We start from the raw sequence: 144,179 nt of genomic DNA on the forward strand, positions 1-144,179 counted from the left end.
CAGAGATGTACTTCTGAGGCTATATAAGGCTCTGGTCAGACCCCATTTGGAGTATTGTGAGCAGTTTTGGGCCCAGTATCTAAGGAAGGATGTGCTGGCTTTGGAAAGGGTCAAGAGGAGGTTCACAAGAATGATCCCTGGAATGAAGAGCTTGTTGTATGAGGAACAATTGAGGACACTGGGTCTGTACTCGGAGTTTAGAAGGATGAGGGGGGATCTTATTGAAACTTACAGGATACTGCAAGGCCTGGATAGAGTGGATGTGGAGAGGATGTTTCCACCAGAACCAGAGGATACAATCTCAGACTAAAGGGATGATCCTTTAAAACAGAGATGAGGAGGAATTTCTTCAGCCAGAGGGTGGTGAATCTGTGGTCAATTTGTGGAACTCTTTGCCGCAGAAGGCTGTAGAGGCCAAATCATTGAGTATCTTGAAGATAGAGATAGATAGGTTCTTGATTAATAAGGGGATCAAGGATTATGGGGAAAAGACAGGAGAATGGGGATGAGAAAAATATCACCCATGATTCAATGGCGGAGCAGACTCGATGGGCCGAGTGGCCTAATTCTGCTCCTATGTCTATTGGTCTTCTGGTCTTGTGGTCTTTGGACAAATGTGCCTTGGGACATTTTAGTAACTTGAGGAAGCCAGCAGCAAGAGAACAGAGGTTTCTTTAACTATATACAATATTCTGCTCAAGGCAGCCACTCGTTCATAGTACAGTCCTTGCTGGGAAAACTAACCATACCAGGCCCTGCTTTGGGCTGGCTTTTATGTTAGTTTGTAACAAGCTCCAGCTGGCGGCCCCCACCCCCTATCTTGGAAGGCTTGTACTCCACGAGTCCTATGGGGAGATCAACAATGGTTTCCCCGTGGTCCTCGAGGGATTTATAACAGACATTTAAGTATGTTAAAAGTGCTATAGAAATTCAGGTTGTTAGACCATAAGATATAGGAGCAGAATTAGGCCATTAAGCCTATCTAATCAGCTCTGTATTCAATTATGGCTGATATGTTTCTTATCCCCATTCTTGCCTTCTCCCCATAACCCCTGATCCCCTTGTTAATCAGGAACCTATCTATCTCTGTCTTAAAGACGCTCAGTGATTTGGCCTCCACAGCCTTCTGCGGCAATGAATTCCACAGATTCACCACCCTCTGGCTGAAGAAATTCCTCCTCACCTCTGTTTTCAAGGATCGTCCCTTCAGTGTGTGACCACGGGTTCTAGTTTCTCCTACCGCTGCTGTGATGGTGAAGAGGAAGTTTCCTCCACTGCGATTCAGATGCACCCTTTAACCCGAGACTTCATCACGTGTTTAAGCACGTCATTCACTCTTTTGGTCTGAAGTAATGCCGTATGGGTCAGTAAGAGAGTCGAAATAATGGGACAAGGACTGGAGGTGAATAGAGGAGAAATTCCTTCACACAGCGGGTTGCTAAGATCTGGAACACACTCCGTGACAGAGTGGTCCAAGCAGACTCGGCAGGAACTTTTAAACAGTGAGTGGACATTGAAGAAGGCCAATTTACAGAGTGGGCTGAAATGCTTCAAAGAGGCATAAACGACCTCCTGTTGTACTGTAAGGTTCTATTGGTGTAAATTAATGCCCTCGCCTGTAGCAAGTTTGGTGGCAGGGAGCATTTACTCAGACAGGAGGATGGAAGGTGGGGGCTGGACTCCCTTCCCGCCTCCACCCCGATTAAATCCATGGCATGGGTTCCCTTCCCATCCTGTCGCCAATTCGCAGCACTTAAGTGGGAGATTAATGCCCACCGAAGGGCTTTATTCCATTGGTATGAAGCCAGCAGTGGGGAGGTGTGGAGGGGAGGGGGGGGGGGGGGGGGGGGGTGGCGGTGAGAGGGAATAGTCATGTCTTGGAGGGGGGTGGGGATGTTCCTTGTTCAAAAGCGATTAGGATTTGATTGATCTGGCACCGGGAAGTGGGGGAGATGCCCGTTAAGGACCACCTCCCTGCCCTGTCATCACGCCTCCACGTACACTGTCATCTGGAATCTAGTAATGATTCCAGGCCTCAGAGGGGGAGGGCGTCATACCAGCAACAGCCACCGCCTTCCCAGTGGCGCTGCCACTTAACAGAGCAGCTGGCCTCCGATTGTTCAGCAGCTCCTGGTGGCTGGGACTACCAGTTAAGTGTCTGAGTAGCACTTAAAACAGGTGGCACGGGGAACTTGTCGACCCTCTAGCTGACTGGTGGGATCCTGGTTTCCTCCATTAAACACTGCCCCTATGATTCTATTTACTAAAGGAAGGAATAGCATTGTGAAACCTTAACATTACCAGATTAAGGGCAGCTGGGTCGCACAGTGGTTCGCGCTGCTGCCTCATGGCGCCGAGGACCGGGCTTCGATCCCGGCCCTGGGTCACTGTCCGTGTGGAGTTTGCACATTCTCCCCATGTCTGCGTGGGTCTCACCCCCACAACCCAAAATGATGTGCAGAGTAGGTGGATTGGCCACGCTAAATTGTCTTTTAATTGGAAAAAAACTTGGATACTCTAAATCTGTATTAAAAAATTACCAGATTAAGTCCACAAACTTGTACACCAGAGAAGTTGTGTTCAAACCGGAGCAAGCCAGACATAGACCCTATTGTAGGCCCTATTTTCTGACCTGTATTGTCTGACAATGCAGGGTGGTGGGACTGGGACTTCCCACCCAAAGTCACTGGGCTTTTGGCTGCATCCCCTGCCTTTCTGTTCTGTCTGCCACGTTCCCCACTCAGGGGACAGGAGCGGAAAATCCCAGCCTACACCTCCAATGCTCTTTTGAAAGTTACCACTGCATCTGCTTCCACCACACTTTGAAGGGGTGCCTTCCACACTATAGCTCACTACAGAAAGATATTCCTCCACATTACCCCCTTGGCTCTTTTACCAATTACCTTAAATCCATGTCTCGTGGTCTTCCCCACATTCCTGCCAGTGAAAATGGTTTTGTCTTATCAGCTCAGTAGGGAGGCAAAATGTCTTCAAAATGGGCGGACTTAGGGCAGCACGGTGGCGCAGTGGTTAGCACTGCTGCCTCACGGCGCCAAGGTCCCAGGTTCGATCCCGGCTCTGGGTCCCTCTCCGTGTGGAGTTTGCACATTCTCCCCGTGTTTGCGTGGGTTTCGCCCCCACAACCCAAAGATGTGCAGGGTAGGTGGATTGGCCACGCTAAATTGCCCCTTAATTGGAAAAAATGAATTGGGCACTCTAAATTTTTTTTTTAAATGGGCGGACTTATAACAATAATAATCTTTATTAGTGTCACAAGTAGGCTTACATCAACACTGCAATGAGGTTACTTAATGTTGGATCCAACATTTTCCGACCACCCTTGTGGACACTGGGCACAGGTCCTGCGCCCATTATATGCCCATAGAATTGATGCAAAGAAATCGAATTTGTACCCCTTTGCTAATTTAGGACATTTTCAAGATGGCAAACATGTACCCCCATTGGCGGATAAGGTGAGAAATAAAACTCCCCCTTCTTGCTTTTTAATAACTCAAATTTTAAAAGGACGCGTAATCGTAAGACCACAGAATTTTTGGTAAATGGAATACACTCTGGAAGCAGTGAACCAGGATCTTTATTATCGCTCCTGAGAAAACCATAACTTACTCATAGAAATGGATATCAAATTTCATGGCTTCTCCAGCAAATCCTCTATCTCTATATGATGTGCGGCCAGTAACTGCGTTAAATAAATGAATGCTATCTCCCTTCAGATAGAGTACAGAATTGATTCAGCTTACCAGAGATAGCATTGAGACCGGAACTACTACAGCTCAAGATAGCTTCAATTTTCAGCAGCCACACACTCTTCCCCAGGCCTCTGCTTCGCCTAATATAAAGGGTTCCACTGTAAACCTTTGTATATTTAGCTGGTCTGTGGCAATTGTGACCACACGAGCAGTTTGATTCCCACAATGCTTCCTGTTTCTTCAAGGGCAGCCAGGCAGGGACAATAAAAATGTCCGCCCAGCGACACTCATATCCCACGGAAGAATTTTTTAAAAACCAGTTACCACATTCAGCATAGCGGCGAAGGTCTATTTTTGAAGTGGTATTCAATATTGTGCCGACGCCCAGAGAGTTTTAAATTCAGGCCAAATTGTTCCCCTGCTGAAATCATCAACATTTGGGTCTGCATGTTAAATAATGGATTCTTTTTTTTTTGAGGAGCTTTGATCCCTTCTGGAGAACTACGACAATTTTGTTCGACACATTCAAAACCACAAACAGTCTTGATGGAGTAAGGAAGGAAAAACTGCATCGGGTGGCAGAAGGGCCAGTAACAATGGAGGACACAGCTTTAAGGTTATTGGGAAAAGACGAAGAGGCAACATGAGGAAAGATTTTCTTATACGACAGGTTATCGTGATCTCATAGACAATGGCCAGGATTTTCTGGCATGTTTTTCAGCGGAAGAGGCGCTCTTCCGATCCCTCCGAAGTCTACGGCATTTTGTACGGCATGCCTGCCCTGCCCCGCTCCACGGCTGGGAACCTGTCATGGGGAGGGGGGGGGGGGGGGCTTCTTCACCAGGATCAGAAGATCCTACCTGCCCATTTCTTGTGCAGGGTGGTGGAAGCAGATTCAAAAGTAACGTTCAGAAAGGAATTGACTGAATACCTGAAGGGGAACACCAACAATAGGGCTATGGGAAAAGGGGCAGGAGAGTGGGGTGCATTGGAATGCTTTACCAAAGAGCTGGCACAGGGACAGTGGGCCGACTAGCCTCATTCCACGCTCGTACCATTGTATGATTCAGCGTGGCGATCGTTGTTGTGATGTTGGTGTCATGCAGAGGATTTGACCTAGTAAAGGTGTAAAAGTGGGCGGAATGGTGGCACAGTGGTTAGCACTGCTGCCTCACGGCGCTGACGACCCGGGTTCGATCCCGGCCCCGAGTCACTGTCCGTGTGGCGTGCGCACATTCTCCCCATATCTGCGAGGGTCTCACCCACACAACCAAGAGATGTGCAGCGTAAGTAGATTGAACACACTACACTTGCCCCTCAATTGGAAAAAAAAGAATTGGGCCCTCTGAATTTATTCAAAGGAAAGAAAAGGTGTAAGAGTGAAGGTGTGGGCAAATTTTAAACAGGGACGGATTCTCCGATGCCGTCTGTCTTCCCCGCTGTAAGTGAGGACGGAGAATTTGGCGGTCAAGCCAATACTCCATTCACTTTCAATGGTATCGGAGAATCCCAGCCGCCAATGAGGACGGAGGTTTTTGGCGCTTGGGCGGGAGGCCATTTTGCTGAGTGGGCCGGCTTTCCAAGTCGCCGTGTTGTGTAACTGGCATGAACCCGACCATCTTGGAGGTGATGGGCATTGAGTCCAGAGGCAGAAGTGTCAATCAAACGAGCTGTTCTATCCTGGGTGGTGTTAACCTCCTTGAGACTTTGTGCAAGTGCGCCAATCTGCTGGCTGGTGAGTCGTCCATCATACCTATGACCTGAACTTTGTTGATGCGGGGGGGCTTTGAGGGGAGGTCAAGAGGTGAACCACTTACGGTATAGAGTGCAACATCTCCTCTCTGCTTTTATAGCCACAGGGTTGATTGATATGGCCGGTACGATTAAGCTGCTCGTCACTGGTGAACCTTGCACCCACCCAGGTACTGAAAGTATCGGGTGTCTTCGAAGGTGTTGGATGAAGGGGGTGGTTGGGATTTTTCCTGTTGGAGATGGTGATGGCCTGGCACTTCAGTGAGCATGGAATTTATTTCTCCCTTAGCCCACGCCTGGATATTATCCAGGTTTTGCTGTAAGTTGGCACGGGCTGGGGTATTAAATGGGCCTTAAGGAGAAAAGAATATAATGTTCATATATTTTGAAAGAAAATAAACATAATTACTGAAGTATTTGGTGAGATTTTCAATGCTACTTTGCAAGTGCAAGACATGATATAAATTTTGTCACTGCGTAGCATGGATCATCCTGATTAAACGGACACAAGTCTCTTCTTTTGGCTTCTCCCTCTCCCAAACAGAAATAAAAAGCTTGCCAAATGCTTTTACACCAAGGTAGTGCCATTTTAAAATTAGTGCAGGCTGTCCGAGCAGAGTTAAAGCTGCTAAAATATACGGTGACCGTCCATTTTGGCGTTGCGTGGTGGTTGCAGACGGTTAAAAACTAGAGAATGAATGTCCTTTCCGCACGAAGAATGCACCTGGCCCAGTCGCGAGCTGACAGGTACACTCGCACGGTGCAAATCAGCAGAACTATTTCTCAATAAGCAACACTAACTACGGGTAGATTTCAACCTCCTTGGGGACAGGGACAGGAATGATGGGAAACCGAGAGAGAGTGCCGCAGTTTTCCGCAGAATCTGGGTTGGCAGATAATTGGCACCCAGCAACGCCGCATCCAGGAAGTGCTGCTGGCTGATTCACCTCTGGGCAAATTCAAAATGGCCTGTTTCCATTTTCAAAATGCGAACGTCGTTTTTTTAATTATGTAAAGCCCTCCGCGTTGGGAGGGAATGGGGCCAGCAGGAGGCCAGCATAGGGCGTGCACTGAGACGGGACCCAGGGTTTGACACCTGTAGCCTGTGAGAACCAGTCGGTTTACAGCGAGTTAGTTAAAAGCCGATAATGTTCCCCAGTGATCCTCTGCCATGCTGGGTGTTCAAGCATTTCTTTCCAGGCAGGTTGGAGCACGCAGGCAGCTCGTGTTTATGACTTTTAACAGCTTACAAAGAGAAGAAGCTGTCATTTCTTCCCTGGGTGTGTAAAACCAGTTACACTGGTGCGTCATGTCATGAGAGAGCCAAGGTTTAGCACTCTCAGCAAATTAATGACATATCCATATTTTGTGCTTTAGGCTTGGCAACTGAGAGAGAGAGGGAGAGAGAGAGAAGGAAAATAAGTGCATGGCAAAATGCCCAGGGTTTGAATTTGCTGCCTTAATATTTTAGGACCCTGTCCACTCCTGACTTATAAGGTCAAATGTCAAAAGGGCATAGCAAAATAATTAATCAACATCTGAAATATCAGGGACATTCTTAAAATGTGTAAGTGGTGCAGGGAGGGGGGATTAAACACACTGCAGTTTAACATTAAAGTGAATATAAATATCTTGGAAAATTAAAAAGGATATTGTTACACACGATTAAAAATAATCATCAAAAGTGGAAAGAAAATGACACTTTCAGCTTCATCCTTTTATCTCCTGAAGGCATGGGCTCTGTAAGTTGTCACCTCAGTGTATTCAATGGCTCTTGAAACACTAGACTCCTCCGCAGAGAATGTCAGTCCCAGCCCTGGGCAATTTTGACAAACAGAGTATATATTGATACATGATAAAGTATGCTAGGAATCACTCCACTGCTAAAGGCTACTCTAGTTTTAATATCATCATTTGAATTAACAAGCATTCTGCAGTGAAATAATGAGCTTTCATTATTCAGGACATCATCCTTACCCAGGGAACAGAGCAACCATTAGCTCTCGGGAAACTTAATGAAAATATTAAAAGAAATAGTTTTTTTTTCTTCTGTATATCTTTTTCTTTTAATTGCTACATTGAGTAAGTAGCGGATCAATAATAAATAATACTTGGGAAGATGGATTGGGCTGACAGGGAGTGAGGTGCCAATGGAAGTTCCGCAGGCAGGTGTTACTGGGAGCACACCTGCATGGGAACACTGGAGGGACAGCTGATTACTCTAATCATTGACTCACAAAAGGCCTTTTGCATTACGGTGCATCAGCAATCCAAGTCGTGTCTGCCTCTCAGATGGCAGGGCGATAACCTCACCTGACTGGAGGAAGGGCTGGGAGGGAGGGTGATGGGGGAATGTCAGTCGAACAGACTCCTTGAAAGCTATCTTGTCTACGGCCAACAGCTGCATTTTTCTGTGAAGTCAGTGATCTCACGAGTAGCAATCTACAAAGGACTCAAAACTACAATTTTCCCTTTTGACTCCTGAAACCAGCTCAGCAGTAAGGATTTAACACTTGCTCCCATTCTCAAAACCGGTGACGTCCTCACCCTCAGTCTGTTTGGCGCATTTGAAAATTCCATCATATCCTTCCTCCCAGCTGTGAACTGCAATCTTCTTGGAAATTTCAAAGGAAGAATACAACAAGACAAGAACCACAGGCTGACAAGCTGAATCTACGAAAAAAGCAGTCTCTAAGAAACGATTCATCATTAAAGAAATGAGTGTAAGTCAAAGTGTTGGCAAGTCTATATAGCACCGGATTCCTGACTGACAGGCAAAAATTCAAATTCTAACCTTGACTAAAATTCACACTGGCACTTCCAATCTCAGTGACAATAACGGGGGCAACAAAGAGGAGAGGGGAGATGGGACGAGATTGTAACCTGGACCCTCCCAACTCTGCCAGCTGCAAGTAATGTGCGCATTGCAAGTGGCAAGAAGCATTTAGCTATGAATGAAAAAAGGCCAAGTACTACCACCTCGCCCCTCCACAACATCCCACCATTGTTTACCCCTTCTCTCCTGAAAGTGATATACAGGGCAGCACGGTGGCGCAGTGGGTTAGCACTGCTGCCTCACGGCACCGAGGTCCCAGGTTCGATCCCGGCGCTGGGTCACTGTCCGTGTGGAGTTTGCACATTCTCCCCGTGTTTGCGTGGGTTTCGCCCCCACAACCCAAAGATGTGCAGGCTAGGTGGATTGGCCACACTAAATTGCCCCTCAATTGGAAAAAAATAATTTGGTATTCTAAAATTTATTTTTAAAAAGTGATATACTCCTGCCATGGTGACCAAAAATCAATGGACTCTATGAATTTGTTTAAGAGTCCGGAGAGCGTTGTGGGACTATTTGACTGCTTGGGGCATCACACCAAAGTCAGATCTTGGCTTTGACCGACTCCCAACCGTTTTGAATAGCAACCTGAAGTTTTTGTTTTCTTTTTTAAAAATAAATTTAGAGTACCCAATTCATTTTTTCCAATTAAGGGGCAAGTTAGCGTGGACAATCCGCCTACCCTGCACATCTTTGGGTTGTGGGGGTGGAACTCACGCAAACACGGGGAGAATGTGCAAACTCCGCACGGACAGTGACCCGGGGCCGGGATCGAACCTGGGACCTCGGCACCGTGAGGCAGCAGTGCCAACCACTGCGCCGCCATGCTGCCCAATACTAACCTGAAGTGGACGTCCTTTCCCCTTCACCGTCCCAATTCCAAACAGCCAAAATCTGCGGAAGCATCGAGAAAATATATTGTGTGTGGGTGCTTTCCCCTACCACCACGACCACTCCACTACCCACCCCCCTCTCGCCCCAAGTTTGTGGCTGTGCGGGAGTGAGGCTGACAAACCCAATTCAAGATCAGGTGTAATGTAGATTGAGCCTTGGGCTCAGATCTGGTATGTCTCTCTTGTGGGGACCATGAATTGGATTCAATTTGAATTGGTTTTTGGAGCAGGCGAGGAGCGGGATTAGGGGTTCGCCCCTGACCCACACTCTGAGCCCTGGCTTGGTAGCTCAGAAAAAGTAATATAATAAGAAAAAAATCCAACCCATGATGTAATGATTGTCGCACGTGCACGAGTTTAGATAAAACAGCTTGCCCCTAAAAGCAGGAGAGGGAGAGTTATTTAATGACTCTCACACACATGGGGGATAAACATCGGGTTTCATACATTAATCTTTGAAGTCCGTTTTTTTCCTCTTGTAAAGATTTACTGCTCATACGCTGCTTTAGAGAGATTAGCATTTGCAGGGAGGATATTAATGGGTAGTTTTGGATTTGGGAACTGAGTTACCTGACCTCCTTTGTAAAGCACAAGGCACCGTGAATAATAAGGCAGTCTTTTTATTTCACTTCAGGAAAGGCTGACTAACCGATACATCTGCAAGTTCAGCAAAGAGGCTTTTGATGCTAACCAGTTTATGCAGGTGAGATCACGCAGCTCAGTAATAACGTAGCAGCAATGCACACCACTATCTCCCTCAGCAGGTTTCTTCAGGCAAGCTGGAGGATCCTACGATTTCACCACACATGTGCAGGAGATTGGCTGTTGCAGTGGCTTTCTCACGTCCAGCGGAAGTTGTTCATCTGTAACAAGTCCAAACAATCTCAACTCAGTGCCAGTTGCGAGTGAACTCAACAGCTCAAAGTTCTCCCTAACCCAGTATAAATTGCCACCTGGTTAGCAAGTCAAGACGATAATGATGGCTACTCTGGGGGGCATGGGAGAGCCTGGCACGTGATTGATTAAAATGGAGAAGGCTCCTTCGGGAAAGGGGCAATCGCATTGAAAGACTTTTGGTCAGAACTTTCCAGTGCCGCTGAAGTCAATGGACTTTTGGCTGGCTTGCTGCATCCGCTCTGGAGGAACCTGCCGCGGTGGAGCTGGAAAATTCCGGCTTGCATCCGGGAACGTGCAAGGGCGGAGTTGAGGCATCAGAGGCGAGGCACAAACCCACAAACACTTTATGGACCCAACCCTTCGAGCACCACCCGACGAGTCTTATAAACAAACTCTGCAATCTTGGACTTGGCCCCTCCCTGTGCAGCTGGATCCTTGACTTCCTCACCAACAGACCGCAATCTGTCAGGATAGGCAACAGCACCTCCTCCACAATAGTCCTCAACACTGGAACCCAGGCAGAAGACACAGAAGTCTGAAGACCCGCACATCCAGACAGACGAACAGTTTCTTCCACACAGTTACTAAACTCCTCAACGACTCCCCCTCGGACTGATCTGTTCCCTGTAAGAACACTATTCACGACATCCTATGCTGCTCTTGCTCATGTATTTGCTTTGTTTGGCCCCTTGTTCCACACTGTAACCAATCACTGTTTGTCGATGTACTATTTGTCAATGTACTCTGTCGATTATTCTTTTTGTCTACTATGTACATAGTGTGTACGTTACCTTAGCCGCAGAAAAATACTTTTCACTGTGCTTCGGTACATGTGAGAATAAATCAAATCAAATCACCTGCCCCCACACGTGGCAGGGTGCAGGCTGCACATTGGATTCATCAGCCATCTCAGAGCCTATTGAACCTGAGTGGAAGCAAGTTACCCTCGGTCCCGAGTGACTGCCTAATAAGAAGAATACTGTGGGGAACAGAAATGTCACATTGATTCTGGGGCAGGTGGACGTTGAGGATGGAGAAAGGTGCCAATCTGGTGCGGTGGCTGGAGGCAAACCCATGCCCAAATGACCTGTTTTGGACTGATTCTGGGTGCCCAATAGAAATGTATCTCACACCATGGCATTGATGTCGCTCATCTCAATAAGCACCAGATGGGCAGCACAGCAGCACAGTGGTTAGCACTGTTGATTCACAGCACCAGGGTCCCAGGTTCGATTCCTGGCTTGGGTCACTGTCTGTGCGGAGTCTGCACATCCTCCCCGTGTGTGCGTGGGTTTCCTCCGGGTGCTCCAGTTTCCTCCCACAAGTCCCGAAAGACGTGCTTGTTAGATGAATTGGACATTCTGAATTCTCCCTCTGTGTACCCAAACAGGCGCCGGAATGTGGCGACTAGGAGATTTTCACAGTAACTTCACTGCAGTGTTAATGTAGGCCTACTTGTGGCACTAATAAAGATTATTATTATATTATTATGAAAGATCCCATGGCACTACCCTGAAATAGAACAGGGGAATTCTCCCCCGGTACCCTGGCCAATATTGATCCCTCAACCAACTAGAAAATGGATGATCTGATCATCATCTTCTTGCTGTTAGTGGGATTTGCTAAGCTGCTGCCATCATCCTTACATTGCAGCAGGGACGACACTGAAACAGTGGTCTGAATTCGCTGGCTGTTAGGATTCTCTTTTCCCGCCGGCAGCGCAGCCCCGCCCGTGGGTTCCCTGGCGTACTGGAGTGGAGAATCCCGCCGCCAGCGAACGGCACGCTGTCGAGAAACACGCGTCTGGGGGACTGGAGAATCCAGCCCCAGTACTTCATTGGTTGTAGCTTTAGGCTCTGAAATCAGATATGGGGCAATAACATTTTGAACCCTGATTCTCTCTCTGACTACTCCCTGCGAGCCGAGCTTCCCACTAACAGCACAAAATGATGCCAATCCTCTGACCATGGCAGTGGGTGGGGCCTATAGTTATACTTGTGGCTTTATGCTGTGCTACCAAGTTGCAGTGGCAGTTTCGCTGGTGTAAAATTAAGTCATTCCCTAGATTAGGCATCAACATTCACAGGACATGGAAATCAAAAGGAATTCATGAATCTTTAATGATAATGATAATATGCAGTGTTTGGCTGTGGGATCTTTCTTTTTTAAATAAATTTAGAGTACCCAATGAATTTTTTCCAATTAAGGGGCAATTTAGCGTGGCCAATCCACCTAGCCTGCACATCTTTGGGTTGTGGGGGCGAAACCCACGCAGTGTGGGATCTTTTCTGATTGGTCGGTGGTATGATTTGGTGGATGGATTCTGACACATGTGGGGCATGTGGAGGGCTGGCACATGTGGGGCATGCGAAGCTGCCAATGTTGGTTGAGTAGGCTCGGTTGAGGGAAAGAACTTTGCAAGGCAAGGGGAGCCCAACAACAAATTTAGCCTGTATGGAGGGACTGGAGATGAGAGGGGATATTCGACTTGGGAGCGGGAGGGAGCAGGGACATTATGGAGAGGGGGGAAAAGAATGGGAGGTAAAGAATGGAGGATGGGGATATGATGGGAGGGCTGGAAGAAATGGGCTGGGTGAGGCATGCAAGGAATAGCATGGGAAGGTTGGGGTGGCCTGGTATGGGGACTTAAAGATGGACTTTTGCAATAAAGGTTCTGGACGGGATTTTCTGGTCCCGTCTGCCGTTGGGATTGTCCCGTCCTGCCGAAAATCAATAGACCTTTGTCTAGGCCGCAGAATCTCCTGTGGCGGGTCCCAACACAGCAGGACAGGAAAACCCCAGCCTCCCATTTCACTGCAAATCTCTGCCAGCATGAAGTAATACTTAGCAAATGACATTAGGTTTTTTTTAATGAAGACCCGAATGTTGTTTTCGGATCCTCTCAGCTGAGCAGACTTACTTCACAAAGAAGAGAAATTCTAATTATATATAATTATATATATATATATATCACGGTTAGTGAACAAGCCCCGATTTCAATCTTTTTTTTTAAATGTTAGAGTACCCAAATCATTTTTTCCAATTAAGGGGCAATTTAGCGTGGCCAATCCACCTACCCTGCACATCTTTGGGATGTGGGGGCGAAACCCACGCAAACACGAGGGGGAATGTGCAAACTCCACACGGACAGGGACCCAGAGCCGGGATCGAACCTGGGACCTCAGCGCCGTGAGGCAGCAGGGCTAGCCCACTGAGCCACCGTGCTGTCCTCCAATTTCAATCTTGCGGTCCGCGGAGCTGAAGGAGGGTCACTCATGCGGCCCACTCACCAGCCTGGGTTGCCCATCACTGAACTGGGTCTACGTCCACAAGCAGCCACCAAACCCCGGCCCCACTCCTGATTTTCTGCCCTGTTATTTAAATCTGGAAAGCAAAGGTGCAGTGTGACAGAATAAAACCGAAGGAACTTCCAAGAATTATAGTTAGGGTTCCAAGTGTGCAGGTGCTTTTTGTGTGTGTGTGTGTCCTCCTCATGCCCCGGAAAACACTCATGCCTAAATCAATACCTTCAAAGACGCGTTTAACCAATCTTTATCCAGGTTGCCATTTCTGACACCTTGTTGTGGGAAAATTGGCTCCTATGTATATCGACAAAACAAAAATGACGGCACTTAAATAATTAACTGGCGGTGGGACATTTGGAGATTTGAAAGGTGTTACTTAAACCAAGTGTTTTCTTTCATCTTAGAACCGAGCTCCAGGTAACACCTGTCAACATCTCTCAGAGGGTTACTGGACATCTGTCTCTGTTGTGGCAGAGGCTACAGTGCAGGCTGCACCAGGCTACAGCTTATTTCAAGTGCTCATCAATATTAAATCCATAACTTCGCACTCAAAATCCATTTTTAATTCCAGCAGTTTTTGAAAGAAGGAACTTGCATTTATAGAGCGTCTTTCACGACCACATGATGTTCCAAAGTGTTGTACAGCCACTGAAGGACTTTTGAAGTGTAGTCACTGAGATAAGTTGAAAAGGCCGGAACCGAAGCATTTTCTTGAATGGTGTCATCCAGGAATCTTGGTGACGATTGAATTTCGGATCCGTTGCTCTGAGCTGCAAACGCACTGCTGACTGCGGATCGCAAGAGCAAAGTCACCGTCGCTTCCCACATCCTCCATCACTGCCAGCTTCAACTGAAGAGAAGGCCTCGCCCTCCCCAGGGCCTGGATGTTTTAAGCCAAGCTCTGCTATCAACAGCTACATGGTGTCTGGCTGTTTTAGCTAAATGGAGGTCCTGAATAACTGCAGGCTATGCATGAAAAGCGATGCCCTCCCATACAGCGACTGTAACACAATGCTACTGTGCAGAAAGGCCAAAACAAACTTCAAGGCAGGGCAGCAGAAGGCATTCGCTCTTGTTTGGGAATTTGCTACCTGGAGCAATGTATCCAGAAAGGCGAGATAATGAAGCACTTGACTAATTCAATGGGGTTCCAGCTGCCTCAGCCAGAGAGACTGCAGTCGAGAAAGGGTTAGGGCACCCACTGGTAGCCATTGGCCTCTTAGTACATATGTAGCCAAAACAAAACAGCAGAGACATCAAAAGCATCTTAATGTCAATGTGTTCAGTTAAAAGACCGCCTCTGAGATTATTATCATCTGAAGCATGCAGTGCCTCTTGGTCGTTCAATCAAAATATTTAAGTCAGTCATATCCTATTCCTGAGTCAAGAGATTTGCAAAGATAACGTAAAGAATCAGGGGAAAGAAGTTCACGGAAGCAAGAGCAGGAAATTTTTTTAAAAAGCAGGAGATAGTGGATTTGTCGGATGGAATGACAGAAAATATGCCAGGCACCAAGGGATGAATCATTGCTTTCTTGCAATGGCTGCAACAACTCATTCTCAGCACAATGAGCCATTCAACAACAATACTAATCGGAAAATGATGAATGGGCTCCAAGACTCGTGCATACAAACATACAAGCTAGGGCCAGGGATAAGCCATTCGGCCCCTCAAGCCGGCTCCGTGATTTGATAAGATCTGATTGTGTCTTCAACTCGACTTTCCTTTTAAAAAAAATAAATTGAGAGTACCCAATTCATTTTTCCAATTAAGGGGCAATTTAGCATGGCCAATCCATCTACCCTGCACATCTTTGGGTTGTGGGGGTGAAACCCACGCAAGCACGGGGGGGAATGTGCAAACTCCACACGGACAGAGACCCAGGGCCAGGATTCGAACCTGGGACCTCGGCGCCGTGTGGCTGCAGTGCTACCCACTGCACCACCGTGCTGCCTCAACTCTACTTTCCTGTCCATCTATACCCTCCCACTCTCTGTTCAATCAAGAATTGATCTAACTCACTCTTTAAAATATTCAATGACTTTGCAATGACTGCAATATTCCATTTGGCTTCCGAATCACTTGCTCTACCTGCACATGACATTTGGCAATTGATGGGCTTGGCCACCCAGATCTCTCAATACCACAGAGTTCTGCAATAATAATAATCTTTATTGTCACAAGTAGGCTTACATTAACAGTGCAATGAAGTTACAGTGAAAAGCCCCTGGTCGCCACATTCCAGGGTCTGTTCGGATACACAGAGGGAGAATTCAGATTGTCCGAATTCTCCATCTAAATAACGTAATGGTTTTCTATTCTTCCTACCAAAGTGGACACATTCACATGTTGCGACATCACAGTGCATCTACAAAATGTTTGTCCACTGACTTAACCAACCTATATGTATCCATTTTCAGACATCCTGGGTGAGATTCTCTGGCCTCCCTGCGGCGATTTTCCCAGTGGCAAGAGGCGGAATGCCGTTGGCAGGCCGTGAGATCTTCTGGTCCCACTGTCATCAATGGGATTTCCCATGAAATCCACCCCGTGCCGCCGGAAAACCTGCGGCGGGGGTGCGGCACGGGGTGGATTTGGATTTAAGGGAAATTAAGGGATTTCCAACTTGGGACACGAGGCCGGTAAATCTGGCGAGCGACCTTTCGTGAGATTTGTGTCCTCGTCATGCCTCACGAGGTCTGACGAGGTCTCACGTGGCGTCGCGATCTGGATCCCGTCCATTGAGGCCGGTGGCCAGATTGCATATTCCAGTGAGTGGTTAGTCTCACTTGAAAATGTCTCACTGAGGGCAGCACGGTGGCGCAGTGGGTTAGCACTGCAGCCTCATGGAGCCGAGGTCCCAGGTTTGATCCGGCTCTGGGTCACTGTCCATGTGGAGTTTGCACATTCTCCCCGTGTTTGCGTGTGTTTCGCCCCCACAACCCAAAGATGTGCAGGGTGGGTGGATTGGCCATGCTAAATTGCCCCTTAATTGGAAAAAACGAATTGGGTACTCAAAATTTTTATTTAAAAAAAAGAAAATACCTACGCTGGATCTATCGAGCACCCAGGATCTAACGGCTTTGCCTTGAAGACCCCGAGCGGGCGCCATTTAGCACTGATTTCCACAAATGTGAACCAGGCGTACTGCCACTTGTGGGGGGTGAGTCTCCCAGGCAATTAGGGGCCCCTGGGTGGTTGGGCTATGGGCTGGTTGGTACCCTGGCACCCCCAATGTCACCCGGGCACTTTGGCACTGTCAGCCTGGCACCCTGGCAGTATCACCCGGGTGCCATCCTCGCACTGCCAGGGTGCCCAGGTGGGCACTACCGTGCTGGCAGGGGCACTGCTAGAGTGCCATGCAGCATCATGCCCATGCCAGGGATAGGGCCGGGGGGTGCCCTGCCCTTATGAGGTGGGTTGCAGGGGCTTGATAATGCCCTTATTGGTGAGTTGGGGTGTTCGGAGGTACAGAGGCCATGGTGGCGGGTGGGGGAGGTGGTCTAGAGATCAGCGCACCATTTGAAAATGGCACCCCGATCCCTACCTGAACATGCGACCAGAGTCCATTAGTGCAGGCAATAGGACTGAGGGGGGCATTGACGGAGTGTTCCTCGCCGAGTCCCAGAAATGACGCATAGTCCTGTTTAATAGCGGGGTCGTTCTTAACACTGCCAGTGCCGGGAAACACCCCGCTAAACATGCCCGAAATGGGACCCTATTTCATTTCCATTAAATCGCGCCCGTTAGCTCTGTTCTCACTCCATGGGCAGCATGGTAGCATTGTGGATAGCACAATTGCTTCACAGCTCCAGGGTCCCAGGTTCGATTCCGGCTTGGGTCACTGTCTGTGCGGAGTCTGCACATCCTCCCCGTGTGTGCGTGTGTTTCCTCCGGGTGCTCCGGTTTCCTCCCACATTCCAAAGATGTGCAGGTTTGGTGGATTGGCCATGATAAATTGCCCTTCGTGTCCAAAATTGCCCATAGTGTTGGGTGGAGTTGCTGGGAAATGGGGATAGGGTGGAGGTGTGGACCTTGGGTAAGTTGCTCTTTCCAAGAGCCGGTGCAGACTCAATGGGCTGAATGGCCTCCTTCTGCACTGTAAATTCTATGAAAAATTCTATGAAATCCACAGATGCTGTCAGGCCCGTTGAGATTTTCCAGCATTTTCTGTTTTTGTTTCCAATCCTGTAATTTGCTTTTATTTTACCCTCCTATCTATCTTTGTGTCATCAGCAAATTTCACAATCATACATTAGTTCCCAAGTCGTTTCCTTATTTTAAAAAAAATATAAATTTAGAGTACCCAATTCATTTTTTCCAATTAAGGGGCAATTTAGCGTGGCCAATCCACCTACCCGGCACATCTTTTGAGTTGTGGGGGCGAAACCCACGCACACACGGGGAGAATGTGCAAACTCCACACAGACAGTGATCCAGAGCCGCGATCGAACCTGGGATCTCGGCGCCGTGAGGCAGCAATGCTAACCACTGCGCCACCGTGCTGCCCTCCCAAGTCATTTGCATGGATTGTAAATAATTGAGCATCCAACTCTCATGGCTGTGGGACTCCACTAATTACAGATTGCCAACTCAAAAATCACTCATTTATCCCTACTCTCTGCTTTCTGTTAGCTAACCAATCCTTTATCCATGTTACTATATCACTCCTGCACCACACACTCTTATTTTATTACCGTTGATGTGGCACTTTATCAAATGTCTTTTGGAAATCCTCATCTACAGGTTCCCTTTTATCCATGTTGCTTGTTCTTTCCTTAAAGAACTCTAAAGGTAAGTCGAATATGATTTCCCTTTCACAAAACCATGTTGACTCTGCGTGATTGCAGGGCAGCACGGTGGCATAGTGGTTAGCATTACTGCCTCACGGCACTGAGGTCCCAGGTTCGATCCCGGCTCTGGGTCACTGTCCGTGTGGAGTTTGCACATTCTCCCTGTGTTTGCGTGGGTTTCGCCCTCACAACCCAAAGATGTGCAGGGTAGGTGGACTGGCTACGCTAAATTGCCCCTTAATGGGAAAAAAATGAATTGGGTACTTTAAATTTAAAAAAAAAGATTTTCTAAGCACGCTGCTATAACCTCCTTACTGATAGGTTATACCCTTTTCCCTATGCCAGGAGTTTGGCTAACCGGCCTGTAGTTTCCTGCTTTCTGTCTCCCCCCTTTCTTGACCAAAGGAGTTGTGAACCAGCCGACCAGTTTTGAGTGCCAATCACATCCATAATTAGAAAGTAGAAACGGCTTTGTTAAATTGGGATTCTGTCTGGCCGTTAGTGATTCCTAGGCTGCCAGTGATGTCCAAGAGTTATCAGGGTTGCAGTTCTGACTTGATCCCTGCAACCCGATGTGACTTTCCTTCTAATGACCTGTTCTTTTGTGTGAAACCATCTCTCAGCGTACTCAGAATGTTGGTTTTGCAGCCTTTATTGCTCATCCCGAATTGACCTTGAGAAGTTGGTGGTGAGCTGCCTTCTTGAAACGCTGCAGTCCATATGGTGTAGGTACACCCGCAATGCAGTTAGGAAGGGAGTTCCAGGATTTTGATCCAGTGACAGTTAAGGAACGGTGACATAGTTCCGAGTCAGGATGGTGTGTAGCTTAGTGGGGAACTTGCAGGTGGTGGTGTTCCCATTTGTTTGCTGCCCTTGTCCTTCGAGGTGGCCAAAGTCAGGGTTTTGGAAGGTGCTGTCGAAAGAAGCCTTGGTGCGTACCTGCAACTTGTGGCAACTCACCAAGTCTCCTTTGACAGAGCCTAATGATGGAGACTGTCTATTTACATATTTAACATTAACCCCTTACCCTCCACTCGTCTTCCAAATAGGGTGATGAGATCTTTGACATTTGATTTGATTTGATTTGATTTATTGTGACATGTACCGAAATACAGTGAAAAGTATTTTTCTGCGGCCGAGGGAACGTACACAGTACGTACACAGTAGACAGAAAGAATAATCAGCAGAGAACATTGACAAATGGTACATCGACAAATAGTGATTGGTTACAGTGCGGAACAAGGAGCCAAACAAAGCAAATACATGAGCAAGAGCAGCATAGGGCGTCGTGAATAGTGTTCTTACAGGGAACAGATCAGTCCAAGGTGGAGTCGTTGAGGAGTCTTGTAGCTGTGGGGAAGAAGCTGTTTCTATGTCTGGATGTGCGGGTCTTCAGACTTCTGTACCTTCTGCCTGATGGAAGGGTCTGGAAGAAGGCAATGCTTGGGTTGGAGGGGTCTCTGATAATGCTGTCTGCCTTCCTGAGGCAGTGAGAGGTGTATACAGAATCAATGTGGGGGTGGCAAGCTTGTGTGATGCGCTGGGCTGAGTTCACCACACTCTGCAGTTTCTTGCGATCTTGGACCGAACAGTTGCTATACCAGGCTGTGATGCAGCCGGATAGGATGCGCTCTATCGCACATCTGTAGAAGTTTGTGAGAGTCGATGCAGACATGCCATATTTCTTTAGCTTCCATAGGAAGTAGGAAGTTGGGCTTTCTTGACTGTTGCATCAACGTGAGAGGACCAGGACAGACTGTTGGTGATGGTGACCCCCAGGAACTTAAAGCTATCGACCATCTCCACTTCAGAGCAATTGATGTAGACGGGGGTCTGTGTCGTGCTATGCTTCCTGAAGTTGATTATCAGTTCCTTGGTCTTTCCGACACTTAGAGAGAGGTTGTTTTCGGTACACCATTCAACCAAGTGATTTGTCTCCCTCCTGTAGTCTGATTCATCGTTGTTTGAGATATGGCCCACTCCGTGTGGAGTTTACACATTCTCCCCATGTCAGCATGGGTTTCACCTCCACAACCCAAAAAGATGTGCAGGTTAGGTGGATTGGTCATGCTAAATTGCCCCTTAATTGGAAACAAAAATAATTGTGTACTCTAAATTTATTTTCAAAAAGCGAATCTTACATCTCAAAGTTTGAAGGTGTTGAAAATATTTATATTTAGAATACTGACCCCCCCGCCGTCCCCCTAGGGGCAGCACGGTGGCGCAGTGGGTTAGCCCTGCTGCCTCACGGCGCCGAGGTCCCAGGTTCGATCCCTGCTCCGGGTCACTGTCCGTGTGGTGTTTGCACATTCTCCCCGTGTTTGCATGGGTTTTGCCCCCACAACCCAAAGATGTGCAGGGTAGGTTGATTGGACATGCTAAATTGCCCCTTAATTGGAAAAAATGAATCGGGTACTCTAAATTTATTTTAAAAAAAGAATACTGACCCCCCCAAAAACATATCTTTTTTTTTGTGTTTTTAAAATGATTTTAGAGTACCCAATTCATTTTTTCCAATTAAGGGACAATTTAGTGTGGCCAATCCACCTACCCTGCACATAGAACATAGAACATAGAACAATACAGCGCAGTACAGGCCCTTCAGCCCACGATGTTGCACCGAAACAAAAGCCATCTAACCTACACTATACCATTATCATCCATATGTTTATCCAATAAACTTTTAAATGCCCTCAATGTTGGCGAGTTCACTACTGTAGCAGGTAGGGCATTCCACGGCCTCACTACTCTTTGCGTAAAGAACCTACCTCTGACCTCTGTCCTATATCTATTACCCCTCAGTTTAAAGCTATGTCCCCTCATGCCAGCCATTTCCATCCGCGGGAGAAGGCTCTCACTGTCCACCCTATCCAACCCCCTGATCATTTTGTATGCCTCTATTAAGTCTCCTCTTAACCTTCTTCTCTCCAACGAAAACAACCTCAAGTCCATCAGCCTTTCCTCATAAGATTTTCCCTCCATACCAGGCAACATCCTGGTAAATCTCCTCTGCACCCGCTCCAAAGCCTCCACGTCCTTCCTATAATGCGGTGACCAGAACTGCACGCAATACTCCAAATGCGGCCGTACCAGAGTTCTGTACAGCTGCAACATGACCTCCTGACTCCGGAACTCAATCCCTCTACCAATAAAGGCCAACACTCCATAGGCCTTCTTCACCACCCTATCAACCTGGGTGGCAACTTTCAGGGATCTATGTACATGGACACCTAGATCCCTCTGCTCATCCACACTTTCAAGTACTTTACCATTAGCCAAATATTCCACATTCCTGTTATTCCTTCCAAAGTGAATCACCTCACACTTCTCTACATTAAACTCCATTTGCCACCTCTCAGCCCAGCTCTGCAGCTTATCTATATCCCTCTGTAACCTGCTACATCCTTCCACACTATCGACAACACCACCGACTTTAGTATCGTCTGCAAATTTACTCACCCACCCTTCTGCGCCTTCCTCTAGGTCATTGATAAAAATGACAAACAGCAACGGCCCCAGAACAGATCCTTGTGGTACTCCACTTGTGACTGAACTCCATTCTGAACATTTCCCATCAACCACCACCCTCTGTCTTCTTTCAGCTAGCCAATTTCTGATCCACATCTCTAAATCACCCTCAATCCCCAGCCTCCGTATTTTCTGCAATAGCCTACCGTGGGGAACCTTATCAAACGCTTTGCTGAAATCCATATACACCACATCAACTGCTCGACCCTCGTCTACCTGTTCAGTCACCTTCTCAAAGAACTCGATAAGGTTTGTGAGGCATGACCTACCCTTCACAAAGCCATGCTGACTATCCCTGATCATATTATTCCTATCTAGATGATTATAAATCTTGTCTCTTATATCCCCTCCAAGACTTTACCCACTACAGACGTGAGGCTCACCGGTCTATTGTTGCCGGGGTTGTCTCTGCTCCCCTTTTTGAAGAAAGGGACCACATTTGCTATCCTCCAGTCCTCTGGCACTATTCCTGTAGCCAATGATGACATAAAAATCAAAGCCAATGGTCCAGCAATTTCTTCCCTGGCCTCCCAGAGAATCCTAGGATAAATCCCATCAGATCCCGGGGACTTATCTATTTTCAGCCTGTCCAGAATTGCCAACACCTCTTCCCTACGTACCTCAATGCCATCTAATATATTTACCTGGAGCTCAGCATTCTCCTCCACAACATTGTCTTTTTCCTGAGTGAATACTGACGAAAAATATTCATTTAGTATCTCGCCTATCTCTTCAGACTCTACACACAACTTCCCATCCCTGTCCTTGACTGGTCCTACTCTTTCCCTAGTCATTCGCTTATTCCTGACATACCTATAGAAAGCTTTTGGGTTTTCCTTGATCCTTCCTGCCAAATACTTCTCATGTCCCCTCCTTGCTCGTCTTAGCTCTCTCTTTAGATCCTTCCTCGCTACCTTGTAACTATCTATCGCCCCAACTGAAACTTCACACCTCATCTTCACATAGGCCTCCTTCTTCCTCTTAACAAGAGATTCCACTTCTTTGGTAAACCACGGTTCCCTCGCTCGGCACCTTCCTCCCTGCCTGACCGGTACATACTTATCAAGAACACGCAGTAGCTGATCCTTGAACAAGCTCCACTTATCCAGTGTGTCCAACACTTGCAGCCTACTTCTCCACCTTATCCCCCCCAAGTCACGTCTAATAGCATCATAATTTCCCTTCCCCCAGCTATAACTCTTGCCCTGCGGTGTATACTTATCCCTTTCCATCCTTAACGTAAACGTCACCGAATTGTGGTCAGTGTCCCCAAAGTGCTCACCTACCTCCAAATCCAACACCTGGCCTGGTTCATTACCCAAAACCAAATCCAATGTGGCCTCGCCTCTTGTTGGCCTGTCAACATAGAATTTTAGACATAGACATAGAATTTACAGTGCAGAAGGAGGCCATTCGGCCCATCGAGTCCGCACCGGCTCTTGGAAAGAGCACCCTACCGAAGGTCCAATCCTCCACCCTATCCCCATAACCCAGTAACCCCACCTAATCCCCATAACCCAGTAACCCCACCCTACGGGCAATTTTGGACACTATGGGCAATTTAGCATGGCCAATCCACCTAACCCGCACATCTATGGACTGTGGGAGGAAACCGGAGAACCCGGAGGAAACCCACGCACACACGGGGAGAACGTGCAAACTCCGCACAGACAGTGACCCAAGCCGGAATCGAACCTGGGACCCTGGAGCTGTAAAGCAATTGTGCTAACCACCATGCTACCGTGCTGCCCCTTGTGTCAGGAACAAACTGTGTCAGGAAACCCTCCTGCACACACTGTACAAAAAACGACCATCTAATGTACTCGAACTATATCTTTTCCAGTCAATATTTGGAAAGTTAAAGTCTCCCATAATAACTACCCTGTTACTTTCGCTCTTATCCAGGATCATCCTCGCCATCCTTTCCTCTACATCCCTAGAACTATTTGGAGGCCTATAGAAGACTCCCAACAGTGTGACCTCTCCTTTCATGTTTCTAACCTCAGCCCATACTACCTCGGAAGATGAGTCCCCATCTAGCATCCTCTCCGCCACCGTAATACTGCTCTTGACTAGCAGCGCCACACCTCCCCCTCTTTTGCCTCCTTCTCTGAGCTTACTAAAACACCTAAACCCCGGAACCTGCAACATCCATTCCTGTCCCTGCTCAATCCATGTCTCCGAAATGGCCACAACATCGAAGTCCCAGGTACCAACCCATGCTGCCAGTTCCCCTACCTTATTTCGTATACTCCTGGCATTGAAGTAGACACACTTCAAACCACCTACCTGAACACTGACCCCCTCCTGCGACGTCAAATCTGTGCTCCTGACCTCTATACTCTCATTCTCCCTTACCCTAAAACTACAATCCAGGTTCCCATGCCCCTGCTGCATTAGTTTAAACCCCCCCAAAGAGCACGAACAAATCTCCCCCCCAGGATATTTGTGCCCCTCAGGTTCAGATGTAGACCATCCTGTCTGTAGAGGTCCCACCTTCCCCAGAAAGAGCCCCAGTTATCCAGAAATCTGAATCCCTCCCGCCTGCACCATCCCTGTAGCCACGTGTTTAATTGCTCTCTCTCCCTATTCCTCATCTCACTATCACGTGGCACGGACATCTTTGGGTTGCGAGGGCGAAACCCACGCAAACACGGGGAGAATGTGCAAACTCCACACGGGCAGTGACCCAGAGCCGGGACCGAACCTGGGACCTCGGCGCCGTGAGGCAGCAGGGCTAACCCACTGCGCCACCGAGCCGCCCTCCTCCCAAAACATATCTAACTCTCAGCTCATTCTACCCTGAATAAACAGGGAATTCCACTTTTGCAATATTTTCGGGAGCCTTGTGAGAGCAACCCTGGGGGCTCGATAAACAATTACAGCTGACAGACTTTCCCTTCCCTTGCCTTTCAGCTCTGCTACGTTTAAGCAAATACATTAGGAACTATATGTTCAAATGTTGGACAAACAGGCCTGTGATATCACATGGCCCAGTTACCGTCAATTAGGAGTGAGCTGGAAGCCAAGCTGGGGCTGCCTGTAAAACAAATGACTAATTCTCAGTGTATCCTTGCTGTCAGAAAGCCTCAAGGTGGTGGCGGTCTGGTCCTCCCACAGCACACAGGGAACCAATGGAAGCGGGAAAGGATTGGGTTGTTTTTTTTCTCTCTCTCTCTCACTCTGTGCCTGCAAGGGAATATCGCCGACAGTAACTGCGGCAGGTTGCTGTTGTGACTATAATCCGATGAGCACAATGTGCAGTCTAGTGCACCTTTTCGTTCGGCAACCTTTTGGAATGAACCCAACACAGAGCCTTAGGGGGTCACCCAACGTAACTCCCTGACGGAGAGGCAGCCCACAGGGAGTTGAGAGTGTTGGCAGTGACGGCAGGTGGAGAGGCATTTTCAAGTTGCTGGCCCGAAACTTTTTTTTTTGATCGACGAAAGGTGCCAGAGGGCTGATTGGGATATCCCAGGTCTGGCAGCAGGATAGAGCCACAGCTAGTTGCCTAACAGGACGGTGAGAGAGAAAGGACTAAAGGAAACAGTGTGGTTAATTCCTGAGGGTATGTGTGCGTGCAGCACCCCCTCAGACCTTACTTTTTAACCTCTGTCTCACAGTCACTGCTGCCTGCCTCCCTTAATTACCTCCCAGGATTAAGGCTAATTTAGCACAATCTACCTGTGGGCTCTGAGTGTGTTAAACAAGACAAGCAAGGTTCAACGCAATTAACAAATAGGTTATTTTAAATTAACAATCAGTTGAGCTGGTTGGCACCCTCTATCACTCATTTGGTGCTTTAATTTTGATTCTTGTTTGAACAGAAGATTTTATAAAGGCTTCCTGCTCATGTGTATGGGTGTTAGGATATATATTTGTGTGTGAACATGTGCGTGCATGCTTGAGAGTGGGTGCATGTGAGAGCGTGTGCACATGTGTGAGTGTTCATGCATTTGAGAGTGTGTGTGTGCACGCATGAGTGTGCATGCATGTGTGTGTGCACATGTGTGAGAGCGTACATGCATGCATGAGAAAGTGTGTGCATGTATGAGAGTGTACATGCTTGTGCAAGAATGTGTGTGCATGCATGAGAATGTGTGTGCATGCGCAAGAGTGTGTGGACACATGAGAGTATATATCAGAATCTACAGTGCAGCAGGAGGCCATTCGGCCCATCGAGTCTGCACCGGCTCTTGGAAAGAGCACCCTACCCAAGGTCCACACCTCCACCCTATCCCCACATCCCAGTAACCCCACCCAACACTAAGGGCAATTTTGGACACTAAGGCTAATTTAGCATGGCCAATCCACCTAACCTGCACATATTTGGACTGTGGGAGGAAACCGGAGCACCCGGTGGAAACCCACGCAGACACGGGGAGAATGTGCAGACTCCACACAGACAGTGACCCAAGCCAGAATCGAAACTGGGACCCTGGATGTGCTATCCACAATTCTACCGTGCTGCCCATATATGTATATTGAGAGTGTGTACAATCGTGCCACACAAATGCGAGGCAATTATCATATCCTACACGAACATAGAACATACAGTGCAGAAGGAGGCCATTCGGCCCATCGAGTCTGCATCAACCCATTTAAACCTTTCACTTCCACCCTATCCCCATAACCCCTCCTAACCTTTTTTGGTCACTAAGGGCAATTTAGCATGGCCAATGCACCTAGCCTGCATGACTTTGGACTGTGGAGGAAACCGGAGCAAACGCACGCAGACACGGGGAGAACGTACAAACTCCGCACAGACAGTGACCCAGCGGGGACACAGTGACACAGACAGTGACCTGGCGCTGTGAAGCCACAGTGCTATCCACTTGTGCTACCATGCTGCCCCAAAGAGAGGATCTAACCACCGCCCCATGACATTCAATGGCATTAGCATTGCTGAATCCCCCACAATCAACATCCTGGGGGTTACCATTGATCAAGGACTGAACTGGAATAGCCACATTGATACTGTGGTTACCCGGGCAGGTCATAGACTAGGAATCCTAGGGAGAGTAACTCACTTACTGACCCCCCAAAGCTAGTCCACCATCCACAAGGCACAAGTCAGGAGTATAATCATAGAATTTTCATCATAGAATTTACAGTGCAGAAGGAGGCCATTCGGCCCATCGAGTCTGCACCGGCTCGTGGAAAGAGCACCCTACCCAAGGTCAACACCAACACTCCATCCCCATAACCCAGTAACCCCACCCAACACTAAGGGCAATTTTGGACACTAAGGGCAATTTTATCATGGCCAATCCACCTAACCTGCACATCTTTGGACTGTGGGAGGAAACCGAAGCACCCGGAGGAAACCCACACACACACGGGGAGGATGTGCAGACTCCGCACAGACAGTGACCCAAGCCGGAATCGAACCTGGGACCCTGGAGCTGTGAAGCAATTGTGCTATCCACAATGCTACCGTGCTGCCCACTATAATAACCTTTTATTGTCACAAGTATGAAGTTACTGTGATAAGCCCCTAGTCCCCACACTCCGCCACTTGTTCGGGTAAGGTGGTACGGGAATTGAACCCTCGCTGTTGGTCTTATAGTGGAATACTCTCCATTTGCCTGGATGAGTGCAGCTCCAAAAACACTCAAGAAGTTCAGCACCATCCAGGACAAAGCAACCCTGCTTCCCCTTACATAAACATTCAAACCCTCCACCACCGACGAACAGTGGCAGCCGTGTGTACCAGCTACAAGATGCACTGCAGTAACTCACCAAGTTTCCTGAGATAACACTTCCAAACCCACGACCACTACCATCTAGAAGGGCAAGAGCAGCAGATACCTGGGAACCCCACCACCTGGAGGTTCCCCTCCACCTGGAGGTTCCCCTCCAGGTCACTCACTACCCTGACTTGGAAATAGACCCTCGCTCCTTCACTGTTGCTGGGGCAACGTCCTGGAACTCCCTCCCTAACAGCACAGCGGGTGTACCTGCACCTCAAGGACAGCAGCTGTTCAAGAAGGCAACTCATCACCACCTTCTGAAGGGCATTTAGGGATGGGCAATATATGGTGGGCTAACCTGCAATGCCCACATCTGTAAATGATTTTTTTAAAATTGTGACCGTGTATGTGAGAGTGTGTGTGCACATGTCAGAGTCTCTTGTGGATGCATGTGTCTGTGCATATGTGTATGCATGTGCGAGCCTGTGTATTGATATGTGAAGGTGTTTTTACATGCATGTGATTGTGTGAAAGTGTGTCCACATGTTTGGGAGTGTGTGTGTGAGAATGTGTGTACATATACGAGAGTCTGCTTGCATATGAACTTTAATTTGGAGATTAGGATCTGATTTTCCGAATGCTGTCACCTTTTACTAGCCCTCAAGCAAATACGATAGCGAAATGGAGATGGGGGTGGGGGTAATCACAAGACTTAAGCTTATATTCAGAAACATAGGTTCAAATCCCACCATGACAGCTGGGGGAATTCAAATTTAATTAATACATTCAAATAAATCGTACACAAAACATGAAACTGATAGCTGGGGCGGGATTCTCCGCAATCGGCGCGATGTTCGCCGACCGGCACCAAAAACGGCGTGAATCAGTCCGGCATCGCGCCGCCCCAATGGTGCGGAATTCTCCGCATCTTGAGGGGCCAAGCCCTCACCTTGAGGGGCTAGGCCCGCGCCGGACTGATTTCCGCCCCGCCATCTGGCGGGAAAGGCCTTTGGCGCCCCGCCAGCTGGCGCGGAAATGACTTTGCCGTGCGATGCATGCGCGGGAGCGTCAGCGGCCGCTCACGGCATCCCCGCACATGCGCAGTGGAGGGGGTCTCTTCCGCCTCCGCCATAGTGAAGACCATGGCGAAGGCAGAGGGAAAAGTGTGCCCCCACGGCACAGGCCCGCCCACGGATCGGTGGGCCCTGATCGCGGGCCAGGCCACCGTGGGGGCACCCCCCGGGGCCAGATCGCCCCGCGCCCCCCCCAGGACCCCGGAGCCCGCCCACGCCGCCTTGTCCCACCGTGCGAAAGGTGGTTCAATCCACGCCGGCTGGCGTGGGTTGACAGCGGCGGGACCTCGGCCCATCGCGGACCAGAGAATCGCCGGGGGTGGGCCCGCCGACCGGCGTGATTTCCGCCAACCGGCGCGGCGCGATTCCCGCCCCCGCCGAATCTCCGGTGGCGGAGAATTCGGGACACAGCCGGGGCGGGCTTCACGCAGGCCCCCGGCGATTCTCCGACCCGGTGGGGGGGTCAGAGAATCGCGCCCCTGGTCTCAGTAACAATGACCGTGGAACTATCAAATGTTGTTTAAAACTCAACTGGGTCACTAATGCCTTTTAGGGAAGGAAATCTGCTGTCCTTACCTGGTCTGGCCTACATGTGACTCCAGACCCAAAGCAATGTGGTTGACCCTTAACCACCCCTGAAATGGCCTCACAAGCCACCCGCTGGTGTCAAACGATCATAAAGTGCTGTTTGCAGACCTTTTGCAACCTCTCTGCTGTCTCCTACTGTGTTGGATCTCCTACCTACAGCAGGGCTGCCCCCGTCTTTTTTTTTAATTTAGAGAACCCAATTATTTTTTTTCCAATTAAGGGGCAATTTAGCGTGGCCAATCCACCTACCCTGCACACTTTTGGGTTGTGGGGGTGAAACCCACAGAGACATGGGGAGAATGTGCAAACTCCACACAGACAGTGACCCAGGGCCGGGATTCGAACCCGGTTCCTCAGCGCCGCAGTCCCAGTGCTAACCACTGCGCCAGATGCCACCCCTGCTGCCCCAGTCTTTGATCCAACATTAAATAAGACGTTTTGGGAGTAGAGCGGACAGAAATGCTATTGATCGCACCGGCTCTGTCCTGGGATAACTATCAGATTCTTCTACTTTGTGGCAGCACGGTGGCACAGTGGGTTAGCACTGCAGCCTCACTGCGCTGAGGTCCCAGGTTCGATCCCGGCTCTGGGTCACTGTCTGTGCGGAGTTTGCACATTCTCCCCGTGTTCGGGTGGGTTCCTCCCCCACAAGCCAAAGATGTGCAAGCTCGGTGGATTGGTCACGATAAATTGCCCCTTAATTGGAAAAAATGAATTGGGTACTCTAAATTTAAAAAAAAAATAACGAAAAGACTGATGACACACAAAGCATTTTGGGATATTTTACTATGTAAAATGCACTAATAGGTACAAGTTATTGTTAATGTTTGATTCTACAATATTGCAACGTGTGTGGCACGGTGGTGCAGTGGTTAGCACTGCTGCTTACAGCACTGCGGACCTGGGTTCGAATCCCGACCCTGGGTCACTGTCCGTGTGGAGTTTGCACATTCTCCCCGTGTCTGCGTGGGTTTCACCCCCACAACCCAAAGATGTGCAGGTTAGGTACACTTCTACTTTGCGAAACATTTGTGAAGGAAGCAACTTGTTGGTGCAGAACGAGACGGCCCTTCCGGCCAGGGCTAGAGTTTTACTATGGCTGAAAGTGAGCATGTGGCAGTGCACGTGTAGGTGCAAGAATCACTCAAAACTCCATCATGCTTGAACGGTTCTTCTTGACTTACCTGACAAAACTGAAATATGAAGTAGCCATTTTCCGTGCCCCCCGCAGACCATTGTTTGCTGTTCTACACGTCACATCCATCGGTGCGGAAAAAATATGCCGCCATTCACGGCCCTTAGATGTCACAAAATGCTTTACAACATTGTTTCATGCGTATTGCAATGAAGGGAAACGCAGCAGCAATTCGGTACACAGCAAGATCCCACAGACAACACCGATGCACAGGACCGGATGATTTCTTTTATTAATGTTGGTTAAGGAATAAATGTGCACCAGGAGGCTGAGAGACCTTCCCGGCAAAATATTCTGGGGCTATGTCCGCTGGATGTGCAACAGAGGAGTGAGAGGGCAGCACGGTGGCACAGTGGTTAGCACAGCTGCCTCGCGGCACTGAGGTTGACCCAGGTTCGATCCCGGCTCTGGGTCACTGTCCGTATGGAGTTTGCACATTCTCCCCGTGTCTGCGTGGGTTCGCCCCCGCAACCCAAAAATGTGCCGAGTAGGTGGATTGGCCACGCTAAATTGCCCCCTTAATTGGAAAAAATAATTGGGTAATCTATATTTATTTTTTAAAAATTTTAAAATAAAAATAGAGGAGTGAGAGAACCCTACCATCTCCATCCCTGGATCAAAGGCACTGAGGACAACCCTCAGCCCCCAGCTCCGTCTCAATGGAGATCAATAAAAATCGTGAGTTCAAGCAAGATCCTGCAGGTGCAGGAATTCCAAAACAGGAACAGAAAATGCTGGATAAACACTCAGCAGGTCAGGTAGCATCAGTGGAGCGAGAACATGAGTTAACATTTTATAATAATAATCTTTATTAATGTCGCAAGTAGGCTTACATTAACACTGCAATGAAGTTACTGTGGAAAGCCCCTCGTCGCCACACTCTGGCGCCTGTTTGGGTACACAGAGGGAGAATTCATAATGTGCAATTCACCTAACAAGCACGCCTTTCGGGACTTTGTGGGGGGAAACCGGAGCACCCGGAGGAAACCCGCGCAGACACAGGGAGAACGTGCAGACTCTGCACAGATGGAGACCCAAGCCGGGAATCAAAACTTTGGACCCTGCCGCAGTGAAGTAACAGTGCTAACCACTGTGCGACTGTGCCACGCTAGGTTGGTGGACTCTCAACAAGACCTGCATTAGGTTCAAAGATTGGCAGGTGATTAGTTGCAATATTTACATGGACTATTGAAGCCTTTCCGCCTGCTCACAGCCAGATCTTGCTGTTCCGTAATAGGTATTGTGATAATATGAGCACCCCAATTTTAACAAGGGTTCGGGATACTAATAAACAACAGTTCTTTCAAAGCTAAAAGGTCATACACACAATCGGTACTTAGAAAAGCAGCACTCGTTTAGAATGGATCTTCAAACCAGCGGGCTGAACAATATACAATAGCAATATGTAAAGCCAGTACGCATGAATAGTACTTGTGAGACACATGATCACTGAGATACCACAACAGTGTAACACAGGTTTCTCTGTCTACTGGCCCTCATCCAGTTTTTCTAACAGTATAAACAAAGATTATATCTGCAAATCATTAGCAGCGTTTTTTTGCAGATATCATTTTATGGATCAGTCACAAAATAATTATTTGCCCTGATGATATTATGAAATTAAACTGTTTCTCCACTGGACTTGACTCATCGCTGAAAGCATCTTCGATTAAAACCCAATTCTAATCAACTTTTCAAGGAGCAATCTCTCTTCCCTTAATGTGAACTGATCCAATCTCCGCTGACCCTTGAGAGCGGTGCTGAGGGAGTGCTGCACTGTCAGAGACGCCATCGTTCAGATGAGATGTTAATGCTGAGGCTCTGGCCGCCCTGGAAGGCGGATGTAAAAGATCCTGTGGTGCTCTTTCAAAGAAGGGATGTCTCGTCCCCAGTGTCTTGGCCTACATTTAGCCAACAGATAATTATCTGGGTCATTATCGCACTGCTGTGTGTGGGAGCTTGCCGTGCGTAAAAGTAGCTGTGCATTCCCTACATTACAGCAGTGACTACTCTTCAAAAGCACCTCATTGGGTGCAAAGCACTTGGGGACGTCCTGAGTTGTGCAAGGCGCCTTATAAATTGAAAGCCCTCTCCTTAATTCTGTTGTCCCTCCTAAGTGGACGTGACAGCTCATTGATACCGATGAGAGGGCACACATAATGGTGAAAAGAAATGTGTTGTGACCAACAGAGCTCATTGGCAGCTTCCTAGGGAAAAGTATATCTGTGCAAATGAATATTTGCAGATTGACAGTCTAGTCAGTGGCGTATTTACAAACAAATTCATTGCACACTGCACGTGCCAAAACAAACACAGTTCGCGCTTGCCAGCTACTGGCGTGTTCTGCCTTTGCACTCTTGTCTGTGTCTCAGGTATGACACTGGAGGACTGAACTCAACCCAGTTAATGACCATAAATAATAATGACTGCATTCTTCCCTTGTTCGATCTTTCGCATACACTAATCGGCCCTGACAGCTAGCTTTGCTCTTTTATTAACTCTGCCTCAGTGCCTGTAATCAGTGGCGGTGAAGTCAGGCAGAACAAGTAGCATGCAACAAGGTCTAACTCATCCACACCTACTGGCTCCGACATAAGTATCGAGGACATCGCTCTTACCACAGTGATAAGATTTGACTGAACATATTCGCAACACTTTGTTTCAGTGAAATGGACCTTGTGCTAATCAGAGAATTGAGGCACAGAATAGACAACCAAAGCAGAAAATGGTGTTAGGAACCGATTGCCTTAAAGTCAAAGGAGAGAATTCATGTTCCCAACCCTCCAGGAGTGCGCTTGGAATCTCCAGAAATGAAAGATTAATCTCCAGGACACTGGCGCTAGCAAATGTGGGGGTAAAAAATTTTTTTAAAAATTAGAGTACCCAATTAATTTTTCCAATTAAGGGGCAGTTTAGCATGCCCAATCCATCTACCCTGCACATCTTTGGGTTGTGGGTTCGAAACCCATGCAAAAACGGGGAGAATGTGCAAACCCCACACGGACAATGACCCAGAGCCGGGATCGAACCTGGGACCTCGGCACCATGAGGTGGCAGTGCTAACCACTACACCACCATGCTGCCTTGTGTGGGGATAAAATTAATTTTGAAAAATTATTTTTCTTTGCAGTTTTTTTTGAATACCTTTGCTTACTAGTTATAAAAATATTGGACATGGGCAAAGAAAGGTTGTTTGACTGACAGTCACATATCATCCAATTCGGAGACAATTTGCTTTCTGATTGGCTGGTAGAAGGCAGTGGACAGGGTGGCATGGAGCACAGTGGTGAACACTGTTGCTTCACAGTGCCAGGGACCCGGGTTCGATTCCCGGCTTAGGTCACTGTTTGCGTGGAGTCTGCACTACTTGTGACACTAATAAAGATTATTATTATTACATGTCTTGAGACCAAGGGTGAGGGAGTTGGGACAGGTGTTTAGGGCCAGATGATCGCTCCTAGATTCCCACAAGTGCCTGCGCCATGCAACTGAAACCCTGCACCATGGAACTCATGTCCTCAGCCACGGAGAGCATGAGCTGAGCCATGGAGCGGCTTCTCCCGCCATGGAGCGCACCTCCTGCACCAAGGTCAACACTGCAGACGCCACCCTCGCAGTGTTAGCCTCCTTGCGTAGGAGTGACGGCACTGTCTCCTCAGACACAAGGCGATAGGACTTCTTCAGTCAGCCATGCAGTCCGAGGAGAGATGCTGTCATCATAGAATTTACAGTGCAGATTTGGCCCATCGGGTCTGCACCAGCCCTTGGAAAGAGCACCCTACCCAAGCCCTCACCTTCACGCTATCCCCATAAACCAGTAGCCCCACCTAACCTAAGGGCAATTTAACCTGGCCAATCCACCTAACCTGCACATCTTTGGACTGTGGGAGGAAACCGGAGCACCCGGAGGAAACCCACGCAGACACGGGGAGAACGTGCAGACTCCGCACAGACAGTGACCCAAGCCGGGAATCGAACCTGGGACCCTGGAGCTGTGAAGCAACAGTGCTAACCACTGTGCTACCGTGCCGCCTGTACTGGTCATCCCTTTCTGATGCTCTCAACTCTGCCTTTGCATTTCCAGCAGCTCTGGGATGGCCAAACCCAGGGGCCACATCATTGGCCAAGGGGTCAGCAGCATCCTGGTTTCTGGCAACTCTCCGAATGCCGGGTCCCTGAGACGTCCCTGCCTCCACCTCCTTTGGATCATCAATTGTGAGGTGCTGACCAGTAAATCCTACTGAAGTATGAGTATCTATGCTGGTGGAGGGTGCAGGTAGCTGTGACACCTTTGCAATGCTGATGTTGCGATATCTCCCATGAAAATGCTCAGATCAGTGTTATTCAAGGGGCACGAGGATGGTCCGGCCTGCTCCTCTGATTGCCCTGCAAGGGACGGGAGATAACATTAGTACATCACAGGGATAAATGATGCGAGATGTTTAGTGACTTGAGGCTTGAGGAGTGACTGCGTGTCCTGTGCGGTTTTCACTTTTTCTTGCTGCCCCCACTTTTCCCTCCGCACAGCTGTGGTCCTGCTCTTCCCCGGCCAGCTCAATGGCTCCTTCCTCAAATGGAGTAAAGCATCAGAACTCGCGCATCGCTCCAGCTGGCTGTGCCCACTCACACCTCTTGTGCTCAAGTTTGTCCTGCAATGAGGCAGATGGGGAGTGTGGAGTGGGTCAGATGGTTGAAGAGTGTCATGTGTAGGACTCGAGTGGGAGTGGGGATGTGAGGAACAGAGTAGATACTGGGGGAGACCATCGGGAATGGGCGAGAGAGAGGAGGGCCTCATGACAGGTGGTCAACCCGTGAGGTGTCTGCGTGAGAGATCACCTTGGAGATCTGAGGGGTGGGTGAGGGGGTACGACGAGAGACTGAAGGTGGCAGACTTACCCTGGCCGCGCGAAGATGATCATTCATGCTTTTGTGGCACTGCTGCCCCTTCCTCTCCTTCAGGGAGCAGCTCTGAGTAATGCAGCCATTGCCTCCCAGGCAGGATGGTTACCCTGCTGGACTGACGCCACCTGCAATGGGGGTAGGAGAAAGTCCCGCCTCTGTTACAATACACCCAGGAGTCTGATGAGGGCGCTCTCTGAGGATCTTGGAGCAGGTTTTCTGGCTGCCATCCCCTTGACTGAATTTGGAACCGGTGTTGGGGCATGCTGATGAGGCGTTTAAATGGAGCTCCCCAGTGATTGCAGGGATTACGTCACCCCGGCGCAAGTGAATCAGTGGGAGGCCGCCACGAGTGCGGCATGAATCTCGTGAGGAAAATAAATTTGTTTACGAGGCTCAATATTAGGGTGGCACGATGGCGCAGTGGTTAGCACTGCTGCCTCACTAGGACCCAGGTTCGATCCCGGCAACCTGTCACTGTCCGTGTGGAGTTTACACGTTCTCCCCGTGTCTGCATAGGTCTGAGACCCACAACCCAAAGAGATGTGCAGGGTAGGTGGATTGGCCACGCTAAATTGCCCCATAATTGGAAAATAAGAATTGGGTACTCTAAATTTATTTAAAAAAATTTTTTGAAAAAGGGCTCAATATTCATCAGAACTGACACTTTGTCATTTTTTGGTATGATTCCGCCCACTATGGGCAGCAGGGTGGCGCAGTGGTTAGCATTGCTGCCTCACGGCGTCGAGGTCCCAGGTTCGATCCCGGCTCTGGGTCACTGTCCGTGTGGAGTTTTCACATTCTCCCCGTGTTTGGTTGGGGTTCGCCCCCACAACCCAAAGATGTGCAGGGGCTAGGTGGATTGGCCTCGCTAAGTTGCCCCTTAATTGCAAAAAATGAAGTGGGTACTCTAAATTTATTTTTAAAAAAGGATCTGTTGTTGGGTCAATATCTGACCTGAAACAATGACTTTAGAGGTCATGTGGGGTAATCAGTTTCTTCTGCCATTATTAATTGTAAATTCAGATTATTATTTTACCACTGATGCAACGTAAATAGGAAGGTTGGGTTTGACGGTTGGTGATGCACAGGAAAACAAATAATTCAGCTTGTGATGTGGTGAAGTCATTCATTTGTTTTTCGTTAGGCTAAGAGTTTATCTACTTGTATTCCTTACTATATCATAGAATCATAGAATTTACACTGCAGAAGGAGGCCATTCGGGCCATCGAGTCTGCACCGGCCCTTGGAAAGAGCACCCAACTTATGCCCACACCTCCACCCTATCCCCATAACCCAGTAACCCCACCTAACCTTTTTGGACACTAAGGGCAATTTAGCACGGCCAATCCATCTAACCTGCACATCTTTGGACTGTGGGAGGCAACCTGAGCACCCGGAGGAAACCCATGCAGACACGGGGAGAATGTGCAGACTCCGCTCAGCTAGTGAGCAAAGCCGGGAATTGAACTCAGGTCCTGTGAAGCAACAGCGCTGTGCTACCGTGCCACTTGACATTCCTTTTTTGCTTTTAAGTCTCCTTTTGGTTTTTTTTTCAAAGTGAACTCCTGAATCTCTGTGCCATCCTTCAGACAGCTCGTACAAAGGTGTTCAATTGTACCAATCCAGAGTCAATGACATCATCTCGGCCGCCAACATTGCATAAGATTCTCGCGGGTGGTTTAGAGCTAATCAAGGAAGTCAACTTCCGTTGGGAGATGTGGTGGGGTGAAACGGCCACCTGTTGTACACCCGACTTGTCCATCGAAATCGGAACCTGGGTTTGAAAGACGGCTAATATCAAAACGCCCTTAAGAAATTTGACTTCAAAATACGACATAAAGGAGTAGCTACGTTGACAGGCAAATTATACAATCTGGTCCCTGCTTTCAATGGCAGTCAGAGTCCAGGCCTTGGCAGGTGAAAGCGAATGCGCTTTGCTCCACAGTTCCTTCGTGAATCAGGTTACAAATTCGTGCCTTGGGAATCGTGGGCGTAGCTGCACTCAAAATGGGACTGAGTCATTTTCCTTTGTTCGAGGATTATCCTTTTAAAACCTTCCTGGCAAACAATGATGTTGGTAACATTGTGAGTGATGTTAACTTTTGACAAAGTGCCATATCAGATCGGATTTGGTTGGATTGGCCATTATATACCCCCACCTGATTCTCATTTCCTTTGCAGTCAATGGGTAGAACCTTCCTCTTCGATCGGAACATCAACCAGGCCAGAAGGATTTGCATTTATTTAGCTCCTTTTATGATGCACCAAAGCGTTTTACAGCCTTGAGACATTTTCAAAGTGTAGTCACTATTATCACGTAGGAATTGTAGGGATTTGGACTCTATACTAAACCTCAGAGAGAGAACATTCTTGTCAGGGAATAATCATATTGGAAGAAAAGGTCAATCACTAATTTGGAGTGCAAGCTAACAAGGTTTATTGGATGATACAGATTGAATCTTAATATTGCATTACTCACGGCACCGATGCACGATGTGTGTCTTTCCCATGGATTCAGGAACTTCTGGGGGTCTTCTCTTCTTGTTTTCTTGAATCTGGTCTCTTGACTCACTGCGCCCTCCGAGAATTTAGCTAAGACAACTTAACTCTAACATACAAATCCCTTTGCAGCTTTAAGGCTTCAACTCCAGTGGATCCTTTCCCAACCCACAACTTACCAGTCCACCTTAACTGTGAGGCTTCCAGTCTACCTTAACTGCTGAAGCTACACACTTCACAGCTCCTGCTGTGTTCTCTCTGTCTTTCTCTCTGGTGGAACCAGCTTTCTAAAAAGACTGTGTGGCTTACCCAAAATGACTAAGACTCCACTTTACTACTGATTCTCCCAAGCTAGGCTTTAACTGACTGAACGATTCCTCAGCAGTGCAGTCATTATATGTTTTCTACTCACCCTCTCTGTCAATTCTGTCTAAACTGGATCTACTGATTTCTAACATTGGATTTTTATGGAAATCCTCAGCCCTGTGTCAGTCACCGTAGTTACTAACTAAGCTTAATATTGGTTCCTCAACCTTTTGCCGAATACTTATCGACTGGCAATCTCCTTCACAGCGCCAGGGACCCGGGTTCGATTCCCGGCTTGGGTCACTGTCTGTGCGGAGTCTGCACGTTCTCCCCGTGTCTGCGTGGGTTTCCTCCGGGTGCTCCGGTTTCCACTCGCGTGTCCCAAAAGACGTGCTTGTTAGGTGATTTAGACATTCTGAATTCTCCCTCAGTGCACCCGAACAGGCGCCAGAATGTTTTTTCCACAGTAACTTCATTGCAGTGTTAATGTAAGCCGACTTGTGACACTAATAAAGATTATTATTATTATGTCCTCCATAAATACCAACATCTGAGCAAGTTCCTCCTTTTGGCAAGTGCTCTCCTGGCAAGAGCTCTAGTCCTAACTCTCTCTCCCGACAAATGAGCCCCAGCAACTGTCCTGTGACAAATGTGAACTCTTGGTAATTGCAAAGGCCTCAGAGAGAGAGAGACACCCCTATTGTTATATCCTTTTTACAGGTGGCTAGGCAACACTGAACCCAAGTACGTGCGTCTGGTTCAAATAAGCACCTCGCTTTAGTGCTGAAATTGAACCATATGATATACAAATGCATCAGAACTCATGACTGCTAACCCAATATTTTGAACTCTTTATCAATGTGCAGAGTGCTCCTCACCCCCCCCCCCCCCCCCCCCCCCCCCCACACAACAACAAACTGACCTTCAGGCATGAAGTAAGAAAGCATTTCTTCACACAGAGGATAGTAGAGATTTGAAACTCCTTTCCTCCAAAAAGCTACAAGGCTGAGATATCACCTGGAACTTTCAAAGCTGATAGCGATAGATTTCTGTCAGGTTTAGGGAATGGAGGAGATGGATCTATGAGGAGTAAACGGAGTTGGAATCTGGTTGACGGAAGAGCAATCTTGAGGGGGGCGAATGGTCTACTCCTGCCCCCATCTTGTGATGTTCCCTACATGATGGAACACCTAATGCTCATAGAACATACAGTGCACAAGGAGGCCATTCAGCCCATCGAGTCTGCACCGACCCACTTAAGCCCTCACTTCCACCCTATCCCTGTAACCCAATGACCCCATCTAACCTTTTTTTGGTCACTAAGGGCAATTTATCATGGCCAATCCACCTAACCTGCACTTCTTTGGACTGTGGGAGGAAACCGGAGAATGTGCAGACGCCGCACAGACAGTAAACCAGCGGGGAATCGAACCAGGGACCTTGGCGCTGTGAAGACACAGTGCTAGACACTTGTGCTACCGTGCTGCCCACCTTATACTTCAGCAACAAAGTTCCTGAGTCGTTTGGGAACCGTGTAAGGGACTTGACCATAAACCATGAGTAACAGTATATTGCACATCTATTTTTAGGGCAACACGATGGCACAGTGGTTAGCACTGCTGCCTCACGGCGCCGAGGTCCCAGGTTCGAACTCGGCTCTGGGTCACTGTCCGTGTGGAGTTTGCACATTCTCCCCGTGTTTGCGTGGGTTTCGCCCCCACAACCCAAAGATGTGGAAGGTAGGTGGATTGTGCACGCTAAATTGCCCCTTAATTGGAAAAAATGAATTGGGCACTCTAAAATTGATTTAAAAAAATAGAAGAAAATAACTATATTGTGATTCAGTTACTCCAGCGGCGCTTCAGAAACTGTGGCATAAAATAACTGCTGGTGGAGGTCGATATATCCTTGTCATGCTGGTTCTGAGTATCCAACTGGCACAGATTAAAATATTGGCCCTGCACTTGCTGGGAAAATAAAAGTCCTGTTGACCTGGCTGCTATGACGCAGCAGTTTTCAGCGTAAGAGAGATAAAGCCGTGAGTTCCAAATTCCCACAAATGGCTGAACGTGTTGCACCATTCATAACTTCACAAAAATGAGATCTTACTCAAAACCTTCAAGAGTTGCTGCACATGGACCATGAATATGGAGCAAAGTCACCTTAGAAAGTAAGGGCTGGTACTTTTAATGATGTTTGGACCCCTTTAATGACATTTACACTCCTGCATTGCCACTCAACCTCTCCGGCCCAGAAAGGGAACAATTGAAACCATGGCATCTCATTCCTTTAGGCAGTAAATTGTTTCTAGAGGTTTTAAAACATTTTAAGTTTAATATCTTTTTCATTTCCTTTTTGCCTATTTTTTTGTTTCTCTCACGTTTTTATTCAACTTTTTTACCCTCTCTTCCTTTCTCATTCTGTATCTGATTGGACGTTAGTTCACCTTCCTTCTCCATTGTTTCTCTGTTTCTTCCACAATCCTTAATTGTTATTGGTCAAGTTGATATGCTGTTAGTCCAACCCTTCACCAAGGTCTCAGGTGTACCTTCATCAGCTTTCAGAGGGATCTGGTAGGGACACTGAGTGACATGGCATAGACCTTGCGTGACGCGGTAAGTCCCAGAGGGAGGTGGCACAGTCCCTGTGCTCCTTGGCCACGAGCATCACCGACTGTGCCATGCTTGGTGGCTTGCGGGAGGGCAGGGCCGATGGATGTTCCATGGCCAGGGGGTGGGCACCAGTTGGGACCATAGTTGCGGTGTGTTCTGGGTCCTTGTGCAGCGCATTGGTCGGATAGGGGCAGCGGCACAGTGGGCTGGTGGGGCTTGGTGACAGCTGGTGGTTCTGTGGACTGGGCTAGCTAAGGGTGTGACTGGCGGGATGCCTGCCCTCAAGGGGCAATGCGCCAGGGAGATTGCCGTCGCCTACAGTGCATGCATCCGCCGGTCGAGCAGCGCTCCGAGGCTCCCTGCTGTCCCTGCATTGGGGCAATGCTTTGGATGGGTGCACTGGGGTGTGCCAACACCTGGTGGGCTGTGGGCTGCACTGGGCTATACCCATCCCGTTGATGGGCGGCTGGGGTCTGTGGGTTCCTAGGGCAGGGTGGCCTAGGGAGGGGCGGGCTTCACCCGTTTGGCTGGTAGCTCTCTGCCACAGTGGTCAGTCAGTGAAGTGCGCAGCCAGATGGCTGCCTTGCAGGCCACGGCAATGATGGTCTGTGCCTGGACACCCCAATCCCGGGGGCACATCTCCTGGTCGCCCCCCCACCACTCCCCAGCTCCTAGCAGTCACCCCTGCCCTCTGTTTCTCCTTCAGAGATTCAGACCTTGGCAGAAGCTCAGATCGAACGATTGGGCGTGGATTCAGTCTGCCTGATTTGCTGAGTTCTGCTCAGTGCTCTTATCCCCAAAGTATTCCGAAGCACCCTGGAAACAATGAATTGCACCGACGTTGCTATGAGGGAAAAGATAATCGGCATTTTCCACATCGCACAGATAGTATGTCCAGTGAGGGGGAGTGATCATTGCAGTGTGGTGAGCACAGAGCAGGAGTGCCCAGTTTGTTTTATGGTGGGGATATTCCGATCTTACAAAATAATTTAAAAATGTACCGAATACTGCGGATGCTGAAAATCCGAAATAAAAACAGAGAGTGCGGGAAATACTCATCGGCTTGGTTTCTCCAATATTGCGGCTATGTCCAGAGGAACGTCTGGACGTACAACCATAAAACATGGCTCTGCCCTGTGGAGGGCTCGCAGCCGTGCCACGTAAAGCCCCCAGCTTTACCTGCAGATACGGACGGAGAATGGACGGGTCCGTGGCTGTACATGCGCACGGCGGTGACCTGTGGCGGCTGCGCCGTACAACATGGTGCCGGCCACGCACGGACATGGCCTGCCAGATAGAGCCCCCCCTGTAACCCTCCTCGCCACCCCCGGACCACCCCCACTAGTCCCCTCCTCGCCAAAGCCCATCCGGCCAGCGGAACGGCTACCCCCCCCCCCCCCCAACTGTGGCGCCGCCGGACACAGTCCGCAGCCGCCACGCGAGGTCCCCGAAAACTGAGAGGACTCACGACCGAGGCCGTCGGGAAGTCAGCCCATCGGGAACAGAGCATTGGGGGGAGCCTCAGGTGACATCCTGAGGTCATCCCAACGGCTTGTGGCGTACTCAACGATTACGCCATTTTTGAGGAGGCGGAACGTCCGGAAAACGGCACCCCTCCCCACCCCCCGATTTTGGTGTTAAAAACGGATTCTCCGGCCAATTGCTGAACGTGATTTCAGGGTCGGCAATTGGAGAATCCAGCCCAACATGTCGAGCAGCATCTGTGGAGAGAGAAATAGAGTTAACATTTCCTGATTCCTTTTCCGTTAAGATGTAACTCGCTGAGCATCTATCACCAATGAAACTAGCTTGGGGTTAATGAGGCAGGCACTGTCCAGTTTGGTACTACAATGGCGATCAGGGTTCCGTGTACATCACAGGATCCCAGTTTGCATATTAGAATGTCCTCTGCAGAATATCATAGAATTTACAGTACAGAAGGAGGCCATTGGGCCCATCGAGTCTGCACCAGCTCTTGGAAAGAGCATCCTACCCAAGGTCAACACCTCCACCCTACCCCCATAACCCAGTAACCCCACCCAACACTAAGGGCAATTTTGGACACGAAGGGCAATTTATCATGGCCAATCCACCTAACCTGCGCATCTTTGGACTGTGGGAGGAAACCGGAGCACCCGGAGGAAACCCACGCACACACGGGGAGGATGTGCAGACTCCGCACAGACAGTGGCCCAAGCCGGAATCGAACCTGGGACCCTGGAGCTGTGAAGCAATTGTGCTAACCACAATGCTACCATGCTGCTCCATCGGCGGGAACCTCTGCTCCACCAGTAGCGCACCCACGTTCGCGTGTTTCCCGTCGGCATGAGGTGGCCACAATGGGAAATCCCATTGGCCGGCTGCGGGAACTGAGGATCTGGGCCGCGCAGGAAAATGCAGCTGACGGACCAGAGAATCCCGCCCCCAACTTTGGCCACTCTGTGGGAGGTGGTCAGATTACGGATACCAATGGTAAGTCCAATGATGCCTTTATGAGGCCGTTATTGCCCCATATTATTGATTTTGACCAATAAAGTTAACCCCATAACCTTCTTTCAAAGGTACAGTTTCCGAGGGCCACCACATGTACCCCAGTCTCCATTCACCATGGGTGAATCTTGATGGTTGTGCCATTGTTGAGATGTTGTTGAGCAAGACCCTGTCCTCGATTGACGTCCATACAGATGTGCACTCAGCTGGCATCGCCAATAGAAATCAGCTGGAGTGGGAAATCTAACCAAGGGTAACTATTGTGTCCCTGCAACAAGACCAACACCAACCTATATTTTTGTAGCTCCCTCAATGCAAGAAAATATCCAGCATTGAGTGTTCAAAAATTAAACTTGACATCGAGCCCCACTAAGAAGCTTAGGGGTAGATTTTAATGGAGGGAAGAGAGGTAGAGAGGCACAGAGGTTAAAAGAGAGAATTCCAGAGCTTCGGGCTTGGCAGCTAAAGGCATAAAAATTGGAAATGCTCAAGAGGCCGGGGCGGGATTCTCCGAGCCTCGGCGCCAAAATCGCGATCGGCGTGGGGGTGGAGAATGGGCGTTAAACACGAGATTGGGGGCAATACGGTGGCGCAAGTGGTTAGCACTGCTGCCTCACGCCGCCAAGGTCCCAGGTCCGATCCCGGCTCTGGGTCACTGTCCGTGTGGAGTTTGCACATTCTCCCCATGTTTGTGTGGGTTTCGCCCCCACAACCCAAAGACGTGCAGGCTAGGTGGATTGGTCGTGCCAAATTGCCCCTTAATTGGAAGAAATGAATTGGGCAGTCTACATTTTAAGAAACCCCCCCCAAATAACTCGAAAAACCCGAGATCGGGTCGCCGAAGAGTCGCCGCGAGTCGCGTGAGCGCGGTCTATGCGGCGCCGGTCGGGGGCCATTGACAGAGGACCTCGCGTCGATTCTCCAAAGTCAATTGGCCAAGTTCCCAATGACGTGGTTCTCTCATGGTCCCACCCGACTCAGTCCGCAGCTGGCCTGGTGGGGGAGGAGGATCCTTCACCGGTAGGGGGTGGGCCTCCAGGATGGCCAGGCTCCCAATTGGGTGCCACAGATCCACGGGCGCATGCGATCTGGGGGGTGGGGTGGCCTATGTTTTCGGTGCCGGTCCGCAGTGTGGGTCTGCCATGCCGCGTGGGACGGCCGACGCAGGCCCTGCCATGCGCTTGTGCGGACCCCCGAATGGAGGTGCAGGGCCCCGTATCGGCAGCCGGAGCTGAGAGGACTACTCCAGGGCCCTGCTAACCCCCTCCAGGTTAGTGAATCGCTCCGGACTTTCTTCAGGAAAGTCCGGAGTGATTCGCCGGTGTTGTATCATGGGTGTGGGGACAGAGCCCCTTATTGGAGAATCCTGCCTCAGAACTGGTCGAGTGGCAATATCTCGGGAGGATTTGGGGCCGGAGGAGATTACAGGGTTAGCGAGAATGTGAGGCCATGGAGAGAATTCTAAACACAAGGCTCTGAATGTGGCCAGAATGAGAGGATCTAAGGTGTGAATCTCGAGCGCTCATTGGATAGATCTGAGCAATAAAATGGGTCCTTTGTTAATTGTCCTGTATCCCTCCATTAGTTAATTGTATTCCAATGTTCAGCTAGTTCTGTGGCCTCTACGTGCTCAGTGCACCAGTTTACTTTGTGTGTGGTTCTAGAGGGCTTGTGTATCGAAGCCAACAACATTCACAGGAACACGGAGCGATGGCGGCAATCTCAGAACTCCATCGGAAGTTAATTCAAATTGCTTTTATTTATTCCTGCGAGGATGGATATCACAACTGTTTTCTGTGCTTTATTCACCAGCAATCCATTTTCCCAGTGTTGCTCTTTATGATATGATGTTATGTCCCAACCACGTCGCCAATACTGTGGGTATTCTTATTTATCTTAGTGAACCACAAGCCTTCCCTTATATCGGTCAAATGACCACACAACCAGTTAGTTAGTTCAAAAGATGGTTTATTTACATACACAAGGGTTACTTCGACATGCAAACACAATATCTACTACAAGTTAAACTACACCTATCAGCTACAATAACCTATACTTAACTTCAGGGCGACCGGCACTGTGCAAATGGATAAGGCCTTTATCTTGATTTCACGTGGCTGGTTCAAAAAAGTGGCTCTGTCTCTGCTGGGCTCATCCGTCAGGTAGTGATCATTGGTCTTGAACTTGGCTGGCTGGTCGTTATGCTGAGATTGGTGTGGGCACAGGCCGATCCCAAAAGAGGCTGGCACAGGCCGGGTCCAAAAGAGACTGAACACATGGCTGTGTCCCCTTTTATCCCTCTGGGATTTTGCGCTCTTTGGGGCGGTCCTTGATCTTGGACCCAATAGTTCGACAGGGCTCTGATCACTGCCTTCAATTTCGGCCAACAAAGGGGCGGGTGCCTTGGTGGCTGGGCGGGTCCTTAGCTGTCATTGACCTTGGCAGTTGGGCTCTCTGAGTAAAGGGAATGGCGCCGATCGTCTGTGGCTGTATCGGTTTCTTGATTGGAGTCCTATTGTCCTGGGAAACGGGCCATTAAGAATGCAAACGAGCGGGGGTTTCGATCATGTCTAGCTACCCGTGATTCAGATACACATAAGCTCTGTATCTGTCTCAATCCTGGGTTGTCCATAATTCCCATGGTCCTTTGCAGGTGGCCATCTTAGATGACTACACCAGATACTGAAGTTGTTTGAGAACAATCTGCAAGAATATCATTGGACTGACTTGTTATTATAGAACTATGAGGCCATTCGGCCTATTGAGTCTGCACCAACTCTCTGAAAGAGCACCCAGCCTAGGCCCACTCCCCCACCCTACCCCGTAACCCTATCTAACCTGCACATCTTTGGACACTAAGGGGCAATTTAGCATGGTCAATCCACCTAAACCTGCACATCTTTGGACTGTGGGAGGAAACCGGAGCACCCGGAGGAAACCCACGCAGACTCGGGGAGAACGTGCAAACTCCACACAGACAGTGACCCAAGATCCCTGGTCCCTGGCATTGTGAGGCAGCAGTGTTAACCACTGTATCACCGTGCCCTACCTGCACCTCCAAAACACACCATAAAACTCACCTCATTGACCAAGCTTTTGGTCACTTGTCCTAATATCTCCTGACATGGCTGGAGGTCAAACTTTGTTTGTTTACGCTCTTGTGGAGCATCTTGGAACATTTTCCTACATTGCAGGTGCTATATAAATGCAAGTTGTGGTTGCTCCAATAGTCAACAGTTTTCTAATTGAGTATTGTTTTTAACGGTGGGAGAGCATACCCTCTCGCCTTTGAGCGTACTATCAAAAGTAAAGCTTATTTTACTTTCACTTCCGAGCAGAAGGAGGTCACTCGGAGAATCAGATAGAGACACTCAAGACCGATCGGGTTGTCCATGCCAGTAGATAGACATTTGAGACACATGCCACAAGTAGAGCAATAGGGAGTGGGCATCTGTCCCTTAGCGCCTCCTGTCACTAGGCATATGGACTGCTGTTGACCAGACTACAACCGCAATGCTATTAGAGATTGTATGCTTGTCAAAGCGCCAGGGATGGGCTGCCTCTCAAGTGAGAAGGAATCATGTGCCGTTGGCATGACGACCAAGGTATAAATGTGTTTGGGTTACTATGGACACCCACAATTTAGCTGGCTCACTCCATTAAACCTCCACAGATCATTTTCTATCCATTTGGACCGCCAGAGACTGGGATGCCTTGTTAACCTGTCAGGGATCAGGTGCTCAAAAGAAAAAGATCCACTTTCGATGCTGAAGGGTTTGGCGTACCACTTATTATTGGTCACTGGGGCTGAGTGATTTTCTCCCTCTCATGCCAGGAAAATTCTGAATGATAGCAGATTTTATTGCTGTCATGGTTGCATCCTCAAATATTATTGCCCTCTTCCTGGTGGGAAAACATGGAACATGGAAAATGGGGTTGCACTGAAGACTATTTAGTGCCTCAGTGGGCGCAGATCTGTAAGACTGGGCCAAAGCCAAACCATGCTTGAACGAGGCAAGTTCCAAGTATTTACGGACTGAACTTTGGATATGAGCTGAGATTTCTGTTCAGATTACCCTTCGACTGGACTACGCTTGGATTCTCTGAGATCCACCCAACAGGCGTCAGGAGGGGCAATGGCATCAGTCTTCACGGTGGAAGGCACCAGTGGGATACTCCAGGAGAATCAGGGGACAGAGGTGAGTGTAGTGACCATCACTGAGAAGAAGGTTCTGGAGAAACTGGAAGGTCTGAAGGTGGATAAATCACCTGGACCAGATGGACTACACCCCAGGGTTCTAAAGAAGATTGTGGAGGCATTGGTGGTGATCTTTCAGGATTCACTGGAGGCAGGGAGAGTCCCAGAGGACTGTAAAATGGCTAATGTAACACCCCTGTTTACGAAGGGAGGGAGGGAGGCAGAAGATGGGAAATTATAGGCTGATTAGCCTGACTTCGGTCACTGGTAAGATTTTAGAGTCCATTATTAAAGATGATATTGCAGAGTACTTGGACATGCATGCTAAAATAGGACTGAGTCAGCATGGCTTCACCAAGGGGAGGTCATGTCTGAAAAATCTGTTAGAATTCTTTGAGGAGGTAACAAGGAAGCTAGACAAAGGAGAACCAGTGGACATGATTTATTTAGAAGGCCTTTGACAAGGTGCCGCATAGGAGACTGTAAAATATGTTAAGAGCCCATGGTGTTAAGGATAAGATACTGGCATGGATAGAGGATTGGCTGACTGGCAGAAGGCAGAGAATGACGATAAAGGGGTCTTTTTCAGGATGGCAGCCGGTGACTAGTGGTGTACCTCAGGGGTCGGTGAAAAGCCCAGCTTTTCACAATATACATTAATGGTCTGGAAAAAGGAACTGAAGGCACTGTTGCTAAGTTTGCAGATGATACAAAGGTATGCAGAGGGACAGGTAATATTGAGGAAGCAGGGGGGCTGCAGAAGGACTTGGGCAGGGTTGGGGAGTGGGCAAAGAAGTGGCAGATGGAATACAAATGTGGAAAAGTGTGAGGTGTTGCACTTTGGTCGAAAGAATGGAGGCATAGACTATTTTCTAAATGGGAAAAGGCTTTGGAAACCAGAAACACAAAGGGACTTTGGAGTCCTTGTTCATGATTCTCTTAAGGTTAACGTGCAGGTTCAGTCGGCAGGTAGGAAGGCAAATACAATGTTCGCATTCATGTTGAGAGGGCTAGAATACAAGAGCAGTTACGTACTTCTGAGGCTGAATAAGACTCTGGTCAGACCTCATTTGGAGTAATGTGAGCAGTTTTGAGCCCTTTTGTGTTACAAAGAACAAAGAACAAAGAAATGTACAGCACAGGAACAGGCCCTTCGGCCCTCCAAGCCCGTGCCGACCATACTGCCCGACTAAACTACAATCTTCTACACTTCCTGGGTCCGTATCCTTCTATTCCCATCCTATTCATATATTTGTCAAGATGCCCCTTAAATGTCCCTATCGTCCCTGCCTCCACTACCTCCTCCGGTAGTGAGTTCCAGGCACCCACTACCCTCTGCGTAAAAAACTTGCCTCGTACATCTACTCTAAACTTTGCCCCTCTCACCTTAAACCTATGCCCCCTAGTAATTGACCCCTCTACCCTGGGGAAAAGCCTCTGACTATCCACTCTGTCTATGCCCCTCATAATTTTGTATACCTCTATCAGGTCGCCCCTCAACCTCCTTCGTTCCAGTGAGAACAAACCGAGTTTATTCAATCGCTCCTCATAGCTTATGCCCTCCATACCAGGCAACATTCTGGTAAATCTCTTCTGCACCCTCTCTAAAGCCTCCACATCCTTCTGGTAGTGTGGCGACCAGAATTGAACACTATACTCCAAGTGTGGCCTAACTAAGGTTCTATACAGCTGCAACATGACTTGCCAATTCTTATACTCAATGCCCCGGCCAATGAAGGCAAGCATGCCGTATGCCTTCTTGACTACCTTCTCCACCTGTGTAGCCCCTTTCAGTGATCTGTGGACCTGTACTCCTAGATCTCTTTGACTTTCAATACTCCTGAGGGTTCTACCATTCACTGTATATTCCCTACCTGCATTAGCCCTTCCAAAATGCATTACCTCACATTTGTCCAGGTTAAACTCCATCTGCCATCTCTCCGCCCAAGTCTCCAGACAATCTAAATCCTGCTGTATCCTCAGACAGTCCTCATCGCTATCCGCAATTCCACCAACCTTTGTGTCGTCTGCAAACTTACTAATCAGACCAGTTACATTTTCCTCCAAATCATTTATATATACTACAAAGAGCAAAGGTCCCAGCACTGATCCCTGTGGAACACCACTGGTCACAGCCCTCCAATTAGAAAAGCATCCCTCCATTGCTACCCTCTGCCTTCTATGGCCTAGCCAGTTCTGTATCCACCTTGCCAGCTCACCCCTGATCCCGTGTGACTTCACCTTTTGTACTAGTCTACCATGAGGGACCTTGTCAAAGGCCTTACTGAAGTCCATATAGACAACATCTACTGCCCTACCTGCATCAATCATCTTAGTGACCTCCTCGAAAAACTCGATCAAGTTAGTGAGACACGACCTCCCCTTCACAAAACCGTGCTGCCTCTCACTAATACGTCCATTTGCTTCCAAATGGGAGTAGATCCTGTCTCGAAGAATTCTCTCCAGTAATTTCCCTACCACTGAAGTAAGGCTCACCGGCCTGTAGTTCCCGGGATTATCCCTGCCACCCTTCTTAAACAGAGGAACAACATTGGCTATTCTCCAGTCCTCCGGGACATCCCCTGAAGACAGCGAGGATGTTGTTAGGGGGGAGTTCCAGGATGATAACCCAGTGGCTTTGATTTGATTTGCTTTGTTTTATTATTGTCACAGGTATTAGTATATAGTGAAAAGTGTTGTCTCTTGCATGCTATGCAGACAAAGCATATCGTACATAGGGAAGGAAGGAGAGACTACAGAATGTAATATTTCAGTCATAACTGGGATGTAGGGAAACGATCAACTTAATACGAGGTACGTCTATTCAAAAGTCTGGGGCGGGATTCTCTGATCCTGAGGCTAATTGTTGACGTTGTCGGAACCGCCGTCGCGTTTCTCGACGGCATAAACACGGCCCCAGGATCAGAAATTCTGGCCCCTACAGGGGGCCAGCAGGGCGCCTCAACGGTTCACGCCGCTCCAGCTGCTGATCCGGCCGTGGAATGGGCGCCGGTGGATGCGCGCATGCGCAGTGGATCCAGCGCAAACCCGTGCATGCGCAGTCCCACCGCCGCGATTTCCGGGCATGCACGGTGTCTCCCTTGTCCACGCTGGCCCCGACCCAACATGGCGCAGGAGAACAGGCGCCGGCCCAGACGATAGGAGGCCGGGAGACAGAGAGGCCGGCCCAGCCGATCGGTGGGTCCCGATCGCGGGCTAGGCCACATAGGAGGCCCCCCGGGGGTCGGACCCCCCCCCCCGGGGTCGGTCCCCGCCTCCCCCCCCCCCACAGGCCGCCACCCGACCCTTCAACGCTGAGTTCCCGCCGGCGGGACTCGGCGTTTCCACGACGGCCGCTCAGCCCAACCTGGCCCGAGAATCGCCGGGACGGCTGCGTAGAGCGTCCCGCGACCGGCGCTGCGCCAACCACACCGGCACCAATGGCGCCGATTCTCCACAGAGCGGAGAATCGCGTTCCGGCGGCGGGGCGGTGTGACGCGATTCGCGCTGGTCGCGGGGGATTCTCCGGCCCGGCCCCGGATGGCAGTCGGGAAGAAGCTGTTCTTGAGTCGGTTGGTATGTGACCTCAAACTTTTGTATCTTTTTCCTGACGGAAGAAGGTGGAAGAGAGCATGTCCGGGGTGCGTGGGGTCCTTAATTATGCTGGTTGCCTTTCCGACGCAGCGGGAATTATAGATAGAGTCAATGGATGAGAGGCTGGTTTGAGTGATGGACCGGGCTACATTCACGACCTTTTGTAGTTTCCTGCGGTCTTGCGCAGAGCAGGAACCATATCAAGCTGTGATATAACCAGAAAGAATGCTTTCAATGGTGCATCTGTAGAAGTTGGCGAGGGTCGTAGCTGACATGCCAAATTTCCTTAGTTTTCTGAGAAAGTAGAGTCGTTGGTGGGCTTTCTTAACTATATTGTCGGCACGGGGGGGACCAAGACAAGCTGTTGGTGATCTGTACACCTAAAAACTTGAAGCTCTTGACCCTTTCTACTTCGTTTCCATTGATGTAGACAGGGGCACGTTCTCCTCTATGCTTTCTGAAGTCGATGACAGACTCCTACGTTTTGTTGACATTGAGGGAGAGATTATTGTCAGCGCACCAGTTCACCAGATTCTCTATCTGATTCCTGTACTCTGTCTCGTCATTGTTTGAAATCCGACCCACTACGGTGGTGCCATCAGCAAATTTGAGAATCGTGTTGGAGGGGAAATTAGCCACATAGTCATAGTATATAAGGAGTATAGTAGGGGGCTGAGGAATCAGCCTTGAAGGGCACCGATGTTGAGAATAATCGTGGAGGAGGTGTTGTTGCCTATCCATACTGATTGTGGTCCGTGGGTTAAGAAGTTCAGGATCCAGTCACAGAGAGAGGGGCCGAGGCCCAGGCCACGGAGTTTGGAGATGAGTTTCGTCGGAATAATAGTGTTGAAGGCTGAGCTGTAGTCAATAAATAGGACTCTGACATAGGTGTCTTTGTTATCTAGGTGTTCCAGTGTTGAGTGCTGGGCCAGGGGGATGGCGTCTGCTGTGGACCTGTTGCAGCAGTAGGCGAACTGTAGTGGATCAAGGCAATCCGGGAGGCTGGAGTTGATTCGTGCCATGACTAACCTTTCAAAGCCCTTCATAATGATGGATGTCAGAGCCACTGGACGATAGTCATTAAGGCAATCTGCCTAGCCTTTTTTTGGTACAGGGATGATAGTCGTCTTCTTGAAGCAGATAGGGACGTCAGATAGTTGTAAAGAGAGGTTGAAGATGTTTGCGAATACCCCCGGCAGCTGATCCGCTCAAGACCTGAGTGTTGGTCCGGGTACCCCATCCGGGCCAGTAGCTTTCCGTGGGTTGACCTTTGAGAAGGCTGCTCTGACGTCTGTAATGGTGACCTCGGATACAAGCTTATCTGAGTCTTCCAGGGTAAAGGGCGTGCTCTCGCTGACCTCTTGCTCAAAGCGGGCATAGAATGCGTTGAGCTCATCGGTGCGTTGGAGCCGGCGATTTTACATGCCTTCAGCTTGTAGCCGTTTTGTCTTGCAGACCTTGCCATAGTCGGCGGGGGTCCGTGTGGCTCGCCTGGGACTCGAGCTTGGTCTGGTACTGTCTTTTGACATCTTTGATGGATTTCCTTAGATCATATCTGGCTTTTTTGTGTAGGTCAGGGTCACCTGACTTGAAAACCTCAGACCTAGACTTCAGCAAGCAGTGGATATCCCTGTTCATCCAGGGTTTCCGGTTGGGGAACACACGGATTTGCTTCTTTGGCACACAGTCTTCTACACACTGACTAATGAAGTCAGTTACTGTAGTGGCGTACTCGTTCAGGCTGGCCGCAGAGTTTTTAAATACTGACCGGTCCACTGACTCTAAGCAGTCCCGTAGGAGATCATCCGATTCCTCAGACCAACAACGCACGACTTTCTTTGACGGATTCTCCCACTTCAGTTTTTGCTTATAGGCCGGGAGCAGGAGCACAGCCTTGTGGGTCAGATTTGCCAAAGTGTGGGCGGGCGATAGAGCGGTAGGCATGTTTGACATTTGTGTAGCAGTGGTCCAGGATGTTTGGGCCTCTGGTGGAACAGGTGACGTGTTGGTGGTAACTTGGTAGTACGCTCTTGAGCTTGGTCTGATTGAAGTCCCCAGCCACGATGAACAAGACCTCAGGATGTTTCATTTCAAGGCTATTTGTGGTGGTGCATATTTCGTCCAGCGCGATTTTCATGTCGCATGGGGTGGGATTTACACTGCCGCCAGGATAACGGAGCTGAACTCCCGCGGAAGGTTGTAGGGGCATCATTTTAGCGTCAGGTATTCTAGGTCTGGGGAGCAGAAACTCGCCAGTGTTGAGACCTCTAGGCACCAGGAGGTGTCGATTAGGAGGCAGACCCCACCTCCCCTATCCTTGCCTGAGATCGTCATACGGTCCATTCGGTGGATTGAGAAGCCCTCTGGTTGTAGGGCACAGTCTGGTGAAGCAGGAGTGAGCCATTTCTCTGTGAAACAGAGAGCACAGCAGTCCCTTCGTTCTCTTTGAAAAGTGGGTCTGGCTTTAAGTTCGTCTAGCTTGTTTTCCAGAGATTGGACATTACCTCGGAGTAAGCTAGGCAGAGGGGCTTTGGGGCTGCTTTGTTTCACTCTCACCTGCATGCCTGCACGTTTTCCACGCTTCCTGGAGTGACTGCTTCTCTTCGAGCCTGGGAGACGGTGTGAGTATGCGGTGTTACGGGCATAGTTGTGTCCAATGAGGTTCTTCACTCTGGTCGGTGTGTGGATGGAGGATTTGTTGCCTTGCTTGCGGTTCCTGGGCCGGTAGGTGGGTCTGCGCGGTCAAGCGTTCCGGGTCGCTGCAGTTTGTCTTCGCAGGTCGGTGGATGTCCAGACCACGCTCCGGCGTGGATGGGTCGAAGACCGGTAAGTGGATGACGTCTCTGGGGTCGCGGTTGCAGATGAGGCGATGGTCGGGTCCGTGTGTTGGGGTCCGCAGGGTCCTTTCCAGATCGCGGTCTTCCTTCAGCGGACGGAGGATCGCTAGACCTGCAAGTAAATTTAAAAGAGCAGTATTAGTGATTATTAGGCCGTGGGAGCGTAACAATGAAGGAACAGTGATATATTTCCAAGTCAGGGTGGTGAGTGACTTGGAGGGGAACCTCCTGGTGGTGGTGTTCCTAGGTGTCTGCTGCTCCTGTCCTTCTAGATGGTAGTGGTTATGGATTTGGAAGGTGCTGTCTAAGGAACCTTACTGCAGTGCGTCTTGTAGATGGTACACACGGCTGCTATTGTTCGGCGGTGATGGAGGGTTTGAATGTCTGTGGAAGGGGGAGCAATCAAACGGGTTGCTTTGTCCTGGATGATGACGAGCTTCTCGAGTGTTGTTGGAGCTGCACTCATCCAGGCAAGTGGAGAGTATTCCATTACATTCCTGACTTGTGCCTTGTAGATGGTGGACAGGCTTTGGAGGGTCAGAAAGTGAGTTACTCACCGAAGGATTCCTAGCCTTTGACCTGCCCTGGTAGCCACAGTATTAAAAAAAAAAAAATTTTACAGTACTAAATTCATTTTTTCCAATTAAGGGCAATTTAGCGTGGCCAATCCACCTACACTGCACATCTTTTGGGTTGTGGGGGCGAAACCCACACAAACACGGGGAGAATGTGCAAACTCCACACGGACAGTGACCCAGGGCCGGGATCGAACCTGGGACCTCGGCGCCGTGAGGCAGCACGGCTAACCTACTGCGCCACCATGTTGCACTCGTAGCCACAGTATTGATATGGCTAGTCCAGTTCAGTTTCTGATCATTGGTAACCCCCAGGATGTTGATTGTGGGGGATTCAGCGGTGATAATACCATTGGATATGAGGAGTGGCTAAGGACTCTGTGTCTGTACTCGCTGGAGTTTAGAAGGATGGGGGGGGATCTTATTGAAACTTACAGGATACTGCGAGGTCTGGATAGAGTGGACATGGAGAGGATGTTTCCACTTGTCGGAAAAACTAGTACCAGAGGGCACAATCTCAGACTAAAGGGACGATCCTTCAAAACAGAGATGAGGAGGAATTTCTTCAGCTAGAGGGTGATGAATCTGTGGAGCTCATTGCCGCAGAAGGCTGTGGAGGCCAACTCACTGAGTGTCTTTAAGATAGAGATACATAAGTTCTTGATTAATTAGGGGATCAGGCGTTATAGGGAGAAGGCAGGAGAATGCGGATGAGAAACATATCAGCCATTATTGAATGGCGGAGCAGACTCGATGGGCCGAATGGCCTAATTCTGCTCTTGTTATGGCAGGTTTGCAAGAGGTGGAAAACAAAGGCCTCCAACTATTCTGTGGTCACATCTCTGATGCCAACAACCAGCACTTCTCTCCGTAGTGAAGATGTAGGCCATGGCTTTCTGATGAGAAATCAGCAGATGTTTGTGCAATCAGCTTAAGAGAAAAAAAGCACCTCAGCGAGCAGTCTATTATTATTGTTTTATCATGCTTGATGACAGCTCCGAATAACAGCAGATCGAGAACAATAATGTGCGCCGGCAGACTGACTCTGTCAAGTATCGGGACTCATTTGTTGTCATGTAGAAAGCATGGTTGGGACTCACTTGGTGACAGGATTAAAACAGAGTTCATCACAAGGCACTGGGCTCAAAGTAGATTCAGTATGAATAACCCATAGTTGTGAATAAAGCGAGTTTTGCACAATCAGGATTTAGAATCGTCCCAGTGACATTAAAATAATATAAGAGTGAATTATTTTTATGAAGGCATTGCCGTGACTAACGTTTTGATTTGTTAGTGAAAGTAAGGAAAGGACTTGTATTACCATAGTGCTGTTCATGACCTCAGGGTGTTTCAAAGCACTTTAAAGCCAATTAAGTACTTTTGAAATGTAGTGATGTAGGAAACCTGGTAGCTTATTTGCACACAGCAAAAGTAGTTTAAAAAAAAAAAAATTTTGAGTACCAATTCATTTTTTCCAATTAAGGGGCAATTTAGAGTGGCCAATCCACCTAGCCTGCACATCTTTGGGTTGTGGGGTGAAACCCACGCAAACACGGGGAGAATGTGCAAACTCCACTCAAGAAAGGGAGTTGATGTTTCACGGAAGCGAAGTGTTGTTTCATAGCGCCAAGGACCTGAGTTCGATTCCCGGCTTGGGTCACTGTCTGTGCGGAGTCTGCACGTTCGCCCCGTGTCTGCGTGGGTTTCCTCCGGGTGCTCCGGGTTTCTCCCACAAGTCCCAAAAGACGAGCTTGTTAGGTAATTTGGACATTCTGAATTCTCCCTTAGTGTACCTGAACAGATGCCGGAGTGTGGCGACTAGCGGAGTTTCACAGTGATTTCATTGTGGTGTTAATGTAAGCCTACTTGTGACACTAATAAAGATTATTATTATTATTCAAATCTGCGACCTTTCATCAGAACTGGAAAAAGCCGGACATGTAACTGGTATGGATTGTCGGAAAAGGGAGAGGTGGAAAGAAGAAAAAGGAAGCGGTGGGAAGAATGCCTGTGATAGGACGGCGGGCAGAAGAGATTAAACGGTAGAAGGTTTCATGATGCAAGGGCAATGGGAGTGGTAATGGGACAGGTAAAGAAATTAAAGATCTGTCTAGATGAGGTGTGAATGGGAGGACCCTGAATAGCTTCCATCAGAATGCAAAGCCAGGGGGCAGCACGGTGACGCAGTGGGTTAGCCCTGCAGCCTCACGGGGCCGAGGTCCCAGGTTCGATCCCGGCTCTGGATCACTGTCCGTGTGGAGTTTGCACATTCTCCCTGTGTCTCGTCCCCACAACCCAAAGATGTGCAGGCTAGGTGGATTGCCCCTTCATTGGAAAAAATTAATTGGGTACTCTAATTAAAAAAAAAAGAAAGAATGCAAAGCCAAGGAATTGAATGAGAAACAAGAGAGAAGAAACAAACAAACGGGCAAGGAACGAAAAAATATAATGGGGTGGAGGTTATGGTCTAAAATTATTGAACTCAATATTGAGTCCAGAAAGTTGGAAAGCGCCCAGTCACCTATGATGTGCTTTACTCTGAGCTGCATTGAGTTTCGTTGGAACATGCAGCAGGCCGAGGACAGAGAGATCAGAGTGGGAGCAAGATGAAGAGTTAAAGTGACAGATAACAGGGCGTTCAGGGCCCCACTTACAGAGTGAGTGGAGGTATTCTGCAAAACAGTCCCCAATCTGCATTTGGTCACCCACCCCAGTGTTGAGGAGACCACAACGTGAGCAGTGAATATGGAATACTAAATTGAGAGGAGTGCAAGTAAATTGCTGCTTTACCCGCCGCTGATAAAAGTTATCTGCTGCCAGAAAGAGGCCCTTAATTGCCCAATTAAATGTCATGATTGGCCTCTGGAGCGAGGGCCATCCTCCACTATCCTTGCTGCTGGTGAGATGGCGTGGAGGCAAGAAGGTGGCAGGTACTGAAATTGCAGTCTTCCTATGCCATTTTCGGCTCATTGAGTCTGCACCGACCCTTCAAAAGACCACCCTACCTCGGCCCAATCCCCCGACCTATTCCAGCGACCTCACCCTAAGGGGCAATTTAGCATGGCCTATCCACCCAATGTGCACATCTTTGGACTGTGGAAAGAAACCGGAGCACCCGGAGAAAACCCACGCAGACGCGGGAAGAATATGCAAACTCCACACAGACAGTTATTGAACCCGGGTCATTGGCGTTGTGAGGCAGCAGTGCTAACCACTCTGCCACCTTGTTGCCCCAGCTAGGGCTTAAATTGCCTGCGCAGTTCATTAGCTTCAAATTATATAATGCATAGTGGCTGGTCAACACAGCTTTTCTGGCATTCCTAGAAACTTGCCACCAATGTCTACTTGCCCAGTGCTCCCTGTCTTTGCTGGGTCCTTTGCATCCTGCCACTAATACTTCCTCGCCTCGTGCCTCTGTCCCACTTGGACTTCTTGCACCCTGTCTCCTGGCCCTCCACTTTGTGGTAGGAATATGCCCAAATCAGAATAGGGAGTCAACCCGAGATATTGGCATACAACAATGTGACCCCAGTAAGTCATAAAGGACACACTTGGAGTGCCAGCATATTGCGCAAAGGAGGAAACCCTATTGCTTCCAGCAATACAAAAGTCAGGGGGTTGGCAAACTCTAAGGCACAAAGTAAAAGGCACTAAATGGGGACAGGTTCTTAGAGTGGGAACGCAGGTGACAACTGGGCAGCACGGTAACATAGTGGTTAGCACTGTGGCTTCACAGAACCAGGGTCCCAGATTCGATTCCTGGCTTGGGTCACTGTCTGTGCAGAGTCTGCACATTCTCCCCGTGTCTGCATAGGTTTCCTCCGGGTGCTCCGGTTTCCTCCCACAGTCCAAAGACGTGCAGGTTAGGTGGATTGGCCATGATAAATTACCCTTAGTGTCCAAAAAGGTTAGGAGGGGTTATTGGGTTCGGGGGATAGAGTGGAAGGGAGGGCTTAAGTGGGTTGGTGCAAACTCGAAGGGCCGAATGGCCTCCTTCTGCACTGCATGTTCTATGTCTATGTCTAACTGCAATTTAATGTGGAAACATGTGAGGAATTACATTTTGGATGATGAAACAAGAAATGGAAAACAGCTGAGTGGCATGATACAGAAAGCGTGAATGCATCTGTGGAGATACGGGGCAGCACGGTGGTGCAGTGGTTAGCATTGCTGCCTCACGGCGCCGAGGTCCCAGGTTTGATCCCGGCCCTGGGTCACTGTCCGTGTGGAGTTTGCACATTTTCCCCGCGTTTGCGTGAGTTTCGCCCCCACAACCCAAAGATATGGAGGGTAGGTGGATTGCCAATGCTAAATTGTCCCTTAATTGGAAAAAGTGAATTGGGTCCTCTCAATGTATTTTTTTTAAAAATCTGTGGAGATACAAGATCAAATACATAATTCCCGAAAAGTACAGGTGAATAAGGTTGCGAGGAAAGGCCAACATAATGAGGGGGGATGGTGGCATAGTCGTAGTATCACTGAACTGCTAATGTATGCTAGGCCCAGGATGATCCCTTGGAAAAATGAGTTCAAATCCCACCACAGCAGATGGAAAAAATTAATTTTTAAAAAAATCTGCAATTGCAATGGTGACAATAAAACGATTATTGATTGTTGTAAAAACCCATCTGGTTCACTAATATCCTTCCTTTTTAGGGAAGGAAATCTGTCATCCTTCTCGGTCTGGCCTCCATGTACCTGTGGCAATGTGGTTGACTCTGAAGTGCCCATTGGTTCAAGGGGCAATTAGGGAGGGGTAACGGACAAATGCCCTTCCAGCGACGCCCATGATCTGTGAAAGAATGATTGTCATTTTGCGCAATGCTGTGATAAAGCAGAGGAGTAAAGAAAGCAGCGATCGGGTGCAATCCCAGCAGTCGCACTGAGATTGGGCCCCCCCCCCCCCCCCCCCCCCCCATGCATTTACCCGAGCAGAGTTTTGAGGTGCCGGGCTTATTCGGCACCAGTAGTCGGCCACCGATTGCAGAAACACTTCAGGACATCAAAGCTACAGTAATTGTCCAGGATCATACCAAGGATATGAAATGATAGAAAAGAGGGGAATTGTGAAAGACTGGGGCCGGGATTCTCCAATCCCACGGCCAAGTTCTGACGCCGGCGTGAAAAGCGGCGCGAGCCACTCCGGCGTCAACGGGCTTCAAGTGGCAGGTATCCACCTCTTCCTAGGGGGCTAGTACAGCGCCGGAGTGATGTCCGCCGCTCCGGCGCCCAAAAGCCGGCATGCCACGGCCGGCGCGAGTCCGCGCATCCCGTATCCGCGCCGGCCCCGGGCAATATGGTGGAGCCCTACAGGGGCCCGGCGCGGAGGAACATAGGCCCCCACGGAACTAGCCCACCCACCAATCGGTAGGCCCCGATCACGGGCCAGGCCACCGTGGAGGCTCCCCCCCGGGGTCGGATCCCCCCGCACCCCCACCAGGACGGCCCCCGCAGCCAGAACTCTGAGGTCCCGCCGGGTGGGGCCATACGTAACCCACGCCGGTGGGACTCGTCCGAACTCGGTGGACACTCGGCCCGTCGAGGCCCGGAGAATCGCCGGCGGTAGGGAGGCGCTTTCAAAGGCCCCCGACCGGCATGGCGGCGATTCCGCGGGAGCCCGAGAATATGCCGAGCCGGAGTCGGGGCAGTATGGCACGATTCTTGCGCCCCCCCCCCCCCCCCCCCATTCCCCCCCCCGCCGACCCGGTGCGGGGTCGGAGAATCCCGGCCTGGGACTGCTATTACGGCAAAAGAAGAAGCCATTTGAAGCCAATATAGTACCTCTGAACTGTAGTCGCTGTCGCATTTGAAGAACCACTACAGACAATGTGCACAGAAAGATACCACAAATAGCAATGAGGTAAGTAACCGGATAATCTATGTTTTTTTTTAAATTGAGGGATAAGTATCAACAGGTACATTAGGGTGAACACACCTGCACTACCTTAAAATAGTGTCACAGGATATCTATGGCTGGATTCTGCACTGCCAGCTGCCAGGAGTGGAGTTCCCGATGCGGTGGAGAAGCCAACGTCGGGTAAAATATGGGATTGCCGCTCTCCAGTCCCCTGCTGGGGGTGGCGTTGAAGTTCACGCCCCGCGCCAGCGCGAGGATGCAAATGGATCAATTTGACTCATTTGCATCCTATTAACGGGCTGGGCACCATATTCTCCAAGCCCAAGTGATTCTCCAGTTCTCTGGGCGAAGAGTTAAGTGGGTGAAAATTGGTGCAAGTATTTACAAACATGGCCTTTGCGGTGGGCCAAGGGGTAACTCATTCAGGAGAAAGCAGATGGGAACTTGATTTCACTTTGTATCTGAAAGACAATGCAAGAGGCAGTGCTGCACTGAAGTGTCAGCCCAGATTATGGACGCAAGTCTCTCGAGTAGCTCTTGAACCCACAACCTTTTGACCCGGCCGCAGGAGTGTTACCATAGCTAAACAGAAAAGAGTGAGCAAAGATCTGTTGGAGGTATTTAAAGGTTTAAAGTTTTGTGGGGTGAATAAGAAAAGATAGAAGGAGCATGTTCACGCATTGCACCTCTTTCACATAAATGAAAGCTTGTGGGACAGCCATTCCCTGGTTCATTCCCAAGGCAGTGCTTTGACTAACCAGAGTCGATTTGCTTGGTTTGAATTTGAACAATAGCTTGGAGGTTAACTGTTCCCTGCTGCATTGTCCATGGCAACAACTCTCCCAACCAGAGTCCGCTTTCCAATCAATCAGCACTCTCACCCCATGCAGTATAAACTGTTGTTCCTTTTACTGTCGGGAACCTTATGATCTGTCCTTATGTGAGCAAGATGAAAACCTTAAGCCGCATGTCTCTTTTATCAGGAATACTCAAATTCTGTACTACCAAAAGACTATTTCCTCTCGTTGGTATGTCAGTGACAGGATTATCTGATTGTAATTTATCACTAAGAGATGGAGGAGAAGAGTTTAGGGGACACTTTATTATACAGAGGAGTGTTGGAGTGTGGAATATGTTACCACAGGGAATGGTTGAGGTTGAGACCATTGAACTTTTTAAGGAGAAATCGTATAGAATATATTTGAAACAGAGAAAGGCCCAAGGCTTTGCGGGTGGTAGCGTGTGGCAGTGGGATTAGTTGCTTTAGCGAAGAGCCAGTACAGAAATGATGGGCTGAATGCCCTCTTTCTGTGTTGCCAACCTCTGTGGTTCCTGTCCATAGACCATGTCCCATTAACCAGTGAGCGTGGCACATTGTTTGGGTCGCATAACATACATTTTTCCCCAGCTAGCAAAGGTGAATGAGTTCACTACCAGCGCAAGTGACAATTGTTGCTACAAAATCTACAGCCTGACAGGTGAGTACTTTATTGAAATCTCCCGGACACCCCTTGTTACTTTCTTTTTAATGCTTTAAAGTTAGTAACTGTAACAAGCCTGGAAGCTTAACATTTCAATAAATCTGATCCTATATTGATACGAAGATGTTCCACTCTTGTGAGGTTACAGCATGGGAGTTTTTACATAATCTCCTCTAAAGGGCTATCTCCAGATATAGTTCCACAGTAAAACTTGGGGGAGGAAGGGGATGTGACTGAGGGATGCCAGCAAGTGTACAGATCTCGCCCTTTATTAAGCTTGAATAATGTAATGAACCATACACTTCCTTTAGGTGATTTATGCCCCTCGTTAAAAAGAACAGAATATCCGACACAAATTCTGACAGTCATTGCGGGCTTGTATTTAAAAGCGATTAGAACGCCGCCCTCAAATCCTGCCAACAGGCGCTCAATCCTCTGAGCGACAAGAAAATAACGAGCCACGTGTCCGCTCACCAAGCTGCCTTGCAGCAACCTGACGCTGCGCCGGAGTGGGCAATAACGGTGGCAGCGCCGATTCCTTTTGTTTCGGCAAACCTGCAGCAATCCAGGGGCAGCACGGTGTTGCAGTGGTTAGCACTGCTGCCTCACGGCGCCGAGGTCCCAGGTTCGATCCCAGCTCTGGGTCACTGTCCGTGTGGAGTTTGCACATTCTCCCCGTGTTTGCGTGGGTTTTGCCCCCCCAATCCAAAGATGTGCAAGCTAGGTGGGTTGGCCACATTAAATTGCCCCTTAATTGGAAAAAATGAATTGGGTACTCTAAAATTATTTTTTTTAAACCTGCAGCAATCCAGGGAGGGTCCACGCGCTGCACCTTTAAGGTGGAGGGAAAAATCGCTGTTGACAAAACTGCCTGAAAAGATTTGGCCAGCCCGAGCCTGGCTAATCTCACAATAATGTGCCGCAATGAATGCAGAATCAGGCCAAAACAGCAGCTGCTGGTCTCACAGCTGCGTCTGGGCAGCCTCAACCCAGATCTCTCAAACTGCCGCGCAGACGGCAGGCTAATAAAACCCTCAAGAAATCAGCATATTTCTGCAAAGCACCTGTCCCCATTGCTATTATCTCCTGTCTTGCGATATTTTGTGTATTATTATTATTTAACGTGCAAGGATGGGAGTGGGGGGTGGTGGTGGTGGGGGGGGGGGGGGGGGGGGGGGGGGGGCGGAGGGGGGAACCTACTCAACATGGTGCCTAGACCTCCTGGTTTAAGGGAGCTAAAAATGCATCCAGCTTTCACACACGGTTCACTTTCCTGATGATTGTATTTTGTGTATCATTGCCTGTACATGTCTAAACTGTTCACACCTCTGGGTCCACTCTGCCCACATTTTCATTCCTGTTGGGTAGCAGGGGCTAGAGTTTTCACTTTGGGTGTGATTCCAGTGCAAAATTGACCTCCAAATTGCGCCAGTTGTGACAAGGGCCTCCCATAACCCCTACTCGCTGAACAGGCCGCACAGTGGTTAACCCTGCTGCGTCACAGTGCCAGGGACCCGGGTTCAATTCCCGGCTTGGGTCACTGTCACCTCTCAGCAGCGTGGATGTCCTCCGGGTGCTCCGGTTTCCTCCCACAAGTCCCGAAACATGTGCTGTTAGGTGAATTGGACAATCTGAATTCTCCCTCTGTGTACCCGAACAGGCGCCGGAATGTGGCGACTGGGGGATTTTCGCAGTAACTTCATTGCAGTGTTAATTGTGGCAATAAAGATTTTTATTCAAAAAATTAACATCTAGGCAGGAAAGGGAAAGATAGTGGGATTGTGGCCAATCTGTACCAGCTAAGGGATAATGGCACTGGGGGGGAAAAATGACAACACCTTGTATTTATGCAGCACCTTTAACATAATAAAACGTCCCAAGGCATTTCACAATCGGTGTGAAGCAAAATGTAACGCTGAGCCACGAGATGGCCCAAAATCTAGTCAAGATGGGAGAATTTTAAGGAGCTTCGTAAAGGAGGGAAGCGAGGTAGAGAGTCAGGGAAGTTTAGCGGGAATTCCAAAGGGTTGGGCCTTGGCAGCTCAGCGCATGGTCTTAACATTGGAGTGAAAGGAAAGCAAAAAAGACTTACATTTATTTGATGCTTTTTGCAACCACGGATGTGCTTTATGGTCATAGGAAGTTCTTTGGATGGATATTCACTGTGGAACAGTTAAAGGCAAGGATAGCCAGGAGGCCAGAATTAGATCAGTGCAGAGCAGAGCAGATGGAAAGCGTTCCCCGTTAGCGGAAGAATCCGGAACCCGAGGACCAAGATTTAAGGTACATGGCAAAAAAATGAACAGCGACGTGAGGAAAATCTTTTTAATGCAATTAGGGTCTGGCATGAACTGCCTGATAGTAACAATGGAGGCAGATTTAATTGTGGCCTTTGAAAGGGAGTGAATAAACAGTGGAAGAGCGGAAGTGTGCAGCGTGACAGGGAAAGTGCGGGGGGTGGGGGGTGGGTGGGGAGGGGGAATGTAGCCATCTGGGATGGCCACTTACAACTAGGGACAGAGAAACTCGCAAAGCCTAGCGGGTAAAATGGACAAGGCAAGACTCAGGCAGGCTCAGAGCCTGAAATGTATATTTGCAAGCAAGAAGTCCAGACGGTATCGAAACTCCGACCAATTAGCATTTTGATGGGGCCGATTAGCATTTGATGGCCCATCTCCACCAAGACAAAGGACTGATACTCGAGCGACCGGTACAGTCCCAGACATTTCAGCGCCACTCCCTGTTCTAGGGAAGCGTAAACAACGGGGGTCAGTGACGGCTTGGGACACGCCCAGCCATCCAGATCCCCACCCACCTATTGGTTAGGAATCGAACAGAGTGATCAGGGATCACCTAATTAGTGGGGTCCAAACTGAAGGACCGCCCAAAAGTGCGCGAAACCCGCAAGTATAAGAGGAAGAGTTCGCCATATGTTCGTCCTCTCCTGGACCTGGCGCCCCGGCTATGACCATTTCCAATCGCAGCAACACCAGAAGCAAGTCCAAGTTCAACGCTCGCTACCAGACGGATGAGCCCAGCTGAGCAGCAGTTACGTCTCCAGACCCGATAGACCCAGAATCGGACAGCGGCCACTGTTCCTCTGACCTAAGCCGGGTGCCTGAAGTTAAGTACAGGTTGTCTTAGTCGATAAGTGTAGTTAACTAGTCGTGTTTATGTTGCATGACTATTTGTGTGTAAATAAAGCACCCTTGACCTTGAACTAACAAACCGGTGTTTGGCTCTTTGATCGATAGCCGGTTGAACCTTGTGGTGGTATCATTTGATACCTGGCGACTCTGAGCATTAGAACATAGATATCAAAAGAAAGCAGGGCAAACCCACTGATTGCTATAATTGGAACAGAGTCATAGAAAGAGACAGGAAAAGAAAGTCGCAACAGGACAAAGGGGAGTGTGGAACTAGCTGAGTTTCTCTTGCCGAGAGTCAGCACAGGCACAGACTAAGTAGACCAAATGGCCTCTTCCTGTGCTGCAGCCATTCTATGATTTTATTTTGGGGGTGGTGTGGGGCTGGAGAGGTTTATAAAATAGGGGACAGGATTTTTAGGATGATGGGTTTTCCTTTCCTGCTGTCCGAAGAGTAATCGGGGGAACACCGAGTGTTAAGTGGCTGGATATGGGACTTCTTCAACACTCTCACTCGGGAGGAAGCCCCCCCCCATCAGAGAGCTGCCGGTGAATCTGGTTGGCCAGCAGCTCTCTAGTTCGCCAGACCCCAAATCCCGGGATTAGAAGACCAGGTAGGTTTTGGGGGTCTCAGGGTAGGGAGGGCTGGAGAGGCCTGGGGATGGAGGTGGACAGAGAGGAAGTGGAGTGTCAGTGGAGAGACCTTGTGAGGGGAGGGAAGTCCTGTGGTTAACAGGCCTTAATTTGGAGCCTAAAAGGGGGCAGATGATGGAGGCGCTGCGCACCCCCTCCCCCACCCCCACCCCCCACGTTTTCCCCATGCTGGCACACGGTTTCTTTTTGGGCTTCCCCCATACCCTGTAACTCCTCCCACCAGCCTGAAAATTGAGACTGGGTGGAAAACGCAAGTGGTCAATAACTGGTTTCAGTTGGGCCAAGGGTGGGCCAAGGCCTCACCAGCCTCAGCATAAAACTGCAGATTGGTTGGAGCAAGCAGGAAACCAGCGGGAGGCCAATCTGAGCAATTTTGTGCTCACACACCCACCCCAAATCTACAAACCCGTCGGCGGGGAATATAAAATTCAGCCCTGGGATATGGCAGGAGTGATCTGAGAACAAGGATGAAAATTTTAAAATGGAGGCATTGCCTTGTAGGAGCTGATGTAGATCGGTGCCCTGGTGACCAGGCATTGTGTGTCTTTGATTGAGGGATCATGCGCCCCCTCCCCCTCCCACCACCACCAGGAGGTGACAAGCTGCCAGCAGGGTAGCAACTGAAAGATGCATGGCGACAGGACCTCCTGCATCTGGGTTAATCCCAGTGGCACCAAGCTGAATATCCTAAGTGGTCCTCAACTGACCACTTAAGCGCCTCAATTGGTGGCAGGTGGGAAAGTTGGCCATGGGCCTTCCTGCCCACAACTTAATACTGGCGGAGGCAGGAAGATGGCAAGGTTAGGACAGGCACCATCCTGCCTAATTAAGTGCCCTTCCTGCCTCCAAGCTTGCCACCGGCAAAAACTAAAGATTCCACGCAGACATCTAACAGGAAATGAACCGCTTCTGAATCTCACAGGAGAGAATGAACCAGAACGGACCGAAATAAGAAGAGAACATCTTACTCGGCTAATTATGGGACATTCCAGATGAATCAGGAATTGAATCTAAAGAAAGAGACACATAAGAAGTATTTAGATACTAGAGGGCAGAAGGATAAATGGGGAATGCAAAGTGCTTTGGAGAAACGTTAGAAACAAGCCTTCAGCAAGGCAAAGGGAAATTACAAAATCAAATTATCATGGGATATTACAAAGATGTGTAAAAGTAATGTGTAGGTACTCGCTATATCAGAGAATACATCCCTGCTGAAGTGCCACCTGATTTGTAGTGACGTCAGCTATGAGTGTGTGGGCTTCAGTTCTCCACTTTGGATCGTATGAGCAACTTCCCTAATAAAATGTTGCATTGTGTTTATAAGAATCCAGAGTGTGGGCACTTGCATATCTTTCCGCTTTGCAGTAAACTCAAAGAGACAACAGTACTTAATTTAAAAACATTTTTTTTAGAGCACCCAATTCATTTTTTCCAATTAAAGGGCAATTTAGCATGGCCAATCTACCTACCTTGCACATCATTGGGTTGTGGGGGCGAGACCCACGGGGAGAATTTGCAAACTCCACACAGACAGTGACCCAGGGCTGGGATCGAACCTGGGACCTCGGCACCGTGAGACAGCAGGGCTAACCCACAACGGTACTTAAATAACAAAACAAAAACAAAATGAGTCTGGGATAGGGCCACTCAAGGAATGAGAAAAACTCACGGACAACAAGAGACGCATTCCCAAATTATTGAATAACTTCCATTGTTGTCAGCATCGAAGCCAACAAAATAGATGCTTAAAAGACTGGCTTAAAAAGAACATTAATTCATTGGAGATTGAAAGGGAAAAAAGGATTGATAAACGAGAGAAATTAAAGGAGGGTGCTCCATTCTCAAGGACGCAAGGGGAGAAAGCGGAGGTACTAATTTATATCTGTAAAAGGTCCCGGAAAAGAGGGGATAGTGCCAGAGGATTGGTAGGCAGTTTGTTATTCCTGTCTGCAAAAGGAGGGAGATAGAACAAACATGACATTGGAATTGTAGGCCAATCAGTCCTGAGTCAGTGATAGGAAAGAAACTGGAATCTGTAGCAAAACAAGCGGTAGAAGAAAATCTAGAGACCGAAAATATAACAGAAGAATAATAATCTGTATCAGTGTCACAAGTAGGCTCACATTAACACTGCAGTGAAGTTACTGTGAAAAGCCCCTAGTCGCCGCACTCCGGCGCCTGTTCGGGTACACAGAGGGAGAATTCAGAATGTCCAAATCACCTAACAAGCATATCTTTCGGGGCTTGTGGGAGAAAACGGGCGCAGGCGACATGCAACATGCGGGACTCGAACCCAGGACCCTGGCGCTGTGAAGCAGCAGTGCTAACCACTGTGCTGCCATACCACCAGTTAACAGGGATCTCAAAAATTACACTAAATTAGCCTGTTATAATTCATTGAAGAGGTATTGGAGAGGGTAGAGAAGGCTAATGTAGCTGAGGTCACATACTTGGATTTTCAAAGGGTCTCTTTTTTTTAAATTATAAATTTATTTTTTTCCAATTAAGGGGCAATTTATTGTGGCCAATTCACCTACCCTGCACATCTTTGGGTTGTGGGGGTGACACCCACGCAAACACAGGGAGAATATGCAAACTCCACGTGGACAGTGACCCAGAGCCAGGATTTGAACCTGGATCCTCACAGCTATAGGTAGCAGTGCTAACCACTGTGCCACCGTGGCACCCCTGATTTTCAAAAGGTCTCTAATAAGGAAGGTTCTAAGCAAAGATGAGAGCATCTGAGGTCAGCAGACAAATAAATGGAAGGACAGGAAATTGATTAATAAATAGAAAGCTGAGAGTGGGGAGATAAAGGATTATTGTTCACACTGGTGGAAGTCAGAAAGTGATGTTGCACACAGCTCAAAGCTTTAGAACATAGAACATAGAAAAATACAGCACAGAACAGGCCCTTCGGCCCACGATGTTGTGCCAAACCTTTGTCCTAGATTAATCATAGATTAACGTTGAATTTACAGTGCAGAAGGAGGCCATTCGGCCCTTTGAGTCTGCACCGGCTCTTGGAAAGAGCACCCTACCCAAACTCAACACTTCCACCCAACACCAAGGGCAATTTGGACATTAAGGGCAATTTATCATTGGCCAATTCACCTAACCCGCACATCTTTGGACTGTGGGAGGAAACCGGAACACCCGGAGGAAACCCACGCAGACACGGGGAGGACGTGCAGACTCCGCACAGACAGTGACCCAAGCCGGAATCGAACCTGGGACCCTGGAGCTGTGAAGCAATTGTGCTATCCACAATGCTACCGTGCTGCCCTTGACAACAAGTAAATCTACACTATCATTTTACTGTAATCCATATACCTATCCAATAGCTGCTTGAAGGTCCCTAATGTTTCCGACTCAACTACTTCCACAGGCAGTGCATTCCATGCCCCCACTACTCTCTGGGTAAAGAACCTACCTCTGATATCCCTCCTATATCTTCCACCTTTCACCTTAAATTTATGTCCCCTTGTAATGGTTGTTCCACCTGGGGAAAAAAGTCTCTGACTGTCTACTCTATCTATTCCCCTGATCATCTTATAAACCTCTATCAAGTCGCCCCTCATCCTTCTCCGTTCTAATGAGAAAAGGCCCAGCACCCTCAACCTTTCCTCGTAAGACCTACTCTCCATTCCAGGCAACATCCTGGTAAATCTTCTTTGCACCTTTTCCAAAGCTTCCACATCCTTCCTAAAATGAGGTGACCAGAACTGTACACAGTACTCCAAATGTGGCCTTACCAAAGTTTTGTACAGCTGCATCATCACCTCACGGCTCTTAAATTCAATCCCTCTGTTAATGAACGCGAGCACACCATAGGCCTTCTTCACAGCTCTATCCACTTGAGTGGCAACTTTCAAAGATGTATGAACATAGACCCCAAGATCTCTCTGCTCCTCCACATTGCCAAGAACTCTACCGTTAACCCTGTATTCCGCATTCATATTTGTCCTTCCAAAATGGACAACCTCACACTTTTCAGGGTTAAACTCCATCTGCCACTTCTCAGCCCAGCTCTGCATCCTATCTATGTCTCTTTGCAGCCGACAACAGCCCTCCTTACTATCCACAACTCCACCAATCTTCGTATCGTCTGCAAATTTACTGACCCACCCTTCAACTCCCTCATCCAAGTCATTAATGAAAATCACAAACAGTAGAGGACCCAGAACTGATCCCTGCGGTACGCCACTGGTAACTGGGATCCAGGCTGAATATTTGCCATCCACCACCACTCTCTGACTTCTATCGGTTAGCCAGTTCGTTATCCAACTGGCCAAATTTCCCACTATCCCATGCCTCCTTACTTTCTGCATAAGCCTACCATGGGGAACTTTATCAAATGCCTTACTAAAATCCATGTACACTACATCCACTGCTTTACCTTCATCCACATGCTTGGTCACCTCCTCAAAGAATTCAATAAGATTTGTAAGGCAAGACCTACCCCTCACAAATCCGTGCTGACTATCCCTAATCAAGCAGTGTCTTTCCAGATGCTCAGAAATCCTATCCTTCAGTACCCTTTCCATTAATTTGCCTACCACCGAAGTAAGACTAACTGGCCTGTAATTCCCAGGGTTATCCCTAGTCCCTTTTTTGAACAGGGGCACGACATTCGCCACTCTCCAATCCCCTGGTACCACCCCTGTTGACAGTGAGGACGAAAAGATCATTGCCAACGGCTCTGCAATTTCATCTCTTGCTTCCCATAGAATCCTTGGATATATCCCGTCAGGCCCGCGGGACTTGTCTATCCTCAAGTTTTTCAAAATGCCCAACACATCTTCCTTCCTAACAAGTATTTCCTCGAGCTTACCAATCTGTTTCACACTGTCCTCTCCAACAATATCACCCCTCTCATTTGTGAATACAGAAGAAAAGTACTCGTTCAAGACCTCTCCTATCTCTTCAGACTCAATACACAATCTCCCGCTACTGCCCTTGATCGGACCTACCCTCGCTCTAGTCATTCTCATATTTCTCACATATGTGTAAAAGGCCTTGGGGTTTTCCTTGATCCTACCCGCCAAAGATTGTTCATGCCCTCTCTTAGCTCTCCTAATCCCTTTCTTCAGTTCCCTCCTAGCTATCTTGTATCCCTCCAATGCCCTGTCTGTACCTTGTTTCCTCAGCCTTACAAATGTCACCTTTTTCCTCTTAACAAGACATTCAACCTCTCTTGTCAACCATGGTTCCCTCGCTCGACCATCTCTTCCCTGCCTGACAGGGACATACATATCAAGGACACGTAGCACCTGTTCCTTGAACAAGTTCCACATTTCACTTGTGTCCTTCCCTGCCAGCCTATGTTCCCAACTTATGCACTTCAATTCTTGTCTGACAACATCGTATTTACCCTTCCCCCAATTGTAAAGCTTGCCCTGTTGCACGTACCTATCCCTCTCCATTACTAAAGTGAAAGTCACAGAATTGTGGTCACTATCTCCAAAATGCTCCCCCACTAACAAATCTATCACTTGCCCTGGCTCATTACCCAGTACTAAATCCAATATTGCCCCTCCTCTGGTCGGACAATCTACATACTGTGTTAGAAAAGCTTCCTGGACACACTGCACAAACACCACCCCATCCAAACTATTTGATCTGAAGAGTTTCCACTCAATATTTGGGAAGTTAAAGTCGCCCATGACTACTACCCTATGACTTCTGCACCTTTCCAAAATCTGTTTCCCAATCTGTTCCTCCACATCTCTGCTACTATTGGGGGGCCTATAGAAAACTCCTAACAAGGTGACTGCTCCTTTCCTATTTCTGACTTCAACCCATACTACCTCAATAGGGTGATACTCCTCGAACTGCCTTTCTGCAGCTGTTATACTATCTCTAATTAATAATGCCACCCCCCACCTCTTTTACCACCCTCCCTAATCTTATTGAAACATCTATAACCAGGGACCTCCAACAACCATTTCTGCCCCTCTTCTATCCAAGTTTCCGTGATGGCCACCACATCGTAGTCCCAAGTATCGATCCATGCCTTAAGTTCACCCACCTTATTCCTGATGCTTCTTGCGTTGAAGTATACACACTTCAACCCATCTCCGTGCCTGCAAGTACTCTCCTTTGTCAGTGTTCCCTTCCCCACTGCCTCATTACACGCTTTGGCGTCCTGAATATCGGCTACCTTAGTTGCTGGACTACAAATCCGGTTCCCATTCCCCTGCCAAATTAGTTTAAACCCTCCCGAAGAGTACTAGAAAACCTCCCTCCCAGGATATTGGTGCCCCTCTGGTTCAGATGCAACCCGTCCTGCTTGTACAGGTCCCACCTTCCCCAGAATGCGCTCCAATTATCCAAATACCTGAAGCCCTCCCTCCTACACCATTCCTGCAGCCACGTGTTCAACTGCACTCTCTCCCTATTCCTAGCCTCGCTATCACGTGGCACCGGCAACAAACCAGAGATGACAACTCTGTCTGTCCTGGCTTTTAACTTCCAGCCTAACTCCCTGAACTTGTTTATTACCTCCACACCCCTTTTCCTACCTATGTCGTTGGTACCAATGTGCACCACGACTTCTGGCTGCTCCCCCTCCCCCTTAAGGATCCTGAAGACACGATCCGAGACATCCCTGGCCCTGGCACCCGGGAGGCAACATACCTTCCGGGAGTCTCGCTCGCGACCACAGAATCTCCTATCTATTCCCCTAACCATTGAATCTCCTACAACTATTGCTTTTCTACTCTCCCCCCTTCCCTTCTGAGCCCCAGAGCCTGACTCAGTGCCAGAGACCTGGCCGCTAGGGCCTTCCCCCGGTAGGTCATCCCCCCCAACAGCATCCAAAACGGTATACTTGTTTTGAAGGGGAACGGCCACGAGGGATCCCTGCACTTTCTGCCTGTTTGTTTTTTTCCCCCTGACTGTAACCCAGCTATTCTTGTCCTGTACCTTGGGTGTGGTTACCTCCTTGTAACTCTTCTCAATCACCCCCTCTGCCTCCCGGATGATCCGAAGTTCATCCAGCTTCAGCTCCAGTTCCCTAACACGGCCTTTGAGGAGCTGAAGTTGGGTGCACTTCCCGCAGGTATAGTCAGTGGGGACACCGGTGGTATCCCTCACCACCCACATCCTACAGGAGGAGCATGTAACTGGCCTAGCCTCCATCCCCTCTTACCTGACAGAATATAGCTGCCCTGTGGACTAACTCGATCTCCGCCCTCCGACCCTGCTCCCAGTCAGCTACACTTTCTGTAAACTCCTGCACTCTTTGCACTCTTTGCGGAAATGTCGGAAACAAAATGAAAGGATCACCTTACTCCCTCCTCACCTAACTCCCTCGGTCACCAAACTCTCACTATCGCACTCAAATGCACCAAATTCAGCACTCCCTCGGTCACCAAACTCTCACTATCGCACTCAAATGCACCAAATTCAGCACTCCCTCAGTCATCAAACTCTCACTATAGCACTCAAATGCACCAAATTCAGCACTCAGTGCAAAAACTTTTTAAAAAATTTTTAGAGTACCCAATTCATTTTTCCAATTCAGGGGTAATTTAGAGTGGCCAATCCACCTACCCTGCACATCTACCCTAGCTTTGACAAAGAGTCATCAGACTCAAAACATTAGCTCTTTTCTCTCCCAACAGATGCTGCCAGACTTGCTGAGATTTTCCAGCATTTTCTCTTTCGTACCCTGCACATCTTTTGGGTTGTGGGGGCGAAACCCAAGCAAACACGGAGAGAATGTGCAAACTCCACACGGACAGTAACCCAGAATCGAACCTGGGACCTCGGCGCCGTGAGGCTGCAGTGCTACCGCTGCGCCACCGTCCTGCCCTCACGGAGCTCAAAGCTGATTGCACCAGCTACAAATCCTGTGCAGCTGGATGCAGATGCTGTGCCTCAGGGGCTATTGATGGACATAGTACTTTTGAAGGAGCAGCATAGAATGTGCGCTGTACTGTCAGCTGTTTGAGTTACACTGGGCACGGCCTCAGGGAGATTGGAGGGGTCTATCCCAGGAATGAGTGGCATGATGCCGCAAACATTTACAATAATATCATTGTCCCTGGAAAAGTTCACCATTTTCAGTAAGCATCAGAAACATCAAATAAGCACATTCCCGTACCAGCCTTCCCGAACAGGTGCTGGAATGTGGCGACTAGGGGCTTTTCACAGTAACTTCATTTGAAGCCTATTTGTGGCAATAAGCGATTTTCATTTCATTTTTTCATGTAGATCCTGCCCAATGGCTCAGATACTGCGAGCTGAATTTTATAAGGCCTGCAAAAAAGGGACAGGTGGCGGTGGGGAAGGGGCTGAAAAATCAGGAGGAGGTGAAGTACTTGTTGCCTTCTCATTGACATGGCACTCTGCCATAGCCAGGGAATGTGGAGGATGGACTTCTAGCCCCGAGACTAATTAGTGTCACTCGAGTGGATTCAGAGCTGGGATGGGAGCAGATCTGTGCAGGGACCTGAGCAGGGATCTGGAGAGGGATTGAAGCAGGGAATGGAGCAGGAACTGGAGCAGGGATCTGAACAGGGGCCAAAGCGGGGACCAAAGCAGCTTTGCCTCTCGCCCTGCATGGGCTGCACAATGCAGGAGTGATGTGAATGAAAAGTAAAGACTTGTCGCCTCTCTAGAATGTGCACAGGGGTGTGTGACACATCATTAGAATGTGAGGTTTGAATTGAATATTTCAGTCCAACACATATTCTTTTGCACCACTTCCTCAACATACTCATTCTCTTTGCTGCCAGGCAACTGGCCCTTTCAATTGTGTGTTAATGAATGGTAAGGTATGAATTAATGCTGCGTCATGGGGAGATATGACAGGAAGACTTGATTGCTTGCAGGACTGCATTGTATTCACAACATTAGGTGGGAGTGCAAAATGTGTTTGCCAGATGGGTTAACTGGTGAATCTGAAATTAATCTTCCAATATTTTTTTTTTTCATTTTAGAGTACCCAACCTTTTTCCAATTAAGGGGCAATTTAGCATGGCCAATCCACCTATCCTGCACAAAATAATAATAATAATCACTTATTGTCACAAGTAGGCTTCAATGAAGTTGCTGTGAAAAGCCCCTAGTCGCCACATTCCGGTGCCTGTTCGGGGAGGCTGGTACGAGAATTGAACCCGTGCTCCTGGCCTTGTTCTGCATTACAAGCCAGCTGTTTAGCCCACTTTGCTAAGCCAGCCCCGATCTTTGGGTTGTGGGGGTGAGGCCCACGCAAACATGGGGAAAATGTGCAAACTCCACACGGACAGTGACCCAGAGCCGGGATCGAACCTGGGACCTCGGCGCCGTGAGGCAGCAATGCTACCCACTGCACCACCGTGCTGCCTTAATCTTCCAATAATGAGGGTGTCCAGGCAGCAGTGGGCATTACTGCGGGTGAATTGTCTGCAGCTCTTTCTGTCTTCTCTTCCTCATCCTGCCCCCCTTCCTGTCTTCCTCAATTTACCGGGATCATCTGAGGAGCCTCTGTGTTCGGCCTTATGTCCTTCCTACTTGTCCAAACCTTGCTGTTGTACAGAATGCAGCACAACGTAACCCTTCCACAGACCCCGGCTGAGGTGTACTGGAGGTTACTTTTAGGTCTACCTAGGCACCTGAAGTATGCTGATAGCTTGATAGAGGACACGTCTTGCTGTCATATGGAATTCATTGAAGCGTTCCTGTGCTTCATCTCTCGGCTTGCTGAGAGGTGTCACCAAGCACATTATCAGGGGGCATTCCCCTGCCTCTGAGCTGAAAGCTGATAACTGCCTCAGGTCGGAGGATGTTTGGGAGGTTAGACAGCAGCAGGAAGGGCAGCACGGTAGCATGGTGGTTAGCACAATTGCGCCACAGCTCCAGGGTCCCAGGTTCGATTCCCGGCTTGGGTCACTGTCTGTGCGGAGTCTGCACATCCTCCCCGTGTGTGTGTGGGTTTCCTCCGGGTGCTCCGGTTTCCTCCCACAGTCCAAAGATGTGCAGGTTAGGTGGATTGGCCATGATAAATTGCCCTTAGTGTTGGGTGAGGTTACTGGGTTATGGGGATAGGGTGGAGGTGTGGGCTTGGGTAGGCTGCTCTTTCAAAGAGCCGGTGCAGACTCGATGGGCCGAATGGCCTCCTTCTGCACTGTAAATTCTATGATTCTATGGTTTGCCTGGGAATCTTGCACACACCTGCATAAATATCTTGGGCTCGATTCTCTGTCAGCGGGATCCTCCATTTGGCCGGCAGCACACGCACGCCCATGGATTTCCCGATGGCGTGGGGGTGCCCACAATGGGAAACCGCATTGGCCGGGTGCCGGGACGGAGGATCCGTTGTCGACGGGGTCGGACATTCTGCCTATTTTTTTAGTGGTTGCTGACCAGCTGTACATTTGTGGAGTGGAAGCTCTTGCTTGTGTTTGTTGAACATTTTTGGGTGATCTGACCTGTCAACTGATCATAGAATAGGGCAGCACGGTGGCACAGTGGGTTAGCCCTGCTGCCTCACGGCGCCGAGGTCCCAGGTTCGATCCCGGCCCTGGGTCACTGTCCGTGTGGAGTTTGCACATTCTCCCCGTGTTTGCGTGGGTTTCGCCCCCACAACCCAAAGATGTGCGGGCTCGGTGGATTAGTCACGCTAAATTGCCCCTTAATTGGAAAGAACGAATTGGGTACTCTAAATTTTAAAAAACTGATCATAGAATCCCTAAAGTGCAGAAGGAAGCCATTCGGCCTATTGAGTCTTCACCGATCCTTCGAAAGAGCACGCTACTTAGGCGCACTCCCCCCGCCCTACCCCCATACCCCCACCAAACCGTTGGACACTAAGGCGCAATTTAGCATGGCCAATCCGCTAACCTGCACATCTTTGGACTGTGGGAGGAAACTGGAACACCCGGAACCTATGTAGACACGGGGAGAAAGTGCAAACTCCACAGAGACAGTCGCCTGAGGTCGGAATCGAACCCGTGTCCCTGGTGCTGTGAGGCAGCAGTGCTAACCACTCCGCCACCATGCCGTGCCTCTTCCTGTAGATCCTGTATGGTCTCCCATGAGCTGCGTCTCTCTCCTGATTCTCTCTCTCCTGTGGGCCTGGAGGTCTGTGAGTAACAGGTTGTTGGTGGCGGTACAGGTTCTGCTGCTCCAGTTGCTGATGTTGCCTCACCTTGGTCCTCAGCGGAGGTCCAGAGTAATGCAGTGGGCTGGATGTTTTGTCCCTCCACCCCCCTGTGGCATGTATGTGGTGACTGAGGCAGCAGATACTGCCTCGGTATCTTGGGCAATGGTGGGGCCCTCTGGTCCCGCTCCTGTCAACGGTTTTCCCCATTGTTCGCATCCTCAGTTGCTGGGAAACCCATTGGGGAGAGTGGGGGGGGGGGGGGGGGGGCAGTTTGCCATCAGAGAGGCCGGAAGACCCTACCAGTGGGAACTGCCAGAAAACTTCAGCCGGTGTTCCTGACACACGCGTTGACCTGATAGCTCATCGCTTCAAAGTAAAGGTTAATTGTACAAGCTTCCAAAGTGTCCACCATAATACCTCCAGAGTGAGTATTCTCAGCACAGGGTCTGTGAACAAACCCTCTCTGAAAAGCAGGTAAGAAAGCAGCTGTCAGTATTTCTTGGTATGTTTCCCTGCCATGTTTTCCGCTCCCTCAATCGTCACTGTTGTCTTCCTTTCACTGGCACGTTCCAGGAAACCTGTGGGCCCCAAGGTTAAATTGCAAAACCAGAGTTAACATCGGTGTAATTGAGCAATTAACATATTGAAATTGACAACTCCCCTCGTCCAGGGGATTGCTCTCACACAACCCAAACCTGCTGCAGTTAAACATGGAGGTTGGGAGGGGTTGGGGTATTTCCTCCACATTTCCGCGCCCCCTCCCACACCCATTCTCACATCTTCACTCACGCTGTGGGCAGCACGGGAGCATAGTGGTTAGCACAATTGCGTCACAGCTCCAGGGTCCCAGGCTCGATTCCCAGCTTGGGTCACTGTCTGTGCGGAGTCTGCACGTTCTCCCCGTGTGTGTGTGGGTTTCCTCCGGGTGCTCCGGTTTCCTCCCACAGTCCAAAGATGTGCAGGTTACGTGGATTGGCCATGCTAAATTGCCCTTAGTGTCCAAAATTGCCCTTAGAGATGGGTGGGGTTACTGGGTTATAGGGGGGTAGGATGCTCTTTCCAAGAGCCGATGCAGGGGGGGGGGGGAGGGGGGGTGGGGGGGAGGGGGGGGGAAGGGGGGGAGGAGGGGGGGAGGAGGGGGGGAGGGAGGGGGGGGAGGAGGGGGAGGGAGGGGGGGAGGGGGGGAGGAGGGGGGGAGGGGGGGGAGGGGGGGGTGACCCGGCGGGATGGAATGGAGGGAACCACTCCGGCGTCAGGTCGCCCCGATTTCTCCGCACCTTTAGGGGCCAAGCCCTCACCTTGAGGGGCTAGGCCCGCGCCGGAGTGGTTGGCGCGCCGCCGGCCAGCAGGAAAGGCCTTTGGCGACACGCCTGCCGGGGCCAAAGGGACTCCGCCAGCCGGCGGAAGTCCGCGCATTCACGGAAGCATCAGCGGCTGCTGACGTCATCCACGCGCATGCGCAGGGCGGGGTCACTTCCGCGTCGGCCATGGCCGAGGCTATGGCCGAGGCGGAGGGAAAAGAGTGCCCCCACGCACAGGCGCGCCCGCGGATCGGTGGGCCCTGATCGCAGGCCAGGCCACCGTGGGGGCAGCCCCCGGGGCGAGATCGCCCCTCGCCCCCCTCAGGACCCCGGAGCCCGCCCGCGCCGCCAGTCCCGCCGGTAAGAGAGGTGGCTTAATTCCCGCCGGCAGGACTGGCATGACAGCAGCGGGACTTCGGCCCATCGCGGGCCAGAGAATTGCCGAGGGGGGGGCCCGCCGACCGGCGTGGCGCAATTCCCGCCGCCGCCGGAGAATTCGGCGGCGGCCGGTGTGGGCGGGATTCACGCCACTCCCCGGTGATTCTCCGACCTGGCCGGGGGGGGGGGGGGGGGGGGGGGGGGTCAGAGAATACCGCCCATGATCTCATAGAACAGCGGGAGAAACCTGCCGATGTCGCCTCTGGCCTGTGTTGTTCTGAGAGAGAGAGGAAGTGAGAGAGAACGTGAGTGGAGCCAAAGGACAGAGAGGGAGATAGGGTGATTTAAAGAGTGGGATATATACAGTAAAACGACTACACTAAGAGAAACATTCTCAAAACCTTTAATCTATGAATGCAGTGTCACAGGAAATCAGTTAGCATTTTTTTAAAAGCCTGGAATGTCAAGGCTATTAATTAGCAGGAAGTGTGCATGAGCTGATATAAAATATATATATATATTTGTGTGTTAGTAGAAATCCAATCCAATATAAATTGATACCTGGGAAAATGTTCATGTTAACTGGTGTCAACTGTAACATGTTTAATTAAAATTAAAGGAAACAAAACCAGATTTGTTCTGCTATTAGCTGCCGGTGCTTTTGCAATAATTTGTGAATGTGTTTGTTGGAAATGCATGATCAAAAAGAGAACAGAATTTTTCTGTGATTATCATTGCATTTATTTGCATCTACTGACAAAGAAAAAGGCTGTATAATCAAACATGTTAGTTTGATGTAAGTGTATCCACGTTTTGGAGCTTATTTTTTGTAAATATCAGAGGATGAATTTGGATGGAAAGTTCTGCCAAGTGTGCCTGTGATTTCTTTAAATACCTGCCTGACAGGTGGCACTCAACACTGCCATTGGATATCAGCAAACCCAACACTACATATTAAACAAGAAAGACTTTCATTTCAAAAGCAGGCCAAGACACCCCACAGCAAGAGAATTAGTCTGAATTACAGTGGAATATTTTAGCCCCCCCCCTCCAAAAATGGTGTTTTTTTTGGGAGAGGTGGGCGGAGTGTGGGTGTGTTGTGGAGGGAGGTTTCAAAGTTGAAACCCTGAAACAGGATCTCAACCCACCTCGTACCATACCGACTTCCAATTAAAAAAAATAATAATCTTTTATTAGTGTCACAAGTAGGCTTACATTAATGCTGCAATGAAGTTTCTGGGAAAATCCCCTAGTCGCCTGTTCGGGTACACAGGGGGAGAATTGCGAATGTCCAATTCACCTAACAAGTACCTAACAAGTTTCAGGACTTGTGGGAGGAAACCGCACCAGAGGAAGCCCACACAGACACGGGGAGAACGTGCAGACTCCGCACAGTGACCCAAGCGGGAATCGAACCTGGGACCCTGGTGCTGTGAAGCAACAGTGTTAACCACTGTGCTACCGTGCTGCCCCAACTTCCAATTTTAATTGGAGTGGAAAGAAGGGCGGGCAACCAATCCACCGTCATTAGGTGGGCTGGTCACTTAAATATTCCAGTAGTTGGCTGGGTCTCCTGAAAGCAGCAGGTGGAAGGAGGTGAAAATTTCACAATCCATGATGCAATTGCCTTTTCAGCACAGGAGGAGCAGGGGTGTTTCTTCTGGGAACAACAGTCTGGCTGTTGTGCGGGACACCTATAGAATAAAATTATAAGGCCTGCAGGACATTTGTGAAAACCTAACTCTGACTTTCCTGTTATTAAATTCAACATTGCCTTCTGTCCGACCTCCCATGGAACATATATATGTCGAGCCAAGGCTTTATACTGGATGTGTAAACATAGGGTTGAGCCTTGCCACCACGTATTGGACCCACGCCTGAACAGGAAAGTCCAAGGATAGGTAGAAATTGGTCCTTAACACCATACACATAGGGGCATCGGTGCCTGCGTGCATGCCCTCAAATATGACCAACGGCGGTGGGGGGGAGGTTCTGTTTTGGGGGAGTATGTGTCTTTGGTTGATTGCAACCCTGGGTGCAGTTAGATAAGCACACCCATTGGCTTCACAGGATGAATCTTTCTTTAACATATATGAACTCACTTGGACTTGGTGGCCACGGGGCAGAGTCCAGAGAAGAATCCTGAGTGCGGCAGACCCGATGCCTGTCCTGCTTATCACCCATTTTATTTCTTTCAGTTCAGGCTCCAAAACCTGTGCAGATCGGCCTAGGCTAACCCACTGCTAAATTAGTATGTGTTCCGCCTGTTTTAGGCCGGAGGAATGGACACCCTGTGATTTTTACCCCCATATCTCAGTGGGTTACATTTGATCGTAAAAATTTCCTTGGCTCCTCGATACAATCAAGCTGGCATCAGGCTCGCATTTGTCTCTCGTTTAGTTAGTGCTGTTACACTCCAGTATGTACGTGTCCACCTTTTGAAGTGGTGGAAGAATCCAAAAACTTTCCGCTATGCTGCTTAATGCCCACTCAAAACAAAAAACATTCTCGTCGGAGACAATAATTTCAGAACAAACTCAGGAATTCCAATCCTGCCTCCCCCCCGCCCCCCCCCCCCCCTCCCCCCTCCCTGCTCCTGATATTTGCAGAAAATAAAATGTGGTTGTGGAATGAACTCTGTAGGTTAAATTATAGTGCAGTATCTGTCAAAAAAGGCTCTGAGCTACCGTGCGTTTATTACTCGGGGGGCTAAGAGACATGCATAATATACAGGCTGTAAAAACTCAGCAGGTCTGGCAGCATCTGTAGAGAGAAACAGTGTTAAAGTTTCGAGTCCAGATGACTCGGGCGGCACAGTGGTTAGCACTGCTGCCTCACAGCGCCAGGGACCCGGGTTCAATTCCAGCGTCGGGTGACTGTGCGGAGCTTGCACATTCTCCCCGTGTCTGCGTGGGTTTCCTCTGGGTGCTCCGGTTTCCTCCCACAATCCAAAGACATACAGGTTAGGAGGATTGGCCATGATAAATTGCTCCTTGGTATCTAAGGATGTGTAGATTAGGTGGGATCAGGTTACGGGAATAGGGTGGGGGGGTGGGCCCAGGTAGGGGGCTCTTTCAGAAGGTGGGTGCAGACTCGGCCTTCTGCATTGTAAGAATTCTATGGACTTATTAATAATAACAAATAATAATAATCTTTATTATTGTCACAAGGAGACCCACATTAACACTGCATGAAGTTACTGTGATCAGCCCCTCTCCGGCCACACTCCGACGCCACACTCCGGCGCCTGTTCTGGTACACGGAGGGAGAATTCAGAATGTCCAGTACACCTAACAGCACGTCTTTCGGACTTGTGGGAGGAAACCGGAGCACCCGGAGGAAACCCACGCAGATACGGGGAGAATGTGCCGACTCCGCGCAGATAGCGACCCAAGCCGGGAATCGAACCCGGGATCCTGACGCTATGAAGCAGATTGGGTCATGGACTCCAAATGTTAAATCTGTTTCTAGGGTGGCATGGTGACGCAGTGGTTAGCACTGATACCTCACAGCGCCGAGGTCCCAGGTTCGATCCTGGCTCTGGGTCACTGTCCGTGTGGAGTTTGCACATTCTCCCCGTGTCTGCGTGGGTTGCGCCCCCTCAACACAAAGATGTGGTCAGGTGGATTGGCCACGCTAAATTGCACCTTAATTGGAAAAAATGAATTGGGTAATCTAAATGTATTTTTAAAAACACTATTTCCCTCTCTCCACAGACGATGCCAGACCTGCTGAGATTGTCCAGCACTTTCCGGGGGGTTTTGTTTCAGATTCCCGGGATCCGCAGTAATATCCCCACTGCGAAACATACACTGTAATTACAATCACCACAGCGAATTCCGAAGTTGATCTCGTTTCAGGCGCCTGAGCCGGCCACAATTTTAAGCATGGCGTAGCTTGAAAGATGGAAGGAATGTGTCTTCCGTGATTCCCGGGTTCCAACATTGTTGGTGTGTGTATATAAACACTAAACTGTGATCATAATGGTCATGCTCCAGCTGGTATCTGAAATGCGCTCTCTCACAAGGACTGACTAATCTAGTTGGTCCTGACAGCAGCTAGCATTTACTGTATCAGAGTTGCCAGGTAGTGCCTCTGTTTTTTTACATATATATAAAAAAACTAAAGCGTATGTTAAGTAAATACCCAAGGCATTAGTCATCGTGGTTACACCGAAACAAAGTTTTCATCACATGATGCTTATTATGCCCCGAACAAAAGGTCGGATTTTAGTTGAGCATTAGAACAAATCAAAACATATCACTCCACTCTGCATTATCTTGGTGAAAAGGAGGGGGGAATAAAAAAACAATGAATGCTCTGCAGCGACAAGTCACAAATTGACACAAATCCCACACTGACAATTGAAGCAATCGCCTCCGCAAGACGCAGGGATACGATTTTCCACGCAAGTATTAAGAAACTTGTTAAATCCACCAACATTGATATTAACTTCAAGCAATTAGGAACACGCTGATAATGATATGAGTCTTCAGCTGTAAATAATCGTGCTGCCTTAAGGCTATGGTTTAATTCTTGGCTCAGCGTATCTATAAACAATAATCAAACTGCAAAAGCGAGTGGTGTGTTTTTGTTACACATCCATCTACTCCCCCCCACCACCACCTTTTGTCTCGGAGTGTGCAATCATTTCCAAGGCTTTCACCGTTACCCCCAGTGGCAATTCTGACCTTCAAGGATCTCCTGCCGATTAGGGGAAGAGCTTCCCTCTCTCCCTCTCCCTCTTACATATCAATCGGAGCGAAATCACACAGCGTGCCCAGTGCCAGCTCTTCGCAAGTCCCAGAGCTGTTAATTCCATTCTTGCCTGCTCTGTGAAACAGAGCCCTGCCCTGCTGCTGTGGCACAATAAATGGGGACATTAGGAGAAAAACAGTTCTAATTGCCGCAGCCCACATCTTGTTAATAAGTAATGTACAGTCAAGCTTTAGGCATTTGGAACTAAAATGTTTATACTGCCGGCCATCAGTTGCTATTGACACCGCATATAATTAAACATTTGTCCAGGTCAGCGCAAAAGTGCTCCCTCTGAATGCAAACCCCCCCCCCCCCCCAACCCTCCACAATTCCAACATTTTTGAAACAGGGAACATAATAATTCTTTGAGCCTTGGTTCTTGCAGGCTGTAAGATTTGGACATTCTGAATTCTCCCTCTGTGTACCCGAACAGGCGCCAGAAGGTGGCGACTAGGGGCTTTTTGCAGTAACTTCATTGCAGTGTTAATGTAAGCCTACTTGTACAAGACAATAAAGATTATTATGAGTACAGTTTATCTTTGGGTAAACAATGGAGTGGGGCAAAGGTGCCACTTGAGGTGTTTTAAAAAAAAATTGTTTTCCAATCAAGGGGAAATTATGTGGCCAATCCACCTACCCTGCACATCTTTGGTTTGTTGGTGGGGAGGGGGGGGGGCTCACATCATCAACGTATCACCAACAATCTGTCCTGGTTCACCCACGTTGACGCTACCACCAAGAAAGCACAACAGCACCTATAATTCCTCAGGAAACTAAGGAAGTTCGGCATGTCCACATTAACCCTTACCAACTTTTACAGATGCACCATAGAAAGCATCCTATCTGGCTGAGTCACAGCCTGCTATGGGAACTCCTCGACCCAAGACCGCAAGAAACTACAGAGAGTCGTGAACACCGCCCAGTCCATCCCACAAACCTGCCTCCCATCCATTGACTCCATCTACACCTCCCGCTGCCTTGGGAAAGCGGGCAGCATAATCAAAGACCCCGCCCACCCAGGTTATTCTCTCTTCCGTCGGGCAGGAGATACAGAAGTCTGAGAACACGCACAAACAGATTCAAAAACAGCTTCTTCCCCACTGTCACCAGACTCCTAAATGACCCTCTTACGGACTGAACTGATCTCTCCTTCCATCTTCGAGTTTAGTACACTGGGGCTTGTTTAGCACAGGGCTAAATCGCTGGCTTTTAAAGCAGGCCAAGGCAGGCCAGCAGCACAGTTCAATTCCTGTACCAGCCTCCCGAACAGGCGCCGGAATGTGGCGACTAGGGGCTTTTCACAGTAAATTCATTGAAGCCTACTTGTGACAATAAGCGATTTTCATTTCATCTTCTCTACTGAGTCGTGCTGCACTCCTGTGTGCTTCGCCCAATGACTGTGTCTATGTATTTACATTGTGTATTTATGGATGCCCCATGTTTTTCTTTCATGTACGGAATGATCTGTCTGGACTGTATGCAGAACAGTACTTTTCACTGCACCTCAGTACACGTGACAGTAAATCTAAATCTATTTGTGAGGAAAAGAGTACTTCAATTCTGTCAGCAACACCTTATCTCCTTCGCTGTTATTGTGGTTTGGTGAGTTCTTCTGCAAGGCATGTGGCTCAATGTTTTAGTTCCAAAATTTGATGGCAGTGGTTAACTCAGCATATAAAATATGTGGACTCCTCATGGATAAACAAGCGTTTTGCTTCAAGGCAAATAAGCTCAATTTTAACTTGACCTGTTCACTGGGAATAGTGGATGCAATTTAATGGGAAAGTTTCTAAGCGTGGTAGCGAGCTCGAAATGCCACGAGCTCCCGAATGCTCAACCTGGCAAGGCCATCACCGCTATAAAATGTTAAGTGGTCCAGTTAACGAGGCCCTGCGGGATTCACGCTGCACATTATGGTTTGCTAGCTGATTCGCCTGGGATCGTGCCCGCCTGCAGCCCCGCCCTCCTCCCCCACCGCTAACAAGTGACAGCAGCACTTACCTGCACAGCCAACCCCACTCCACTCGCAGCAATGCTGCCACGGAGACCCCCCCCCCCCCCACGCTTTGGTAGCACTGATCTGGGATGACTGCTGGACGCAATGGAGGCGAGAGACAGGTTTCCCTGTTCCCCCAAGGGTCCAGGAGGGTCAGCCACAGGGCAGCTACTACCGCCTGGGAGGGAGTGGCAGCGGCCAGCAGCTCGGCGAGTGTGTCCAGGAGGACCGGCAGGAGGGTCAATGACAGGCATGGGTTTCACCCCCAAAACCCAAATATGTGCGGAGTAGGTGGTTTGGCCACGCTAAATTGCCCCTTCATTGGAAAAAATTAATTGGGTACTCTAAATTTTTTTAGAAACTAGGGAAGGCTTCCACCCTATCACTGATATTCCCTTTTGTTCCTCCCCACACCCACTCCCCTTTCCCTCTTTCCCTGCCTCAGTGTTTGCTCCAAACCTGTTACATCTCTTTTTTTTTCTATGTTTTAATTAATTTAGAGCGCCCAATTCATTTTTTTCAATTAATTGGCAATTTAGCGCAGCCAATCAATCTAACCCGCACATCTTTCGGTTGGGGGGGCGAAACCCACGGAAACACTAGGAGAATGTGCAAACTCCACACGGACAGTGACCCAGAGACGGGATCGAACCTGGGACCTCGGCGCAGGGCTAACCCACTGCACTACTGTGTTGCCCTAAAACCTGTTACATCTCTAACGTTTTCCAGCTTTGATGAAAGGTCATCATTCTAACGTATTAACTCTGTATCTTTCTCTCTCTCTCCAGGTGCTGACTGACCTGTTGAGCATTTTCGTAGAAGCATAAAATCGTAGAATTCCTACAGTACAGAAGGAGGCCGTTTGGCCCATCGAGTCTGCACTGGCCCTCTGTACGAACACTCCATCCAAGCCTACTCTCCCACCCTATCCCAATAACCCTTTAACCTAAAAACACCCCTGGACACTAAGGGCAATTTAGCAGGGCCAATCCAGCTAATCTGCACATCTTTCGACTCATTGTATTTGTATTTTCTCTTTGTATTTCAGACAAATGGGATGTATAAGCAATGGGAACACCCTCACCTTTGTTGCGATAGGGCTGCAGCCTGAGGCAGCAGTGTGGGGGAATGGGTATACTGCTGATTCTCAAAGCAGCAATCCAGCCCCTACTGGGGCGGAGAATTTAAAAACCGGCGCCGCTCCCGATTTTGGTGCCATAACGGCTTCCCCGCCCCGCCGCCGAACACGATTGCGCCGTCAGGGAGCAGAGAATCCTACCCCTATTCTTTAACTGCCTGTCATAATCCATCAAATCTCCCCTCAATATCCTTTACGCTAAGAAGATAAAATCCCACTTCTCCAGCCTCGCCTAGTAGGTAAAAATTCCTCAATCCTGGAATCATTCTGGTAAAGATCCTCTGCACCCACTCAAGGCTCCTCAGGTTCTTCCTGAAACATGGTGACCAGACTGGATGTATTACTCAAATTATGGACCAATTAGAGCTTTTGTTCCTTGTGTTCCTAATACTGATGTCACCATGACTCAAAAAAGCATCAACATGGATCAGCGACATGAGCAGGATGGCTGAACTCATCAGTATCGGCATACTGAACCCTTGGACCCTCGCTGCACACCATTCTCACCAGGTTGTATATTTTTCCACCATTGACTAAATATTTCAAATTGATTTCAAACACTAAACCATTCACAAAAAGAGCACGTGTGAGAAAGGCTGGAAATGCCACGTCAAAACCTCCCAAGAATCAGGGCAGCATGGTGGCACAGTGTTAGCCCTGCTGCCTCACGGCGCCGCGGTACCAGGTTCGACCCCAGCTCTGGGTCACTGCCCGTGTGGAGTTTGCACATTCTCCCTGTGTTTGCGTGGGTTTCGCCCCCACAACCCAAAGATGTGCAGGGTAGGTGGATTGGCCACACTAAATTGCCCCTTAATCGGAAGAAATTAATTGGGTACTCTAAATTTATTAAAAGAAAACTCCCAAGAATCATTATGTACCCAAACATTATTACAGAAGCATGATTAAGGATGCCAGCTCATGTCGCTCTGCATTGAATGTGATGCTTTCTCCCCGTTCCTCCCTAATATCACTTCTTGAGCAGTTTTACTGAGTTTTGTGCTGTTTTAGTCTGCAGTGTATAAAGATTTTGAAACAAATGTAATAGTTAAAGATAAAGTAAAGATGTAGACCAGTGACGTCAGTATAATGAAGACTCCTTTAATCATCAAGGATGGGATTTCCTCTTTGTGGGACGATAAAGGCATTTTGCTGGAAATTCACGCAGAGATCATCCTGGACAACGATGCTGCATTTTCCAATTTCAGCATGCCGCTAAATACTTTCACTGTCCATCCCACGCAAGTTGAATTCAAGCTAGTTAATGAGCTTAATGATCCACAAATCAGCTCCTTGATGCTTATAAATGAGTCCAGTAGCATTTCTGGCTGGCTGACAACAGTGAAAAATAGCAAGGCAGGAAAGCAGGAGTATTTACCTCTCATTATTTCCATTACTAAAATTCTGGCCACTTAAAGGCACATTGCAGTTAAGTTTGGTAATAAACAGAAGGAATATGAGTTGTCTTTGTCGAGTGCCATCTGTACAACTTAAGTGTACAGTCTGAATGAGTGAACCATGTCTCTTTGAATAGCGTACTCTTTACGAATACAGTACTTTTTTAATTTGTCCAATTAAGGGGCAATTTAGGGTGGCCAATTCACCTACCCTGCACATCTTTGGGTTGTGGGGGTGAGGCCCACGCAAACAGGGGAGAATGTGCAAACTCCGCATGAACAGTGACCCGAGGCCGGGATCGAGCCCGGGTCCTCGGCACCGTGAGGCAGCAGTGCTAACCACTGTACCACCGTGCCGCTCATGAGTACAGTATTACTTGTAGTTCTGAAGAACGTGATCCACACCCTTTTCCAGACAGGATTCTATACAATCAGTAAAGCTCAGGGAGATTCATTCAGCTGTCCAGATGGGGAATACAGACACAGAAGGAACAGGCACAGAACGATCAGGGTAACCCCTGTAAGCTGACCGACATACAATAGGTCAAGCAGCAGAAAGCGATTGTGAAAGCAGACAGACATTGAGGTCGCACATTATTACACAGAACTAAAGACAGATTTGATCGCAAAAGGTGATGGGATGGTATTTGGATCTTGTTGCTCCAACTTATTGATTGGAAAACAGAGGGCAAAAAGGACCAATTTCATTGGGCTTACATTCTATGTCCCAAACATGGCAGAAATACGCTTGATCTGATGTAGTCTTGGGCAGTTTTTCAGTTGATCCAGGTGGTCACCTAAAATAGATGGCCGACCCCTTGAGGGCTTAATATGGATTGAAATTGGATTGCACTGAGGGGAACAGGAGTGCAGAACCAAAAGTAGGTTTGAAGACTCTTTCATCTGGATGAAGAAGCACCATCTTCCCAGCTCCATGGCAGGGCTGAGGCCCTGAGAGCAACTGCTGTGCGTGATCGCAATCCACTCCCCTAAGCCCCACTGCTATTCTCTCTCGCAACTTACCTGAGGACTGCTACTGGCGAGGCAAGGGGTCCATAATTAAAAAAACAGTGAGCTGCTTCTGGAGGTGAGACTGGTGCTGGCAGCACACTATGATTGTCTAGCTGGAATTCCGTTTCCCCTCGGTCTTTCCGGTCCCGGTGCCAGAGCAAAGAAGTGGAAATGGCGATCAGATCGGTGAGGTCTGTGGTTTTGCTCCCTATGAAAGGCGTGCAATGGAATTGCTGAAGGTCTCTAAAGACAAGCAGCACTCAAATTCATCAAAAAGCGAGTTGGCACTCACGTCCGTGCAAAGAGGAAGAGGGAAGAACTCAGCAATGTGCTGGCAGCAATGAGAAAGACAGCTGTGAAGAAAGATTAATCTGTACAAAGTTGCTACCATTAAAGTTATTTCAAAGTTTAAAAAAAATGATTGTCTAGCTAAGGGCAGCATGGTGGTGCAGTGCTGCCTCACGGCGCCGAGGACCCGGGTTCAATCCCAGCCCCGGGTCACTGTCCGTGTGGTGTTTGCACTTTCTCTCCATGTCTGCGTGGGTCTCATCCCCACAGCCCAAAAAGATGTGCAGGGGAGGTGGATTGACCACGCTAAATTGCCCCTTAATTTTAGATAAAATAATTGGATATTAAAAAAAAGATTGTCCTTCCGAAACACAAGGCCAGAGGGTGTCTGATTTGGGTGTGCAATCTCCACAGGCCATTAACTATGCAGCCAGAAACTGACCAGAGCAAATTATTCTCCCTCCCGGTAAATTGCTAAGTCGGTAGTGGAGGTATTAGTAAAATCAGTGAAGTGCTTTTAATTTAACCTACACAGCGATGGAGGAAGGTCAACACTCTTCTCCTTTCCAAAAAACAGCCAAATGTAAACCACCTCTTACCAGCACCAGAATAGGGAAAATGGGACTCCTGCCGTGGTCTTTAGCTGTCCGTTGTTCACTTCGTAGAATAAAGAAATTAAAAATGAAGCATCGTGTTGATTCTGATCCTTGGTTCTCTGTTGAAGTTTTGTAGTGATGGTGTATGGGACTTTATTATCAGAAAGCCTCGGCACAGTAAGTGAGTGAATTGCCTTGAAGTGCAATGACAATTGCTATGTAAAGAAATGGCCAGCATCACTGTGCTAATCCCTCAAAACCAGCTCCGCTGGACATGCCTGTCATAATATCCACTCATGTCTCTAATGAAATGCAGACAGGCAGTGATTGACACACAGGATAACCAATAAACACACACGACTCAGAACAACCAATCACCAGACAGGACACCACCACTATAAAGCACACAAGGCATTAAGACTCTCTCTCTACTCACAGGACACAGCTACAGAGATAGTTAGAGTGCACAAGGCCGTGAGCACCGTCTCCATGTGGTAGAGAGCTAGTCTGGTCAAGCCAGTCAGAGGTTATCAGTTAGATTGATAGAGTGTCAACTCACAGCAGATTATGTACAGCAACCAGCAGGTTCAATAAAACAGTGTTGGACCATCTCCTGTGTCGGAAGCCTGTTTCTAGTCTCACTGCAGCCAGTTGCAGTCAATGTTAAACCAACTCAGATAACACATCAATGCCATTCATATGTCTGACACCAGGGGCGTCATTCTCCGACCCCCCAGCGGGTCGGAGAATGGCCGTTGGCTGCCGTGAATCCCGCCCCTGCCGCCCGCCGAAGTCTCCGGTACCGGAGATTGGGCGGGGGCGGGAATCGGGCAGCGCCGGTTGGCTGGACCCCCCGCTCAATTCTCCGGCCCGAATGGGCCGAAGTCCCGCCCAGAAATTGCCTGTCCCGCCGGCGTAAATCAAAGCTGGTATTTACCGGCGGGACCAGGCGGCGTGGGCGGGCTCCGGGGTCCGGGGGGGGACGGAAGCGGGGTGATCTGACCCCGGGGGGTGCCCCCACGGTGGCCTGGCCCGCGATCGGGGCCCACCGATCCGCGGGCGGGCCTGTGCCGTGGGGGCACTCTTTCCCTTCCGCCTCCGCCACGGCCTCCACCATGGCGGAGGCGGAAGTGACTCTCCCCACTGCGCATGCGCGGGAAACTGTCAGCGGTCACTGATGCTCCCGCGCATGCGCCGCCCCGAATGTCATTTCCGCGCCAGCTGGCGGGGCAACAAACGCCATTTCCGCCAGCTGGCGGGGCGGAAATCCCTCTGGCGTCGGCCTAGCCCCTCAATGTCGGGGCTCGGCCCCCAAAGATGCGGAGCATTCCGCACCTTTGGGGCGGCGTGATGCCCGTCTGATTGGCGCCAATCTTTCACATCCATCAGGTTCCCAGGAACAAACGGATTGGATCATAGAATTGACATTGCAGAAGGAGGCCATTCAGCCCATCGAGTCTGCACCGGTCCTTGGAAAGAACACCTTACCTGTGCCCCACGCCTCCCCCTGTCCACTTTATCCCCATATCCCCACCTAACCTTTCTAGACACTAAGGGCAATTTATCATGGCCAATCCGCCTAACCTGCACGTCTTTGGACTGTGGGAGGAAACCGGAGCACCCGGAGGAATCCCACGCAGACACGAGGAGAACATGCAGACTCCACACAGACAGTGACCCAAACCGGGAATCGAACCTGGGACCCTGGAGCTGTGAGGCAGCAGTGCCAACCACGGTGCCACCGTGCTGCCCACTGTGGAATGTATCCTGAAGAACACAATCTCTAACAATGTAGTTCTTTCAGCACCGGCACTGGAGTAACAGTCTAAATAATTTGCCTTAACTCAAGACCATTTCACTCTGAGGTGGGAATTCGGCCAATACGCCGTTTACGATTTGTCGCCATCAGGATTTTATCTTTCAAGCAATGGCCCCAAAGATCTGTGACTTTTCTGATGGAGACCCATCCTCAGTTTGGTGGAGTCCATTGAAAATTAGTCAAAATCCTGGCATGGACCATCATTCACTATGGCCTTATGAGAGTGCAGGCTCTCCTCACGTCCACAAAGCCATTAGTGTAAGGGGACAGGGCTGAGGGCAGCACTCCCTAAATCAGCAAATCCCACATCCCAGTCCTCAATTGAGGCCCAGAGACTGGGGTCAGCAGCAGAGGTACACTTGACATATGGAATGGCCTCGCAATAGATTTTCTCTCGGCCAGACTATCTTCTGCAGTCGTCCTTTTGTCGCACATCAGAATTAATTTGCTGAGCCACATGGACTGTGATGAGATTGATATAATAATAATAATCTTTATTATTAATAACAATCTTTATTATTGTCACAAGTAGGCTTACATTAACAGTGCAATTAAGTTACTGTGAAAGCCCCTAGTCGCCATATTCCGGCGCCTGTTCGGGTACACAGAGGGAGAGTGCAGAATGTCCAATTCACCTAACAAGCACGCCTTTCGGGACTTGTGGGAGGAAACCGGAGCACCCGGAAGAAACCCACGCAGACAGGGGGAGAACGTGCAGACTCCGTACAGACAGTGACATCAGCCGGGAATCGAACCCGCGACCCTGGCGCTGTGAAGCAACAGTGCTTACCACTGCGCTCCCTTGAAAAGGCCGACATACATAAATTAAAAAAAATAATAAATTTAAAGTACCCAATTCCTTTTTTTCCCAGTTAAGGGGCAATTTAGCATGGCCAATTCACATAACCTGCACATCTTTGGGTTATGGGAGTGAGACCCACCCAGGCACAGGGAGAATGTGAACATTCATAAATATTGAATAACTGTGGAGCAGAGAGGGAAAGTACACTGGTGGATTTATTTTCAGGGGCCTTGCTAACATAAATGGTAAGGGAAACATTACCTCATATTTTGATTCTCGAAGCATCTGTGACAAGACAAAGGTATCAAAGAATCTAAAATATATAAAATGACTTAATTATTTTAAATATAATGCACGTTAAAATTCAGTTATGGAAAATGTTTTGAGAGTGGAATTGAATCAGTTGCTCCAGCGCAACCAACATAATAATAACACTGTAAACTTTAGTATTGCTGATAAAAGAGGCATGTGAAAAGGCAGCAGGGTGGCGCAGTGGTAGCACTGCAGTCGCACGGTGCTGAAGTCCCAGGTTCGATCCCAGCTCTGGGTCACTAGGTGTGGAGTTTGCACATTCTCCCTGTGTTTGCGTGGGTTTCGCCCCCACAACCCAAAGATGTGCAGGCTAGGAGGCTTGGCCATGCTAACCTGCCCCTTAATTGGGAAAAATTAATTGGGTACTCTTAAAAAAAAATTTTTTTTTAAAGAAGCATGGGAATGAATTCTCCCAATTCCGCCGACATCACACCCCGCCGGCCAGTGGCGTGGGGTGGCTACAATGTGAAATCCCATTGGCCAGTGGTGGAACGGAGAATCTTGCTGCCAGCAATGGCTCTCTGCTGACAAACACGCGGGTGGGGAGGCGGAGTATTCACCAGATGTTGTCGGAGCTTTCAGCCCTGTACTCGTGATGACAGATATGAAAGAATACCAATTGTAAAGGGAACAACAATTTATTTTGAACGAGAAGAAAGTGCTGATTGGTTGGCAAGTGGACTCTGACTGGTAAAGGTGTGGCCATGGAGAATACACCAGGGAACAGTTAACTGCTTAGCTTTTGTTTAAATTCAAATCAGGCCGGTTGACTCTGATTGGTCAAGGTATTAGCATAGGTTGATGCTGATTGTCATGGGGAATAAACCAGGGAATGGCTGCCCCCAAGCTTTTCATTGGTCGAAAAAGACACAATGCGTGGACATGGTCCTTCTGCATGCAAAGAACAAGGCCCCGCGTGTGATTATATGTAGCCTTTCGCATGTGTAAATGAGCTGCACTGTAAGCTTGATTGATAATCCGAAATTAGTTGTCAGTGTAGTTCTTCGCACAATCAGGATTGGTTGTCCAATCGTGGAATCACATCGAATTTGGACAATATGGACATTGTAAACTTTATTTTGGGGGCCATGATGTGGAGATGCCGGCGTTGGACTGGGGTGAGCACAGTACGAAGTCTTACAACACCAGGTTAAAGTCCAACAGGTTTGTTTCGATGTCACTAGCTTTCGGAGCGCTGCTCCTTCCTCAGGTGAGGAAGGAGCTCACCTGAGGAAGGAGCAGCGCTCCGAAAGCTAGTGACATCGAAACAAACCTGTTGGACTTTAACCTGGTGTTGTAAGACTTCGTACTTTATTTTGGGGGATGGAGGATAAATAAAATATAATGCATGCATTAATGAGAAAATAATTTGGAAACTCAACTTATTTTCTTAAGTCCTTCATAATAGTTCAAAATGTTTATGATCATCCTTGTTCATTGCTTTACCGACCTTGCACCTCAACATAGAAGGAGGCCATTTGGTCCACATGTCATGCTAGCTACCACCAGCCTTTCAACCTAGAAATTCCCAAACTTGCTTCCCACGAGTGAAGCGATTTGCGATAAATGTAAATAATTCCCTTAGCATTTTCTGATATGGCCGCGTGACAATTGATGATTTTAGCTGCATGGCAGACTTGCTAATATATGTTGTGAAACAGTGGAATAAAATGATGGAAGTTCTTGTCATCCTGTGATCGGACAATGCCTGGTATTTACAACACAGACACAGGCCATGCAGACCAACCTGTCCATGCCCACGTTCACGCCCCACATGGATATCCACCCCACCTCCTCTCACCCTATCAGGATTGCCCTCACATACTTACTCAGCTTTCTATTTAATACATCTATGCTATTTGACTCAACTACTCCTTGTGGTATTGAGTTCCACATTTGAACCACTCTTTTGATAAAGAAGCTGTTGGCCAGGGATGAAATGAAAAATGAAAGTGAAAATCGCTTATTGTCACAAGTAGGCTTCAATGAAGTTACTGTGAAAAGCCCCTAGTCGCCACATTCCAGCACCTGTTCAGGGAGGCTGGTACGGGAATTGAACCGTGCTGCTGGCCTGCTTGGTCTGCTTTAAAAGCCAGCGATTTAGCCCAGTGTGCTAAACCAGCCCCTCTGAGAACTGGGACTGAGAAAAAGAGAGAAAATATTAGAAATATCTAATTGGCACAATTTTATGGCCACGCTGCGCAGAAAAGCAGTGTGCTGTGGCGCAGCATGGCTGATAAAAGCTGGGAGACTCCGCGCTGGGATCTACCCGGCTCGCAATGCCTTGCGTGATCTAACTCGATCTCGCGAGACGTCACGATGTGAATCCCAACCATTGTGGGCGGGATCGCCGTTTAGCAAATCTGCATAGTAAAGCGAGACAGCTAGTCTCACTGGAATGTGCAGATTTCTGAGTTACCTCTCCCTTGCCTTGGAGACCTCGGGTGAATGGCATTCAGTACTGGTCTCCACAAAGGGGGACCAGGCGGAATGGTTTTCCTGGGGGTCTCCCAGGGGATTCGAGGCCCCCAGGTGCATGCCCTTTGGGAAGGGTGGCACACTGGCACTGCTGGTGCCATCTGGGCACCCTGTCACTACCAGCCTGGCACCCAGCCTGGCACTGCCAAGGTGCCCAGGTGGCACTGCCAGCTGGCAGGGGCACTGCCAATGTGCCAAGCTGGCATTTTTTTGCATGGACGCGACAGGGCTGGGGGTGCCCTGCACGGGTGCTGGAGGGGTTGCGGGGCCAGCCAGAGGACCGTACCATAGTGCATTGGAGCTTGGGAGGGCAGTCGTAGGTCACTTCCGGGGCCCGATCTCTCGCGACACTGAGGAGTTTCAGCAAGTGGAGCTGCTTAATGTACAAAATAGGGCTAAGTGCGGCCTTGGCTGTACGTTCCCCATTGAGACCCCTTGTCAAATAAATGCGAGTCGCATTGTATAGCCTTGTGTTTTCAGCGCTGCCAGCACCGGGAAACACGTGGCTAAATGCGCTTGCTATGGAACCTTGTTCCCATTTAATTAAATCACGCCCAATGTGTGCGTTGATTTACATTTCAGGAGATGATGTTAAGAGGAAGAATCTGTATGCAATACTCCTTATCAGAAAGAGCATGAGAGAATATTTGATGTGGATGTGGTGCTGTATTAGTGTGCAGCCTGGAAAAAGGATCTTGGGCGGGATTCCACCCCCCCCCCCCCCCCCCCCCCCCGGCCGGGTCAGAGAATCGCCGGGGGGGCAGTGTGAAACCCGCCCCTGCCAGCTGCCGAATTCTCCGGCGCCGGGGGCGGGAATCGTGCCGCGCCGGTCGGCGGCCGTTGGCAGCAGCCCCCCCGGCGATTCTCCGGCCCGCGATGGGCCGAGTGGCCCCCCGTTTTCGGCCAGTCCCGCCGGCGTATGTTAGGACAGGTATTTGCCGGCGGGACCCGGCTGCGCGGGCGGCCTCCGGGGTCCTTGGGGGGGGGGGTGCGGGGGGCTCTGGCCCCGGGAGGTGCCCCTCACGGTGGCCTGGCCCGCGATCGGGGCCCACCGATCTGCGGGCGGGCTTGTGCCGTGGGGGCACTCTTTTCTTCCGCGTCGGCTGGCTCCCGCGCATGCGCCAACTCGCGCTGGCCGGCGGAGGCCCTTCGGCGCCGGTTGGCGCGGTGCCAAGCCCCTTCCCCGCCGGATTCCGCACCTTTGGGGCGGCCCGACGCCGGAGTGGTTCACGCCACTCCTCGGCGCCGGAGATGCCCGCCCCGCCGATTCCCGCAGAATCCCGTCCCATACCTCTGTATCACTTCAATAACAATACAAAACTCCTGTTTCAGATGTAACTTTCTACACCCAACACTAAACCCAATGGAGATAAAAGTCATGTACAAATAGATAGATATTATAAAATTACCTTTAAAAAAAATTAATTCATGGGCTGTTGGCTAGGCCAGGATTTATTACCCATCCCTAATTGCCCTTGTGAAGGTGATGGTGAGCTGCCTTCTCGAACTGCTGCAGTCCATGTGGCGTAGGAACACCCACAGTGCTGTTGGGGAGGGAGCTCCAGGATTGTGACCCAGTGACAGTAAAGAAACAGCAATGTATTTCCCAACTCAGGACAGTGTGTAACTTGGCGAGGAATGTGGGGCTGTGGTGTTCCCTTGTGACTGCCGCCCCTATCCTTCTATATAGTAACGGCTGTGGCTTCTTAAAGTGCAGTGTGAGGAGTGTTCTTGCAGTGCATCTTGTAGAAGGCGAGCACTGCTGCTGTGTTGGTGGTGGGGGAGCGAATGTTTGTGGATGAGGTACCAATCAAACAGGCTGCTTTGACTGTATGGTGATTCTTCAGCTGCACTCATCCACTGGTCCACACACTCCTGCCTGTGTCTTGGACTTGGTGGACCAGCTTTCGGGAGTCAGGAGGTGAGTTACTTGCCACAGGATTCTTAACCTCTGACCAGCTCTTGCTGTATTTATATGGCTCGTCCAGTTGAGATTCAGGTCAATGGTGACCCCTCAGGATGTTGATAGTGGGGGATTAAGTGAATGTCATGCCATTGAATGTCAAGGGACGATAGTTAGATTCTCCCTTGTTGGCGATTATCATGACACCCTGGGCTAGTGCACGGCCAATTCCAGCTCCACTTGACCCGGAGTCACAACACAGTTGAAATTAGATTTTATATTAATACCCGTGCCTTTGGTTGAGTTAAATTGACTATAGCCATGTGGTTTGTAAAATTTAAACACAAGTAACCTATTATTATTAACAGTAATTATAATCATATCGGCAAAAAATATAACTGGCTATCTGGGTCTGGATTCTCCGCTCCCCGACATCGCGTTCGGCGACAGAGCGGAGAAATCGGGAGCGGCGGCGGTTTTTAAATTCACCCCCCCCCCCCGAAAATCGGCGTACTCACCGAGTATCCACCGCCTCAGGCCATTGCCTGATGCCCCCCCACCCCCCGCGATGCTCCGTCCCCGACGGGCCTAATTCCCCACGGCGTGGGACTCTCATGGTCCCACCGTCCGGGATCCCCGCGTGGCGGCTGCGGACTCAGTCCGGGGGCGCCACAGTCGGGGGAGGGCCGATCGGCGGGCGTGGGGGGGGCGGTGTGGGGGCTTCATTCAGGGCTGGGGGGCAATGTGTGCGGGCGGTCCGGGATGGAACCCGGGTGCTCAGCGCAGTGAGGCACCAGTGCTAATCACTGTGCCACGTGCCGCCCCATTAAAGCAGTTTTTTAATGCAAAAGATCTTTTCTGTTGCTGCAAAAGGATTTATTTGGCCAATGGGAGGAATTGTTACCAGTTTGTAAAACGGATTTGCAATAGATTACATAGAATCTACAGTGCATAATCGGCCACTTGGCCTAACTGGTCTCAACTGGTGTTTAAGCTTCCTGTGGGTCACCTTACTTCATCTAACCCAATAGGCATGTAGAATACAGCAGGTGGAATTCTCCCATTTCCCCGCTGGCGGGTTCAATGGTGGGCGAGGGGGAAGAATTTGGCGGAAGTTCCGAATCTCGGTTTTATGCCGACGTCAACAGTCGGGGGAGGGCCGATGGGCGGGCAGGGGGTGGTGCTCCATTCGGGGCTGGGGGCAATCTGTGCGGGCGGTCCGGGACGCGCGAGCGGCCGATGCAGGGCACCATTTTGCCGGTCCAGGCCCGCGGGCTGAGTCCGCCATGGAGCAAGGTGCGGCCGCTGCAGGCCACCACTGTGCGCATGCACGGCCTCTGACCTGGAGGTGCGGGGGGGTGTATCCGCAGCTGGAGCTGCGAGCTCTACGATGGCACCCTGCTAGCCCCCAGCAAAACGGGGAATCTGTGGCCTTTTGACGCCAGTTTTCCTGGCGTAAAAGACCACAGTTTTCTCGACGGTGTGGGGACTTCAGAGGGCTGGGCAGAATCAATGGGCCGAATGGCTCCTTTCTGCACTGTAGGGATTCTATGAAAGTCTATGCAGCAGCTGAAGATGGTTGGGCAAAGAACACTACTCTGAGGAACACCTGCAGTGATGTCCTGCAACTGAGATGATTGACCTCCAACCACCACAACCACCTTCCTTTATGCCAGGTATGACTCCAACCAGCGGAGAGTTTCCCCTCGGATTCCCATTGACCCCAGCTAAGCTGGGGGTCCTTGATGCCACACTCGGTCAAACGCTGCCTTGATGTCAACGGCAGTCATTCACACCTCACCTCTGGAGTTCAGCTCCTTTGTCCATCTTTAAACCAAGGCTGTAATGAGGTCAGGAGCTGTGTGGCCCTGGCAAAACCCAAACTGAGCATCAGTGAACAGGTTATTGTTCAGCAAGTGCCACTTGATAGCACTGTTGATGTCCCCTTCCATCATTTTACTGATGATCGAGTGTCGACTGATGGGGCGGTAATTGGCCGGGTTGGATTTGTCCTGCTTTTTGTGTCCAGGACGTACCTGGGCAATTTGCCACATTGCCGGGGAGATGCCAGAGATTATACATCTTATCCTCTCCTTGATGTTTAACATGCCAATTTGCTGTTACATATGGGAGCTGCCAATGGATAAGTAATCAACTCCTGTTTCTCTGAATTTAAGCTGGATTGTGAAATATGATTTGTTTCCCCAAAATTATTATAACAGAGTTATTAACCTACTTACTTTAAATGGCTTAATGTGCCCACTAATGTAGGAGAGGGGAGAATTTTGGATGTAATCACTAATATTCATATATTGCTATTTCAGGACCCGATGGATTTGAAATTTATTTATGCTAATATCATGTGGACTGTTGCCGAATGAAGAGCACAACTTAAAGAGAAGGAAGCGCAGTGAATAGCACGTTGTTGAAAATGCACAGAATCAGCAGAACAGTTCATAGAACATACAGTGCAGAAGGAGGCCATTCGGCCCATCGAGTCTGCACCGACCCACTTAAGCCCTCACTTCCACCCTATCCCCGTAACCCAATAACCCCGCCAAACCTTTTTGGTCACTAAGGGCAATTTATCATGGCCAATCCACCTAACCTGCACGTCTTTGGACTGTGGGAGGAAACCGGAGCACCCGGAGGAAACCCACGCACACACGGGGAGGATGTGCAGACTCCGCACAGACAGTGACCCAAGCCGGGAATCGAACCTGGGACGTGGAGCTGTGAAGCCACAGTGCTGGCCACCTGTGCTACCATGCTGCCCCTAGAGGTTCATAGAGGTTCAACAGATATTTGAGCTGGAGGTACCTGGGAGTTTGTTTGTTTCCATGGACTTTGCACATTTCATTTCTCATAATGGATGCCCGCTAACTGGAAAAGTTTCATTTGATGCACACAGATTTATATTAATGACAGCGCCTGACATGATGAACTGAGAAATGCACCTACAGTCAGTCATGGAAATTCATGACATTATCATGGCAACTAATGGATCACCTGTAATGAGTAGATAGGGGATATTGCGCCTACTGTTTATCTGTTAAATACAGAAACTCCCCCCCAAAATTAAATGGCTAAGTAAATAAATTGACTTATACATTTCAATATGGAGCATCAACATAAAGCTTCCAATGTAAATAAAATAAACCACTATGGTATCAACATGTCACATAATTTTGATACGGCAATATATATATTATATTCTCACCAACATGGTGTCATAAAGCATATCTTTATCAAGCTGCATGGTTAATACTTTCTGAATCTTGAGTTTTCACACATTTCAGTGCAATTTCAATTTTAGCCCAGCAGTCTCTCTAGAAAACATACGCACACACACACACACACACACACACACACACACACAGGTGTGCACACATGTAAGCACATGCAAACTCAGAGGCACTTGTATGCAAACACACACCATCCGTGGACACTCAGAGGTATAAACACGAACAAAGGCACTTACACAGGCACACACATGTGCACACGTACACACACAAGCACATACATACACACACACATGCATACATAGGGATACATGCACACATACACAGACACACACATATTGACACATATGGACAGCACTGTAGCACAGTGGTTAGCACAGTTGTGTCACAGCTCCAGGGTCCCAAGTTCTGTCATAATATACCCCAGTATATCATGGTGCAGACACACACTGATGGACACACAGTGGGACCAATCAACATACACAACACCGCAGCCAATCACCAGTGAGAGCACACGCACTATAAAGACAGGGGGCATCAGAGTTCCTGCTCATTCGAGTAGCAGCTAGCCAAGAGCACAGAGCTCACAGCCTGCAACACAGACATTCACCATGTGCTGAGTGCATCAACTGGTTAGGACAAGGCAAAGGTCTTTAGTTAAAGCTGGTATCGTATTTACCCGCAGTTCAAGTATGTTTAAATAGTTAACCTTTTAATAAAATAGTGTTGCACTACTTCAAGTGTTGGTGACCTATATGTGATCCAGAACACCCAACACATCAGGTTCGATTTCCGGCTTGGGTCACTGTCTGTGCGGAGTCTGCACATCCTCCCCGTGAGTGCGTGGGTTTCCTCCGGGTGCTCCGGTTTCCTCCCACAGTCCAAAGATGTGCAGGGTAGGTGGATTGGCCATGCTAAATTGTCCCTTAGTGTCCAAAAATCTTAGGTGGGGTTACTGGGTTACGGGGATAGGGTGGAAGCGTGGGCTTAAGTGGGGTGCTCTTTCCAAAGGCCAGTGCAGACCCGATGGGCAGAATGGCCTCCTTCGGCACTGTAAATTCTATGTACACGCATACATAAGCACATCCGGACTCAGGTTTGAGGGCCACTATTCATTTCACAAATATTTACCTATATACTTCATTCTAAGCCATTTGTTTAGTCAGATAAACAAAGCAGGATCCTCCAGGCTACTATTATATTTATACCTGTGCTTGTCAAACTCTGGAACACATCGCACTGATGAAGCATATGGTCTGTGCAGGTGAGGGTTGAAACCTCTTCATCTGCCGCTATCCTCGGCCTTAATTTTAATCTTCTGCCACCTCCTGCCCATATCCTTTGATCCGCTGCCGTATCCCGCCTCTCTTCCACCACCCACCCACAGCCACTTCCCCATCCCCACCATCCCTGCCCCCCTGCTCCATGGTCTCCCATGAATTAGCATGAACGTTGCAAGCAACAGAGAGGAGAGGTGAAGTGGGTAGGGAGAGGGAGAGAAAAACAGTAGCGGAGGAGGAAAACAGCGAAACAGAAGCACCGGAGGAGGGCTCAAGCTGAATTGAAGGAAAGAGGGGAGAAGAAGTGAAGTAAAGCAAACAAGAATGATAATGATACAACAGGTGCAGATGTTTTGTTTACACATTTACAGGAACTTGGATAGAGAGCTACTTACACATAACAAGAAGGCTGGGGAATTCCTCGGAGCTGCTCCTGTTGCTACATTAGAAACAGGGCAGAAATCCTACTTCTATAAGTAAATGATACACCGTCAGCAAGGTAATGACGGTGAGGTGGGAGCAACTCTGAGCAATTACCCAGCCCATGGAAACTGTAAGGTGAGGCTCATGAAGAAAGTGTTTGAGGCCTATTGGATTAGACAAAGTTGCGATATTAAGGTATTTTTTTCCATGCAAAATATCTTTTCTGTTGCTGCGAAAGAATTTGTTGGGCCAATGGGAGGAATTGTTATAATCTTACCAGTTTGTAAAACGGAATTGCAATAGATTGCATCGATTCTACAGTGCATATCGGCCACTTGGCCGAACTGGCCTAAACTGGTGTTTAAGCTTCCTGTGAGCCACCTTACTTCATCTAACCCAATCGGCATATACAATGCAACGGGTGAAATTCTCCCATTTCCCCGCTGGCTGGTTCAATGGTGGGTGAGGGGGAAGAATTTGGCAGGAGTTCCGAATCTCGGTTTTATGCCGGCGTCAATTTCCCATGGGATCTTCCTCTGCTTCCCTCTGTGGCGGATTGTGAAACCTGCTGGAGACCGGCGTGAAACTGATACGCATTCCACGAATGAAGGCCGGACCACCTACGGCCAATTCTCCGCGCCACCAGTGGGAAAACACACATGGCATGGCGTGCGGATGTTGGAACTCGTTTGGACAATGCCTGGGTTTACCGCCAGGGTTCAGAATGGAGACCGCCCACAACCGTGGAACCTGGAACACCGCAGCAGAGGGGGTGGGGGGGTAGCATCCGCAGGTGGACCTTGCAGATCAGTGTCCTGGAGGGGGCCGGTCTTCTGGTCTCAGAGATCCATCTTCATTTTCAGGAGGTCCACCTTCTTTCTTCAATAGTGATGTTGGCCACTTTTGCATATGGCGCTCGGATACAATGGTGGACTACGCGCTATCAGGCCTGACCGCCACGGAATAGGACGCAAAACCCTTGGGTGCCTAATTAAGTTAGTTGGGGCTGGAAGATATGGTGTGTTTTCCTTCCGGCCCACGCAGCGGAAAACACTTCACATTTCCGTCCTCGCCATGAGATTTAGTCTGCAGATGGAAAAATTACGTTCATAAGTTGTACAGCAATCAGCCTCAGGAATCCTCACCCTCATTTGAACAGCTATCCAGTAATGCAAAACATGTGCAAATCATGCAAGGTACCACCCAAGTCAGTCCTAAAATAGTAATGGGGTCCTATTGTAGTCCATGGAACATAATATAAACAGCAAAATTAGTTGCGTCTGTAAAAGGTTGATTTTGGTAATCCATTATGGATTCTTACTTCAGATGCTGTGTAAATTTTTCTCCTACAAGCATTTATCCCATTTTTCTTTCCGCCAACCAATCAGGCAGTGCATTCCAAATCCTAAGCATTCGCTACATAAAAAGATACTTTCAACATTTCGCCTCCGGTCATTTGCGAGTCTCTTTCAGTTCATGCCCTCTGATTATTTACCCTCCCTCCCATTGGAAACAGTTTTTATTTGCTCCAGCTAAACTCTCCTTGATTCTTCACACCTTTGTCAAATATCCCCTACTCTAACATTATTGTTAGACTATCCTTTTTATAACTTTCTCTCTCGTGCTTATCTTGCTGCCCATTAACCATTGAATGCATCAATGATATTTGCCTCAACCACTCTATGTGGGAGTGAGTTCCACATCCTGACCAAACTCTGGGCAAAGAGGTTCCTCTCGAGTCTCTCATTGGATTTATGAATGACCCTCGGAGGTTAGTAATCTTTGACAGAATTCATGATTCTTCGCATGCCACCATAGCATTGCAACAAAGGGCAGCACGGTGGCGCAGTGGGTTAGCCCTGCTGCCTCACGGCACCGAGGTCCCAGGTTCAATCCCAGCTCTGGGTCACTGTCCGTGTGGAGTTTGCACATTCTCCCCGTGTTTGCGTGGGTTTCGCCCCCACAACCCAAAGATGGCAGGGGAGGCGGATTGGCCACGCTAAATTGCCCCTTAATTGGAAAAAATGAATTGGGTACTCTAAAATTATTTTTAAAAAGCATTGCAATGATAATTTAGTATTTTTTATTATATTTAGAATACCCAATTCATTTTTTCCAGTTAAGGGGCAATTTAGCGTGACCAATCCACCGAGCTTGCACATTTTTGGGTTGTGGGGGTGAAACCCACGCAAATACGGGGAGAATGTGCAAACTCCACACGGACAGTGACCCAGAGCCGGGATCGAACCTGGGACCTCGGCGCCATGAGGCCACAGTGCTAGTCCACTGCACCACCGTGCTGCTACTTAATTGAGCATTCTTGCTTGTGAACTTCAGCCTCGATGGAGAACCCAACTAATGGTTTGTTTGCATAAAAGAGGTAGTTCCACAATCGGCTGCTCCCAATGGGGAGGAACACTCAGAAGGAACACATTCTGGGTCATTTTGGGCAGGTGTTGGTGGATTTACATGTCTCTAAAATGAACATCATGTGTTCTTCCTGACTGGGGGGGCGTCATTCTCCGACCCCCCAGCGGGTCGGAGAAAGACCGTTGGCCGCCGTAAATCCCGCCCCCGCCGGTTGCCGAAGTCTCCGAAGGGAGAAAAGTCGGCGGGGCGTTAATGGCGCCGCTGACGTCGGAGAATGGCACGGGTCTCCGCAAGGCAGCTGATTTTCGGCCTGCCGATATTCTCCCTTCCGGATGGGCCGAAGTCCCGTCGACGTGATGACCGTTCACGTCGATGTAAATCAAACCTCCTTTTCATCGGCGTGAACCTGTGCTCCAGGTTCACGCCGACCAGCGTGGAAGTGAGTGACGGCCTGGGGGGTTGGCCGCTGGGCAGGCGATGGCGTGGCCGCAGTCTGAATGTGTGGGGAGAGGTGTGTCTCGGGTTGTGTGTGTGTGTGTGCGGCGGGGGGGGGGGGTGGTTAGAGTGGGCTGGGCTCCGGGGGAGTGCCGGGAGGGGGGTCAGTGCTGGGGAGGAGGTTGGGGGCCGTGCCGGTGAGGGGGATGGGGGGGGTCCGTGCCGGGGAGGGGGATGGGGGGTCCGTGCTGGGGAGGGGGATGGGGAGGGGTCCGTGCCGGGGAGGGGGATAGGGGGTCCGTGCCGGGGAGGGGGATGGGGGGGGGCCGTGCCGGGGAGAGGGATGGGGGGGGTCCGTGCCGGGGAGGGGGATGGGGAGTCCGTGCTGGGGAGGGGGATGGGGGGGTCCGTGCCGGGGGTGGCCCGTGCCGAGGTGGGGGATGGGGGGGGGCCGTGCCAGGGAGGTGGTTGGGGTCCGGGCCGGGGATGGGGGGTCCGTGCCGGGGAGGGGGATGGGGGGGGTCCGTGCCGGGGAGGGGATTGGGGGGTCCGTGCCGGGGAGGGGGATAGAGGGGGGGTCCGTGCCGGGGAGGGGGATGGGGGGGGTCCGTGCCGGGGAGGGGGATGGGGGGTCCGTGCCGGGGAGGGGGATGGGGGGTCCGTGCCGGGGAGGGGGATGGGAGGGGTCCGTGCCGGGGAGGGGGATGGGGGGTCCGTGCCGGGGAGGGGGATGGGGGGGGGGCCGTGCCGGGGAGGGGGATGGGGGGGGTCCGTGCCAGGGAGGGGGATGGGGGGGTCCGTGCTGGGGAGGGGGATGGGGGGGTCCGTGCCGGGGGGGGGGCCCGTGCCGAGGTGGGGGATGGGGGGGGCCGTGCCAGGGAGGTGGTTGGGGTCCAGGCCGGGGATGGGGGGTCCGTGCCGGGGAGGGGGATGGCGGGGGGGTCTGTGCCGGGGAGGGGATTGGGGGGTCCGTGCCGGGGAGGGGGATGGGGGGGGGGTCCGTGCCGGGGAGGGGGATGGGGGGGTCCGTGCCGGGGAGGGGGATGGCGGGTCCGTGCTGGGGAGGGGGATGGGGGGTCCGTGCCGGAGAGGGGGGTGGGGGGCCCGTGCCGGGGAGGGGGGGTGCGAGGGCTAGTGAGTTGGTCCACTTGGTCAGGTGCCAGCCTCCAACAGTTGGACCCATGCGGTCCATGCCACCTGGCTGGGGGGAAGGAGGGCAAATGGGCAATGATGACATGTCGTCGTTCCCCCCCACCAGGCCGTCATGTTTTCCGATCATCCAGCGATGTTGGCCGCCGTGGCGGCAGCCGCTAAGGTCCATGTTGCCCTAGATGAGGAGGAGGAGCGTGCCAGAGAGGCGGCGCAGGCTGCCGCAGAGGGGATGGCGGCAGCCGCCCAGGCTGGAGGGACACCTGACCGACAGGACGAGGAGGGGGAGGAGGACGTCGCGGCCCCACGGCAACGGAGGCACCCGAGTCATACCAGGATCTCACGGACCGGGAATGCAGGAGGAGACTCCGGATGAGGCGGGAAACCGTGGCACACATCTGCCACCTGCTGGCACACCTGTCACCGCGTGGCACTGGCGGGGGACACCCTCTCCCCGTGTCCGTCAAGGATACGGTGGCCCTGAACTTTTATGCAACGAGGTCATTCCAGGCACCGAGTGGGGACCTGTCCGGCATATCGCAGACATCGGTGCATCGGTGCATCCGGGCAGTGACAGATGCCCTTTATGCCATGGCGCACCGCTACATCCGCTTCCCTGTGGACCGGGCCAGCCAAGATGCCCGGGCCGTGGGATTCTCTGCCGTGGCTGGGTTCCCCATGGTCCAGGGCGCGATCGATGGGATGCACGTCGCCGTGCGGCCACCTGAAGATAACAGGGCCATGTTCACCAATAGGAAGGGGACCTATTCACTGAACGTACAGGTGGTCTGCGACCACCGCATGATGATCCTGCACGTCTGCGCCCGTCACCCAGGCAGTGTACACAACTCATACGTGTTGTTGCGGTCATCCATCCCCAGCATGTACGAGGGACGCCATCCTCGGCTGAGGGGCTGGTTGCTGGGCGACAGGGGCTACCCATTGCGATCGTGGCTGATGACGCCTATACGGAGGCCATGCAATGAGGCAGAGAACCGCTACAATGATGCCAATGTAGCGACAAGGGGAGTGATAGAGAGGTGCTTTGGCGTGCTGAAGATGCGTTTCAGGTGCCTGGACCTCTCTGGGGGCGCCCTCCAGTATCGGTCAGATAGGGTCGGCCGCATCATTGTAGTGTGCTGCGTCCTGCACAACATAGCCCAGCAGAGGGGCGATGTGCTGCAGACAGAGGAGGGCGGAGTGGAGGAGCAGCAGGAAGAGGCGCAGTCCTCCCCAGATGAGGGGGATGGGGGCAATGGTCAGGGCAGCCGTTACCGGCTGGCCCAGTGGGCACGGGACAGACTGATAGCCACCCGCTTCACTGACTAGATGGGCGTGGGAATCGGGTACCATGGCCACAGACCGCACACCATGGCAACAGCCGACCACCCACCCCCCCCACCCATCCACCCACCCAGCACCCTCATCCCCCTCCCCAACCCCACCCACCCCACCCACCCCACCCACCCCACCCGCATGCTCACCACCCCCCCCCCCCCATTGCCGTTCCACCTGCGGCACAACGGGCCGGGCTCACACAGTTGCGGGTGGACGCGTGTCTATTGCAGGCCATGGAGGATGATGACAACCCGTCCTGCGGTGAGCTCCTGGCTCCACATCGTTGGACTATGTCTGGCCCATGGCCACAGTACCACCATCCACCCGGACAATCCCTGCATGCGGCTGTGAAACTGCAGCGCACGGTCCCGTGCTCTGCCCGGGGGGATGTTGATGGTGGCCCAGGGGGAATGGGGCAGACTCACCTGGGGCTGAGGTAAGACCACCCCTCACACACACACTTGCGCTCAACGTACATGACACCCCCGCACGCTTTGGAGAGAGCACAAAGGCAGCTTCTGTAGGTCTAACATTAACTTTAATAACCAAACGAGTTCATGCACGTGCCCTAGCCCCTAAAACTCATCTGTGCCCTGAACCCGTGCCAACTTACTCAGTGTCTAATTGTTTGGCCTTACGGGCCCTTTGACTACGTCTACGTGGTTCCCCAGACGGTACAGCAGAACTGGAGGTGGACTCCTGTGATTCCTGCCCTCTGACACTGGATCCCTTTGGCGGCCGTTTCCTGGGGCGTCCTGGCCTAGATGGGCCAGGCTGCGGCCCGGGCAACTGGGATGGCGAGCTGCCAGCCTGTCCTGCCCGTTGCCCACCCGATGCACCTGGGACGGAAGGGGGGGAGTCCGAGGTGTCGCGGTGTACCGGGACCTCCCCTACAGGCGGAGCCGGGACGGACCACACCACCTCCTCCTCCCTGAGGGTGCCCGATGGTCCCCAGGCCTCTACATGGGTGGGGGATGCGAACGGACTGGCCATCCGTCGCCCCCCGACATCTGGCGCTGCCAGTCCTGGAGGCCCGTGCTGGCATCGACAGGGGTCTGCAGGTTTGCAGCCATGGAGCCCAGGGGGTTGGCAAACCCTGTCTGTGACAGTGCGACGCCGGCTCGCACATGGCCACTGGTGCCGATGCCCTCAGCGATGGCCTGCTGAGACTGGGCCATGGCCTGCAGAGACTGGGCCATGGCCTGCAGAGACTGGGCTATGGCCTGCTGAGACTGGGCTATGGTGTTGAGCGCCTCTGCCATCTGGCGCTGGCACTGGCTCATGGCCTCCTGTGAGAGGGCAGCCGTGTCCTGGGCCACAGACGCCGCCTGCACGGAAAGCCCCAGGCCTCGCAAACCGTTCCCCATGTCTGACACCGTCGCACCCATTGCCTCCACCGTGGACGCCACCCGTGCGGTGTCAGCCTGGGTGGCACGCATGACCGGCACCACTCCCAGCTCCTGGATGCGGGTGGACTCCTCCACCTGCGACTGCAGCCGTGCAAGCCGGCCGTCACCCTCTTCGCTCGTCTCCGTGTCGGTGGTTGCATCGGATCTATGTGTGGGTGTGGTAACTGCAGGAACCCGGGATCCATCTGGGCGGCAGATGTTCGCTTGGCCTGGGCTGCCCTCCGACCGCCCGGTCCCTCTGCTGCTCCTACCTCCACCTGCTGTACCGGGACGGCTGTGTTGTGCGCACCAGTGAGTGTACCAGACGCCTCATCACTAAAGTGCCCAACCGTGGTGAGTGTTTCTGCGATGGTGGAGGGTGTTGGTGACAGCAGTGGCGTTGTGTCGTGCTCTTCGTCCCACTCTGACTCCATGGCACTTTGGGGTGGGGGTTCGTTTCCACCCATCCACTCTGAGTCACTGTCCGGTATTTCGTCTTCCTGGGTAGTGCTGTCCCGGGTAGGGGTGTCCTGGGCAGTGCTGTCCCGGGTATTGGTGTCCTGGGTAGTGGTGTCCTGGGTAGTGGTGTCCTGGGTAGTGGTGTCCTGGGTCGGATGTGACGGGGGCCTGTGGCTGCCCCCCTCGTCGCTGGGTTGTCGCTCCTGCACGTGACGGGGGTGTCGTCTCCCTGTTGCTCCAGGTCTCTCCGTCTCCCGTGGTGTGCGAGGGGCATCCTGCGGGCGTCGCATGCTGGAGTGTCCGGGTCTCTCTGTCTCCCGTGGCCTCCGAGGGGCATCCTGCGGGCGGTCTGCATCTGCGGGGATGGGTGCCTGGACGTTTGGTCCTGCGATACACAATGAAGCATGCATGGTTAGACATCAGGCAGTGATCAGGTGATATGGGGGAGGGTGGATATGGGGACGGGCTGTCGGTGGCTCACTTGCTAGTACGCCCCCGACCTCTGCATCAGCAACCTCCCGGTCGTCAGGTCCGCCAGCCAGTTCCAGGGCCCTTTCCTCGTGTTCGGCCAGTGGCCTCTCATCAACGGGGCTTCCTCCAGTCCTCACATGCTCCCTATTGTTGTGCGCGCGCTTATCCTGTGGGGGGGGGGGGGGGGGGGTGGTGGCAGGGGTAAAAGGCAACACTGTTAGGCAGGTATATGAATGCACGCCATTGGTTGCGCATGCATTGCAGAGGTTAAGGTTAGGGCTGGATTCACTTGGGGATATGGGGGATATGGGGGAGGGGGGATATGGGGGAGGGGGATATGGGGGAGGGGGGATATGGGGGAGGGGGGATATGGGGGAGGGGGGATATGGGGGATATGGGGAGGGGGATATGGGTGAGGGGGGATATGGGGGAGGGGGGATATGGGGAGGGGGGATATGGGGGATATGGGGGAGGGGGATATGGGGGAGAGTGGATATGGGGGAGGGGGGATATGGGGGAGGGGGGATATTGGGGGGGATATGGGGGAGGGGGCATATGGGGGAGGGGGGATATAGGGGAGGGGGGATATGGGTGAGGGGGGATATGGGGGAGGGGGGATATGGGGGATATGGGGGAGGGGGGATATGGGGGAGGGGGGATATGGGGGAGGGGGGATATGGTGGAGGGGGGGATATGCGGGAGGGGGGATATGGGGGAGGCTCACCCTGTCTGCTCTGACGAGGTCGTTCACCTTCTTGTGGCACTGGGTGCCTGTCCGTGGTGTCAGGGTCACAGCGGTGACGGCCTCTGCCACTTCCCTCCACAGACGCCGGCTGTGCCATCCAGTCGGGTGTTCCGGTCGGGTGTTCCGGTCGGGTGGGGGGGGAGCAGCGCCGCCTTATGAGCCGTCACGCCGTGCGGCGCGTATGACGCTGCACGGCGTCAACCACGTGCGCAAGCGCGGATCCCGTTACGTCGCTGCTAGCCCATTTCGGGCCAGAGACTTTCGACCCATTTTTCCGACGTGACGCAAGTCGGATTTGCGCCGTTTTTTGCGCCGATCGGCGGACTTTGCGCCGATAACGGAGAATTTCGCCCGGGATCACTGAACTACTGCTGAAAAGAGACTTCTACAAAATGGGAAAAGCTGGAAGAATATACTGAATGTAAAGTCATTCCTAAAATGCAAAAGAGTGTTTCCCAACCCCATACCGATTGTGCAAATGTATCAAATCTTACATACTTCTTGAGATACAACAGGTCAACTACATGCTGACAGAGTAAAGGGTACGGAACCAAGGCATGTAAATGGAATGAAGATCCAGATCAGCCACGATCTGACTGAATGTTGGAACAGGCTTCTGGCGGCTGAATGGTCCACGATGTCTTCCTGACTGAAGTTAAGGAACTGAGCTTCACCAGAACAAGAGTTCACGACCATGGTTCTTGCAAGGCACCCGGTTTGATTGGACTCTTCAGTGGCTTAATTACAAAGTTTTTTTTAAATTTAGAGTTCCCAATTATTTTTTTTCCAATTAAAGGGCAGTAGTACCCTTAATAACCACGCTTAGAGTGTCAACTGTAAAGAAGGCTTTAATAAACTAAGAACTAGACTAATGCCGAGATGTGTGCTAACAGCTGCACTGCCCACAAGGCGGTCCCTTATATACGGCTTCCAGATGGGCGGAGCCGGAGGCGGAGTTCCCCAGGGTTCCAAGCCCGGTCTTAAAGGGGACGTCACCTTACATGATGACAAGGGTACAGTGTTACAGTAACCGTTCATCACATGGGCAATTTAGCATGGCCAATCCACCTACCCTGCACATCTTTGGGTTGTGGGGGTGAAACCCAAGCAGACACCGGGAGAATGTTCAAACCCGGCAGCACGGTGGCGCAGTGGTTAGCATTGCAGTCTCACGGCGTCGAGACCACAGGTTCAATCCCGGCCCCGGGTACTGTCCGTGTGGAGTTTGCACATTCTACCGGTGTCTGCGTGGGTTTCGCCCCACAACCCAAAACAATGTGCAGGGTAGGTGGATTGGCCACACTAAATTGCCCCTTAATTGGAAAAAATGAATTGGGCACACTGAATTTAAAAAAAATAATGTGCAAACTCCACACAGACAGTGATGCAGGGCCGGGATCAAACCCCTGTCCTCAGCGCCATAAGCAGCAGTGCTAACCACTGCGCCACCATGCTGCCCTGGCTTAATTACAAAGTGAATTAACTTTGCTCGATTGTGCTGATTATCCAATTTGAATTGAGAGTGACTTTGAATTAAGGTGTGATATCACGTAGAATATACAATATTTAATCCATAGAAGCAGCACTGAGATGTTGATAGAAAGCGTCTGCTCAAAGAAGGTGTTAAACATAGAAGATAGAAGCAGGAGGAGGCCATTCGGCCCTTCAAGTCTGCTCCGCCATTCCTGATTATCATGACTGATCATTCGATTCATAACATGAACCTGCCTTTCCCCCATTGATCTCCTTCACCCCAAGTGCTACATCTAACTGCTGTGTTGAGTTTGGCATGGACAGAACTGCGATCAAGTGGGCTTGAACAGGATAAGTAAGGTCATCATAGTCCCAGATGATCATGGGCTGCTTTTCCTGAGGGGAGCGAGCTGACAATTATAGCATGGCACCTCACCTCAGGCGCCCTTGCTTTACAATTTAGTCATACTGGTCGGATGTAAAACGATGCAGTGGAAACTGACAAACTTGTGCGTGGGCAGCTGTCAACAAAATATCTTGTGGGCCGCACTAACAACCCTGATGGGCCACATGTGGCCTCCAGGCCGTAAGTTGCCCAGCCCTGCCTTAGTGATTCCTTCTCTAACCTGGTTATACAAAACATCACTAATGCCCCCTACAAAACCTTACCTATAAGCATAGTCAAGCTAATGGGTTTGTAATTTCCCAGTTCAGACCTGTTGCATTTTTGAATATCAGTACATCAGACTCTTTCCAGTGCATGGTGAAAATCCCCGAATCTTGTGTGCTGTTAGATATATAAGCAAGGGACATACCGAGCACAGATCCCATCTCTTGGAGCACCCTTGGCTGAATGTGGTCAGGACCAACAGCCAATCCAATTTGAGACCTCTTGGATTACATTGGCAGCCAATTCACCATTCACAAATTTAGCGACAAATGTGCATGGTCTACACAAATGAAATCTGACCCAATTGGAAAGTTGAACACGTGGAATGAACTGGCCAAGGAGGTATGGAAGGTTAGCGCCGGTAAGATTTTAGGACGGATTGAATCGATTTTGTGGGAGAGGGTTGAGAGGCGGGACCGTGGGAGGCTGGCCATGCGTTGGATCTGCAACTCATCAACGCCTGGTTCGGAATCAGAAGGTTGCGATGCGGCTGAAATGCACAGCTGTAAAGGGATGCCCAGATATTGGGCCTCGGGCCTCGTTCAAATAGTTTTGTCAAATGCTGCAACCTGACATGCCTCTGCAGCCCGTTCTTCCGCATGCACACATTTCTGTCTGTGGTCTTCAGTACACACCTAGATGGGTAGGATCACGTATCCTAGGCTGACACTTCAGCACAGTACTTAGGGAGCGCTGCACTGTCAGGTGTGGCGTCTTTCTGATAAGACCCTAAAGTGTTGTCTCTCAGGTGGCCATTAAACACAAAACAGGCTGCTTTTAAAAAAGAAATGTCAGTCTCATGAGCATTTAAAAAAACAAAACTATGTGATTCAAACAAATTTGCCACTATTTGATGTTAAATCCTCGGGTCCTTCTACAAACTGCCCTCCCTGTCCTCATCTAGACTAACCCCTCACAAAGAAATGCCTTGAATTCAATCTTGGTTTGGTAAATATTTCAGATGTCTGCTCCACCTCATTGACAATGGGCTGAGCTGAAGGCAGGAACCTGCCCAGCAGAACCTTCAACTTAAAAAAAATGATTTTATTAGAATTATTCATGTTATACAATACAAAACAAACAAATCTGTACAAACTAAACACAATTTACAAAAGCCAAACATGAAGAATAGCCCCCAAATCCCAAACGCTCTTACTGCCCCCAAACCCTTCCTCTTTTTTTATATGGAATGTTTTTTATTGGTTTTCCATTACCATACATAGCAAGGTTGTATTGTGACACATACGTTACACAGTGATAAGTCAATCCTAGTCGGCTGCGCGTATTTACAAACTTTCAGTGGGGGGGGGGGATTCTCTCTCCCCCTCCCCCCCAGCACAGGGTCCAATCGGCATATGCGCTTCTCTGTTTTCTCCCCTCCCCCCACCTCCCCTTCTTCCCCCTCCCCTTTCATTGGTGCTTGCGGTCTCCCTGTGGGACCCCCCCCTCCAATTTGCTCTATTGGCTGTTGGCGACAAACAGCTCCTGAAAAAGGGTGCCCAGAATGCTAGATTCAGGCTCAACACAGTGGACGTGGAGATCTCGATGCAAACTCCACGGCGCTACTCACATTTCCTACATTACTGCAACGACTACATTTCAAAAGTACTTCATTGGCGGTAAAGGGCTTCAGGACATCCTGTGGTCATGACAGGTCCTGTGTAAAAGAAAGTTCTTTCATCTTTCCATTTTTTCCCAATACTGATTTCCTTTCCTGCTGCATACATCCCATGCCATTACTTACAAATACATAGGTGTGCCTTAGCCATGGGTTATTCTTTAAGCAATGAACATTCAGCCAGGTCTGTTAAATCATTCCTGAGGTTCCACCACTTTATCATTAAAATGGATTTGTCGTTCAGTTGTCATTCTGCCATTTACACCAAAAATTGGATGTTCCCCAGCTAGATGAATAGATGTTTTTACTCATTAAGAAGCTTGTCGACTATTGGAAGATGATTAAATAATCAATCCTGTAGAAGCATTGTGATTGGCTTATTTTTTTCTTGTTGCTCTCGCTTACGGAATTGCTTCCTCAAAAGTTGCACCATCCTAGACCCACATTATTGATTCGTAAATTTTGCTGGATAATTTGTATTCCTCACTTTGGGTGTTATTTTTTTTTGGTGTTAATCCAGAACATTGGGCTCCAGTAGCCTCTCAGCAGAAGAAAGGGAAAAGGAAGATCCCAGCGACATCGGTGGCCATGGCGTTTGCGCCAAGTTCTCCACGTCCACTGTGCGGTGTTGAGTCTGAATCCAGCAGAAGATTTGGTCACCCTCAGGTTGAAGGTTCTGCTGGGCAGGTTCCTGTCTTCAGTTCAGTCCATTTTCGGTGAGGGGGAGCAGACATTAGAAACATTTATCAAACCAAGGTTGAATTCAGGGCACTACTTTGTGAGGGATAAGTCTCGATGAGGATAGGGAGGGCTGTTTGTAGAAGGACCCGAGGATTTAACATAAAATAATGGGAAACGTACTATTCTTTTGAATCACATAGTTTCTTTTTTTTTGGCCTCATGAGACTGACATGATATTTTTAAAAAAGTTAAAAGAACAACCTGTTATGTGTTTTCAATCTCAATCCAGCATGATGAATGTAATAATACAATGATCGAGATCTGCTTGTTACAGTTACTATGGATACAATACATATACACTGTCATATCATTCTGGCTGCATACCAACACAAATATAACTTTGCATAATCATTTATGAGTTTGGGCCAAGACTGAAAACACCGGATAAAATATATTGTTTGCCTACACATCGATCAACTTATGATGGACTACTGTACCCCTAATGGATATGTAGGATCATTATGCAGGAAAAATAAAGCACCTTTGAAATGGACTATTAGTAGTTCAAGGATTATTTTCATGCCTATATCGGGCTGAAAAATACTTATTTATTTTTTATTTAATGTAAGGAAGTTACACTTACAGCGAAGTCGCTTCATAATCCATGCAATGGTAAATGTGTGCCAATGCTGGTGGACTAAGATGAACAACATAATTAAGGAAACATATGAATACTACAGTGAGGCTTCAGATTAATTAGCTTTATGTCAACACCTCATCAATACCCGATTTACTAATGACACATCACTAAATGAAACATATTGATTTATGTACAATGTTAATATATAACAGTTGAGCTGCTAAACCAGCAAAGTAATAATTACTGTAGCGATGTTGTACAGGGGGCTGTAGAAAAAGGGAAATAATTTTATGAAATCTATTATTTTGTGTTGCATTAGGGCAATTAATGGAATACCTCCTCACTTACTATTAATCTGAATTTATTTTTCAATTTTCCATTTTGTCGGTGAAATGCAACCTTGTGTTAGCTGTGGTTAGTTTGACTGTGTTAAACTTCTGGCATTCCAGGGGTATTAATAATGAATCAAGAATTGCAACTCACTGAAGTTAACACAAGCAAGAAAACGGCGTGAGAAAAAAGTAATGGCATGATATTCTTTAAAAAAAAAAATTTTTTTAATATAAATTTAGTGTACCCAATTAATTTTTTCCAATTGAGGGGCAATTTAGCATGGCCAATCCACCTAGCCTGCACATCTTTGGACTGTGGGTGCGAAACCCACACAGACACGGGGAGAATGTGCAAACTCCACATGGACAGTGACCCAGAGCCGGGATCGAACCTGGGACCTCGGCGCCATGAGGCAGCAGTGCTAACCACTACGCCACCGTGCTGCCCCTTGGCATGATATTCTGACAAATCACGAGGACCTGACACTTTCCGCTCCCTCGTTTGAAAGGAGCTTCAGTCGTAATCTTCCAAACGCTCTTTTTGATTCAGCAAATGTCTGCCTAGATTGGAAAATTGTTAATATTATTCTATTATTTCAAAAAAACAAAGCTGAGAAAGAGAGAGACCAGGAAATTATAATCCTGTTAGTCAAACAGCTTTTGTGGAGGAATGTATTGGAGCCTGTAATTAAGGGCAGAGTGTCTGAACACTTAGAGAAATTTGAGCTGATTGGAGCAAACTGATCTGGACTTGTAAAAGGTAGGTAATGTCTAATGAACCCAATGTTTTTTTTTGAGGGAGTAACTAAAGCAGGAGACAGGTGAATGGCTATGGATGTAGATTATATGGACTTCCAGATGACATTCGATAAGGTTCCACATAAGAGACTGTTAGTTAAAATTAAAGTTCATGGAACTGAAGACAAATTGGTTTTTTAAAAAGAATTGGGTATTCTAAATTTATTTATTTATGTAAATTTAGAGCACCCAATTCTTTTTGTTTCCAATTAAGGGGCAATTTAGCATGGCCAATCCACCTACCCTGCACATCTTTGGGTTGTGGGGGTGAGACCCACGTAGACACGGGGAGAATGTGCAATCTCCACACAGATTGTTACCCAGGGCCGGGATCGAACCCGGGTCCTCAGCGCCGTGACGCAGCGGTGCTCAGCACTGCGTCACCGTGCTGCCTTAACTGAAGACAAACTGTTGGCCTGGTGAGGAGATTAATTAGGGGGTTGGGTTGATCAATTTATCAGTCACTTCTGCTATCACCCCCCCCCCCCCACTACCACCACCAACTCCTCCCCATTGCAAGAGTTGGCTGGTAGCTGTCACATCTAACAAGACCGCCCCACAGCCATAGTGCACTACCGGAGGGGTAAAGAGGCCGAGAACAAAGGGCAGAAAAGGGAGATTAGGGATAATGGCTACGTAATTGTATTGGAGGCCCTGTGGCACAGGGGGTGCGTTTCTGTCTCTGGGCCAGAAGCTCTGGGTTCAAATCCCATTGCAGGACATGATGGCCATGGAAAATGCATGTGTAACATGGTCAAACAGGTGGATTATCAGCATGTAAAGTCTTCCAATGTGCCTGATGGCACTTGATAAAGAGCAGGAGAATGTCCTGGTCAGTCATACAGCAGAAGGCAATGGCAAACCACTGCAGTCCTTTGGCAAACATGATCATGGACCAATCCAATGGAAATTCATGGTCACCAATGCTCTCGTAGGGCTACAACACCTGGAGGACAGGACACAATGTATTGGAAGGAAGTGGTCGGTAGTGTCCCACAAGGATGTGTGCTGGTGCTGCGATTGTTCAGTATAACGTAGATAACACGGTAGGGAGCCAAACACACAAAGATTGATTGCATAGTAAGCAATGTTGACAGGAGCATAAAATTACAAAGCGACTTCGACAGATTAAGTGAGTGGGAAAATCTTTGGTGGATGGATTTCAAGGCACGTGTGAAGTTGTTCACCTTGGACCATCAAAGGGAAGATCCAAGTATCATCCCATCAACATGCCTGCCCCAGATGCAGCTGTCCATGACCACCGCACAGTCCTTGTCCAGTGTGTTTTCAACAGGGATGAGGGACAGGCACATAAAACTCAAGAGGTGACGAGTCCAGCACTTCACCACCCACCTCCGAGCTGCCTCTCATGATATGGTAGGTACGCAGGTGCCAAAATCAATAAAAATCAATAATTCAGGATCAATTGAGCTTGTTAACAAGCCTATGTTATATGCTGCCTATGACAGGCAGCATATGCTTGGGCAGGCATGTAAAGTTGGGAAGGAATGGGACAGCATTCAGGGGGTGCCCTTTGCACATTGGGGTAACCCCCCCCAGATTGATACCAACCCCTCCCCTTTGTTACTCCCTGCCTGGCACTGAAAACAGGCCCTCCCACCTCGCTCAACCACTTCTCCCTTCGCCGCTGCCTGATCCCGTCCCATCCAGGATCCCCGACTTACCAGCTTGGACACCATGGCTGCTTCCTTCATGGGTCCACTTGCTGTCCCAGCAGTGCCCACTGACACTGCTGGAGCTGCCGGGCAGCAGCTGCTGAGGGTGGGGGCTTCTGCCCATTGTTCTCGGCCTCTTTAGCCTTCCGCTAGTGCACTATGGCTGTGGGGCGGTCTTGTTAGATGTGACAGCTACCAGCCAACTCTTGCAATGGGGAGGAGTTGGTGGTGGTGGTGGTGGGGGACGGGGACGACGACGGTGGTAGCAGAAGTGACTGATAAATTGATCAACCCAACCCCCGTGACATCCAGCCCCAGGGGTTAGATTATAAAATGAGATTAAATAAACTAGATTTGGATTCCCTGCAACACAGAAGTTTAATGGGTGATTTTGTTGAGGTTCTAAGATTTTGAAAGAGATTAACAGAATAGATATAAAGAAACCTTTTCCACTGGTGGGGGTTTAGGACAATGGGAATAAAGTCAGACCCAAGGCCATTCAGGAGGGCAGTTAGGGAAATCCTTGCCCTGCAAAGGATCACAGAAATAGGCCTCTGATGCCCACCAAATGCAATAGATGCCAGCTCAATTAATAAATATAAATCTGAAATTGAAACATTTTTGCTAGTCGTGAGTGTAAGGATATGGAGCCAAGGCAAGTGGATGGAAGTAGGCTATATATCAGCCATGATCGTATTGAATGACAAACAATTCTAGGGGGACTGACAGCATACTCCTGTTCCTATGTTCTGACTAACACAAGAGAGCTTGATGGTTCTCTGGAGAACTGTACTCTTTGCTATGATTTCGACCATGAGAATCCCACGTTTGATTAACAATGAGCTGGCGAGGGGCAGCACGGTGGCGCAGTGGTTAGCATTGCTGCCTCACGGCGCTGAGGTCCCAGGTTCGATCCCGGCTCTGGCTCACTGTCCGTGTGGAGTTTGCACATTCTCCCCATGACTGCGCGGGTCTCACCCACACAATCCAACCAAAGGTGTGCAGGGTGGGTTGATTGGCCGCAGTAAATTGCCCCTGAATTGGAAAAAAAATGAATTGGGTACTCTAAAAAAAATTTTTTTTTAAAAGAACACAAAGTTAACACTCATCATGCATTACTATAAAGTTAACAACACATGATATGTATGGAAGGAAAGGGAAGCAATAATTAGAAAAGAAATAAAAGGGCGGCACAGTGGTGCAGTGGTTAGCACTGCTGCCTCACGGTGTCGAGGACCCGAATTCGATCCCGGCCCTGGGACACTGTCCGTGTGGAGTTTGCATATTCTCCCTGTGTTTGCGTGGATCTCACCCCCCCCCCCCCCCCCCCCCGCCCCCCCCCCCCCCCCCCCCACCCCCCCCCCCCCCCCCCCCCCCCCCCCCCCACCCAACCCAAAGTTGTTTTGGGCAGCACAGTAGCACAAGTGGATAGCACTGTGGCTTCACAGCGCTAGTGTCCCAGGTTCGATTCCCCACTGGGTCTGTGCGGAGTCTACACGTTCTCCCCGTGTCTGCGAGGGTTTCCTCCGGGTGCTCCGGTTTCCTCCCACAGTCCAAAGACGTGCAGGTTAGGTGGATTGGCGGTGATAAAAATTGCCCTTAGTGACCAAAAAGGTTGGGAGGGGTTATTGGGTTGCGGGGATGGGGAGGAAGTGGGGGTTTAAGTGGGTCGGTGCAGACTCAATGGGCCGAATGGCCTCCTTCTGCACTGTGTGTTCTATGTGCAGGGTAGGTGGATTGGCCACGCTAAATTGCCCCTTAATTTGAAAAGAAAATAATTGCCTACTCTAAATTTACAAAAGGCAAATAAGGAGGATCGTTTTTTCTCTGAGGATTGTGGGTCTTTGGAACTCTCTTCCTCAAAAGGCAGTGGAAGCAGAGTCTTGGAAGGTTTTCAAGACGGGGCTAGACAAGGGGGGGTGAAAGGTTATCGGTGGTGGGCAGGAATGTGCGGTTGAGGTTACAATCAGGTCAGCCATGATCTTACTGAATGGCGGAGCAGGCTCGAGGGGCCGAGTGGCCTACTCCTGCTCCTAATTCGTGTGTTTGCACGCTCATGTAACTTGCACCGAGAGAGCACTTTTCATTACCTCAGAATGTCCTTTACAACCAATTAAATGTTTTCGCTCTGCAGTCAGTTTTGTAACCGAGGAAACTCCGAGGTTCAGTGGAATCTTTTACACCCACACAGGAGGGAAGACCAGACTTTGCATTCAAGCCCTGGAAGAAAAACGTCAAACAGTTAGGGTAGCAGTTGTGGACCATCAAAGACTTTGGCACCTCTGGATACAGCAGCAGAATCACCACTCACCTTATCAGCTTTTAATCGCACGCCAGTGACTCCTGGAAAATGCACACATCTGGAATTAAGTGTAGACCAAATCGAGCTCAGTTGTCACTCCACCTCTACCCCCCCTCCCCCCGCGCCCACTGCTCATATAGCTTGGCAACACAAGTTAGGGGTTCTGACATAAACAATGGCAGCTTGGATGAGCTGACCAATGCTGATGGACCCCCACCCACACTCCCCAATGCCGTCAACTTCAATGAGCTACCGACAGATTGAGCAATGAGTTTTCCCGTAGCTTCGGAGCCCTGTTGGTTTGAAATTGTGGTGCGCAACATCAGTGTATTCCAACACTTGCCTGAAATCCTTTTTTTGTAAATTTAGAGTACCCAATTCATTTTTTCCAATTAAGGGGCAATTTTGCATGGCCAATCCACCTACCTGTCATAATATACACCAATATATCATGGTGCAAACACAGTGGGACCAATCAACACACACAACCGCAGCCAATCACCAGTTAGAGCACACGCACGATAAAGACAGGGGGCATCAGAGTTCCCGCTCATTCGAGCTGCAGCTAGCTAGGAGGACAGAGCTCACAGCCTGCAACACAGTCATTCACCATGTGCTGAGTGCATCGACTGGTTAGGACAAGGCAAAGGTCTTTAGTTAAAGCTAGTATCGTGTTAGCCCACAGTCAGAGTATGTTAAACAATTAATGATTCAATAAAATAGTGTTGCACTATTTCAAGTGTTGGTGACCTGTATGCGTTCCACGGATCCAGAGCACCCAACACAACATGATACCAGGAGTTGAGGGATATTAGCACTTCTTAGACCTACCTGCAAGTGATTTGCCTTCTGCCAGCATTCCGTCATCCTGCAACATGGACAACATCAGCCCGTCGCCGCCGCTCCGCATCGCCGGCAACCTAGGGGCCAACTGGAAGATATTCAAACAGCGCTTCCAGCTCTTCCTTGAGGCCACAGACAGGGAGGATGCCTCGCATACTAGGAAGATTGCTCTCCTCCTCTCCACGGCCGGAGTCCATGCCATGCACATTTTCAATTCTCTCACCTTTGCGGATGATGAAGATAAAACAAAGTTCAAGACGGTCCTCCTCAAGTTTGACACTCACTGCAGCATCGAGGTGAATGAAAGTTTCGAGCGCTACGTGTTCCAACAGCGTTTGCAGGGTAAGGATGAACCTTTCCAATCCTTACTCACGCACCTCTGCATTCTTGCGCAGTCTTGCAGCTACGGGCCCACCTCCGACTCCATGATACGCGACGAGATCGTTTTCGGTGTTCAGTCGGACCCCCTACAACAGCATCTCCTCAAAGTAAAGCATCTCACCCTAGCCACCGCCATTGAGACCTGTGTCTTACACGAAAACGCCACGAGTCGGTATTCCCACATCCAAGCGGCTGAAACCGCGCGGCAAGGTCCCCATGAGGTGGAACGGGTCCAAGCGATTGAGCAACTCCAGGGCCTCAGCCTGGATGAGGGCGGCCATTTTGCGCGCTTTTCGCAGACTCCCGCGCTTGTGCGCCCCAAACGAGGGGACGGTGACGTCGAAGGACGTAATACGCAGGCGCGCACCACGCACGACCGCACCGTGCATGCGCGGTGGCGCAGCGAACGTGCTGATGCTACAACGTGCGGCAACTGTGGCTCCGCCCATTTAAAACAGCAATGCCCTGCCAAATTTCGGCACTGCCTAAGATGTGGCAGACTTGGCCACTATGTTGCCTACTGCTGAGCAGCTCAGCCTGCCAATTCATATTGCTTCAGCCAGCCTCGCAGGAATGTCCGGGCAATTCAACCCACGGCCACCGAGTCCGATGCGGACCTCCCACACAGCAGTGACACCGAGGACCCAAAGGCGCCTTTTTGAGTCGGTGTCATGACAAAAAACAGGCTGTCCCCGAAGCAAAGACACCAGCCGTTGTCGGTATACAGCATTGTAGCCACCTGGGTTGGCCACTTCCCGACTTAAAATAGAGAACCGCAAAGACTAAAGGGAAATTCAGCCAACACAGGCAACATTGAGCAAGTGCAGAAATCATGTGTATTGAAACTTGCTAAAACCAGACAGCACTGAAACCAGCAGCCATCTGCATAGTAATGAGCGATTCCAGGGCACAATCGCAACACTTAAGGTGAATAAAGCCAAGCCAGACTCCTTGGCGCCAGCAGGAGCCAAGACAAAGGAAGGCCAACGGACATTTAGGGACCACCCAGCGATCAGGGAACAACTCCAGTATTGGAGAAATCGATCCAAATGATCGGAACGTAGTCCAATCATTTGGAACCAGGTACGGGGTCCGCCCCGAAGGGCGGGAAGCCCCTTGGGACTATAAAGTAAAATCCCCAAGTTCAAATTGTTCTTCTTGGCAGGGTCACTCAACAACGCGAATCAACCCCTGAGAGTGAACTGCCCGAGTGGCCACATCAACCAAGTAAGTCTCCAGTCAACGCTCGCTATGAGATAGGTGCTCCTCGCTACAAGTCCATACCAGCTTTTGAATCCTACAGACTCAGGACCTGAACGAAAGGCCATTTGTTCCCCTGACCTGGTGGGCCAATTCCGAAGCTAAGTATGGGCTTTTTAGTGATAGGAATAGTCTAGAAAGTAGAGTTTATGCATGAGTAGTGATTTACTGTGTATAATAAATGTGTTTTGATTTGAATCTTACTAATTGGTGTGTTGAGTTATTGATCAGTACTTGAACTTGAACCTCGTGGCGGTATCATAAAGATACCTGGCGACTCTAGAGCAAAGGTTAAACAAACAGAGCAAATTACAAATTAAGAGCCAACCATAAGTTAGCAACAGCATCGATCCAGACGATGAGTGGTGTGCCACCCTGGCGGTCAACCGGTCCCAAATACAATTCCGCCTGGACACTGGGGCATCCGCCAATCTCATTGCGCGGTCTGACTTCCAAAGCCTTCGTGTCAAACCAGCCATCCTTCCATCAGCCTGCCAGCTATTAGATTACAATGGCAATGTCATTGCTGCTAGCGGCTCGTGCCAACTTGAAGTCTTAAAGCGCATCAAGGTAGATAAATCCCCGGGACCTGATGAAATGTATCCCAGGATGTTGTGGGAGGCTAGGGAGGAAATTGCGGGTCCCCTAACCGAGATATTTGAATCATCGGCAGCCACAGGTGAGGTGCCTGAAGATTGGAGAATGGCGAATGTTGTGCCCTTGTTTAAGAAGGGCAGCAGGGAAAAGCCTGGGAACTACAGACCGGTGAGCCTAACGTCTGTAGTAGGTAAGTTGCTCGAAGGTATTCTGAGAGACAGGATCTACAAGCATTTAGAGAGGCAAGGACTGATTCGGGGCAGTCAGCATGGCTTTGTGCGTGGAAAATCATGTCTCACAAATTTGATTGAGTTTTTTGAGGGAGTGACCAAGAAGGTAGATGAGGGTAGTGCAGTAGACGTTGTCTACATGGACTTTAGCAAAGCCTTTGACAAGGTACCGCATGGTAGGTTGTTGCAGAAGGTTAAAGCTCACGGGATCCAGGGTGAGGTTGCCAATTGGATTCAAAATTGGCTGGACGACAGAAGGCAGAGGGTGGTTGTAGAGGGTTGTTTTTCAAACTGGAGGCCTGTGACCAGTGGTGTGCCTCAGGGATCGGTGCTGGGTCCACTGTTATTTGTGATTTATATTAATGATTTGGATGAGAATTTAGGAGGCATGGTTAGTAAGTTTGCAGATGACACCAAGATTGGTGGCATAGTGGATAGTGAAGAAGGTTATCTAGGATTGCAACGGGATCTTGATCAATTAGGCCAGTGGGCCGACGAATGGCAGATGGAGTTTAATTTAGATAAATGTGAGGTGATGCATTTTGGCAGATCGAATCAGGCCAGGACCTACTCAGTTAATGGTATGGCGTTGGGGAGAGTTATAGAACAAAGAGATCTAGGAGTACAGGTTCATAGCTCCTTGAAGGTGGAGTCGCAGGTGGACAGGGTGGTGAAGAAGGCATTCGGCATGCTTGGTTTCATTGGTCAGAACATTGAATATAGGAGTTGGGACGTCTTGTTGAAGTTGTACAAGACATTGGTACGGCCACACTTGGAATACTGTGTGCAGTTCTGGTCACCCTATTATAGAAAGGATATTATTAAACTAGAAAGAGTGCAGAAAAGATTTACTAGGATGTTGCCGGGACTTGATGGTTTGAGTTATAAGGAGAGGCTGGATAGACTGGGACTTTTTTCCCTGGAGCGTAGGAGGCTTAGGGGTGATCTTATAGAGGTCTATAAAATAATGAGGGGCATAGATAAGGTAGATAGTCAACATCTTTTCCCAAAGGTAGGGGAGTCTAAAACTAGAGGGCATAGGTTTAAGGTGAGAGGGGAGAGATTCAGAAGGGCCCAGAGGGGCAATTTCTTCACTCAGAGGGTAGTGAGTGTCTGGAATGGGCTGCCAGAGGTAGTAGTAGAAGCGGGTACAATTGTGTCTTTCAAAAAGCATTTAGATGGTTACATGGGTAAGATGGGTATAGAGGGTTATGGGCCAAGTGCGGGCAACTGGGACTAGCTGAATGGTAAAAAACTGGGCGGCATGGACTGGTTGGGCCGAAGGGCCTGTTTCCATGCTGTAAACTTCTATGATTCTATGACGCACAGGCCACGCAAAGCCATCCTTCCTTTTGAAATCGTGGGCTCCTCGAAAGCCTCCCTGCTTGGCGCGCAGGCATGCAAGCTGTTGAAACTAGTTCAGAGAGTTCAGTCTCTCTCTCCTGATGACACGTCTGCCTTTCAGGACACTGACTTCAGGGCGCAACTCGACGCCATCATCGACCAGCACCACGACGTCTTTGAAGGCATGGGCACGTTCCCATATATCTACAAGATCCTATTGAAATAGAATGCCACGCCTGTGGTGCACACACCTCGCAGGATCGCAGCACCCCTTAAGGACCGCCTCAAGCAGCAGCTGCGGGATTTGTCTGCCAGGTTGACGCCCATGTGGCATTCACGGCCTCCAATCTACCTGCCACGGATGAACGCCTCATCCAAATTCGCCGCGAGACGGCGGCTGACCCTTTGCTACAGCGTGTCATGCGCCACCTAACAGACGGGTGGCTCAAGGGCCAATGCCCTCAGTTCTATAATGTCAGAGATGATCTGGCGGTAGTAGACGGGGTTCTTCTGAAACTGGACCGCATTGTCATCCCGCATAGCATGCGCCAGCTCGTCCTGGAACAGCTACACGAGGGCCATCTTGGCATGGAAAAGTGCCGCAGACGGGCCTGAGAGGCAGTGTACTGGCCCGGCATTAATGACGACATCGCCAACACAGTGCTCAACTGACCCACTTGTCAGCGCTTCCAGCCGGCCCAACCACGTGAGACCCTGCAGCCCCATGAGTTGGTCACGTCACCTTGGACCAAGGTGGGCATCGACCTGTTCCACGCGCTGGATAGAGACTATGTCCTGATTGTGGACTACTTTTCAAATTACCCGGAGGTGATACGGTTGCACGACATCACATCGTCTGCAGTCATCCGTGCCTGTAAGGACACCTTTGCTCGACACGGCATCCAACTCATGGTTACGTCGGACAATGGCCCCTGCTTCGCAAGCCAGGAATGGTCCAACTTTGCCAGGCGGTACAATTTTGCACATGTGACATCCAGTCCCCTGTACCCCCAATCCAACGGCAAAGCGGAGAAGGGCGTCCACATAGTCAAACGGTTCCTCTGCAAGGCTGCCGATGCTGGGTCCGATTTCTACCTCGCCTTGCTGGCCTATCGCTCCACCCCACTGTCCACTGACCTGTCGCCAGCCCAGTTGCTCATGGGTCGTACCCTGAGGACGACGGTGCCGTCCATTCATGTCCCAGACCTCGACCACGTTCCAGTCCTTCGACGGATGCAGCTATCTCGTGCACAGCACAAGGCGGCTCATGACCCCCGTGCAGCTGATCGCCCTGCTCTGGCTCCAGACGACAACGCCTGCATCCATCTTCCGGATGGTGGCTGGTCTGCAACCTCTGTGGTTCATCTACCGGATGGCAATCGACGCGCCCTTCGACTCGTTCTGCGCTCACTATGTGATCCTCCACTGTCGCCTCGCCCTCCTGCTGACCCTACCATGGGATCAGTGCTGGGACCTTTGCTGTTTGTAGTATATACACATGATTTGGAGGAAAATGTAACTGGTCTGATTAGTAAGTTTGCAGACGACACAAAGGTTAGTGGAATTGCGGATAGCGATGAGGACTGTCAGAGGATACAGCAGGATTTAGATTGTTTGGAGACTTGGCGGAGAGATGGCAGATGGAGTTTAATCTGGACAAATGTGAGGTAGTGCATTTTGTAAGGTCTAATGCAGTTAGGGAATATACAGTGAATGGTAGAACCCCTCAAGAATATTGAAAGTCAGAGAGATCTAGGTGTACAGGTCCACAGATCACTGAAAGGGGCAACGCAGGTGGAGAAGGTAGTCAAGAAGGCATACGGCATGCTTGCCTTCATTGGCCGGGGCATTGAGTATAAGAATTGGCAAGTCATGTTGCAGCTGTATAGAACCTTAGGCCACACTACCAGAAGGATGTGGAGGCTTGAGAGAGGGTGCAGAAGAGATTTACCAGAATGTTGCCTGGCATGGAGGGCATTAGCTATGAGGAGCGGTTGAATAAACTCGGTTTGTTCTCATTGGAACGACGGAGGTTGAGGGGCGACCTGATAGAGGTCTACAAAATTATGAGGGGCATAGACAGCGTGGATAGCCAGAGACTTTTCCCCAGGGTAGAGGGGTCAATTACTAGGGGTCATAGGTTCAAGGTGCGAGGGGCAAGGTTTAGAGTAGATGTACGAGGCACGGTTTTTACATAGAGGGTAGTGGGTGCCTGGAACTCGCTACCGGAGGAGGTGGTGGAAGCAGGGACGATAGTGACATTTAAGGGGCATCTTGACAAATACATGAATAGGATGGGAATAGAGGGATACGGACCCAGGAAGTGTAGAAGATTGTAGTTTAGTCGGGCAGCATGGTCGACACGGGCTTGGAGGGCCAAAGGGCCTGTTCCTGTGCTGTACTTTTCTTTGTTCTTTTGTTCTTAAAAGGGGGGATGTCATAATATACACCAGTATATCATGGTGCAGACACACACACTGATGGACACACAGTGGGACCAATCAACACACACAACACCGCAGCCAATCACCAGTTTGAGCACACGCACTATAAAGACAGGGGGCATCAGAGTTCCCGCTCATTCGAGCTGCAGCTAGCTAGGAGGACAGAGCTCACAGCCTGTAACACAGACATTCACCATGTGCTGAGTGCATCGACTGGTTAGGACAAGGCAAAGGTCTTTAGTTAAAGTTAGTATCGTGTTAACCCACAGTCAGAGTATGTTAAACAGTTAATGATTCAATAAAATAGTGTTGCACTATTTCAAGTGTTGGTGACCTGTATGTGTTCCACGAATCCAGAGCACCCAACACGACACTACCCTGCACATCCTTGGCTTGCGGGGGCGAAACCCACACAAACACGGGGAGAATGTGCAAACTCCACACGGACAGTGACCCAGAGCCGGGATCGAACCTGGGACCGCGGCGCCGTGAGACAACAGGGCTAACCCATTGCAGCTTTTGCCTGAAATTCTTTGACCCAGTTTAAAGTAAACAAGTTAATCCCTGTCAACGTAGCAGAGGAACAAATGTCATTGCCACATGCTCACACTCCCGTTACCATAATGCCACCATGCAAAATCTTAAAGTCAGTGAGTCAGCTGCTTTGAAACAAGCCTGCGGTATGGTGAGGCCTCAGCGTCAAGAAGCATATCACGTCTAATTAAAAGACTCAAAGACTCTCCCCCCCCTTCCCCCAATCTGCCCCCACCTCCTCTCCATTTTCTGGACACTTCGAAACAATCTTGGATAAATTGTGTACAGGTGGAAAAGTAGCTTAATTGGACCAGGGATCGGTGATTGACACAAACTTGCCTAGCGAGTGTCTGAGGAGGGTTTATTAATGACATTTAAATGAAATCTTCTGTTGCTTTCAGCAGCCTCTGCAGACAGCTGATAGCAATAATAAGTTTAAATAATTTTGAATGCCAGAACAAGGGTGAAGATTCTCACTGATTGCTCAGCTGACAGGGGTGAATCCCAACGCAGAGTTTGGAATGAAATGAAATGACCTGATATCAACTCAGGTCTCCAGACGAGAGCTATCAGGCTGCAGACATACATTAATTCCACAGGTTTACTTCCGCCTCCTCCTTAATGAAAAAAAAGTGTGCTAATTTCCATCCCACTTCCTTATCTCCAGTTGCAACCAAATAGCTACAGCTTGCGTTGCCCCGTATCACTCTGGCTTTTGGCTTTCCGTTGCCCTGCATTCAGCGACCTCAAACGAGAGCCCATAAAGAACCACTTCTGCTGATTAAGTGAATCACACCGAATTGCTGAAAAGGGAAAGAAGAGAAGTGCAGCCATCCGTCAAAGAATAACAGAGCTCTGAGCCAGGAGAGACCCTATTTCATGTTGTACAGCTGATCCTCTACCAGTCAGACTGTTTGAAGCTTTATCTAACCTCACCTGGGCAATAACAGATGCTATACTGTCAAAGACATTTCAAAATAGAGGAATGATTAATAAAACTCTCACAAGGGGATTTCAAGCTGATTTCATGAGCAAAATTAGCAGATTTACGCACTTGGAAACTCGTATGTTTAAAAAGTCTCGCCCTCAGCAAGGGGCTTGACAATGGATTCATATAATAATGATCTTTATTATTGTCACGAGTAGGCTTACATTAACACTGCACCGAAGTTACTGTGAAAATCCCCTAGTCGCCACACTCCGGCGCCTGTTCGGGTACACTTAGGGAGAATTCAGAACGTCCAACTCACGGGTGGCATGTGGCGCAGTGGTTAGCACTGGGACTACGGCGCTGAGGACCCGGGTTCGAATCCCAGCCCTGGGTCACTGTCCGTGTAGAGTTTGCACATTCTCCCCGTGTCTGCGTGGGTTTCACCCCCACAACCCAAAGATGTGCGGGTTAGGTGGATTGGCCACGCTAAATTGCCCCTTAATTGGGGAAAAAAAAAATTGGGTACTCTAAATTTAAAAAAAAAGGGTGGCGCTCTTTCCAAGGAGACTCGATGGGCTGAATGGCCTCCTTCTGCACTGTAAATTCTATGATTGGAGCAGGCTAAGGACGGACATGTGACGTGAGAGCAAGGTGCTGAGAATGGCAGGCCAAAGGAAGGTTGGGGTCAGGTTTGCAAATGGAGCGGTGGTGTTCCACAAAGCGAAATTGGCTATCAGGAGTTCATTGAAAATTGACCCCACTGTTATAGTTAACGAAAGCAAGAAGTGTGGGAAATACTCAGCAGATCAGGCAGCGACTGTGGAAAGAGAAACCGTGTTGTTTCAAATCGCTACTGCCTGACCTGCTGAGTATTTCCTGGCTTTCCTTCCTTGCCATTCGTTCACAATTTCAGCAGTCCCATGTGCATTTTATTTTTGCGTCACTGTTGTTGATACCACGCAGAGGTATAACTGAGAACGCTTCTCTACAGCAGTGGGGCAGGTCACCAACATTAGCGAACTGCTTCGGAATGGGTTTCTCCTGCAAATGCTCAACTGGCACGTGTGTCACCAGACTACTGTATCAGATAAGGTCTGCTCTTCATCCATTTGAAAGAGAAGTATAATTTATTGAAATGCATGCTCATGAATACTTGCAGTCACTGGCTAATTAAGTGAATGCGTTTGAGGCAACAGATACCTCCAATGAACTGAATATATGATGTGGTCACGTGTGAAGCCACTCTTACGAAGTAAATTTGCTAATTTTGAGGCCTGTAGGATACATTTTTAGATGGGTATATTTAGTTGGGTGTGGCTAACATCCCTTATTTTAAATTGGCTTTTGTGCTTAATGGAACAAAATAGCGTCTGTTTTTCTGCTGTCAGAGAATCTATCTTTCAGATGCTTGATCGAGGCCCCGTTCGCCCTCGCAGGAGAATGTAAAAGATCCCATGTCATTATTTTGAAAAGAGCACATGTCCTTTCCCTGGTGTACTGACCAATATTCATCTCTCAATTGACATCACTTAAAATGAAAACAGATTATCCGGTAATTATCCTATTGTCCTTTAGGGATCTAGTTTTGCACAAATTTGCTTCGGTGTTTCCGACATTACAATTGTCATTTCACTTCAAAAACGACTTCATTGACTGTAAAATAGAGGGAGATGGTGGCATAATGGTAATCTCACTGGAGTAGGAACCCAAAGATCCATGCTAAATGCAACATGGCTTCAAGTCCCATCAGCAGCTGGTGGGATTTAAATTCAAGTAATAAATCTTGGATTTGTATATATTTTTAAAATTCATGACAGGGGACGGGATTCTTCGACCCCCCGCAAGGTCGGTGAATCACTGGGGGGGGCGGCGTGAATCCCGCCCCCGCCGGCTGCCGAATTCTCCGGCGCCAGAGATTCAGCGGGGGTGGGAATCGCGCCGCGCCGGTCGGCGGGCCCCCCCCCCCCGGCAATTCTTCGGCCCGCGATGGGCCGAAGTCTCGCTGCTGTCATGCCATGTCTCGGCGGCGGGAATTAAACCACTTCCCTTACCGACGGGACTGGCGGCACGGGTGGGCTCCGGGATCCGGGGGGGGGGGGCCGCGGGGCGATCTGGCCCCATGGTGGCCTGGCCCGCGATCAGGCACCACCGATCCGCGGTCGCGCCTGTGCCGTGGGGAACTCTTTTCCCTCCGCCTCGGCCATAGCCTCTGCCATGGCTGACGCGGAAGTGACACCCCCTGCGCATGCGCGGGAATTATGTCAGCAGCCACTGATGCTCCCGCGCATGCGCGGACATCCGCCGGCCGGCGGAGTCCCTTCGGCCCCGGCTGGCGTGGCGCCAAAGGCCTTTCCCGCCGGTCGGCGGCGCGCCAACCACTCCGACGCAGGCCTAGCCCCTCAAGGTGAGGGCTTGGCCCCGAAAGGTGCGGAGAAATCTGCACATTTGGGGCGGCCCGACGCCTGAGTGGTTCCCGCCACGCCATCCCGTCGGACCCCCCGCCCCACCGGGTAGGGGAGAATCCCGGCCCTGATGTGGGTGTTGCTGGTTAGGCCAGGTACTGGTGAGCTGCCTTCTTGAGCCGCTGCAGTCCCTGAGATGTAGGTACACCCACTGTGCTGTTAGGGAGGGAATTCCAGGATTTTGAACCAGCAACAGTGAAGGAACGGCGATATATTTCCAAGTCAGGAAGGTGAGCGACTTGGAGGGGAACCTCCAGGTGGTGGGGTTCCCAGATACCTGCTGTTCTTGTCCTTCTAGAGGGTAGTGGTCGTGGGTTTGGAAGGTGCTGTCCAAGGAACCTTGGTGACTTCCTGCAGTGCATCTTGTAGATGGGACACCGGCTGCCACAATTCGTCGGTGGTGGACGGTTTGAATGTTTGTGGAAGGGGGAGCAATCAAGCGGAACTGCTTTGTCCCAGATAGTTTTGAGCTTCTTGAGTGTTGTTGGAGCTGCACTCATCCAGGCAAGTGGAGAGTATTCCATTACACTCCTGATTTGTAAATGATGGACAGGCTTTGCGGGGGTCAGGTGGTGAGTTCCTCACTGTAGGATCCCCAGGCATTGCACCTGCTCTGGTAACCGCAGTATTACTATGGCGAGTCTAGTTCAGTTTCTGGTCAATGGTAACCCCCAGGATGGTGAGCGTGGAGGAATTCAGCGATGGTAATGCCATTGAATGTCAAGGGGCGATGGTTAGATCCTCTCTTGCAGGAGATGATAATCGCCTGGCACTTGTGTGGCGCAAATGAAACTTGCCACCTGTCAGCCCAAGTGGTCTTCCCTCCTGCTGAGGCCGTGACCCTCCTTTAGTCGGCATGCATCTGTTACAATCCCCAGGATGGCCAGAGCAGGTATTGTCCAGGTCTTGTTGCATTTGAACATGGACTGTATGAGGAGTCACAAACGGTGCAGTCGTCCGTAATCATCACCACTTCTGATTAGGGAAGTCATTGTTAAGCAGCTGAAGAAGGGCCTAACACACTACCCTGAGGAACTCCTGCTGTGATGTCCTGGAGCTGAGCTTATTGATCTCCAACCACCACAACCATCTTCTTTTGAGCCAGATATGATTCCAACCAGTGGAGAGTTTTCCCCCTGATTCCCATTGACGGCAGTTTTGCCAGTGGTCCTTGATGCCACACTCAGTCAAATGCTGCCTGTTTTTAAAAAAGTGTTTCTTTAAAAAAAAATTTAGAATACCCAATTCATTTTTTCCAATTAAGGGGCAATTTAAGCATCGCCAATCCACCCAGCCTGCACATTTTTGAGTTGTGGGAGCGAAACCCACGCAAACACGTGGAGAATGTGACCCAGAGCCGGGATCGAACCTGGGACCTCAGCGCCATGAGGCTGCAGTGCTAACCCACTGCGCTACCGTGCTGCCCAAAAGAAAAAGTGTTTTTAATGGATTTTCACATCTTATATTTCACAATTCATAGGTTACATATTACAAAACTGTGCCCAAAAAAAAGAAAATAAAAAAAGACAAAGAGAAATCAGCACATTATTTACAGGCAATTGTCTTCCCTTCTGCTGAGGCCGTGACCCCCCTTTAGTCGGCATACATATGTTACAATCCCCACGATGGCCAGAGCACGTGTTTACAAGTGTCTATTTACAGTGGCCAAAATTGCCTTGCTGTCAAGGGCAGTCACTCTCATCTCATCTCTGTCATTTAATTCTTTTGTCCATGTTTGAACCAAGGCTATAATGAGGTCAGGAGCTGAGTGACCTGGGCAGAACCCAAACTGAGTGTCCGTGAGCAGGTTATTGCTGAGTAAGTGCCGCTTGATAGCACTGTTGATGACTCCTTCCATCGCTTTGCTGATGATGAAGAGTCGACTGATCGGGCGATAATTGTTGGGGTTGGACTTGTCCTGTTTCTTGTGTACAGGACACACCTGGGCAATTTTCCAGGGTAGATGTCAGTGTTGTAGCTGCACTCGAACAGCTTGGCTAGGGGTGCGGCAAGTTCTGGAGCACAAGTCTTCAGTACTATTGCCAGAATATTGTCAGGGCCCGTAGCCTTTGCAGTATCCAGTGCCTTCAACCGTTTCTTGGTATCGCGTGGAGTGAATAGAATTGGCTGAAGACTGACATGTGTGATGTTGGGAACCTCAGGAGGAGACTGGGATGGTTAATCCACTCGGCACTTATGGCTGAAGATTGTTGCGAATGCCTCAGCCTTGTCTTTTGCACATATGTGCTGGTCTCCTCCATCATTGAGGATAGGGATATTTGTGGAGCCTCCTCCTCCAGTGAGTTGTTTAATTGTCCACCACCACTCACGACTGGAAGTGTAGGACTGCAGAGCTTAGATCTGATACGTTCATTGTGGAATTGCTTAGCTTTGTCTATTACGTACTTCTTATGTTGTTTGGCACACAAGTAGTCCTGTGTTGTAGCTTCATAAGGATGATATCTCATTTTTAGGTATGTCTGGTGATGTTCCTGGCATGCTCTCCTGCATAATTAATTGAAACAGGGTTGGTCCCCTGGCTTGGTGGTAATGGTAGAGTAGGGATATGCTGGGCCATGAGGTTGCAGATTGTTGTTGAATACAATTCTGCTGGTGCTGATGGCCCACAGCACCTCATGGATGCCCAGTCTTGGCTTGCTAGATCTATTCGAAGACTATCCCATTTAGCACGGTGGTAGTGTGACACAACACGATGGAGGGTATCCTCAATGTGAAGACGGGACTTTGTCTCCACAAGGACTGTGCAGTGGCCACGTCCACCGATGCTGTCATGGACAGATGTATCTGCAGCAGGCAGGTTGGTGAGGATGAGGTCAAGTAACGTTTTCCCTCTTGTTTGTTCCCTCACCACCTGCTGCAGTCCCAGTCTAACAGTTATGTCCTTTAAGACCCAGCCTGCTCGGTCTGTGGTGGTACTACCGAGCCATTATTCATGATGGACATTAATATCCTCCTCCAGAGTACATTCTGTTCTCTTGCCACCCTCAGTGCTTCCTCCAAGTGGTGTTCAACATGGAGGAGCACTGATTCATCAGCTGATGGTGGCCGGTACGTGGTAATCAGCGGGAGGTTTCCTTGCCCATGTTTAACCTGAAGCCATGGACTTCATGGGGTCCAGATTCAATGCTGAAGACTCCCAGGGCAAGTCCTTCCCAAATGCATACCACTGTGCTGCCACCTCTGCTGGGTCTGTCCTGCCGGTGAGACAGGACATACCCAGGAATGGTGATAGTGGTCTCTGAGACATTCTCTGTAAGGTATGATTCTGTGAGCACGACTATGTCAGGCTGTTGCTTCACTAGTCTATGAGACAGCTCTCCCTACTTTGACACAAGCCCCCATCGTTTCCGATGCCTGGGTCGATGCCGAGTGGTCCATTCGGTTTAATTTCTTTTTTGTGATATTTTTGTAGCGGTTGAATACAGCTGATTGGCTTGCTTAGGCCATTTAAGAGTCTGAATAAGGCCAGACTGAATAAGCACAACAGATTTCCTTTCCCACAGGACATTAATGAAACCAGATAGGTCTTTATGACAATTGATGATAATTGTCATGGTCGCCATTACTGAGGCTAACCATGTGCTATATGCAGGGGGATGTGGTGGCGTAGGCGCGGGACTAGCAATCCAGAAACCCGGGGTAATGATCCGGGAACCACGGCAGGTGGTGGAATTTAAACTCAATAAAATATCTGGAATTATAAGTCTGATGGCCATGAAATGATTATCCTCAGCAATGCCGCAGGACACCTGTGAGTAAATATTTAAAGACAGAGCAGATTTTAGATCAAGGCCTACTTGATTTAGTGATGTCACTTTCTTCGAGTAGATATTTTACAGGCGGTTATCGTCCCTTAATAGTCCATTGATTAACACATTTCTCAAAATTCCATTGAGTGCAAATTTTAGCACAGCCATTGGCTGATTGAAAATCAATGGGTTAACAATTTTGTTCAAGTAGCACACAAGAGATTCTTTTTCTCCAAAAAGGCATTACGCAGTGCACTTTCAGAGGAAATTAAATCCCTCAGTACTTCCAGAAGGATGAGAAGCTGCTTTTGGATTGGTTGGGAGACACTGGGACAAGCATTCTATTAATTCATAACATGGTCAAACTATTTTTATTGTATGCCAATCACCTGGGTGTTTTAGCCAGTTTGACAGTATTAAGCTTCCTTCAAGTGCTGTGATGCTGAGTGCATTGCAACGGCAGTCATCCAAAATATAAAACCCTGATGAGGTTATTTTAAAACAAGTATTGTATCTTTTAATAGAAGCATTCTCTGCGATGACCCCCCCACCCCTGCAGGTGCAGGATGATCACCAGAACCTTATTGTGACATTTTTGTATTGGGCTATTTTTGTACTAAGTCCAGCTACCCCATCACTCTACTGCTTTGTCGATCTGCTCTAGCTCTCTCTCAGCTATTAGAATTATTTTGCAAAGGTCCCAGGTTCGATCCCGGCTCTGGGTCACTGTCCGTGTGGAGTTTGCACATTCTCCCCCTGTTTGCGTGGGTTTCGTCCCCACAACCCAAAGATGTGAAGGGTAGATGGATTGGCCACGCTAAATTGCCCCTTAATTGGAAAAAATGAATTGGGTACTCTAAATATATTTCAAAAAAGAATTATTTTGCAATATTTATCCTGATTTACAATCGCTCTGAGAGTGGCATGGCAGCACAGTGGTTAGCACTGTGGCTTCACAGCTCCAGGGTCCCAGGTTCGATTCCCGGCTTGGGTCACTGTCTGTGCGGAGTCTGCATGTCTGGATTGTTAGGGACAGAGTAGGATGACACCCTGACTTGCCCCTGAAAACCGAGCACCTTGGCACTGCCAGCTTGGCACTACCATGGTGCCAGAGTGGCATTGCCAGGCTGACAGGAGCACTGCCAGGGTGGCAGTGCCAGTGTACCTGGGTGCCAGGGTGGCACTGCCAATGGTCAGGGTCTGTGCGAGGCCATGCTCATGAAAGGGGGGATCTGGGGGATGTGAAGGGTGGGGGGGTGAAGGTTTGAAAGGACCCCCCAAGGTTGTGGGGGGGGGGCAGGTTGAAGGGTAGGTGTCCTGGAATGGGGCCGAGCACCTGAAAGGGGGAGTGGGAAGGCCTAAAAAGGGAGGCCCTCAGCGACCCCATAGTGGGGTGTCCTCACTTGGAGTGGTGTGGGGTGGTGTGGGGTGGTGCCCATGTGTGTGGGGGGTAACATTGCCCATGGTTGGGGGGGGGTGAGTGGGACCCTCAAGCTCACTTAAAGATCGGGGCACCCTTCCAAAATGGCGGCCTGATCTCTGAGGAGCCGATCTGGCCAACGAGTTCAGCTCCCCAGTGATGGAAAAAATTCTAAGTGTGGGCTAGCCTGGAGGGAAGCTCCCCAGGGCCGAAAAACGTGACTGAGTGTGGTTAGATAGCGGTAAGAAACTCGCCGGCAAAGCTGGGGAGAAACCCCCAGAAATGACACTGAGAAACCTTTCCGTTAGATCGCGTCCCAAATCTCAAAGCGAATAACATTTATACACAGCACTCTCTTCCCATCTAGTATAAGCTGTTGTTCCCCTTAAAATTTGGCATTCTTGCATCTGCCCTGATAAGTGCAAAATGAAAAGCTTCAACTGCGTTTCTTTCATAAGAAAACAAAGTGTTGTATTCAGCTTTTAAAGCAATATAGAATAAAGCTTTAATTGGTACAGCCTGTACACACATACTTACGCATTAATATTTTACTTTAAAAAAAATATTTTACCTTTATAAGTATTCCAATTATGAAACACCATCCTATTTATTCTCCCATCATTAGATAACCATTTGTATTGTAGGTTTTTATACTGCTGAGAAACAAATGCAGATAATGTTTCATTATTAATAATAATCTTTATTGTCACAAGTAGGCTTACATTAACACTGCAATGAAGTTACTGTGAAAAGCCCCTAGTCGCCACATTCCGGCGCCTGTTCGGGCACACAGAGGGAGAATTCAAAATGTCCTAATTACCTAATAGCACGTCTTTTGGGACTTTTGGGAGGAAACCCACGCAGTCGCAGGGAGAACGTGCTGACTCCGCACAGACAGTGACGCAAGCCAGGAATCGACCCTGGGACCCTGGCCAGCCATAGAGCTAACCACTAGGCTACCGTGCTGCCCTGCTGGCAGACGACGGTGGCATAGTGGTATTATCGCTGGATTAGTAATGTAGAGACTCGGATTCGAATCCCGCCATGGAATATGGTGAAATTTGAATTCAAGAAATGTCTGGAATTAAAAGTCTAACGATGACCATGAAACGATTGCCGTGAAAACCCATCTGGTTCACTAATCTGCTTTCGGGAAAGAAATCCGTCGTCCTTACCTGGTCTGGTCTACACGTGACCCCAGACCCACGTGGTTGACTCTTATACGCCCTCAGGGATGGGCAATAGGTGTGGGGCCAGTGACGCCCATGTCCAATGAATAAAATAAAATAATCAGCAGAGCTCTGGGATTTATTCTAAATCTAACTAGCCGCACTTGTCCTCTTAGTAAATCTGCACAAAAAGCTGCGCTGCGATCTTGTTAGAAATGCTGGATTTCGCTGTGGGTCTTCATGGCACACAACATGTTGAAAGTAATTTATCTGAATAATTCATGAGAATATTGTAAATATTGTCAAGTTGTGTAATAAATTATTTAGGGTATTTTGCAGGCTTGCTGTGGCAGCTTTGTATTACATAATAGGTAATACGAACACAAAGGTCTTTTTCCATCAAATCACTCATTGTAAACTCAGTTTAGTGAAAACTGCTGTGAAAAACTGTCTCAATAAATTCAAATTAGCATTAATAATAAAAGAATACTTTTGTTTTTGCTGCTTTGAGGTATGCAAATGTGACCATCTGGTAGATATACTGTAGGTAAGACAGTAATACATCTAGAAGCCTTTTCATAACCAATATGTGAACAGTTTGCCATATTATAAAAATAACATTGAGGCAGGGGAGAGGGTGCAAAAATGATTTGGAAGGATGGTATCAGGAAAGTAAGAGCGTGCCTATCAGGAAATGATCATTAGGTTGGGGCTCATTCCTCTCAAAGTGATGGCTGAAGGGTGACCAAAATCGGGTTTATAAAGTACCGGAACATTCGACAGAAGGGACACAGAGATAACTTTTCCACCCGTGAGGGGAGAGCAAAACTAGGGACCATCAACGTAAGACACTCACCAAGAGGTCCGACAGGGAATTCAGAAGGAACCGCTTTCTCCAAAGAATGGTGCGAATGTGCAACTATACCACAGGAAGTAATTGAGGCAAATTGGATCGATACATTCATGAGGAGATTGGGAAACACATGAGGGAGAGAGCAGTAGAGGGTTAGCTTGATAGAGGCAGGTGAGGAGGGCTGGGTAGAGGCTCAAGTGAAGTATAATCACCAGCGTGGGCTGATTGCAGCATGGACTGATTGAGCCAAATGCCAGATGTATATCTTATCGAATAAGTGTTTTGTCAGACTTGTATTAGTTTCATGTATTGAGTCGTGACGATAAATATGTTTTCCTTCAAATTCTTCCTCCTGTTCCTCACCCCCTAAAGAGGGAGAATCATGCTGGATATGGCTATATCCTGTCTGTAATCTTAGTGAGACTTAGCTGCTTACTCCCCTATGGAAAGAATGACGGATAAGGCGAATCCCGTCATCATTTGATAAATACATGTCGGTTTTGCAACATTGGGTTCATTCAGCAGCAATCAGGTGTAAAAAACCTTGAGCAGATTTCCCCCCCCCCCCCTCCCTATTTCAAGGGCACAATTTGGGGGTTAACATGATGTCACTGAACGCAGGCTGCGAGGCAGCTGTATCATGTTGGTCAACTCCTGCCACAGGCACGAGGCAGAAGCTTCAGAGTGACCACTGGTCAGTGGAAGGGAGGGACATTGATCTTACGTTCTTGTGTCGTTATGGAATGCAGGATTCATTCATCTAAGTGCCTCTGTGCTTCCAAGAAGGTGACCTTATTCTGGTTCAGTTCTTTGAGGAGTGGGAGAGCATTGGTTGCTGAAGTGTGATGGGTAAATGCTCCATCGATGCTTGCGATGAGGACGTTGCTCACCTGATGTTGCCTCATTTGAGATCAGTGGATTCCACTGCGACACATCACGGCAGAGCGATCCATGTGCCTGTATGTAGGTGAAATGTTCTCTGAATATCCTTCTTTTCATAGCAATACCCATACAAACCTCTGCTATTCACATCCTAACTTATACCAAATTCCATTCAACCATTACTTGCTGATCTATAATGGCACCTGGTCCAACAATGCCTCAGTTTTAAAATCCTTATTCTTATTCTTTTAATTGTTTTAGGGATGTGGACATCGCTAGCTGGACCCAACATTTACTGCCCATCCTTGAGGGCAATTAAGAGTCAACCGCATTGCTGTGGATCTGGAGTCATACCAGGTAAGGATCTCCTTCCCTAAAGGGAATTAGTGAACTAGATGGGTCTTTACGACAATGGTTTCATTGTCGTCATTAGACTTTTAATTCCAGATTTATTATTGAATTAAAATTTCACCATCTGCCCTGGTGGGATTCGAACCCGCGTCCTCAGAAGATTACCCTGGGACTCTGGGTTGCTTGGCCTGCGACAATACCGCTATGCTATTACCTCCCCTTCCTCAAATCCCTCCATGTCTTTGCCCTTTCCCTATCTCAGTAATCTTCTCCAGCTCTACAACGCTCAGGGATTTCTGCGTTCCTCCAGTCCTGGCTTCTTGCACATCTGTGATTTTAATTGCTCCGCCAGTGTCAAGTGTGCGTTCAGCTGCCTGAGGTCCGAACTTGGAATCCCTTCACTAAACCTCTTCACCTGACTGATTCTTTCTCCCATTAAGATGCCCCTTAAAATCCACCTTTTTGAACAACATGTTGGTCTTTTGCTCTAAAGGCTCCTTATATGGTTCAGTGTCAGATTTAGTTGATAATGTTCTTGGGATTCTTAATGACCTTAAAGGCGCTATATAAATGAAAGATGTTCTTTTTGTAAAGCTCTGAGTCTGTTGCCCCTCACTTAAGGGATCCATCTCCAAACTCTCCATTGGTGAAGGGCCGGCTTCTCTTCCTCTCTCCCTCCCACTCCAAGGCAGAGTGTACCTGTACCGTTTTACCTGTAACAGGATTGGAAAGAAAGAGTGAAAGACTTCCATTTCTGCAGTATCTTTCACACCCTCAGCTTGCTCCAAAGCACTTTACAGCCAGTGAAGCATTTTTGAAGAGTAGTCATGTCTGCATTGTCGGAGACACTACGTCAATTTGTACACCGCAAGCTCCCTTAAACAACAGCGTGACAAGGATCCCCTGATAACCTGGGTTTTTGGAGCACTGGTTGAAGGATGAATATTGGCCACTACGGAATGAGGTAAAGGCGAGCAACGGCAGGGTGCAGAATTCTGACATGCAGCCAATGGAAGAAGGAGCAGACTTGAAAAGGCATGGAAGGTAACAGGAGAGTTGTAGACCCTCTGCAGAATCGTCGTGCCCGAGAGTTCCACGCGTGCCCGAGTAAAAAGAGGAAATTGGAGGATCACTTGCACTGCCTGCTCCTGGTTGCGAGAGAGAGCTGGCAGTCCGCACCAATGCCACCTTGCACCCCCTGGTTTGAGCTGCTGCTTTCTCTGACAGCCCAGGAACCTACCTCCTCTCTGCTCCTGGCTTATTTCGCCAGCCTGTCTAAATTTTGGTCTTCCCCGCATCCCTGAATGGGCTTTGGCCAGAATGCAACGTGAATGTTCCTAAGAGCTCTAGGGCCTCCGAAAGTTCTTTTGGAAAAAAGGTAGGAATATTTTGATAAGAATTCAGTCCTTTTTAAATCCTATGATTTCCTCCACGCAATGTTTTACTGAAATTTTACACAGGATTTATGCTGCTGGGGGTTGTTTATGTAAATAAACAGTTAAGAAGAATGTTGTGGGGATTGGCAGTACACAGGCAGAGTCATGTCCCTGTGGCAGTTATATGTTTTAAAAGGTGCTGGAAAATTTCAAGGCCGACATATGTTTGTGCTGCCAAAACGTGACTGTCCCTTTAAGGCTGAAGAGTCTAATTGTCTGTTTTGTACAACTTGTTCAAAACACTCTGGGTCTAGATCAGTGGGGCACTTATTGGCACGTCAGGTATAACAAAATTATAATTAAGGCAGAGTTAGTTCAATCAATAAAAATGTAGAACACAGCATCAGTAATAAACACTGAATAGACATCCCACGCACATTTTAATTGTGTTTAGCAATTTTTATTGAGAACGTTGGCGTGAAGGACTGCATTTCCACTGTAATCACTTCACACCGACTATTACATTTTCATTTGGATGTTGATTCATAAATAACCTTTGAAATTTTAACATATATTTTCACTTAACATTCAGCAAGAATAACAACACAGTTTTTAAAAAAGCTCTTGGTTGAAAGGGTTGTCTTAGGGCGGCATGGTGTTACAGTGGTTAGCACTGCTGCCTCATGGCACTGAGGAACAGGGGGCTGGACTTTCCGTTTCAGGGACTATAAATGGGCGGGATTCTCCGACCCCCCTGCCTGGTCGGAGAATTGCCGGGGGGCGGAGTGAATCCCGCTCCCGCCGACTGCCGAATTCTCCGGCGACGGGGTTTTGGCGGGGGCAGGAATCGCGCCACGCCAGTCAACACGGCGATTCTCCGGCCCGCGATGGGCCGAGTGGCCGCCCGTTTTCGGCCAGTCCCGCCGGCGGAAATCACAACAGGTCCTTACCGGCGGGACCTGGCTCCACGGGCGGCCTGCAGAGTCCTCGGGAGGGGGGGGGGGGCACGGGGGGACTGGCCCCGGGGGTGCCCCCACGGTGGCCTGGCCCGCAATCGGGGCCCACCGATGCGCGGGCGGGCCTGTGCCGTGGGGGCACTCTTTCCCTCCGCAACGGCCGCTGTCAACCTCCGCCATGGCCGGTGCAGAGAAGAACCACTCTACGCATGCGCTGGGATGACGCAAGCACATGCTGGCGCTCCCGCGTGTGCGCCAACACGCGCCGGCCAGCGGTGGCCCTTCGCGCCGGTTGGCATGGCACCAAGCCCTTCCACGCCAGCTGGCGTGGTGCGAAACACTCCGCCACCGGCATAGCCCCTGAAGGTGCGGAGGATTCCGCACCTTGGGTGCGGCCCGAGGTCGGAGTGGTCCACGCCACTCCTCGGCCCCGGAGTGGCCCGCCTCGCTGCTTCGCGGAGAAACCCGCCACGCCATCGTGAAAACTGTGGTCTTTTACACCAAAAAAACTGGCTTCAAAAGGCCACAGATTCACAGCCCTGCAGGGGGCTAGCAGGCAGCTTCAGCTCCAACTGCAGATACGGCCCCCTGCACTTCCGGGTCAGAGGCCGCGCATGCGCATAGCGGCGGCCTCCAGTGGCCGCGCCGTGCTCCATTGACGGACTCAGACTGCTGACCTGGACCGCGGAAATAGTGCCCCCGATCAGCCGCGTGTACGACCCGGACTGCCCGCTCAATAAAGGCCCAGTCCCGTATGAGGCTCCCCCTGACCTCCGCTCGGCCTGCCCCCGACTATGGCGGTCGCGGATTGAGTCCGCAGCTGTCACACGAGTATCCTGAACGGCAGGACCATGAGTGGTCCACGCCGCCGGGAGTTCGGCCGGTCGGGTGCGGAGAATAGCGGGGCAGGCTTCTGGCAATGGCCTCCGGTGGTGGATACTGCACGTGGCGTACTCCCGAGTACGCCGCTTTTCGGGGGGCGGAGAATCGCCGAGCCAGCGCCGGTCCCGATTCCATGCATGAAACTCGATTCTCCGCCCCGGCACCGAACGCGATTTTGGCGTCGATGAGCAGAGAACCCAGCCCAGCGCAGTGGTTAGCATTGCTGCCTCACGGCGCCGAGGTCCCAGATTCGATCCCGGCTCTGGGTCACTGGCTTGAGGGGTTCTCTTTATGTTCTTTTCCTGCTCCTTTTTCAACTGTTCTTATGTCACAGCATTAGAGAACGTTGTCTGCACCTTGGAGTTTTGAGAATTAAATCCAACCCTCTTTCTTGTGACTCTTTTCAAGTTGTTATATTGGTTTCCTGAATTCAAGTGATTTTTCTTCAACTTTAGATATTTCACTGACTTTTATGTCTCGGAATCGATGTTATCCAGTTGTTAGACCCTCTGGAGCTATTGTGTGTATTTTGTTTTGAACAACATTTTGTTTGTATTTTGTAAAGTCTGTTCATAAAGTGTGTTCAGTGGCAGCATGGTGGCGCAGTGGTTAGCCCTGCTGCCTCACGGCGCCGAGGTCCCAGGTTCGATCCCGGCTCTGGGTCACTGTCCGTGTGGAGTTTGCACATTCTCCCCGTGTTTGTGTGGATTTCACCCCCACAACCCAAAGATGTGCAGGCTAGGTGGATTGGCCACGCTAAATTGCCCCTCAATTGGAAAAAACAAATTGGGTACTCTAAATTTACTTTTAAAAAATAGTGTGTTCAGATGCTGTGATCCCAAAAGAAAGAATTTTCAGGATTACTGGGAAAAGGCAGGGGCCATACAGTCATTGAGTTTTACAGCACAAAAGTGGCCCTTCGCCCATTGTGTCTGTGCTGGCCATCATACACCTCATTAATCTAATATCATTTTCCAGATCTTGGTCCGCAGCCTTGTGTGCTCTGGTGTTTCAGGTGCTCATCTAAATGCTTCTTAAATGTTGAGAGGTTTCTCGCATCTACCACCCTTTCAGGCAGTGGGTTCCAGATTCCCAACGCCCGCTGGGTGAAAAGGTTTTTCCTCAAATCAGCTCGAAACCTCCTGTCCCTTTATCTTAAATCTCTGGCCCCTGATCTGTGATCCCTCTACTAAGGAGAAAAGTTTTTTCCTATCTACCCTATCTATGCCCCTTATCATTTTGTACATCTCAATCAGGTCCACCCCTCAGCCTTCTCTGCTTGAAGGAGAACAACCCCAGCCTAACCAGTCTCTCTTCATAGCTGAA

This window comes from Scyliorhinus torazame, chromosome 11 (genome assembly GCF_047496885.1).
Source record: "Scyliorhinus torazame isolate Kashiwa2021f chromosome 11, sScyTor2.1, whole genome shotgun sequence".
In the NCBI taxonomy this organism is placed as follows: Eukaryota; Metazoa; Chordata; class Chondrichthyes; order Carcharhiniformes; family Scyliorhinidae; genus Scyliorhinus; species Scyliorhinus torazame.